This window comes from Sander vitreus, chromosome 18, assembly GCF_031162955.1.
Source record: "Sander vitreus isolate 19-12246 chromosome 18, sanVit1, whole genome shotgun sequence".
Taxonomy (NCBI): Eukaryota; Metazoa; Chordata; class Actinopteri; order Perciformes; family Percidae; genus Sander; species Sander vitreus.
The window spans coordinates 28,044,113-28,188,291 of NC_135872.1; the positions used below are offsets into that span (position 1 = coordinate 28,044,113).

Sequence of the window (144,179 nt, forward strand, 5' to 3'; positions counted from 1 at the left end):
CCGCTCAGTTAACTGGACATTGATGCATCCAGAACAGCCAGAAGATGGAACATTCCACAGACAAACAGTACTGCATGCCTACTTATGAGTCACATTTTCCTTTAATTTATTAACAGATGGGCTGTGAAACAAAGACGTGCTTCTGTAGCCAGCTAATGTGAAACAACACGTGAATGGCAGCACTGATTCTTCCTGCAGATCATTTTCCTGCGGCTTTCCCTGACCCACAGTGAACACTGATACCAGACCCATACATCATTAACATGTAAACATTCAATTTGTCAACCTTTCACGTAAACAACACATCCTATGGTCGTAAATCCTAAAATGATGCAAATGATGCAAATGGGTTCGGTGCTCAGAGAAATCAGATACAAGTTTTCGCCCCACATGGTAGTCCAAGCCATTAGGAGTAATGAACCACATGTTTATGGGAAAACCACTGAGATCCCGAGCTACTTACCATTTGTAAAGCCACTTAAAAGAGTTTTGAATTGGTTCCGACCTATTAGCTGTGTGACAGTCTGTGATGGGTCAAACAGCTGCTCTGTGTATACACAGGGGAGCACAGGGCAGAGGGTTAGAGGAGGATGCAGCAGATGGTCTTGAGGTAGGACATGGACTCCTTAGATCTTTCTCAAATGCAACAAAGGAATGCATCTCATATCTCGTATACAACCCAGCAGTTTGTGGAATAAAATTTTTTCTGCCCATGTTTGGATGACTTGGTGTCACAATCATTTGCATTTATAATTTAGGCTCCAGACCTAAATGTAGTTCAACATTTTGACGCTTAATCACTTTTTTCTAAGAGTGAGATGCAAAGATTAATACAAATAATACATTAATACAAATCCCATCTGAGTGTGAAGCTTAGGCTAACACATAGCATAGCATTAAGACTTAAAAATATGCCAACTAATCTGAAACTCATCAATTAACATGTGGTATCTTGTTAACTGGAACATAAACAGAAATTTAAGAAGGGGAATTTAGGGGTGTTGGAACTACTTTTTTAATAAACAGTTCATCCTACCCTGCTCAGAAGCAAACAGCAGACGGACATTGTTGGAGACTAGCTGGTGAACATAGTGGAGCATTTAGCAGCTAAAGAGACAGATATTTCCCTCAAGAGGTGGAGACCAAAAACATAGATAAAAGTAGTGAATTTTGAACTTACATCCTTTGGGTATTGAGACACAACTCTAAATGAATACTAATGTTGCTCTGTACCTTTGTTGTGGTGTACGGGGGTAATATTGTGTTGACAAGTTAGCCATACACACTCTAAAGCAAGTTCTTTGCCCAAACTGCTAAAGTTTTTTTTACAGAAAGCTCTCCCACTACATTGACAGTGAACTTGAAAGTAAGATGGCTGTCATAATTTGGTTTTGACTGACATGTTTGTTTGATTAGCATTGATTAGCTTAACAAATGTGCCAAACTTGTTTTTCTATCTGACAAATGTTGCTAACCTTGCTAGCCAGCACAGCATGTTGTTTATTGCTACCCCATTAATCATTCACTCAACATTTGTTCTGTTTCCACACTTTCCCTTCAAAGCTGTTAGTAGCCTTACTTTTAAATGTAGACAGAGCCAGGCTAGATGTTTCCTTCTCACTTTTTAAGCTAGGCTAACTAGTCTTTTACACTAGCCCAGTGTTTCCCTAACTTTTTACAGTCCCGTACGTACTTTTTATTTTCATGTACCATCTACGTCACTTTGTGTATGGTTTTGCATACCCCTGGCGTACCCCAGTTTGGGAACCAATGCTCTAGCCCAACTTAACACACAGACATAAAGTTGATATCAATCTTCTCATCTTACTCTCAGAAAAACAGCAAATAAATGTATTTCTGCAATCTTAAACTACTTATTTAAGACCCATTTCTCTTGGGGTAGTCCTGTAATACAACATCTGAAAGTTTGAATAGAATTTAAAACTTTGTGGTTACTTTAATAAATACCTATCATGAGAATTAAAACAATTGACATTTGCAGCCTTCTGCCAACTACTGTATGAGCACACTCAGTAATGTTAACTATTTCTGTGGCCCTCCCACTGTGCCCACTACAGTGGAGAACAAAGATGACATTCATGTTATATAGCCTCTCTCTGCTTTCATGTGAAGCTACCGCTTCTCAGTATTTATCAGTGTACTTCCTGTGTGTTGACTGAGCGTTTATAGGTTACACCATAAGGCTCTAGCTCTGCGATACAGAGCCGAACAAGCAGGTATCAAGCACAAAAACAGGATTTGGCTCTACAGATGAGTGCTGTCCAAATTCAACAAACTCTCTGGTCATGTAGCTTCAAACGTGGCCATGCCCTCTTTCTGCAGTGCGTGAGGGGGTGGGAAGCCTCTATGATACAGATGGATCTCAAGAATTATGTTGTATAAAGATAACATTTAAATGTCATGTGTTCTGTGTTTTATGTACATCTGCCTGCCGACAGAGTTTTCCCAGACTCGGAGAATTAAGTGGATTAAATGTTAAAGCTTCAAGGTTGCATCTCATTTCCGCTTTGCCTCCCAACTGGAGCTGCCTGCTGTATTTATATTGACCTTAAAGAGGGGTTCAGACACTGGAATTAGTCATGCTAACTCCTCAGGACGGAACAGATCCCGGTTCATGAGAATCTCATCCTAACTCAATAACTGTGCACAGACAGTCTGGCTGAAGGGGATGAGGCCTCCTCTCTGGGGACCCTCAACTCATAAACACATACAGTAGAAAATAAATAGTTTGAGGATTGAATACCTCTTCATTCATTTCCCCAGGATGTTTCTTTATACTGATCAGTTTTGAGAAAAGTCACTACAGAGCCAAGAATCATGGCTCTCCGGTACAGTTCTATGGGGCCAATGGACACAAATCAACCCCAAAAGCATCCAAAGGAGCCACATAATTACAGTCACAGTGTAAGGGAAAATGTCTGTAAAAGGATACAGTTGTGGTTCATCTATGGCCTGACAGCTTGTTCTACTCGTTTGCATTTGCAGGCAGCTAGCACATGTACATTATACAAGGGTGTGCAGCAAAGAATGCTGTCAACCAAGCAATCTGATTTTAGATCAAGAAATCAAGATGTTGCTCTCTGTAAAGCATTTAGAACAATTAGCTCAGAACGAGTTGATGATAACAACCCTATTGCTAGACAAGAACTTCAATATTGGTCAACTCTGCAAAAATCAAGATTAAGATAAAGAAAATGTTATTTTACGTCCAATGCCAGGGTTTTTTTAAAATGATTGCTTTCTACAAAGTCTATGCATGCAACAATGGTATGGTCAAGGTTAGGGAAAGCATGTGGTTATGGCAAATAAATGATGGTTACAGTAGTATTAGGCAACTAATACACAAAGTCAGGGCTAGGGAAAGATCACGGATATGGTTCATAAAAAAACAAACGTGCAGTTCTGTGACAGTTTCCTGCATGAAAGATGCCAAACACGCACATCCACCACTACAACTTCCACCCCCTTGTATTCTGCATTACATGAACTATGCAGATGCACTGGCTTTTGTCTTCCGCATCTCATCCAGTACATGCATCGTTTCCTGTGAATCTTTTGTGTGTTGATACACAATTTGAAATGTGGGCTGAAGGCTGAATTACCAGTAACATCTAACTGCTGTATGGAGAGGAAGGCAAATACATTGAATGACGTTTGCCTACATGCATAGCATACACATTACGAAAATGGATTTTAAATAATCAAAATCTTACATATTATTATATAACTTTAGAGCAACGCAGACAATATAAATATAATATAAATATCAGAAGATACTGTATATACTGTATATATATATTTCTGATTCTCTCTCTCTCTCTATATAAAAAGTACAATTTGATTGCCCAGTTGAAAGTTTGACCTCTAAGCTGATCCTGGAGCATACTAAGCCAAGGAAACATTGACCAGTGGTCATGTATTGCTTCAAATGCCCTTACTGTCTATTGTGCTCTCTCTTTCTCTCTCTCTGGGGTGTTGCTCAACATTTGGCAGCTGGTTTCCATTAGGGGACCTGCCAGGGAGGGGCAGGGGGTGCATGACAGTGGTGCAGACAGTAATTCAGAGACCATCTGAGCTTTAGCTCTGGGGCACGTCTGACGACACAAACACACACATGAGTAAACACAAAGCAGGACCATTGTGAAGTCCACACAGACACACAGAAGTCCTCAGAGAGCTCTGCCATAACTAATTACTCTCAAAACACTCCCAAACCTGCCTTATCTTTCACAGTTTTCACCTTAGCATTTGTGTACATGATCATCTACCTCATTACATACATACATGAGCAGGAGGTAGAAAAGGTCAGAAACTAAACATAGCATGCGCAAAATAAGATTAAACCATATCTTACTTTCAGCACCGACTGTTGCTGTTCCCCCAGCCTGGCGGCAGAAGCTGGATAGGCAATCCCTGATAGGATGCAGAGAAGGCAGGACAGGGATTTAGCAGCCATATTTGTGTGTTTGCCCAGTAGAGCACTGATCCCCCCTTTCTGTCTGTTTCTCCTGGCTGTAGGAACGTCTCTGGGCAGCTCCTCTTGCTCGGCTGCACCGTTGGCTTCACTTCTCCGCTGCTCCGACCTCCAGATGCAGCACTGTGTCTTGTCCCCGCCCGGCCAGAGTCCTGTAAAACAAACTTGTGTGGACTTCCTCCCTTTCTCTCACTCCTTCCCTCCCTGCCCTGATTCCTCTCCCCTAGCGGACTTGCCTCACCCCTGAGCCTGTGCCGAAATCACATACAGATGGGAAGGCTGAAAACTGAGAGACAGAAGGAGAGGGGGAGAGAGAGAGAGAGAGAGAGAGAGAGAGAGAGAACGACAGACAGAGAGGCAAATGAGTCACAGAGGGCTTCTGTCTCTTGAGCAGAAGGCAGGCAGACAGTCCACCCATCCAAACTGCATACCCCCCCCCCTCTGACTGGCAGAGTCAGATTGAGTGTTAGCTCCCCGTCTCCATTTGCAGGTCCGTGGCACCCTTTCACCTTGGGCTCAACAGGCAGCACCCCTCCCTCTGCACTCCCCCTCCCCTCGTTGGGCAGAGGGTCTAAAGCTTCAACACTCACTCTGCACTCGGGCAGGCAGAAAAGAAACAGCTGCTCCGATATCCCGGCCCATTCTCCAGCTCACCGCCCCAGACATGAGTTTGTTTTTCCAAGGTCAGACCATCAAAAAGCTGCTAAATTTATGAATGTTGTGTGAGACTCCAAACAGGAAGAGCCTGAGTGTAACACTTCCAGCACAAAGGATGTATTGTCAGTGGCTAAAAACAGTAGTTCCGTAAGATCTGAATAGCTGGATGCTGTGAAGGCCACATGCATGCACATGCTCAAAGCTAATGACTCCAGCACTGGTCCAAAGACTGTTGTGACTTCACCACAAAGACCATGTTGTAAGCAGTTCCAAATACGTCCAAGTTATGTCGTGCTAGCCCATAGGACCATGTGGGAGTTATATGTCTCAAGTGACCAATAAACAGGTTGTCACATTTCAGTTATGTATGGCAGAGATGTCATACAAGAACAAAACAAGGCAACAGGCCGCTCTGTATTAGGGCTGCACATATATATATATATATATATATATATATATATGAGGAAAATATGAGATTTGCGATAACGCTGTTGAACATCACGATAACGATATTACTAGCGATAATTAAACAGATATTAAAGTGTACTCAGTTCTGCTGCTTTCAGTATTATGTAGAATACAATACATTGCTGGTTGAATTTAAAACAAATGTAAGGTTATCGTTTTCAACCTTTCACGATGCGTTTATTGCGCCAATTCATATCGCGATGAAAAAAAATATATGAATATAAAACAAATTTCCATACATCACTGTTATGAGAATATTTTTACTGTTATGTGAGTTGGGTGCAACAGTTGGTGGAGCTTATACTCCAGTCTGGTGCCATTAAATCTCACGTCTTATTGTGAGGAACGTTACAGTCTCTTTGTCAGTCCACCCATCACTTAAGTCACATGCTTCATGTATGTCATCATTTATTGGCATGTTTGTTTCCATTTCATTTTGTTATTATAGATACATCAACGGTTCCACTAGCCTAGAAGTCTAGACGCATCCTAGCGGCAGCAAATGTAATTTGCAGCCAGGGTCAGTCTAGCAACTCTCCGTTGGCTTGCAAGGTGGAAAAACCAAATTCTGGTCAGGCCAATCACATCGTGTATAGAGTCGGTGGGCGGGCTTAACATCAGGACGGCAGAGTTGTGACGGTTCCGCGTGAATTCCCTGCTACTTGAAAACAAAGAAGATGGCTGCTGCTGCTGGCGAACAGCGGTCTTTGGAATCGGCTTTGGCTGCGACTCTGGAAGACTTGGAGTTCAGCTTTTCTTTGAGAAAAGAACAAAGAACGGCACTGAAGTCATTCTTAAAAAAGGAAGATGTGATCGGAGTTTTGCCTAAGGAATACGGCAAAGGTTTAATCTATCAACTAGCGTTGCTCTGGTTGGCTATGAGTGCAGAGGGACTCTGAAAGACAACCGTTTATCCCGCCCCTCGGATTGAGCCCTGCCAATGGTGAGTTCCCAGACCCAACATCTGGATGTGGGGCTGGCTTGTCAGGCTACGGTTCCACTTCAGCTAAGTGTAAAAGCTTTTTCGCCATATTTTGACTTTATTTTGTATTTTTGACAATTAGGGATTTTTTATGCGCAAATTAAAATTGAAAAAAAATAAAATATTCACTTATGGGCGGCCCCTGCATACTAAGGGTTTTGTTTGTCCCACATGATACAGTAGAAAGGAGGGGGCTTGCGTTAGATGTCTTTCTTTTATGGGTCCAGTTGTGGTGGTGGCAACTGACCAGATGGTTCAAACTCACAGTAACGGGTAGTCCTGTAACATCAGCACTCAATACCTTACCCCAAGATTTCAATGACATTGAATAGTAATTGAGGGAGTGCTATAAACACAGATGGGACCAAGTAACTGCTGATGATGGTTGGCTGCCAGGCGATCTGTACTAAGAATTCATCCACCCTGGATAACTTCTGTTTTAGCTGAAATTATTTTTTTTCTTCCATTTCTAAAATGGTAAAAACACAAAAAGAATTCTCTTTTTCATTCTGTCTAGTCTTATATTACCTGCATACTGTATGAAACTGTGGTACCATAACAAAGTTAATTGCTCCTCTTGGGAGTAACAGTAGCCTTCCGTAATTGCCCGTTGAGTCCATTCCATTGAATTCCATCCTTTATATAACACTTTCATGCCATGTAAAGGACAGAGAGGCGGCACAAACCACCAGAAAGCTGATGTTAGTCTTTGCTGAACCACAATCTGTTAACTTCACCAGCTCACTGAGACAGATAGGACTTTTTCCTTCTCCATGTTTGGCCCACTGCTCATTGGTATTCTCAGCACAAGCATGGTGTAAACACAGAGATCCCTCACATACCAGGGTCCTATTCAGTGATCTCGGAGCAGCGGTAACTCCTCTCCAAAGGGAAGAGTTTTTCCCAGGTGGTCTTCTTTGCCAGCCATATTCAGCTAGGGCCATTCATGTGATCAAAGGCCACTGCTGGGTCTGAGTGATACAGCAGGCATGGCACAGTGCAACACTGCCCTCTGAGCCAAAAGCATCTGCAGTGCTGCACTGTGAGTATCACAAGATTGTACTTAACAAGGCTTTGCCACGACCTCAGTGTGTTACTGATAATTGTCATTTTCTGTGATTTGCCTGATAATATTTTGCATATCGAAAGGGTTCATCGAAGGTTAGTTCCAGTATATAACTTCGGTCTTTTTTTTGTAATTCTCTATTGAATATAATATCACATCACTTATCATGTAATTGCTGAGATTTGGGAAAACACGCTAACATAGCTAATAAGGAGTCCTACGGTCGCAACCCTTTTGTCGGCTAAACTTAACTGTAACGGCCGCTGAATGGACTGTCATCTGGCAGTGCTCTGTACCCGGCTCACAGTCACCTTTTGTTCGGCTAAATTGAACTGTAAAGACTGCTAAACTTAACTGTCACGTGATCTGTCATCACATGGTCAACTAATTTCCTAGGATATCATACGTATTGTTGTGCATAAGTTTTCGTTCCATGTCATACAAACTAGTGACATCAATCTCAGATTACAGATCAACTTCAATTTCCCCAACTGGAAAAGCAAGGAATGAATCACATACTGTATACCTACAGTGTGACATATATCCTGGTCCAGTATGTAAGAAAAATCTGTGTCTCTAGGAAACCTACTAACAGCTAACCCACACATGACAAACACTATCACAACATTAGACATGCCTTTATGGTACCCTTGGCACTCTCTTTACCTAAAACTAATGCTATAAAGAAAACTGTCATGTATAGGGTTATGTCAAACTGGAACATTTTACCACTGCATTTAACACAGATTACAATTGAGATCAGGGAATACAATTAGCAATTAGTCAAAAAGAAATCATCTTAAACTGCATATGATAGCGGAGATGTGAATGTGGATTAATGTTGTGTTGTTTACCTAAGTACAGACACTAGTGTACACTGGTACAGTGTCTGTTGCTTACTTGTGTCAAACGTTTGTTGAGAAGGAAATGTGAAGGTATCAGTAGAACTATATTTTATTGATAATGTGGAATTATTAATGATGTAGTATTTATTTATTGTATTCACAATATGGAAGTATTAATGAAACGTAAGTCTTGCATTGACAGACCTTCCTCCACAGCGCTGCGGAGGAGGGTCTGGCTAGTCCACACAGCATTCTGGGATCGGAGAAAAACGTGCTCTGGTGTATTGGCATTTCTTTAAACCAATCACAATCGTCTTGGGTGGCACTAAGTGCCGGACGGAGCCACGGTGCCTCTGCAGAATAGTCTCGGGAAGGAACTTGTTTTGGTGGAACATGTGTACGTTCAAAAGTAGTTTTAGTCGTGCAACAGAAAACTCAGATTGGACAGATAGTCTAGCTAGCTGTCTGGATTTACCCTGCAGAGATCTGAGGAGCAGTTAACCATAGTCCTCACAAATCCAAAAATGCCAACACAAACGGCCAAAAATAGTCATCCGGTGGAATTTCCAGTGGCAACGGAACAACCCGGAAGTTGAATGTCGTGGTATAGACTAATGTAAAGTTAAATGTAAGACGCACCCTAGCGGCAGCAAATATAATTTGCAGCCAGGGTCATCTAGCAACTCTCCGTTGACTTGCGAGCTGGAACCGCGGTCTTTGGAATCGGCTTTGGCCGCGACTCTGGAAGACTTGGAGTTAAGCAGAGCAACCCGGAAGTTGAATGTCGTAGTATAGACTAATGTAAAGTTAAATGTAAGAATAGTTGTTACTACGGTAACAACTAATGGGGATCCTAAATAAATAAACTGATTTGGAAAGCAGACTGCCACTAACTCATGCTGTAGCTGTGGTTCTCCTTCAGATCAGAGCAGAAGGAGAGAGGCCGAGATGGCCGAGAGGTCGCTGAGTACAGCAGGTCAGCCCTACTCCCCTCAGCCCACGGTGTCTCCTTACGCTCTCCACACATACCAGAGAAAACTATGACCTGTGTCACAACACACACCTCCTCACTTTAATGAGAGTCAAAAAGCTCCCTGCTGGGCAGAGCGAAATCACAACTTTCAAAAGTTAAAAATAGCTGGATTGAAATACATTAAAGTGGCCATGTTATGCATAATATTTTCAGGTTCATAATTGTATTTAGAGGTTGTACCAGAATAGGTTTACATGGTTTAATTTTCAAAAAACACCATATTTTTGTTGTACTGCACATTGCTGCAGCTCCTCTTTTCACCCTGTGTTCAGGTCTCTGTTTTAGCTTTTAGCTACAGAGTGAGACATCTCACTTCTATCCCATCTTTGTTGGGAGTCGCACATGCGCAGTAGCTAGGTAAGGACTACTAGCTAGAAGCTAGCGCTGCTAGCGGTTAGCCACCTCGTTCTCAATGGCAAAACACTGCTACAACACACACGAGTTCACCCTAATCTACAAAATAAATTGTATAGAACTACTTCCATGTCCCTGTTCTGCAGGTATTCCACGCAAAGTTGGAAGTGCGCCCTCGTTTAGAAGAAGTCTCCCAGCTAATCCTGCCTTGTACTGACCGAAGTTGGAGAAACAGCTAGCTGATGTGGTATTAGCTAAAGTGGTTAGCACACACCAAATGTTTCGGCCAATGACGTAGACGGCCCTGCCGATTTTGACCAGCTGACCCGGAGACTGAAGGCAGGACACATTCAGAAACCGTATCTTACTCAGAACAGCCTGGATGGGTTTTTTCCCAAGTTTGCATTCACATTCATGCTTTAGAGATTTAGCTGACATGCTCATTCGGATGGACTTGAATGAGAGCAAAATGCTTCAATTCTTAGATCAGCAGAATCTTTAAAACACTTGTAGTAAATACAGGCCAGAGTTTAATGTCCTGCAGAACTAAAGGTTAACACTGGTTTGTTACAACTCAGGACTTTAGTAGTTTTGGCCATCATTCCTATCAGTTATAAAAACATTGTCCTTGCCAAAGTCATTGCTGAAATCTGGGAGCACTGATGTTGCTTAACAATGTCCGATGGAGCAAGAAGCACAAACAGTCAGACAATCAGACAGTAAACAAGCCAACCGTTGCGCCAGATCTAAACCACTTTATGTAGTGTTGCAAATGTTGGTAATTATCCCTCATATGTTGCAGCATTCATATACCCTGCTATGCCATGAACTACTACAACTACTATTTCTAGTCACTGTTCCATTATCTTTATTGTGACTATCATTGCCACTGTTTATCACACCCCCAACTGGCACCATCAGACACCGCCTACGAAGAGCCTGGGTCTGTCCCAGGTTTCTCCCTAAAAGGGAGTTTTTCCTCACCACTGTTGCACTAAATGCTTGCTCTTGGGGGAATTACTGGAATTGTTGGGTCTTTGTAAATTATAGAGTGTGGTCTAGACCTACTCTATCTGTAAAGTGTCTTGAGATAACTCTTGTTATGATTTGATACTATAAATAAAATGAAATTGAATTTAATTGAAATTCCCAGATCTCTGTTTTATTATTTTAGAAGTAGCCTATCCATAAATGGCAAACCCCCTTTTAGATATTGCATCTTGTATGCTGATCATTGTAGTGAGGGTGGAAAGTTCATGGAGTGTTCATGGAGAATTTACAGACGTGCTCTGTAAATTCCATTGCAATTTGCCAAGTATATTTGAATACTTCTGGTGTACAATTGGCTGGACAATAGCACAGCAAAATCATCAAGAATCATGCATTTGGGGAGCTTAAAATTCCAAATGGACAACACACAGTATGGACTGACATACATTGGTCTGGTTAAAGCCTGTTTTACAGTTCTGCGGAGGCTCCACGCAGAGCTTTCGCCGTAGCCTTCATAAGTGGCCAGATGTTTATACTTGTGCGCTGGTGTGTGCGTCGAGCTGGCATGTGTGTGTGCGGGGGGAGTGGGTGATGGATCACTGAGAGAGTAGCGACTCTAGAGACATAGTGAGAGAAACAAAGTGTCTCCCCTGTTCTTTCTGAGCACAGTGGGAAATCTGGAGCAGGAGAAGTTAACCCTCTCCTTGATTTCATGTTTCTGGAGAAGGAGAACCAGGAAATGAGTCAGGGGAAATGCAACGCTACCAAGCCGCAGGCTGAGAAATGTGTGTCGCTGCGTCGGCCGAGAAACACCTGACTAATCGCTGCATAAAGCGATTGAAGCGATAGTTATTGAACTGTGCACTTTCACAGTACAAAATCTGCACTTAATTGACGTCCTAGACTTTATTCACAGTGGACATTTTGACATGTCCTGGCAGGAAAAGCCCAGGTGTATCAGTGTTGTAAGTATCCTTTTCCTGTGGTACTAAATATTTTAGATTTAAAACCACATTATTTGGAACAAATGTCAAATTAATGTAAGCATCCAATGGAGTAAACGTTTAGATAGGCGTCTTGTGTCGCCTCCTCTGTAAATTCCTCGCATTATCTTAACTGCCATGCATGTTTTCTCAGTGCATTCTCATCTGTGGGTTCCTGTTACTCTTACTGTCCACTTTATAAACTGCTTCACAGTTTCTCTCTCTCTTGACTCTTCAGGGAATAGAGTATCTCAGGCTTGGCATTGAGGGTTGATTAGAAACAGATGGAAGGAGGAGAGGGTGTGAGAGAGAGCGATTTAAAAAATGTAGAGCGGAGGTCTGACTTGGTGGGAAAATGGAATGATTCAATCTCCACTCGTAAGCTGTCCTCGCCAAAAACTGAAACTACCATACAGATCAGAGTGCTACAATTCACATGAATAATTTCTGGCATTGCCTGTGTGTTTCGCTGTGCATTTCCCCAATTGTAAGTTTAGCCAATCATCGGCTCTGAGTCCAGGCCTTTCCCCAGACAACTGATGGAAAAACAGGAACCTGAGGCCAAGAAATGAAATAGATGAACCTTACATGGCTAGACTCCACATATATCCAGGGAACAGATCAGTTGAAATTAGGGCAATTAAACTCTTATATTTAAATGGCATTTTGATTGAAGATTTAACACCATCAAACTTTATTTTAGAAGTTTTTCTAAAGATAGCAGCACATATGTCAGACTGAATTTAGGAAAAACTAATTAAGCACATACATCTGAAATACCAATGCAATGGTAAAAACATAATTTGCTCAGTCATAGCATACGTAACATTAAGCTATAGTGCGTAGTTTCTGACGCCCCCGTGAGGAATTCTAAGTAATGACAACAAAACTGTTTGCGCGTCCACATGACACAAGCCTTCCGTGATTGCCTCCCCCCCCCCCACACCTCCCTCCACTCCTCCTCCACGTAGTTGCTAGTAGCCAAGGAGGACACGGAGGATTAAAAACACATGATGGACTCTTCAGAAGAGGTCATTATCTTCACTCGAGTTTCTGCACGGGAAAGTCGCCGGACGCCACAATCTTCTGAACATCGTCATACTGAGAAATCCAGAGAGAGTTGTGTGGAGCTGGTAGTCTTAATTAGCTTTGTAGCAACTCTTCTGGCAATGGCTTGAATGTAATGGACGTTCATTAATATCAAAAAGTTACGCACTAATGCTTTAAAAAACTAATAAACTGTAAAAACTACTGAAAAACTGGGCCAGTGTAGGGTGTCCGGTAAGAACTTGAACCAGAGATGTCTGACTTTGAGGTCCAGGAAGATTTATTAAGATGCCAGATGAATGACAATTCAAATATGAAGTTGACTATGAAGTTACATGTGAAGTTGGATGTCGTTCTGAAATATAAGCAAATAATAAAGAATGCACATTAATGGGCATCTGACTTACGATGAACAATATTTACCAAAACTGAAAGTTATAGCACATAACCAGCATATAACAAACAATACTATTACATTAATGTATGTGTAATATAGGCTGAGTTAACATAGATGATATGCAACATAACGCTCATTAACACAAACTGAGAATTAGCTACATCCATTACAACTCACATATCCATTACGAAGCAAAACAGTGAACTACACCTTTAAAAGGGCTACATTTTATATCTGAAAAACAATACTTCAAAATAACACTTAGTATATGTATGTATATGGATAGTATGTTATAGCCCAGCTGTTGATGCAGTGGTGAATGTGTATCTTCTGCTGTGTCTCTACACAATCTGCTGGAGCTGTGATATACATTACATCAGACATCTAAACACAGCTGCATCCTCGGGGACGGACTCACTAACAGGTTTTCCAGTTCCATGTCAGGCATTCAGTGACATCACGCAGCTTAAATCAGGACTTCTCAGAATGTTTTCAATGTACCCCCTTTAAAATGGGTTTTAATCCCAGAACCCCCTAAACCAGCACAAACATTTTGGGTGGAAAAAAACAATGCCTATAGCTTTATAAAGAGGGTCAATACATTTTTTTACATTTACATTTTATTATAGGGTATAATTATTTTAGGAATTATGCTTGACTATTTTTTTAAGTACCCCCTGCATTTTCATCAAGCCTAACAGAGTTGACTTGCCAGTAGTACAGTGTTCAGTACTTTTTCCTAAGTTGAAGTTTGAATTTCTATGGGCGTCCTTCCTTCGACAAGTAAGAGCTGTTGCTACTTTTTAAACAAATGCTGCTGGAAGACTACTACTGTATATCTGTATCAGTGTTTCTGGGTCCCAACCGGCAACGGCAGATGGCTTCCCACCAGGAGTCAGGTTCTGTCCAAGGTTTCTGTCTGTAAACAAGAAGTTTTTCCTCGCCACTGTCGCACCAAATAATAGAGCGTGGTCTAGACCTACTGCAAAGTGTCCTGAGATAACTCCTGTTGTGATTTGACACTATTAATACAATTGAATTGAATTGAAAGATAAGTTCTAGTGGATTTTAGACACTGACCTAACATTGACTTTTCCTAAAACATCTGAATACTAACAGGCCTACGTAAAACCCATAGCTTGCACACCAATCTTAAAGCCCAGAATCCTGCCATGCTCAGCCTGTTGTGCTTTATGAAATGACTCAGAAGAACAGGACGCGGTCCATCAGCACAACACTCAACACATGGAGGTAAGAGAGGAAGTGTTTGGCTGGCTGAGCGTTCCGCCGCGGCCTCGGTGTGAAGAGGTACGTGACAGATAGTAGTGTGGATACTGAACAGAGACGTGTAATGCTGAGGGGAACAGGAAAACCCCCCTGCTCAACACTGGGAGAACACAACTGTGTCCTGTTATCAGACACTGACAGCCACACACGGCAAACACATGCAGACACACTATAAAACACGGACTCACGTAATCATAACCTCAAGTAAACACTACATTTGAGTGAATACAGTTTTCTGCTAAATTATAACTGGAAATAAGAAACTGTCAGTCTAACCAAACTGTAAATATAAGTTCACCCTACTGGTCAAAACAGGGAAAGGCGTGGCCTTGGTAGAGTGGGTGCACATATGCACATACGCATATGCGGTTTATTCCTCTACACAGAAGGTCCAGGGTTCATATCCGACCTATGACGGTTTTCCTGCATGTCTTCCCCCCCTCTCTCTCCCCTTTCATATCTCAGCTTTCCTATCAAATAAAAGCAGAAATGCCCCAAAAAAACAGTGAAAGGCTGAAAGAAAGATTTTTTTTAAAGCCGTTCATTGTGTGTGTGTGTGTGTGTGTGTGTGTGTGTGTGTGTGTGTGTGTGTGTGTGTGTGCGAGTTAGATGGGGATTTTATTTTTGGCATTGTTGGGCAAAAATTCCATAATAATCTTTCAGCATATTGTAATTCAAGTGATCTGAGACAAAACTGGACTTCTGCACCTCCTCCTTCCCTCCACCTGTCACCCCTCAATCACTACAAACACAGTCTATATCGATACCGTTCCATTTCTGGGATTGTTCCAGTGCCACCCGCCAGAGGTGCCACCGGATGTCCCTACTTTTCCGGCCGGATGTCCCTCACCTTCCTCTTTCTTTGCATTGGCATTCTCTGTTCGATTTGGGAAAGATCCTTAGAGCTAGAACCGACAATCAAATTATATTTATCTTTTTTTTTCTCATCACACACCTGCCAGCCATTTTAATTACAGAGAGTGCCTCCCAATGTGCACATTGCTCCACCAAAACAAGTTCCTTCCCGAGGCTATTTTGCAGAGGCACCGTGGCTCTGTCCGGCGCTTAGCACCGCCCAAGACGATTGTGATTGGTTTAAAGAAATTCCAATAAACCAGAGCACGTTTTGCTCCCATCCCAGAATGCTGTGTGGACTAGCCAGACCCTCCTCCGCAGCGCTGTGGAGGAAGGTCTGGCAATGCGAGACTACTACAAACTTACACAGTAAGTCATGAACTTTGAAACGTTGCTTTTGCACTCGCTTTACTTCCTGTGGAGTCGCAGTGTGAAAGAAACAAGAGAATGATAAATCAATAGGAGTCTGACTGGAACACATCAGAGAGCTGTCGTCTCCAGAGGACTCTGTATACCTGCTGTCCATCCTCTCTGCTCCGCTGCTGTGAACACAAGACTCCAGGCAGCATCACACCCTGTCTGACAGACACATCTCCCTGGGAGACAGCCTAGACTTTCTCTAGCTCTGTTCCTCTGCCACAAGCTTCATTCATCTCTTTCTATTATGTTACGAGGCTGGCCTGCAGGAATTTAGGGCGGCAAATGCTCTTCATTAATGGACCTTTTTCACAGCAGACATTTTGACTTGTCTTAGTAGGAAAAGCACAGCTGAAATTGATCACCTTAACGATGGCTCAATTCCATCAAGTGTCCCAGTAAGCTATTTCAGTGAGTCGGCATGCACACAAAGAACGAGATCCAGGGTACAAGCGGCTGAAATGGGTTTCCTCAGGAGGGTAGCTGGCGTCTCCCTTAGAGATAGGGTGAGAAGCTCAGTTATCCGTGAGGAGCTCGGAGTAGAGCCGCTGCTCCTTTGCGTCGAAAGGAGCCAGTTGAGGTGGTTCGGGATCTGGTAAGGATGCTAATAATAATGTATGATAATGTACTTTTATTAATGTGCTTAATTTGTCGCCTTGGGAAAATAAGGAATCAGTAGCGAATCTGAGTAATTCCCAAACTGTTGAACTGTTGAACTGTTCCCTTAGTCAGTGTATAAGCATGTGTATTTGCATCTACAGTATATACTTATATAAATCAATATAGTGAAATGACAACACAAAAACCTCTGACAGCTCCGATATCCCCAATCCCCCTTAAATTCTACACCTGCTGTCTGGTCTTAAACACTTCCACCAAACCATTCCATGGTTTGCTAAGCAGACACGTCACGCAGCTGTTTTTAACAAAACACCCAGTGTACATGACCTGCTCAGCAGCTAACAGCAGGCAGACACTAGCTGGTGAAAATAGTGGAGCATTATGCAGCTAAAGAGTCAGCTATTTCCCTCAGGAGTTGGTGGAGACTAAAACAGAGCTAAAAGAGAGTGAGTGTTGGACATTTATCAGGTGGACACAGACACAAAACTAAATGTGTGTCTGCTCGATGTGTAAATAGGCAACAGTTTGTTAACATGTTAGCTGCAACAGCTTTATAAGGTAATACTCAAGCGGCAACTTCCTGGCCTAAAAATTGAAGTCAACGCGGAAGTGCCTTAACTGTGTTGTGTTGTCTTCCCGTCGACCATGCAACATTTGTTTTTTCTGGGTCATAATTTAAAATTCAAACGTTTTGGTCGACTTTTCGACACTTTTGTCGTATTTCCTGATGTTTTTGTCAATTTTCCCACGTTTTTGAAGCTTTTTCTGACATTTTTGTCACCTTTTTCAACATTCTTTTATGAATTTATTTTCAAATGCTATAAAATTGGATAAAACACCCAAATTCAATGAAAGTAGTGAACTGATCATTTATTTGACTTGTGAAGAGCTATCCACGCCACGCACTCGTCTGAAGACGTGGGGATAGAGCCTTTGAGGCTATGGCACCCAGACTCTGGAATGCTCTACCAACCAGCATTAGGTTTGCTGAGAATGTGGACTGTTTTAAGGGACAAGTGAAGACTCACTTGTTCAGGTTAGCTTTTGGGTAGCTTATGTCTTTTATTTATTTGATAATTGTTTCTGTTGTATTTGTATTTTATTCTATTGATTATTTTTACCATGTTTTTATTGTCTATGCACATTGTAAAGCACTTTGTGACCTTGTCTGTGAAAAGCACTGTATAAATAAAATGTACTTACTTACTTACTTGTATGGAACCATCCATGTTAGTTATTTTGACAATTTGGTTGAAAGAAACCCAAAATTTCTGACATAGAAACTTTGAAAATGGGTCAACCATTTCACCCAAAGACAACAGGAGGGTTAAACCTGCATTCTATCTAATTTCCAGCAGGGGGCGACTCCACTGGCTCCAAAAAGAAGTCCGTTATTAAAGAAGTGTATGGGAAAATGACCCTACTTCTCACTTGATTTATTACCTCAATAAACATTTTCATAATGAGTTCATGGTCTCAATAGCTAGTTTCAGGTCTTCCTCAATACAGCATGATGTTCATTTAGTTAATTATGCTCCCATTTATTTTAAAATACGCGATAAAGCATGGGATGCTTTGGGGGCGTGCAGGGTCCAACATAACATGTTTCCTCACTGCCCCCCCCCCCCAAACCCTCCCCCCACTGGACCAATTTCAAAGTCTGTTGTTCCCATCAGTCACTTAGACACAAAAACATAGGAATATAGGGTCCAGGTTGAAAAAAATGGGAGTTACCCCTTTAACACAGTATATTAGCCCGTATTTCTATGGACTTTTCTAACAGTGTACATGATATTGAAGTATTTGGCATATATACATGCCAGAATGTGTTGAATCTGCTGTGTCTAAGTTACAATGTAATAAATAAAGTAGCTATTCTGCAGCAAGCTTACAGAGAAAGATGACTCCACTTATATTGATATCATGAGTCCAAATGCTTCCAGCAGTACCTCACTTACCTAGGAAACTATACATTAGCCACCAATGTTTAAAAACATCCAAAAATTCACAATTCATTATTATTTAAACTAATATATTACAAATGATGTAAGTTTAATCCATCTATATTTAAATTTATTTAGCTTTTTGTGTGGAAAAAAAAGTCAAATATTAAGATTATACATAGTCTCAATATATCAGAATCAACCTTAAACATTTTTCATGTTTGTTACATATCACTCAGGATGTAACCCTCAGGATGTAACCCTAGCATGCTCAGTGATAGCTACGGCCCAGTGAAGATATCAACACAGAAAATATTATAGAATGGTTTATTAAATTTTGATTGAATCATTTTGGACCATGGAATAATTCCACTGACAAGTGTCTTATGAAGTCTAAAAACTGAGCAATGGGGAGTTTTATAAAGTGCCACTACGAAAAAAGACTATTATTCTATTTCCCACAACACCTCATGCTGAGTATCAATGCTACCTGTTATTATACAATAAACCAACATTCTTCTTTTTGTCCAAAAAGTGTGTGTGTGTGAAACTGCACTTGAAACAACAAAATAATCCTCTTCATTATTGAAGAATCTGAAAAAACACCTTCATAGTTTTCATGGATCCAGAGGCACACATACTGTACAACCTTTCCTTGTTTATGGAATAAATAAATCACGAAGGCTGAATCTGAGTCATACAGTATTTTGCCATGTGTGAGGGAAAAGTTGTGAACAAGAATTAACTTAGTGAGTCTACAACTGTCACCCAATCAGAGAAAATCAGCTTGAGAGCTGAGATTGAAACGCTGTATTTCACGGTGTGTCATCATATCCTTAATTAACAATTACCATCCGAACGCTCGGATCTATGCTAACACACACACACACACACACACACACACACACACACACACACACACACACACACACACACACACACACACACACACACACACACAGCTTTTAATCCAATCAAATCACACACACACACACACACACACATACACACACACACAAACAGACACATACACACGCACGCACGCACACATGCATGCACACAGGCATGCACACACACACACACACACACACACACACACACACAGAGTACATGCCCCCCCCCCCAACATGCAGACACAGACACAAAGATGCTGTTGCTGCTGCTTAGTCAACATCCGCATGGGAAAACAAAGCACTGAATCACACCCAGTGGGGATAAACAATCTGATTTGTCATCATCAGCAGCCCCCCCGTCCCCTGTCCCCCCGTCCCCCACCACCACCATGGCAGCACACACCAGGCCGACTGCCGGCCAGCCTCCCCAGCCCCTCTCTGCAGACACTCTAGAGGGCAGTGTTGCTCTCAGTTTGAAGCGAAGGAACCAGCTGCAGTGTCTCCCCAGGGCCTCCTGGCTGGGAGGTAGCGGGCTCTCTTCCTCTTTTGTTTCCCAGTTGTTGCAGGACGGGGCCTCTGCCAGCCTACCGCTGAAATACGACGTGCAAAAAAAAAAGAAGTGTGTGGCAGAGCAGACAGATCTGCAGATTTGTGATCTGGCACGGCTCACTTATTGAGTGTTATGGCTGCAGCTACACAGCAATTATGGCCCCGGGCCAGTCAATACAGAAGCATTTTATTTCCTCTCAGGGTGTCGTGTGGGGAAAAGGCACACTAAGGTTAACTGCCATAATCATGCTTTACATGAAGAAGGCCTGCTGCGTTTAGTCGCAGGGAGGCATTCAAAGTGTATACAGGAGTGTATTCAAATGAATTATGTATTGTGTTTTCTTAGAGATGTCCTTTTTCCCTGAGGTGCCGGTTTTTGTTAAAGCATCAGAATGGATCACCTTAACAGTAGGAGACAGCAAAATGCTAACACATCACAACAAATGTTTTTCTCTACACTTCCATAAGGACCTCTGAGGATCTGTGGAGGTGTTTTTCACATTCTGGATGCAAAACTAATTAATTGTGAATCTTGGAGTATTGCAGAGTTAGAGGACTATATGGGTGTATTCTAGATTTTAAAGACCTTCAAGCATGTATACTGGGTTCATGAGGACTGTAAAGATTCTGGAGATATTGTGGAGGTTACTGAAGTGTATTTCCCTGGTCCTGTAAAATGTGTTCCTGATCCACATCCACTATAATCATGCATTTTGGATCCTGTAATGGTATGTGTCTGTATAGTCGTTGTTTTCATGGCAGGGATCGCCCTGCTTCCCAGCATTGCATGTAAGTGATTTTGCCAACTCAAATTTCCCAATTTGGGATTAATAAAGTCTATCTATCTATCTATCTATCTATCTATCTATCTATCTATCTATCTATCTAAATGTTTTGTGAACCAATAAAGCACTATGGATTCTGGATGAACGGGTAGATTTACTGTATCTGGATGTTGGAGGCCTGTAAATGTGTATTGTTTATCCATAATGACCATAAAGGCGAACTGTGGTGCTGTATATTCATCTGTTTCTTGGAGGTGTAGTATTGATTCTGGAGTAGCACCGAGTGCTGTCTATGTATAAATACCAGGATTCTGGACTGTGAAGGTGTATTGCAGATTTTGAAACTCTAAATGTATATTCTGGTTCATTGAGAACTGTAAAAGTGTCTGGTGAATGATTCATTTGGATCCTGAAGTACTATCTATGGATAATTATCAAGTTTGTAGAAGCAAATTGTATGCCCTTAACAGTTAAATGTTGGAGACCAAATCACCGGGATGTCGCACTAACACAAAAATCACTTCTGTGTAGACACATGGCTGTTGATTTGAAACTTGTTTATTTCTGTTGTCATTTTCAGCAATAATTGTAAGGTTGAAGGATATATAGTTAAACATGGCTGTCCGACCTATGTGACGTTTTTATGGTGCCTATATTTTCCTATAGATTTCCCCGTGGGCTAGTATATTTGCGTGGGCTGAATGGGCTGCACTCTGGTCGAAAACCTTTTATTTTTTTTGACTGGCCCATAGAGAGAAGATAGGTCACATGATTGGCCCACTTGTGTGTCTTTCATGTGGTAGCTAGCTAAAAACATGAGATTTAAGCATGTCAAACGATGATTTTAGCACCCTTGTCTTGCCTTGTCACACAGTGACTCAGTGAGCACATTAGCATACTCTCTTACTTAGCCTACCACTCAGCTAAGTGAAAGTATTAGGGGCAGGTATGCAGGGTTCAACATTAACTGTTTGTCCACCAGCTAAATGGTCAGTGAATGTTAAAATGTTCTTTTATTTTGGCTGGTGAGTCAAGCAAATCTACCAGCCACTTACATATTTTACCAGCATTTGGCTAGTAGATGGTGCTAGTTGTGAACCCTGCTCGTATGTACATGTGTTGAAGGGGACTGCAAGGACGGTTGATGTCCGTCCGATTGTGGTGGGCTGGTCTGGGTCTCAAAAGTCCAGGGCTGATTTTCTACCCCAGTCCAGCCCTGCTGTACTGTGTTGCTTTGCTAGCGTCTTCGATAAACCAAATCTAACGTTACGAACAGCAACATGTCACCGCCGGTCAGACTGACTGCTAGTTTGGGTGGTGTTATTTTCTTTAGTCTGTGGCCCAACAGGTAAATTAGCTCTCAAAAGCTAACGTTAGTGAAAGTATTGACCTATGAAAGCATCAAACATGCATTTTAGATGAGAGTATATCCAGTTGTTCCTCACCCCTGTTTGCTCAGCGCCGTTAAAATCTAATGTATGTACGGGATGCAGGAGTTTTCTACCCTGAAGTTATTGTAAAAAACATTGTGATTAGGTCAATCGGGGATCCATTTAGGTCTTTACACACCTGGGGCGTGACGAATAAACGACACGAAAATGCGAAATAATCTCTGAGCGAATGTTTCGCATGAAAACTATTGATACTGGCAGCAATGCAAATTTGCGACAGTTGTTCAATAAAATTGAATATTCGCGCCAGCTCATCTACCATAGAGACAGAGCGCATTGCGTTATACTCTAAAAGCCACGGCCACCTGAGTGGAAAACAACTCACAGCTCTACATTGACTTGTTTTGCGTAAAGGTGCCTCATCGTCAATTCCGTCTGCTAGTAAACAACAGAAATATGCCTAAAAGCTGCCGTGGTGGGATGCACTACCAACAATGTGTATAACCCAGAACTTTTATAAACTGCGGACCCGAAAAACAGAGCTTTTATGAAGACAAAAGTGGATACAGACGTGAGGAATCAGCAGAGAGAATGGGAAGACTGTGGGATTCTGACACTAAGCTAACGATATGTCCGATGTTACGTTTGAAGCAGACATTTTGTTAGTTTGAGGCTACCTATGTGTCAGTAAGTTAAGCTAACGCATGTAACGTTGGACATATCGTTTGGTTAGTGTCAGAATCCCACAGTCTTCCCATTGTCTCTGCTGATTCCTCACATCTGTATCCACTATCCACTTTTTCTGTTGTTTACTAGCAGACAGATGTGACGAGAAGTCACATTCACACAATACAAGTCAATGGATCTAGGTCTGGGGAAGCTGGTGAAGCGAGAGTAAGTGAGGCTGTAATTTACAATCAATCTTGTAGGTGAGCCATCTCTGTCACTCCTTCGATCCCCTGAGTTGTAAATCAAGCTCCTCCAGGTCACAGACCCCACACTAAAGAAAATGTCCATCTCAAATATCCAAGCGAGTGATTTTATCCAATGGTGAGTGTGAAACTCTGATTTATGGAGAAGCCCTCAGAGAGCTCCCAGTGATAATAAAGGTGGACATTTTCTGCAGTGTCCAACTCCCTCTGACGTCCATCTCTGATGTGTAACGATCAATACATCCCTCAACGTCACTCCTGTCTAATTTGTATTCTAGTACTTTGCAAGGAGAATGGGGAAGAGGTCAAGGTTGACTTGAAAGCAAGCGCTGTGAAATATTAACTGGGATAATGAAAATATTCAAATTCTAAAGCATCAGTCACATTCAGACAGTTTTGTTGAAGACCATTGGTGCAAAAAAACCACAAACATCAGCAAAACAAGCACGCTCACGCCCATAACGAATTGACTGCTGTGTACATTTGTGCTTACTGTGTCGGACATGTGAGAGGAGATTTAATCTTTTCCCTACAGAGAGACCCCCCCCCCCCCCCCCCCAGCCCCTCACCCCTCTCCTGTGACTGTAGAGGTCATGGGTGCAAATCAGCCACGTTGATCATAGACACACAACTGCTGCCATCGTACACACACACACACACACACACACACACACACACACACACAGAATGAATAGCATTAGCTATCCTGCTCTCACTCTCCAGCAAAATCCATCACATTTTCAGACCTGTAAAAGACACACACCGCTGTCCTCAGAGTTTGAGAGAGATGGAATATAAAGACAAAAATAAGATAAAGACACGTAAACACTGCAGGCTTGGGATCAGAAGTCGCCTCAGGAGCAGGACCATTATGCAATATTTGCCGTCATAATTGCACAAGCAGCACTGCAGTGCGTACCCTCTCAAGGCGTAGTAATAACAGTCAATCAAAGGTCCACTGAAAACCTCACTCTGTGTTTTGTTTGAACCCTTCTGGAACATTTCCAGGTTATTCTATCTGCTGAGCTTGTTTTTTTTTAAAGAGTGAGAAATGATTGGTTTTTCTCTCAGGGACTGAGGCGTTCCCTCTACTTCTGCAGTTGTGACTTTCTGCCCCGGTGTATTCATTACAGTGTTACACAACTGAAAGCTTGTGTTAACGTGTGAATATATACCGCTTAATTCCTTCATGGTTATACCAAACTCACCAAGAGTCGCTGTACGTAAATGTATCTACATAAATGTTGACTCTTATCTAGAGTCCAGCATTAGTTGGTTTGGGGGATGTTGTTAAGGCCTCATTAGTAGTGGGTCCCTGCTTTCACACCAAACGTGTAACTTCCTGCAAATGTCACACCAAGCTGGAAAGCCATGATTGGACAAATTCTGCAAAACCCCTGCGTTATGTTCAACGACAGCATTATTTAACCAAATGACCTCACACAGGGGCTCAGTGGGTTAATCCAGCCATGTATGTGAGAGTTTATTGAATAGTGGAAAATTGGAAGCACTGGGTTAAGCGAGAAAGGCATTTCAGCAAGCAGTATGTGGAGTTGAAACAATCTTTACTTGAAGTGCATGTGTGAATCTGTGCATTATGGAAGCCCCTAACGCAGCATAAACTGACCCGTGTGTGAACCTTCTGTCCATGTCATTTTGAGGGTTGGGGTCTGTAGTGCTTCTTTCCATTTTCCAAATACAGATACTTGCAGGAATGCGAAAGTAATATGGAGGATTGCAAACATATTTTATGGTTTTACAAGCAATAAGAAGTCAACATGAATGCATCATTTGTCAGTCACTTTTATTCTCGTTTACCGATGGGCCAGACAGGCAGTTTGTTTTGCCACAGTGTGCTGATCTCCAGAGGATGCAGGCTATAAAATATGTTTTGTGCAGCGTTGACATTATTCCATAATACCCACAAAATAGGGATTTATGGAACCGTTATTTAATTAAGTATGTTTGGAAACAAGGTCAGTTCCCTTAAAACTGCTGCAAGCTCTAGTTTGTGTAACACTGGTTTTGTACAAGAGAAGCACATACTGTATGATAGTACACTGTAAATCACCAGAGATGGGACAACGATTACCTACTCCCAGTCCAAATGGAAAATCCATTCAACTTGAACTCCTATTCATGTAGAAAAAAAAACAGACAAGGTAATGTGCAATAAATTCCAGTCTTCGCTGACATTTGAATGACTTAAATGTATTCAATACATCACACACACACATTCTCAGACAAACTTTGGGCTGGGAAGCCTCAGTAGCAGAACTTTCCAATATTGAGCCAAACTCGAACTTAAGGGCTTTGATCACGCAGCCTTGACCAAAATATTTCAGACTCCCACACACATGGGCCCTCTAGTAATTACGAATAAAGCACTTCCTCCAAAAAACTCTTTTGTCAATCAACCCAGTACAGCCAGCTGTTGTGTAGACTGACCAGAGACCACTGCAGTGTTCTGTACACTGGGGCATGATCAACACATACACAGCTGTTTCTGGTTCTAACCTCTCGGTCTCTGAACAAACATTAACCCTGTTTTATGGCATGAAGAGTTTTGTTCCAAAATAAGATATTATCCTTCATTTGAAGATAGTACCGCCTGCAGTTACACAGTAACAAGTTATGGCTCACTGTGGTAGCAGCTGACCTCAATCCCTGTGTGGCAAAATTGCATCAGCTACTGTAGCTGCATATTTACTGTATAGACATGAGAATGTTGCTCTTTAATTCTGGGAAAGAAAATGAGTAAGCGTATTTACCAAAACATCAAATTATTTTTAAGCCATTTTTAAGTATTCACAGGATTTATGATTTCAGTATAATACTGTATAACGTTTAGGATTATTTGACTTTTCACGGATTTACCTTTTCTTGACGTCTTTGTTTTTACGTCCGTCTGAGGACATGCTGCTGCAGCTGTGACAGTGCCACAACACCTGAATCAAATAATGCCATGGACGACTAGAGCAATCACCACCATGCTGAACATTAAATAGTATGGACTCCTGCTCAACCAATTTGTGTGCTCAGTGGCCCTGTAATAAGATTATTTTACAAGTGTGCTCAGATAAGCTGGATCCTCATATGACTCCTGGCAGGAAGTCTGAGGTTATTATCCTGAGCTGAGAGGGACAGAGGCGATTAGCCCACATTTAACACCATACCCTTGGTGTCCATATGTGAACTCTAACTACCCCACCAGGGGGAAGGCAAATGGAGGAAAAGCTGGTTGATGATTTGAAACCCAACTAGTGCTGGTGCTTCACAGACAGGAAGAGTGGGAGGCAACAAGTGTAATCAGTCAGGGCCCTGTGGAATAGATGACAGTGCAGCTGTGCTTAGGCTTTGTAAGTTGTGCTGTTGTGTAGCAGCGACAATAAAGACACAAGATCTATTTTAAAAATCCTTGGAATAACAGTGATTACAGTCATCTTCGAAACACACACACAAGGGCTTAGCACTAAAAGTACAGTATATACCCTGTTAGTGACTACAGAGGACGCCATGTTGGTGACGGACAGGGCCAACAACATACTGATGGCTGAATTATTCATCAAGATGCAGTATTTAATGATCATATAAACAACATGTCAAGTGACTTAGTGTAATATGAAAAGTGTTACTCATAGTAATGAACCCACAGAGAATTATCACCCAACTCTGCACTTCCCCTCAGTGCTCACCAACCGTGTTTCCAGCAGCAGGCAACTGTTTGCATGATAAAGCTCTGATGAACCCACAATACACTACCTGCTCAACCCTTACCCTAGTCTTGCATTGCCACAGCGCTGCTGAGGAAGGTCTGGCTAGTCCACACAGCAGTCCAGAATGGGAGAAAAACGTGCTCTGGTTTATTGGCATTTCTTTAAACCAATCACAATCGTCTTGGGCGGCGCTAAGCCCCGGACGCAATAATGGTGCCGCTGCTAAATAACCTCTGGAAGGAACTTGTTTTGGTGGAACATGTGGACGTTCAAAAGTAGTTTTAGTCGTGCAACAGAAAACTCCGATTGGACAGATAGTCTAGCTAGCTGTCTGGATTTACCCTGCAGAGATCTGAGGAGCAGTTAACCATAGTCCTCACAAATCCACCAGAGGTTAGAACACCAACACAAAGAAAGAGGAAGGTACCGGACATCCAGACAAAAATGAAGGCCATCCGGCTGGTCTTCATTTAGGGGAGCAATCCCCTAAATGAATTGTCGTCGATAAATACAACCCCAGCCTTAACTAACAGACAAAGTTAGAGACTAGCTGATCTTGGAACCCATCGGACCTGTCTAATGATGATGTAGTAGCCAGCAGATATCCAGGCCAAGACTTGCTCTTCCATGCACCGGTCATTGTTTACAGTCCGAGTAGATAGTTGTTGATGTTTTCAGTCCAGGTGACATTTCGACTAATTTCTTTAAATAGATATCTGCATATGAATCCAGATTTTAGCTTATTATATAAATTCAGCCTCTTTTGCTTTTCACACGTACTGTTTACCTGCATGCAACCAAAGCCCCCTCAAATGTGATTGGTCAATACTACACTACTCGGACTACAAACAGAAACCAGAACGCTTACTATACCAAAATCTTGTCCCATTGCCTACAGATTCACTCACATGCAGATCTACTATCTATTTCTGTTTATAGAGAGTAGCAACTAGCTGATGAACATAGTTGAGCATTTATCAGCTAAAGAGAGATCATTTTGTCCATGGGAATAAACCAGAGCTAAAAGGAGTGAATGTTGGACTTAAATTCAAACTCCAATCGAATGTGAATGTTGCTCTTTGTTTGTTGAATGTGTGTATTGAACTGTTTCCTAACACTTGCGCCATAACTTTATGATATGTCAATGTTGTGTTTACAGCTTGTCTAGCTGTGCCCATGCTGCCAATAAAAGTCCATTAGAATTGCTTTAAGGTGTGTTCAGTTTATATGTGAAGTCTCTTTCTTTTTGTACTGTTCCACCATACCCTCTGCATGTCCTCTTGTCTCTCCCACTTGCATCTTTCAATTGACTTTGTATGCAGTTGCACTGTTTCAAAGATTCACTATGCATCTAGTCTGGAGACACTTTCAAAACCTTTGTCAAGACTGTCCTGATGCTGGCTGAAATGGCAAAAATGCAACAAAGGATTCATCGTCTGTGAAGCATGAAGTCTGTATATTAGAATTTAATGTTACTCGTATACAAGTAGAACATTTTTAGATGTATTATTGCATTATAAGAAAGGCCAGGGGGTCACCACTAATATTAGGTTCTCTTTTGGATTTTATGAATTTCCATAGCAAACTTATTGGAAAAGAAACCTTATCATTTATCAACAAACCACTTCAAAATGACACTAGATGAAAGGAATTGGGTAAAGTAATACCTCATGTTATGACTTATTGGCTGAGATTTCTTGCTGTGGATGAAAGTGTTGCATGGATGGATCAAACTGCAACCAACAACGCCATCCATAGCATCTGCCTCTCTCAGGGCATTTGCAGCAACTTTCCAAACCACATTATTGACAAAAAGAGTATCTTTGTGTGGAATCTGAAAAACCCACGCCCAGTGCATTCAGTGATACAGCATAATTACTTTTCACAGGACAGTATCATGGCCGTCTTTCAGGATTCTTAGCAAGAAACCCTCGCATCCACCCCTGTCTTCTCCTTCGCTGTGTCCTTCCACAGACTTGATTGTACAGTAAGTGGCAGTTGGTGCAGCAGTGTGCAGGAGTGCTAATGCCAGGACCCCACATGAATAATGGGAACCCTGTGCAGCGGCCCAGCTGCTCCTGTCAGGCCCCGGCGCAGCCAAAGCCAAACAGCGGGCCCCTCACACTCTGCTCTGATAACACACTCTGTCATCGTCCAGCCACACAGGAACGTGGCCAATCACAACTGACCACAGCATGTGGCGATATCTCAGACCCCTGCCCATCTGCTTCCTGGCCAGCCTGAACTTGGAGGTCACTCAGACAACAAATGTTGGGCCAAGGATGAGGCCAGTGGTTTTGAGATGATAACCTCTGAGCTAATGATGGACCTTTGCTTAGGAAAATGAATAAAACACTTGCACCTTTGTAGCTAAACTCTTTTAAAAGTTTTCACCCAAAAAAATGAAATACATCTAGAAGAAATACATGTTTCTATCAAAAGCATTATGTGAAAATAACGAGGAAGACATTACAGTTAATGTTACCTAATGTAAAGATTTTTTTATTATATAGGATAAATACATACATACGTACATACATACATACATACATACATACATACATATAGGGCTGGGTTTAAAAAATGGATATTCCGATTTAAATACATTTTTGTTTGAATGATCCAAAATCAATTAATAAAATCCAAGAATCGATCTATGTCTGTATATGAAACTAGAAGACCTAAGTAATCCATTGGTACTAACTATGTCTAGTTAGCTACATTTTAGTGAGGGAAAAACTGGCGTGCCCATTTTAAAAAGGGGTCCCTCTATAGAGTTTTGTTCCTATCTTTATTCAAGCATTTGTCATTGATTTCATGTTCTGATTTTGGAATAATTTCCCTCAAAACCTTGCTCTCACACTCAAATAGCCACTGCTCACGCTTGGATTTGCTCAGCTTCTGCTCAAACTTTCTGCTTGGACTCAGATATGTTGTTGCTTGGACATATTTCCTGCTCTCAGCGTTGGCCCTTCTCCTTGCACTCAGGATGCTTCTGTTTGCTTGCAAATCTTCGTGCTCTCGGATTTTTTGTGTGGTTTTGACGGATCCAGAGAGTGGTGGTCGAGCAAGCTAGAGAGTGAAAGAGAATGAAAAGAGGGAGAGCCGAAAGAAGCAGTGAATCAGAGGAATACACGGTATTTTCTGATTGTTGCACGGCAGTTACGTTCTAAAGCACTAATAAACACAACCACACCCATGGCGGCTCGTTTGGAAATGTTTGCTTATTTTAAGAAAATAGTTCACCAAAACGTTTCTGAAACTTTTTTCTGCTAGAAATAGGCTGTGCAGTTTCTGACTCTGTCTTCATTTTAGATTGACAACAGTCAGATTAAAATATTTTAATGAGTTTTCGAGAGGCGGTGAGTGGAGCTGGATGCCCCTGAATTGCATGAAGTAGACTGGCATGGACTGGCATGGAAAGTTGCTGCCAAGAATGCATGAAAAACTCGCACCGGGTACTTTGACTTTGTAAACTGTAAATGAAATAAAACCAAAAGAAATAAATGTTTCTATCAAAAGTATTATGTGAAGAAGATGAGGATGAAGAAGACAGTAGGGTGCTGTTCTATTTGGCTTGCCTCAATGACATGAGCAATTACCCTTTCAACATGTCAGCTAATTATTCATATGAAAACATACAGACATTTTACAGTAAATGCCTATAATTTACTTTTTCTTTTCAATTGAGTGGAACCCACCAACACAAACATATTACGTTAATACAGTTTTTGGAGGTCTACAGGAATTTATGGCAGCTCAAGGTTATACTTACGGGTTAATATTTTTTCCACTTTTGCATTTGGAGGAAGTGGAACTAGCTCAAAAACACATTCTTGAAATATATGGAGAATTCATTGCCCGTTTACACAACCAGGAGACATTTCTGGTCATGTGTCCCATGTTTTTTCTATTTCTGTTTTGGGTGTTTCACATCCCGACCAAAAATATGTTACTGTTTACCTGCCTGATGTTCCACTATGTTCCCGAGCTAATCGCTAACTTTTTCAAAGAGTTTTTTTCTTTTCTTCTGAAAACACCTGCCTGCTGTTGCTTATAACAAGGTTAATGAGCGTTGAGTTTTAAGAGGCTAAAAAAGCTACAAAGAGCTGAGTGGTTATAACCTGACAGACCAGATGTTGTTTTTTCCCCCCATAGAAGCATTTGAGAAGCCTTCTTTGGAAACTGTTTGGAAAAGGGCAGGCACTTTCAAAAAAGGTGGCAGGTGATTGGATGAACCATCTGTCTACCACGCCCGCCATTGTTGTTTTGAACGAACACTAAACAACCCCTGTAGCTGCCAGTAGCTCTGCACTGGATGCTGATTGGTTCGGTTAGCTAGTAGTTTAGAAATGAATGCATTATGCCTGCCTTACACCAAACAACTTTTCAAGCGATTCCACTCTTGCAGACTTATTTCCAATATTGGAATGAAATCCTTAGAGTCTTGCTAGAGTTGGGGCGCTCCCGTCATCTTAATCGTTCGGTCTAAGATGGTCGTAAACCTTTTTCCCATCTTGACAAAATCAAATGTGTTTGATATTATTGTAAGTTATAAGTCTTGGTAGTGAAGTTGTCAACAACCAATGGGTGTGCTCTCTCCAGCACCAAACAGGAAGCAGCCAACGGCTAGAGAGTGTTATTTATGGTTGCTATGGCGCCGTGCTAAGCTAAACGCTAAAGAGGGAAAGTTGCCCATTTTCAAACATTCTGAAGCGAGTCATCCAACGGGAGATTTAACAGGCAGATAAACACAGACCTCCGGGTACTGGAGACATTCATCTGCGTGTACAGCAGAACAGAACATCTGCACACTTTACCTAATGCTAATTAAGACTATCCAATCCAATCCAATCCACTTTATTTATATAGCACAATTTTAACAAACACAAGGTTTCCAAAGTGCTGCACAAAAAGATAAAACAGAAATAAGTAGAATAAATAAAAAACTAAAATGCACTGCCCGCACACAAAAGAAATACACATAAGCGTTTAAGAGTATACACATAAGATCAACACTCTACCTCAGCTCCACACAACTCTCTCTGGATTTCTCAGTATGACTGTGTTCGTGGGGGGAGGGGGTGGGGGGGGCTGGTGAATGTACCACTCGGCAACTTTACTGACAGGAAGTGGCTCGGCTCTGTCCCCACATTCCTCCAACAGATGTTTGACAGAGAAAATATTTTCACAGCTGGAGGGAGAAGCGAGGGAAAATATATGTTTTACGATACATCACGCTGGAGGTGGCCAAAACCACATGCATGATATTTTACTGTACATGCGTACTGACTGTCCTCAAGGCTGGTCCTGGGAAATCCTAATGGATGTTCAGTCCCTGTCTTCCCCTCAAAATTTCCCATAACTCCCTGGGTTCATGTCCCTGTGTTGGTGATAGGAAATGTAGCCATCAATCATTCACTCTCTAGGGAATGTGGGCTTGCCTGTTTAATGATTAATGTAAGAACACAGCACCTGGTCTCTATCAGTAACACACTGATGTAAGTGGTGGTATAGATGTTGTTAATGATGATAAGGCTACAGGGACTACAAAAGTACATTTTCTGTAGAAGAAGAGGAAATAGGAGGATATGTAGCTATTTCTACATTAGTGTATATTGACGACGATTCATTTAGGGGATTGTTCAGGTCTGCTCCTCAGATCTCTGCAGGGTAAATCCAGACAGCTGGCTAGACTATCTGTCCAATCTGAGGTTTCTGTTGCACGACTAAAACTACTTTTGAACGTACACATGTTCCACCAAAACAAGTTCCTTCCTGAGGCTATTCTGCAGAGGCTCCCTTATTTCGTCCGCTCCTAACGCCACCCAGGGTGATTGTGATTGGTTTAAAGAAATGCGAATAAACTAAAGCACGTTTTTCTCCTACCCGGGAATGCTGTGTGGACTAGCCAGACCTTCCTCCGCAGTGCTGTGGAGATAGTCTCTACATTCATAATCCAAACAGAAAGAAAAATGGCTGTATTTTATTGAAGCAGCGGTTTCACATCTCTCTTTTCTGGCCAAGTCAGATGTTAGAAAGTGAGAAGTGGTCATCATTGACTTACAGCACAGAGACTTCCAGCTGGATTCGATGGTATGAGCTGCTGTCTCCCAGGAGACACACTTCCCGGCTGTCTGGGCTCTGATGCTAGAATCACCAGAGAGCAATTATTCTCTCCTTCCTGGGCTCGTCCTGAAACTGTAAGAGATGACAATTTATCATTCCTCCGCAGTCCTCCCCTCAAACGGTTCAATAAAAAGCTTGTTTGCAGACAGTTCACTGCTTGACGTACAGTATGTAGCAGCAGTTAAACAGTATGTTCTCTTCAGCAGAAAACCTGCATCACATCACTGAGTTTGAGTTTTGAGAGAAACCCAAAGGGTCGTTTTGTACGGCAATGTTGTCGTTCTGGAGGGATAACTTTGTTCGTCAGTGCCTTCCAAATTGGGTGCCATGTCATTTCTCCGACGCTCCATTGTTCCGACCTCTCAATAACCCGAAAAATTCCCTTTGGTCCTACGAATCCCACTATGGCCACGCCAAGACCCGCCCTTCAATAGCATGTATTGGCCAGGAGTCCATGCTTACGCAAGGTAACGTAACCCCATTTGTACAGGTCCTATCCCCTGACCAATTGGCTATCCTAACCTTAACCACTCAAGGTCAAATGCCTAACCCCAACCAATCGAGCTGCTTTGTAGGGCGGGTCTTGGCGTGGCCATAGTGGGATTTGTAATTTCGCCACCAAAGGGACGTCAGACTAGTGGGCTGTAGGACCAAAGGAAATATTTCGGGTTATTGAGAGGACAACAATGGAGCGTCGGAGAAATGGGCAGTCCCCCCAAATTGACCCGTATGGCATTTTCTCCACCACCTCCATGGTTAAAGCTTTAGTGCGTAACTTTTTGATATTAATGAACATCCGTTACATTCAATCCATTGCTAAATGAGTTGCTACAAAGCTAATTAAGACTATCAGCGCCACACAACTCTCTCTGGATTTCTCAGTATGGCTATGTTTATAACATGGTGTCATCCGGCAACTTTCCTGTGGGTCTGTGCGTAATCACGGAAGGCTTGTATCATATGGACGTGCCAACAGTTTTGTTGTCATTACTTAGAATTCCTCATCAGAAACTACGCACTACACCTTAAAATTACAAATGTTAATATGCTGTTTAAAACTTTTCAACAAACAGCATACTGATGTATTTATGGGAAGTACAGTCTCACCTTGCTCAAAGTCACTGTGATATCAGCTTATACTGTCCATTTACCTCAGTCTGAACTCTCCTGAATCCCCCCTGTTGTGACAGCTGTGAGGGCTATGTTTGAAGATCCTCTCAGTGGAAGGAAAACACGGCCTGGGAGAGGATCACTATCCCTCCTGTTATTATTGCTGGTGTGGCCTGGATGGTTGTGGAGTCTAGCCGTGGGCCAGCAGGATGCTGTCAGTCACAGACCACCCGAGAAGACCTCTGCCTCTGCGAGTGGAAGGTTGGGGATGGAAACACAGGGGCTGGTTGAGGAAACAGCAGGCTTGGACCCAAAATACAGAGTACAGACGAGGAGACAGCAGAAATAAATTTGAAGATTTAATACAAGAAATGGCTTAAAACCAAAAGGTGTCCTGGCAGTTTCATACATCAGTGTTTCACGTTTCTTTAAAATAACATTACATATCTTTTTTTTTTTTTGCGTCGTTAGTTGACATGTCTGTAATGATTGGAGGATACTATCTGGTAAAGTAAGTTTAACAGGTGAAGATCATGTTGTCGGTAGCAGACAAACATACTTGGTGTTCAATGGCTGTTATTTTTTTATGTGCGATAGAATATTCGCTTGAAACAGATTGGTGATGCGTTTTACCCTCATTGTTCTCCCTGAAGTTAGCTGTAAGTGAAGTAAGCCCGGTGTGTTTTATGTGCAGTGACTGCATCGGACTCCCTTCAAAAAATAGCCTTACATTTGTCAGCACCCGGTCATATATTAACTTAGGAGGCAGTTTGGCCCAGTTTGCGCTGATTATTTTTGGCATGCAGATAACACACCAGTCATAATTTTGTTGTAATGAAAACTCAACTCCTGACAATTACTCCTGGTGTGCTGTGTTGTGGCTAGAGACTTTAAAGTGGTAAGAATCTTTTAACAAGACAAACTTGCGAATGGAATTTGATCTTAGGGCTTCGCCACCTGCTGGTCTGGCAATGCGAGACTAGTCCAGTATTAATGATTTTATCTTTAGTGCATTGAAGACAATAATCCCCTTGGAACTGAATGTGAGTCAAACAGGGATAAAAGTGATGAAGGCAATAACTGAGACAGATCACAGCACGGCTTACCTGATAGCTCACTCATTGTGAAAACGTGCTGATGAGTGTATTCCCTGTTTTTCTAGAGCTCTCTGATTACAGCGTCATTGCTTACACAGGTGCATGACCGACAGCACCATTCATCTGTGTCACTACAATGACTTTGACCTGAAGACCTGTCAGAGAGCAGGAGAACTTTGCCCATATTGGGGTTTGATTCAAAACAGGCAAGGAATGATCTTTCTGCTGCACCCAGCCGGCCACGTTGTTTGGCTGGACTCCGCTCTGGCTAGTCTCCAACTCAGGCTGGCCAGCACAGGGCTCTGACCCTGTGACCACACAGCTCAGATTGCAGCGCCAAGCTGTGTGGTTAAAAGGTTGATAAACCAGGAAGTTAATGCTTAATACTTGGCCACAGCAAATGCTGGTTTTAAGCAGCCCTTATCAGCCGCTATCAGGGACCAGGGGGGAAGTAACACAACTGATGAAACTCCTGCACTTTTACAGAGACATATTCTCGACATGACAGTCTAAATTTCTTCCCAGCTGGTGACTTTACCCTAAAAATATATCCAGATGTCACTCTTTTCCCTTACCTTCTGATTTCTTTTTTAAACTCTGGTGGATTTGTGAGGACTATGGTTAACTGCTCCTCAGATCTCTGCAGGGTAAAAACCAGTCGGAGTTTTCTGTTGCACGACTAAAACAACCTTTGAACGTTCACATGTTCCACCAAAACAAGTTCCTTCCCGAGGCTATTCTGCAGAGGCACCGTGGCTCCGTCTGGTGCTTAGCGCCACTCAACACGATTATGATTGGTTTAAAGAAATGGCAATAAACCAGAGCAGAGTTTTTCTCCCATCCCGGAATGCTGTGTGGACTAGGCAGATCTTCATCAGCAGCGCTGTGGAGGAAGGTCTGGCAATGCGAGATACATGATCTGTCTGTTTGGCAACATAGTCCAGTGCCTCTTATGTTGACTACTACTGGCCAGATTGTCATGTAATTTGATATGGATATACATGGTCCCCAGAGGATGACTGCTAATCATTCTGCTGACCTTTCCTGTAGTGCAACCGACAGGTCAACATTTCTCAATGACCAACGGTTTGCTCTCTCAAATGGTTAGACTTTTTATTGAGTGTGCTATGCATTGTCATGATGCCCAGAGGATGATTTCTGATGTGTTTATGACCCCCTGACAATTCCTCTATAGCACCAACATCAAGAGAGGCAAAATTTCCACTATACTAATATAATATCTAACAATATAGCCTGTTGTGACATTTAGATGATGAAAAGAATGAACCCTTTGTATTTTGGACAGTCTGTGGGCTTCACTAAAACCAGACAAGACAAAATGTCAAGACAAGATATCCAACAATCTAAAAGAAAGATTCCCATGACTATTTCTAAACACATATTCACGTTTCTAAGGGGATACACTCTTTTGATTTCACTGGCCATAATGCTTTTTCTCTGGTGCAGTAGTTCCCAAACTGGGGGGCGTTACAACAGTTGGGGGCCTTCTACAGTAAATCATCTGTTGAGTGTTTGATTGGTATTAATTTGTGTTTTAGAAGAGGGCTCTTCAAGGCCAAGGACCCCTTAGCTGAAAGAGAGACAGAGCAGTGACCCCGACTACATATGTTTTGAAATTAAGTTGCATATAAACTGGGACTATAATGACGTGCACGGTGGCCTAAAGCCTTCACACATAGCTTTTTGGGTGCATACAATATATTAAAATAATTGTTGACATTCATATATTTTAATGTTAAACATACAGTACATGTAGCACAGTGAATCCTTCAGCTTAACTGTATCTGTGGATGGCTACCTTAGGGGCTACCTCACCTACAGGCCAATAAGCCTGTCATCAATGTTGTGTAAATTTAAAAACAAATCACAAATAGGCCGCTAATTAATAAACAATAATTTTCTCTCTGTCTTTTCTAAAATGAGTCAGGAGGCCAACAGTGAAGCCTAACATTACTTTTAATGTTCGATGTAACAATGTTTAATGTTTGGTTAGTTTGGGTTACTGAAGTTGTGCAAGTGCACTAACGAACTATACATGACATAACTACGTCCTGTCGTCATCACATACGTGAGCGATGCCTCCCAATAGTAGTAACTGATTGGTTTGTAGATGGGCTTCCCCATCCTCTCGTATCCTCTCTCTGGCGTCAGACTTTTTTGGAGTTTTTTTCCAGCTGACTCCTGCTCTCCCCATGGTACCGCGGCTCTTTTTGATTTTTGCTACGAAGCAAGGAACATAGGAAATTTACTTGGGTTTTGAGGAGCTGCAGCATTTATTCAGAGACAAACTGAAACTTACCTCTGATTGCGCTGAGCGCATCCACCATCACACTCTCTCAGGTGCACACTAAGCTCTGATCTGTTCTTAAAGGTCCCGTGGCATGAAAATGTCACTTCATGAGGTTTTTTAACATTAATATGAGTTCCCCCAGCCTGCCTATGGTCCCCCAGTGGCTAGAAATGGTGATAGGTGTAAACCTAGCCCTGGGTATCCTGCTCTGCCTTTGAGAAAATGAAAGCTCAGATGGGCCGATCTGGAATCTTCCCTTTATGACGTTATAAGAGGAAAGGTTACCTCCCCTTTCTCTGGTTTGCCCAAGAGAAAGAGAGAGAGACATCATGGCTTGCAAACAAGCGAAGCATGGCAGTTGGTCAAGGCCACACCCCCACCCTCCACCTTGCACCCCCCTCTCTCCTCCTCAATAGCATTTAAAGCTACAGACACAGAAATGGCACATCCTAAGGAAAGCTCACTGTAGGACTGGCTCTAGTGGCTGTAATTCTGCACCAAGGCTGAATTTCGGGAAAGAGACTTCAGATACAGTATTAGGGGACCACTAAGGTCTATATAAAAGAGACTTCAGATACAGTATTAGGGGACCACTAAGACCTATATAAAAGATACTTCAGATACAGTATTAGGGGACCACTAAGGTCTATATAAAAGATACTTCAGATACAGTATTAGGGGACCACTAAGGCCTATATAAAAGAGACTTCAGATACAGTATTAGGGGACCACTAAGGCCTATATAAAAGATACTTCAGATACAGTATTAAGGGACCACTAAGGCCTATATAAAAGAGACTTCAGATACAGTATTAGGGGACCACTAAGGCCTATATAAAAGAGACTTCAGATACAGTATTAGGGGACCACTAAGGTCTATATAAAAGAGACTTCAGATACAGTATTAGGGACCACTAAGACCTATATAAAAGAGACTTCAGATACAGTATTAGGGGACCACTAAGGCCTATATAAAAGAGACTTCAGATACAGTATTAGGGGACCACTAAGGTCTATATAAAAGAGACTTCAGATACAGTATTAGGGGACCACTAAGGCCTATATAAAAGAGACTTCAGATACAGTATTAGGGGACCACTAAGGCCTATATAAAAGAGACTTCAGATACAGTATTAGGGGACCACTAAGGCCTATATAAAAGAGACTTCAGATACAGTATTAGGGGACCACTAAGGCCTATATAAAAGAGACTTCAGATACAGTATTAGGGGACCACTAAGGCCTATATAAAAGAGACTTCAGATACAGTATTAGGGGACCACTAAGGCCTATATAAAAGAGACTTCAGATACAGTATTAGGGGACCACTAAGGCCTATATAAAAGAGACTTCAGATACAGTATTAGGGGACCACTAAGGTCTATATAAAAGAGACTTCAGATACAGTATTAGGGGACCACTAAGGCCTATATAAAAGAGACTTCAGATACAGTATTAGGGGACCACTAAGGCCTATATAAAAGAGACTTCAGATACAGTATTAGGGGACCACTAAGGCCTATATAAAAGAGACTTCAGATACAGTATTAGGGGACCACTAAGGCCTATATAAAAGAGACTTCAGATACAGTATTAGGGGGACCACTAAGGCCTATATAAAAGAGACTTCAGATACAGTATTAGGGGACCACTAAGACCTATATAAAAGAGACTTCAGATACAGTATTAGGGGACCCACTAAGGCCTATATAAAAGAGACTTCAGATACAGTATTAGGGGACCACTAAGGCCTATATAAAAGAGACTTCAGATACAGTATTAGGGGACCCACTAAGGCCTATATAAAAGAGACTTCAGATACAGTATTAGGGGACCCACTAAGGCCTATATAAAAGAGACTTCAGATACAGTATTAGGGGACCACTAAGGCCTATATAAAAGAGACTTCAGATACAGTATTAGGGGACCACTAAGGTCTATATAAAAGAGACTTCAGATACAGTATTAGGGGACTACTAAGGTCTATATAAAAGAGACTTCAGATACAGTATTAGGGGACCACTAAGGTCTATATAAAAGAGACTTCAGATACAGTATTAGGGGACCACTAAGGCCTATATAAAAGAGACTTCAGATACAGTATTAGGGGACCACTAAGGTCTATATAAAAGAGACTTCAGATACAGTATTAGGGGGACCACTAAGGTCTATATAAAGAGACTTCAGATACAGTATTAGGGGGACCACTAAGGCCTATATAAAAGAGACTTCAGATACAGCATTAGGGGGACCACTAAGGCCTATATAAAAGAGACTTCAGATACAGTATTAGGGGGACCACTAAGGCCTATATAAAAGAGACTTCAGATACAGTATTAGGGGACCACTAAGACCTATATAAAAGAGACTTCAGATACAGTATTAGGGGACCACTAAGGCCTATATAAAAGAGACTTCAGATACAGTATTAGGGGACCACTAAGGTCTATATAAAAGAGACTTCAGATACAGTATTAGGGGACCACTAAGGCCTATATAAAAGAGACTTCAGATACAGTATTAGGGGACCACTAAGGCCTATATAAAAGAGACTTCAGATACAGTATTAGGGGACCACTAAGGTCTATATAAAAGAGACTTCAGATACAGTATTAGGGGACCCCCTGCAGGACTCAGCCAACATGGGGTGAACGCTCTTACTGGGTGAGCTAGAGGCCGCCCCAGAGAAGTTTATTTTTTAATGTACTTCCTGTTAATATTCCAGTTACACTAAGAACTTTACCACGTGTAAACAAAGCTTAAACACATTCCACACAAACGCACACGCAACCCATAGCATGTCAAACCATGCTCATAGAAAGAACTGGCGTAACTTTCCCACTTTTAAAAAAAATTGACACATTAATGTACTTGTTGAACCGGATCCTGAGTACACAGAACAGCATGTGGCTAAATATTGCACACATGGATTGGAAAGTAGGATGGTGATTCCTCTTGTCTTTGGGCTCTGACTTGCAGATCAATATGTGCTATGTAAGTTTAATTGTACAATGATAAGAAATGCATTATAAATTCCAGCAGTGGCAGAACTGTTAGAGCATGATCACAACCTGACCTGAGGCCAAAGGGCAATATAGCTATTTGATTACAGTATATAATGTCTCTGGGGCCCTGGGAAGAATCTGCTGTACAATACAGCTCAGGATGAGGGGATGAGATGAAGTGGTAGTTCAGGTTGGCTCAGATTCAAAAGAAAAGTGAAACTAGAAGCCCTGGCAGGGGCTGACTAGAGTCTGGGAGACAGTTTCTTGTAACTGTCGAGCTCTTTTAACTGCTCCACAGGCGCAGCCTGGACCACAGTCTCCCAGAGATAAAGACAAAGGGGACACATAGCCTCTCTTCCCCTGAGAGCACCCCCCAGCCACACAATGATAGCGGACAATGGGACGATGTGATCTTTTGGCCTGCCCCGGATGTGTCATTTAGCGCTGCTGTGCACAACTTCCCTGCATTGTGTGCGGGCCTCTGTCATTGTGGAAGGGCAATACTAATACTTTGCAGATATTTCACAGTGGGCGAGTGCTTTCTTTCTGCCCAGGCAGCCTAGAGTTCCCTCGCTGCCTGGGCCAGGAAACAGGGAGGCCCCAGGACCGACTAGCCTGCAGAACTACAACTGTGGTAGGAGGAAGCCAATGAACTGTTATCTCTCTCTGTCTTTCTACCATGTTTGAAAAGCTTCTTGAACACCTTGCTAAAACTCCGGTCCTCTCTAACTGAGAAACCCTTTCAGAGTCCAATCCAAACAAGTATCAGTCTGGGTTTAGGTCCAAACACAATTATCTCTGCAGCTTCCTAAGAAAATAGTATCAGTGTCTTCTGACACTGTTTATCATCATTATCATCTCTCTTAACACATTGGATTCCTTTAGGCTTGACAACAACACCTTTAAATGTCCTGACAACAGTCAATACATTGTAAAAGATAATCAGAGCCACATTTCAACCACATCTCATGGCCTTTCTCAATGGAGTGTAAGTCGTTCAAGCATCAATTATGACTTTACGTTTATAATGGCGGCGCCCTCTAGTGGCCGTAGTAGTTATGACAGCAGAGCAAAGCAGGAAGTAAGGTGATGAAGTGTAGGAGCGCCAAATTCCATGTAAGAAGGCAGGTTAATGGGATGGCAGGGTCAAATAAACACAGGACTTTTACCCAGGAGTCTGGGGTTCATGTGCAGTTTGAAAATGAAAGTTTTTTTTACTTGGGATGGAACAAACAGAGCTACATCTCATTCTGCGGGATGTGCATAACCGTAAGTAAAGTAATGTCTGATTTTAGCCCAAACCACAATCTTTTTCTAAACCAAGCTGTTTTGGTGCCTAACCCTAACCAAACGTTAATGTCTTGTTTCAAACCATGACCTTTACGTTCTCTGGTTTAGATATGATACGCTCTGTGGGGCATATTTTCTCCCACCGCTAGGCGCGCTAATTTATGAAACGCTCCTGTGGGTTGTATCAGAGGGTAGGATCAAATGACCTATGTCATCCCATGGTTTGGAGGACTTGTTGGGACCTTGTGTTGGGAAATAAGGCTATTTTCACATGGACATGCTCTTGTTCTTACAGGGGTGTAATACTGTAATACTGCAGTGTGTATACTGCTATTGAAAAGAGAAATGCACCAATGAAAGCTAAAGAGCCGTTCTATCATTCTATGTTCTATAGTTTTAGTTGTTATTCTATCATGAATGCAAGGGGGTGACCATGCTTCCCCCTTAACAACATAAAAAGGGAAAAACATGTCTGTGGTCTTCTGACATCTGATATCACCAGCTTGATCACACCTAAATCTTCTATATCCTACATCTGTGCGGTGTTGTAGCATTTTGGCAACAACTATGATGCTCAAAACTGTTAGGAATTTGATTGTATGTCTGGACGAGACTTTAGGTTAGATGACTGGAAAAAGTGCATTCTGCAAATGTTGCGGTCCAGCGGCCATAGTGCACACAATAAAAGAAGCCGAACCAGGAACTATGGGTATGCAGATGTGATATTTGTCATGAGACCAGAGAGGAACAGAAAGGCTGGACAGAGGAACTGTGAGAGCAGTCAAAAGGAACATTGCCCTTGGGCTTATGAAAGCACATTTTTCTGCAATGTCATGGAGATTTCTTTTGCTAATGAGCTGTGTCTATGGGCTATCAAGTGCTGCCAAGTGCAGAGGAGAGTTGTTCCTTTGCTTAATTAAATCATGGACAGTTTTGTGGCCTTAATACTTGGGATGTAGCCCTTTATGTAACTGTTAGTGGGAACCCAGGTCCACATATTTATTTTGTGTAATAGAAACAATAAAACAATGAGTCTTTGTCAGTTTGAACACAGAATAATGTGGTTTGTTGTGGAAGTATTAGCACCATTGCACGTTACTTTGTTTCTTTACTTATGAGCAATTGAAACTCTCAAAGAGGAAATGTCGGTTGCAATTCTGGAAGTGGAGTTGGACTGGACTTTGCTTACATAACCACATTTAAAAACTGATTTGTCAAAAAAGCCCAGCCCAGTGACTGATGAGCACACTGATGCCTTGAGGGTTTGGAGATCAGGTGGTGGATTGGACTTTCATGTAGAAGACTAGGATTTGCACCCCATTCCTTCACCCTAAATGTTTCACAGCCATTTTCCACTGGGCCAGTCTGTGCTGCGTTCCGGCTGCGTTCCGGTTTTGTTCCGTCCGTCGCCACGTGCCATACCACAGCAAGGCAAGACAAGCTAAAAGGTAACCAAAACTTGTCTAACTGCTGAGCTGGTTTTGTATCTATGTAACACAACGCCAAAGTTAAAAAGCCAAACAGACTCTGGCCCATGGCACTTAACACGATACATGATCCATGAACAATGGCTTCGTAAATGTATACACCTCCAAGAGCTGAGGCGATGTTAACTTTGCCCTGCGGGTCATACCTTTGGTGAATGGAATGGAATCCAGAGAGATACTACAGATACAGTAGGAACAGAAGAAAGGGGGAGTCTTAATCCTGGACAGAAAACCACCGGACGGGCAGTAATCCCTCTTTTACCCACAAAACAGACACACTGACAAGTTACGAATTTGAGAACTATATCCTAATTCTATCAATCTACATTGTAGTGATAATAAGCAGTAAAGGGTTTGCATGAAGCTTTTAAAGATTGTACTCTGCTCCCCTCAACAGGCAAACAAACTGAAGAAACAAAAGGATTCTACTCAATAGGTTTCTCTCTCTCTGTAAAAGGGGAAGTGCGGTTTTGTGTGAGAGCTTTGAGACGATTAAAAGAGGCTCCTTTCAAAAGACTTAACAGCTGTTTTTGCAATGCACGGAAGTGTCAATGCAACTTTTTCATGTTAAAGACAGGCCCTGCAGATGAAAGGCTCCTTTCATGGTTCTTTTATGCAATAAAAAATGGCCACTTGCAGCAGACTGGAACTCAGGGGAGGTAGAGCCAGGTGGCCTTGGTTGGCACACAATGAATGTCGGGGAAAACCAATTGTTTTGGTGCGGTGTTAATCTTGCGAGTGGAAACTTTTCAGATGTCAAAATAGAAATTTCTAATTGCAATAACTTAAAAGCATTGGAAGATTGGCCTCAGTAAAAACACTCTGAGACGTTCTTGCATCATTCTGCATTCAGCATTCTGTTGTCTGTTGTCATTCTGCTACTCTCAAGCTCTCGTAAGTTCAAAGTGGAGTTCTCCCAGACTTATCTCGTTTATGCCACAAGGGACCTCATTCATGGCATTCTAAAGCCTAGCGGGGCCCGATTTCAACCAAAGAACACCACATACAGATTTTCAAAGGGCCAAAAGAAAAATATTCAGACTCCAGCTAAGACTACTGTACAATACTTGGCACATCTGTTCACGGTCCTGCTCTGAAAGAAAAAACACACACATTTACCCCTCTGATGGGATGGAAACAGTCCTGGGGAACATGTGAAGTGGTGTGGAGGTGGTACGTTTGAAAAGAGGCTTAATGAATTCATAAGTATAACAATATGTACGGGCTGTTTGATGTGTAACTATGGCCCTGAATGGAGGAGTCAGCCTCTGCTAACATAGAGGTTATTGCTCTGCCCCCCACCCCACACACACACACACACACACACACACACACACACACACACACATTTTCTTTTACCTTCACCGACAGTCATCTATGAAAGTTTATAGTGTCCATTCACTCCTGTAGATAGCACATGCTTTACAGTACATGGCCAGAGATCAATAACACTATCTCTCCATCAGGGAATTGCACATTTCAATTAGAGCTTAGATCGGGCCCAAAAAAATCAAGCCCGACCCTAACCATTTTTTAATACGTGGACCGTTATAACTGACGTTCTCAACTACAATTCAGAGTTGTTTGAAATACAGAAATCTGTTTAGAATTATCTTAATAAATACCGGTAATGCAACAAGGACGAAGCATGTAAACTGCGCTGTTAGTTTATTCAGAATGGAACGGATCACAAATGAACACAAAAAAATGAAAAACAAACCTCGACCCATAGCTCCCTCAGCTGAATAGTGTGGGTAACAGATCAAGGCAGCAACATAATCAAAGCCCTGGAACCATATAGGAGACTTTCTGGTCTCCATCACCTAATTGGCCGACCACAGTGCTGCAGAGGGGGGGGGGGAGACGTGATGTAGCCCAGTTTACCTGACACTCAAGACAGTGCAGGACATCCACCCAGAGCTACAGGAGAAGCTGGAGAGGCAGAGCTTGCTCCCCATCAAATAAGGCTAATAAAGTAATGATTAAAAAAACACAAATGCTTGTTTAAGAGCCCGGCCCCGCCCCATCATAATGGTGTAAAAATGTCGGGTCGGGCCCGGTTCGGGTTCGGGCTCGGGCTCGGGCAGAGAATCTAAACTCTAATTTCAATTCAATCAAAGAAAGAAATGTACCAGCTGCTAGTGTTTAGGTTGGTTCAGAATTGGAGTTTCTGTTGTAACTTTACAGTAACCACTTCACCTTCTTACAGTAAATGAGTTATGATACCGCTGCGCATATTTTAGGCACTGTTGGATAAGGTAGAGTCTTAATTTTGATATATAATTGTAGAATGTAGCTGTAGCTAGCTAGCATTGGAAGGGAATTTCACAAACGGAAACACACATACATACCCACACAAAGAAGAACAGGGGCACGGACAGACAGAGAATAGAGCTAATAGAGCTAAGCTGCTACATGAGTTGTCAAAACAATTCTCAATTGTTTTTTTGCTCATTCTGAATCAAATTTAAGTTTTGACAACCGGCACGTTTGAGATATTTGCTTTTCATTTCCTGTCTGTAACAAAAAGAGAACATCTGGAAAAAATATCATCCGCTTTCTATGCTGTGTCACACAGTTAGTGTAACCACGGCAACGGGGGGGTCTGGGCGAAGGCAGCGTTCAACAGGAGGAGTTCAGCTGTGTTTCTGCTGAGGGGCAGTGAAATAAAAGCCCACTGTACATGAAAGGAAGCTGCATTCAAACGTCTTCTTTTATTAAAAAGGCAACTGGGCTTCATCTCTTGCAACTGTCTGCACAGGCCTCCGAAATCCAAATAATATGAAGTTATAATCCTCCTGTGTTATGTCTCCTCATGTTGTCATCACATCAAATGAAAGCCCAGTCAGATCTCTCTTTGACAGCCATCTTAAATCCACTCAGAGATCTCAGGGGACCAGTTTTCTGCATGCTCAATATGCTCACAGCTCCTTCAGCCCACACAGTCGCTATGGCAACCAAGGACCACCTCTGGCTTCTAGTGCATCTGTCAGCCCCTACACACACACACACACACACACACACACACACACACACACACACACACACACACACACACACACACACACACACACAGCCATCTTGCTTCTTTGTAGCATGATGGTGTGTTTCTGCATCGGCATTGGGAATTCTTTCTACGTTTTTGTAAATTGTTATAATATTTAAGGTCGTTTGTGGATTTTTCACCCCCACCATTTTGTCTCCTCTCCAACACCACACACAGCATAGTAGAGGCTAGAACAACGCTGAGATGGTCATTGATGATGATGATGATGATGAAGAACTCCCATTTGTTTTTTATCTGAAGAGGGCAGCCTTGAGCCTTTTCTGTGTAGCCCTGGTGACACTACCTCACCACAAAAAATCCTTGCAAACCTGCTGTGTCACAACCCAAACTATGAATGTAGGACCACCCATCCAGCACTAAAAGTCCCTGGCTGGGATTTAAACCTTACTGACCCCCACCCCCACCCATCAAATCACCTACAGGAAAATATACACATTCTGTGTGTGTGTGTGTGTGTGTGTGTGTGTGTTTGTGTATTTGTGCCGGTATGCATGCATGAATGCGTGTGTGCAGCAGCGAGAAGGGGAAGGAAAGCGCAAGAAGGAGGAGGAGGACAGAGAGTAGCTAAGTGGCACAGCTCTCTCTCATCACTGAGTAATGTTTCGCACCGGCCTTTTTTTTTTTCTATCGCAGAAAAGAGTAAAACAGCATTGTGTGTTCGGCTGAACCGAATGTGTCTATTCTCTTCTCGCCCTCTTCACTTTTACTGGAGATCTTTCCCTTTTGTCACTCTAAACCCTCCAGCCTGTGAAAAGTCCCCCTGCGACCCATCCAACCCCACCCCTCTAAACCCTTCTGAAGTCCCCACACTTCATCTAAAAGGGCAGTGCAAGAAGTGGGGGTTTGGCAGAGGAGGAGGAGGTGAGGAGGTGGGTGTGTGTGTGTGTGGGGGAGGGGGTATATTGGGGGAGGGGAATACTACTGTTGTAATCTGCAATTGTTACAGTCTGGAGTTTTGCTACGCTGTCACCATCCCAAATTGATTTAAACATCAATGGCAGCATCCATTTAAGGGCTGCTAGCGCTCCGGCCCTGGCTTACCAAATTCAGCTGAATGTGCAACGAGCCCCCTTTTTGCTGTCTTTCCCACCGTCGGGTATCAAAGGCTATTGTGTCCAGAGAAAGTAGAGGGGTCACCCACTTACCCCCTGTGGGTCAACCATGAGCTGTGACAGAAGGGTGAAGTGAAATTGCAGAGGAAGGAGAGCGGCCAGGAGGACGAGGTCTTGAAGTGCAACATCAGGACAGCGTACTTCCAGTTGTCGGTATAGAGGAGGAGATAAGTGCGTGTGTGGCGGCCCTGACGTCAATGCAGCCATTTATTACGGCACACTGAAAATATTTGGAATGTGAGGCATCTGTATGTTGTTATCACCGGGATGGAAGTTCCTTTCTCTCCACAGTTGGCTCCCTCCCCAAGGCTGTGTGTACCCCGGCTGGAGTCGACCCAAGGAAGTAGATTATTTACTTCCCAACTCAAAACCTGCACTTCTTTTTTTTGTTTATTTGCCTCACTGTTATTCTCATGTGCAGTTTAAGAAATCAAATAGGGAAGGAAAATAAAGAACCTTGCACACTGGGGAACTTTCAGTGGTTTACAACACAGATGTCACCTGACCCGCCTCCAGACCTGGACAATTGCTGTCTTCAAGTGGCTCCAGTTCCAGCCTGTTTACTTTGGCTTATTACATGTTACCATATCTGCAGAAAAACTCAGATCCACTTTTGTTTAGCTGAAGCACACCGATGTCAGAGGGAGGAACGTGAAAATGAATATTCTTTTTCTACAGTAGCATCAGCAAAGCCTGTGGTGTACAGTGAAGAGGAGAACACGGTGGTCTACGCTGCTTGATGTTTAGAGAAAGGAGGAGTCATTTGAATAATGCGATTAGGGATGAGGTAATACCATGCTGCCCTTCCTCTGTAAGGTCCACTGATACACAGTCCAGAATTGACACGGACATTTTTCTACTTGTGAGTAGCTGTGAAAAAAGAAAGCTGACAGGCTCTCTGTGTTAAGAGCAGATATGTTAAAATGCTTAAACTACTTATGCTAAAGTATTTTAATGCTGAAAGGAGGGTTGTTCCATAAAACTGGGCTGTCTATGCAGTAGAACGGCACACATTTTTTTTTAATTGGTGCTACAAAGATAGCGCCAAAGAAAACAGAGGAAAAGGGCTCTGGTATTCCATTTCACTCAAAAGGTAGAAAACCAGAAAAATACCAGAAATGAAATGCGCCACACTGGCCTAATAAATGCTCGTGCTGGTCTTGCTCTCTGGCCCAAAAATATTTTTTCCCACAGACTTACATGGTGTTAGACACGTCTGTAAATCAGTGGATGCATTTTGTTTGAGTGTCACAACCCCAGCGAAATGACACGTTTCACTATCAGGATTTGATCCATTTGGACTAGTTGATAACATTTGGAAAGTCTAGAAGAGCAGGGTTAGGGTTAGGGTTAGGTTAGGTTATTAAATCATTTAATCCCCATGCAACTTAGTGGAGCGCTAAACCAGAAGTAGCCGGCTCAGCTGGCAGAGGTTTCTAGTGCGCCTGCTCTATGGGCCGCCGATCATCCGGGTAACTTTTGGCTCCATGATGGCTTTTTTCCACTGAGCAACTCTCATAGGAATGAACAGGGCTCTGCCTCCAACGCTGTATCCAGCCCTCAGAAAACGCAGGATGCGTCAACTGGCCTGTTAGTAGGGGGGTCTTGCCACTAGTAAGACGGCGAGAAGTTTAACATAGTTCATACTACCTACATTATTATGATACAAAGTTGGTTGAATATTGGCAAAGTTTCCCCAGAAGGGTAATTTTACCTAACCGCCTTGCAGATAGGTTTACGATATCTGTCTCTGAGATTTCTGTGGTGGCGCTCACAGCTTTGGAAAATCACAGTGACAAATGTCAACAACATCTCGACCATTAACAGTATCCCTTTTACTCTCAATAATCCAACGTCAAAGTCAACAAACTTCAATACAGTACAGCAAACATAGCTAATGTAGACTATTTAATATTACACAATCATCAAGAGCTGCACATAGATATGTTCTTCGCAGTGATGAGATGATGCCGTCATGTTCATGAAGACTAGAAGAAGAATTGAAAACGAGACGGCAGTGTGTGGTTATTTTGTGACTACAAGGCTAGCAATGTGGATTATCATCTTGGAATAATGCAAGTTAATGCCTGTTAGGTGCTGTTCAGACCTGGTCCTGGGTGATCCAATCACAAGTGGACAGCTCTAAGTACAGGTGTGAAGGAAACCCAGGACTCATGGAGATCCTATTGTTCAGACCACATTCGGAGGTGGTCCGGGCAGCATATGGCCACATTCTTTTAGCAGTGTACGCAAATATGTCCTGGGCAACATTAAGGGCCGACTTCTCAAGCAGAACTACATACTCACTCACTGACTTTGTCCACGATGTCTAAACTATAGGTAGCTCTGTGGATTTTGGCCGTTTTTTTTATTTTTAAACATTTTCATAGTATCTCTGGAGCTCTGTGGACAATAACCTTATTTTTAGGTTCCTAAATAAATGCAATAAAATGTACCCGGAATGAACTAAAATAAAAATACTGAAATGAGGGTCATAACAGGATCCATTCGCTGCCTCTGGCTGGTAAAAGCCATCTGAAATATGCTTTCTTATGCTAATGAAATTATGTTAATCTTCATAATTTCAGCAATTTCCCATCTGCATAGTAAACAATATTGTATTATTGTCGCTAATTACATCAACAAGCAGGGGTTCTTGGCATTACAACATGTTTTGACACTTGAGTGTTCTGCATGTGTGCCAACAGTGAAACCCAAGTGATGGCGCTCCTCGTCCAATCAGATCACTCCTACTGGCTTTCTATAGGACTCAGACGAAGGTGACTCATATCCAGCTATGAATGGCACTGGTCTGAGTCCATGATAATGTTCCAATTATACCTAAGGATACACTAGAAGACTTTGAACGGACTATGAAAAGACTAAAGTCTGACACCATCTCACATTTATTGTTAAAGACTGTTGTAAAGACTGGGGATCTTGCAGGGTCACAAATTGCAAGACTACAACTAGATTCGTTTAGAAAAATTTAACCAACCAAGCTAGCTAGCTACTGCTTGCGTTAGCTGGTAACTTAAAGGAAAGTTTCCCAATTTTCTGTTCTGCTGTACATGCAGATGAATGTCTCCAGTACCCGGAGGTCCGTGTTTATCCGCTGGTAAAACTCCCGTTACATGATTTGCTTCAGAAGGCTTGACAATCTGCAACTTTCCCTTTTTAGCATTTAGCTTAGCATGGCGCCATTGCAACCATAAACAACACTGGCCCTAGCCGTTTGAATTATCTACTAATTGTTCAGGAAGAGCGCTATTGGAAATATAACTTGAGATGGAGTGTTGAAGTTTTAAATGGAGCAAAGGGGAAAGCAGAGGATCCCTCTACCTCTAAAGTAGCCTTGGGCGACTGTCGTTATGCATAGGATATCTTTGGGTTGGTTAATGCACCAGAATACTGATGAGGCTTCCTTTCACATTCCTCTCCTCTACAAAGAGAGTATCACTCCCTTGTCACCCAGTAAAGGGCCACTGCGCTCACTCCCTTTATTTCAGTTTTGCTCCTGAAGTTTCCATGGTAACCTGAATACTATTCAGCCCTTGCAAGCAAAGCAGTCCTTGCAGGTGGCTGTTCTTCAAAGCAAAGAATACCACAAATGCAGCTCCTTTAAAAACGAATGTTGAGTGAGGGACGCTTAGAATTTGTTCAGTCTCAGATGCCAAGTTTTTCCTGTCAATTCAAAGCTTGGAAAAAAAAAATGAACAAGCTGGATCCTTTGGGTTAATGCTGGAGCCGTGGTTCATTCAAAGTGGGGAGTGTTAGATGAGTCTGTAGCTTTTCTGTAAAGACATGAGGTTTATTAAAGTATTAAAGGTTGTAATGACCAATTTAATTCTTGCTAAGTAAAACAGCTCTCTGATATGATGGGGGATGGGAGCGACGGAGTAATAAGGCTGATGTAACATGAGTGTATTTCTATGGTGAGCTTGGCGCTGAGTAACCAGTTGCCTTGGAAACCCTCCCCTTCCCACTTATCCTCACCACTATTCCTCAGCCAGTCTCTCTCTCTCTCTCTCTCTCTCTCTCTCTCTCTCTCTCTCTCTCTCTCTGTCTCTCTCTCTCTCTCTCTCTCTCTCTCTCTCTGTCTCTCTCTCTCTCTCTCTCTCTCTCTCTCTCTCTCTCTCTCGCTCTCTCTCTCTCTCTCCTTCAGCACTTTCTCATCTCCATTACGGGAGGAGGATATTAAAGTGTATTTATCAGGACAGGAGAGAACAACAAGGCCAGCGTAATCCACGCCCCTGCATGGGTCATCTCCCACATGGTCCTGAGTGGCCTGTCACTGACTGAGTAGTCTATATCAACGATGTTCCACTTCCGGGATTGTTCAGGTGCTGCCAGATATTCCGCCAGATGTCCCTCTCTTTTAGGCCGGATGTGCCACACCTTCCTCTTTCTTTGTGTTGGCGTTCTCAACTCCAGTGGATTTCTGAGGACTATGGTTAACTGCTCCTCAGATCGCTGCAGGGTAAATCCAGACAGCTAGCTAGACTATCTGTCCAATCGGAGTTTTCTGTTGCACGACTAAAACTACTTTTGAACGTACAAACGTTCCACCAAAACAAGTTCCTTCCTGAGTCTATTTAGCAGAGGCACCATCATTGTGTCCGGGGCTTAGCGCTGCCCAATACAATTGTGATTGGTTTAAAGAAATGCCAATAAACCAGAGCACGTTTTTCTCCCATCCTGGAATGCTGTGTGGACTAGCCAGCAGTGTTGTAGTACTCAAGATTGGTCTCAAGGCTGGAATCGTTCGCATTTGTACTCGGTCTCGGTCTTGGATAAAGATGACTCTGGATTTTATTTCAAGGGATTTCTGCCTGTGCATTGTCTGAATTATGTCTATGTGTTAAAACTTGCAAATGCAACCAATAACTTGACTAATATCTAATTTGAACTTTGTTCCCTGAAACTCCTATTCCTGCCCCCTTTACACACTCCCAAGAAAGTGAATGCGGGAGACAGGAGAAGAAGCTCTGGGCCACTATGTGCCACAGGGAGCTTCTTAACATTGAGTACGTCAATTAAAGTAAGGGGGCAGTAGAGTTCTTCATGCATCAATATTTGACAACTCAATAAATAAGGAACAGGATGAAGTGAGAATACATTTGGAGCTCCTAATTACTGAGGGCATTTTACACATTATTTTATAAGTATTTCATAGTATTTATGACATACAAACAGCAACATGTACCACACTGTTTGATGATAAGTGCCTGCTATTGTGTCTCTGGACTAGTGCTTAAGTAGGTCTATGTTAGTGCAGTCCTCTGGTGAGTGTGTTCTGTGCTTGAGACAACAGTGATGAACAGTGCCACACATATCACTATGTGTGTGTGTGTGGTTATGTCTGAGAATGCTTCACTTGTTGTTCAAACACAATGATACATCTCATTTATGCTGTGGTGTAATTAAGAGTTGGGATTACAAGGACACTCTTCATCATTGCAGACAAGTGTGTCTGTGCCATAAAATGGCTTTCCTGTTCCGGGACTGAAAAGAGTCTTTGGCTCCGAGACCTTCCCGTTTCATTATCTGGTTTTACTATTTTGGGGGTTGAGCTGAAGACATGCTGCAATAATGGCACAAATCACATTTATCACAGCAAACAAGGTCGATGATGATCCTGTCAATATGATATCTAGAGTACATCATATTTCCACATTTGAAAACACCTTAATAGGGAACTATGGTAGAAAGAAACTTTGTATTTACCAGGCTATTTCCATGTTGCAATGTCAACCGTGTCCCCTAAAATCAGCCCAGTCTTATGGCAGTTCGTGAAATGGTCACGTTATGGAATCTATTGATTCGTGTACTGAACACGTTAATGTCGTTATTTTCGTGTGGTGAGCACGAATTTTAAAGTAATGTATTTCAATGGGAAGCATATTTCGTGATCACAGAACGATTACGGTAGCGAGTACTATTGATAAGGCGAAAATCTGCGCAGGGAGGTTGGTCGGGGTGGTGGACGGGTCAAACAACACACCGGAGACCGGAGATCGCGTCGCGCGTGTTGCAGTTCCTTTCCGCGTTATTCTCTTCCTAACCACAACCGTCCCGTTGTTGTTGGCGTCTCCTGCGTGTGACGGTTCCTTTCCCCGTTCTTCTTTTCCTAACCACAACCATCCCGTTGTTGTGGCCGGCGTGTGGCGTTTCATTTCCCCGTTGTTGCATCCCCCAGAGCAGCCCAGCGTCATAGCAGTTTGTGAAATGGTCACGTTAGAAAATCGTGACCTGTACATGAAATAAATGAGAAAATCGTGACCTGTACACAAATCAATAAATCAAAATAACGTGACCATTTCACAAACTGGCGTGAGACCGGGTTGCCTAAAATACATTAAGTTAGTACTCATTTGATTTGGATGAACTGTACTTGCTGCCCAGATTACTTTCTGTGGCGACATATATTAAAAACCAGGAAGTGTGACATTCTTATACTGCACAAGGGACAGATCAGGCTGACACTGGAGACAAAGGTTTGTGTCCTGGGTCCTGCATGTTGTCAGATTTAGGCTACTAAATCCTTTGCGGTCTAAGCCATTTTTTTTTTTACAATCTTTGTGTCACCTTGTTTCCTTGTGTAATAATGCTTGTATAACCTCAACCCCGTAGACATCATTTTTTTCAAGACAACCTGGGCTATCAAGATATGTAGGCTGCAGGGATGTCACACAAATGTATACATTGTATACAACTATAAATACAAAATAAAAAACTAAACGAAAATAGAATCTCACAGAAATGTATTGAAATCACACAGAACAATAATGTGTAAGACTTTTGTCTTTTTTGAAATTGTTCTCCCAATTCTTGGCAATCAGGGGAAACAAAAATAAACACTGTAACTGACACGCTTTCAAGTGTCATCTCGAATGCATTTGCAGCCTGCCAAATCAAACTAATTTACACATCCAGGGCTGCCTGAATGACCTGCCTGTACAATGTTAGGGTTATCTATTGGCTGAGCAGGCTGCCTGTCTCCTGCCATGACTTCATATGATTGGTCGACACAGCCAACAGTCTGACGTCAGAAGCTAAGATGGCAGTAGCTAACAGTAAATGATCGCTCTTTTATACAAAAAGATGAACAAATAACCGCTAAATTGTGGATTTATCGCTCTGGAATTATTGTGCAAAGTCTCCAGAAGTCTCTGAAGTTCCAGGCCGGATTACTAAGCTTCTGGAAAGGCCACGATCTCAATGAAGCACTCTTTGGAAAGGCCCTGGTTTTAGCTATCATGCTAAAAACACACAATGATGCTAGGTTCAAGCGATGCGGAGACCTTGATGTTTGAATTCATAATTATTTATGATGGATTAAAAAGCTTCTCGAAGGCCTACAATAGCATGCAGGACCTTGTTTAAACGGCGCATTTCTCTGCTTCTAGGCTAATACATACAAAACATAGGTGTGTTACTGAAATACGTAAGTCCTTTAGAGTGGCCCACGATCAGCTCTGGCGGCAGCCTTGCAGCCAGAATATGAAATCATGAAATCTGTCTCAGCTTAATATGACATTGTAAACAACAATAATAACTTGCTTTAACACATTTCGTTTGTTTATACAATGAAAAAATATCACTTCCATGAGACGTTTCTCAGCAAACAGTAAATCTAAGATGAAGGATGGGCTGAGAGAATCAATGTGCTGTACGCAGCTTTACACTGAAATACGACTTTACCCATTTTAAATAGTAAAAAAATATATATAATCAATATGTGATAGTAAATATTGATACTATGCAGGGCTGCCACAAATAAATGCCTAATACCTACCAACACCAATATAGCTGTCTTATTTACACATGAGGCTGGTGACCAGTGCCATGTTGGCAACCATGATACTAGACTTCTACGTATATATATATATATATATATATATATATATATATATATATATATATATATATATATATATATATATATATATATATATATATAAACATAACCATGTTGATCATGCTTTAGTTGCCACGAGTGGATATAATAAGAGCACAAATGAAAATATGTTGACAGTAAATGTTTTGGAGAACATAATTTTAGGAAACGTGGTTGGTAATGCACAGGTTAACATATTCGAATGAGGCCAAAGTGTTAGCATCATCACCCATTTAGGAAAGTCTATTGGAGTTAGCAGGCCTTTTCTCCGCTGTGACTGATGTGATAAGTGGGGATGCTGATTTCTTCCTGATGATCCTGTGGAAACACAGTGCACCCCTCTGAGCCCTTTGATTAGAGCACCAGCTGCTCATCATGGGACAGGCAGCAATGCGAGGTTCTGATTAATTTATTCTGGTTTTGGAGCGACTCCCAACACAACTCCAACCAAGATATACCCTCAGGTTCTCAGATCAATAGGGGAACTCCATGAAAAACCAGTGCAAGGGGGTTATTTTCTGTTTGTTTACTTCTCATTCTTCCACCAGAAACTCAAAAACTCAGAAACTAAAAGCAGTGCTTCTTCACTGTTCATCACTGATTAGTCAATACTCTGGTCTAATAAGTCAGGCTGTTATCATAAACTATCCATACATACAGCTACAAAAAGTAAAGTTTGTGGCCTGGAGGAAGTTAAGGGGAAAACACAAGACTTTCACCCAGGAAATGGGTGTTCCTGTCCCGGGAGTACTTAAGGGGACTAGTGTTTTAACCCAAACCACAATCTTAACTGTCGTCGCCGTGTGATGGTTGCATTTTGTCGGCTCAACTTAATTGCAACAGCCGCTAAAATGACCGTCACCTCACGGTGACCGCTAATTGGCTCACGGTCACCTTTTCTCGGCTAAACTCAACTGTCATGTGACCAGTAGTGGCTAAACTTCGTCACGTGATTGGTCGCCAGTCGCTGTAATTTTGTACGTTATCATATGAATTGTTGTGCATGAGTTTTCATACTAGTCACAAGTCCGGTTTTGCCATGTCACATCACTGGGTAGCTTGACATGTTGTCTCTGAATGATGGCAGAACAGTTTTATCAAGACTAAGAGTCTCAACAAGTCCTCCAAATTAAATTACAAAATCCGTTCGTTGTCCATCGTTCACCTAGACCGGTGGGGGAGGGTGTAGGGCTACAGACACGGCACCCATTCTGTTCTCTGCTTCTCTGCATAGTCTTCAGATTCATCTACCAACCCTTATAGAGCTGGCTTAGGTTTGCCTTGGACCAGCTCTTAGTTATGCTGTTATAGTTTTAGACTGCCGGGGGACTTCCTTTGACACACTGAGCTCCTCTTTCCTCTCTATTTCCATTTGTGTGCACTCATGCCCCAGAAATGCTTGTCATTAACATAGCTCTGTGGAGCTTATTCCCCGGAGTCCTTATTTTTCTCACCTATGCAGTTTTCCTTGGATTAGTGTGGCACCTAGATTATGGTTGCAGCTGCCACCGTGGTCCTGCTCCGTGCTACGCCATGAACTACTACAACTACTAATACTAATCATAGTTCCATTACTTTATTGTGACTATAATTGCCACTGTTCATCGTACCCCCAACTGGCACTATCAGACAAGTGCCCACCAAGAGCCTGGGTTTGTCCGAGGTTTCTGCCTAAAAGGAAGTTTTTCCTCACCACTGTTGCACTAAATGCTTGCTCTTGGGGGAATTATTGGAATTTTTATAAATTATTGAGTGTTGTCTAGACCTACTCTATCTGTAAAGTGTCTTGATATAACTCTTGTTATGATTTGATACTATAAATAAAATTTAATTAAACTGAATTGAATTGTTAAAAGGTTAGGGGATCAACCAACTTTGACGACCTCCCATATTAAAGTCCACCATTTAGTTGACCCATCCAGTCACCCCAACCTTCTCCTGTGGCTCTATGATGACGAGACATTACTTTTGTCTTTGTTCCTGATGGACAAGAGTCATCATTTCTACCACAGCAAGAGAGCTTTGTCACTTGCACATAAATGTATGTAATTATTTTGGGCATTTGCTGAAATGACTGATGCTCTTGGCAGGACAATCTTAAGAGTTTACAACCATGCTATAGAGACTCTCTGAGGCTATACTGCAAACATTAGCACTAAACACAAAGTACAGCTGATGCTGATGAGAATGTCATTAGTTGTGCAGATATTAGGTCATACACCAAAGTATTGGACAAACTGAAATGTTTATCTCATTATGGCGGTAGACAAGAATTTAGAGGATCAGCAAAGTCGTAACAATTTGACGAAGACGAAGACGTTTGCACCAAATTCCATGGCAATCCACCCAGTGACTGGAGATACAGTAGTTCAGTCGAAACCAAAAATGACAACCTCATGGTGACGCTAGAGGAAAAGTCAGGGGATCAACAAAGTCAGTAGGATTCATCCTCTGGGAACCACGAATGTCTGTAACAAATGTCGCAACAATTCACCTGATAGTTGTGGAGACATTTCAGTCTGGAACAATCGACAAACCAATATAGAGCCATGCCACTAGTGGTTAAAACCTTGACTCTCACTAACATTAATCCAAATCCTGGTTGTTACATCGATAACATGGATACAGAAACTGTCTGTAATGCTTCATACTAAAGGGATTGAGATGAAAGAAAACTTATCATGGTGAGTCCAGCTTTGTCTAAATGGACCAATAGCTTTGTGCTGGTTAGAAGCAGTTCGTATTTGGCCCTCAGGTTGTGATTGGTAATATCTTGTAGATGAGCTTCATGCATGTCATGTCTCACCCATCATTTCATTTAGGTAAATAATCAAATTCTATGTTTTTATTTAAATGAATAATATCAGATTTTTACTCATGTGACTCTCAGTTCTCATTGCATAATTTCCTGTATGCTGTATATCCTTCCTGTGGTGCGCTGATAGAGATGCAATGGAGGGGTGGGTATTGGGGGGTGTTCACAAATTGGGAACACACACTGATATTCTGCCAAGTAGGTTTTGCGCAAATCCAATCATTTCTAACAAAATCATGCAACTCTAAATAACTATTTATCCAGCTTAAAAAATGATTCAAATCTATCTGGAACGAGAGGAGCTGCAACAGGGGATCTTCAATTTAGACATGTGGTTTCCTGGTTCAGTTTTACAAGACAAATGCTGGATTATGAGCACCAGCAGAATGAAAAATATGCTTGGCTGAGCAGCAGTATAAAGACTTACAGTACATACAACTCTGTCAGTTGATTATTACTCTTAGGTTTGTGGGACATAAAGGGGTTTAAAAGGAGGAAATGAGGCCACAATGGGCAGGTAACTTGAAAATAACCATCCTCTCATGTAAATGGAAGTCCATTTATCAGTGTGTCAGGTATTAATGGGAATGTAGTTTACACTGGTTAAAAGTCTATTGAATTGTCCAAAGTGTCAAAAGTTTCACTTTCTTAGTTGAACATTTTGCAGCTGAGAAATGGTTATGAGCAGGACGGAAAATCTTTATTTCACCTTTGCTTTTAGCTTTAGCCTCTGGAATTTCGAATTCCAACTGCCTGCCTCACATTCCTTACGGTGGTAAAAACAAAACAAAGAAGAAAAAAATATATATACAGGTATATGTACGTTGAGTGAATACCAAAAGGTGTCCAAGAGAATCCCAAAATCTCTGTGTTGGTATCTCCAGTGTGTGACTCAATACAAGTTACAAGTTGTAGAAAAAAAAACTTGTTCGTCACCCTGGAGAATTAATTCGAGACACTTTACAAAAGCCTGCTTGTCCTCCAGTTGATCCAACAGTGCAGCTGGGATCGATGATTTACAGCGGCTGCACCCACAGGACTTTGCAGCGCTCATCACACGGCAGTGGAAGACACTGAGGGTCAAGGCTCAGACCAGGACTGGGGGGATTACTGAGGAATGAGGCAATCCCAGATAAGGCTCCAACCATGAAACCACAGAGAACAACTGGTGCAGAGGTGACTGTGGACTCTGAAGGTCTGTCTGCTTGAAGCAGATTGGGGAAGTGATAAAACAATTACATTGCATTACATTTAGCTGACTCTTTTATCTAAAGCAACTTCCAATAAGTGCATTCAACCATGAAGGTACAGTCTCCAAACAGCAAGGATCAAGTACAAGGACATTTGCTTCAAATAAGCCAAACTACAAAGAGCTACATAAAAGGGCAACATGTAAGTACATTTGTTAAAATGTATTTCTGTAGCATCATCTTCTTAGCCAAGGTGCAGTCAGAAGAGATTTGTTTTTAGCCTGTGGCAGAAGATGTGTAGACTTTTAGCTGTCCTGATGTCATTGGGAAGCTTGTTCCTCCATTTAGGAGCCAGCGAACTGTTGGGATTTCGTTGAGTGATAAGGTGTCCCTTGCAGTGTTGGAGCAACAAGCAGATTGGCAGATGCAGAACGGACGGGCTGGGGCGTAAGGTTTTGCCATTTCCTGGATGGAAAACCAAATGTCGCCAGGGGGCGGACAAACATTCTGTGAAGAAGCCAGAATCACAATGAGTGTTACCGGCAAAACGCCACAAAATACAACTCCTCAAAGCCGAGGAGGAATTGTAACTGTAAACTCCTATCTCATATATATAAAAAATTCATGAGCATACTTTAAGGCCTTTATACAATCCATGTAAAGAAAGAAGTCAAGTATTTGGAACAACAAATGTATTCTAATGAAACAAAGGTTGAAAGGTTGAACATCCTGTAAACAGTTTGAATCGGCTGGCAAAATATTTACTCAAATGTAGATTTTTAAGATCTCCTGTTTTTAAAAGCATTTCAAAACCTGAGTTAACTTACTAATTTAAGTTATTTGCTTTTATCAGTATTATCAGTATTTGTGGCAGTCATGTATGAAAAGCCCCACGCTCGCGCAGTAGGCACCTAGTCACGAAAATTTTGAGATGCACGACCAAGTATCTCGACAACTTGCAGAGAGTTCGCACTTTAGGCAAAACACGCTATGACCTCATCAGCTGTCGAACTAGGTGGCGCTGATCAAATATGAATCAAGATTATGGTACTGCATTGCCTATTTCTCTCCTCAAATGTTTTCAGACACGTATTTTAGTGTACCGTTTAGCTGTAAAATGAGAAAGGTTGTGACTGTTGAAAATAGTCGAGCCAAAACCAGGTGCCGCCCACCAGCCGTACTCGTTACTTACAGTAATATCTGCACAGATTTACTTACTGATCACGTTGATTCCATAAACATGGTTTCATTTTGTTCCGACAGCTTGCCGCTTTAAATTCACGTCAGCTGGGCCTTTTCTCTGAGACCTGACTGACTTGGACTTGTCAAAAAGGATGTAAAAACAGCTCTGCGTCAGATACACTGTAAACCCAGACTTGGTAGCAAATACACTGTTACTATTACTAGTGGTCACTACTTCTTATTTCATGTTTTGTTAAAAACCCTATTCATTATTGAACACATTTCTTTAGTAGTGATAAGTAGCCTATTGCTTTATATTTCTTCTTTGCATGTTTAACTCAACATGCTTATTTTAGACATGATTCCAGAAAAAAAAAATAGTTTACTGATTGTTAGTAATGACTACTAATGTAAACTTGATTTGTCTACTGCATCAACTTACCAATCTGTTTTATTACAACTTAACCTGTTAAGTTTAACCTAGTGTAAAAACTAAAGTGGTTTAAGGCAACAGGTTTCTACGCAAATTTCTAGTAATGTCAAGTAATTTGAGTTAACGGTGTACACATGTGACGTCTTTTCATTAAAGCAACATAAGACTTGAACCGTGTTACTTAATCAATCAATCAATCAATTTTTATTTCTCCCATGAAATCAATGCACCATTCCAGTAAAATGTAATCCCATAAGCTACTTAAACGTGTGCATGACTCTTAAGGTAAGCTAGTGATGCGTAAAAATCCCTTCCATCAAATGCAGGAAACAAAAGTTATGAGAAACACAGAACGCTTGTCCTCTTTCAACTTTCCTCATTACATAGCCATCCTTCATTGCCTGCACCTTACAACCCACGCTTTGATTATACATTCTTTACTTCCCCTTCATCAAGTCTTCAATTATTTTGTTTGCCTGTTATTGAGATAGATTTAAATTAGCTTCCCATGGAGCCTCTGAGTTTCATGTAAACTCAAAGACCGTCCGGTCCGTTGAGCAGATCCAGATTTGGATTCATTTCTATCCTTTCACCATGATTCAATACATAGAATATAAAGATCCCTATAAATAAACTGTATCTCGATATGAGTGACAAGGACACATATCTTGTGTCATATTTTGAACTGTGACCTTTCAACAATTACAGACTGGAAGAAAAAAAAGCAAGATTTATCTTTAAAGAGGAACTAAGTTGCCCCTTTGCTTGCATATGATCAGCTTCCACAGGAAGCAGCTTGTAATTAACCCTATGAATGACACAGACAGGAAGTGCATTGACAGTAGCTACAATTCCCCTGGTGGGTGTCTACACATGAATGCAAGGCAGATCTAAATATAACCTGCTCCTTTCCCTATACAGATGGCTGGCTGTGAACACCAACTCACAGGGCTTCAAAGCTTAGACCGAGGAAGAATGTGGAGACCTAGAGGGTGTTGTTTTACATCAATATTTCATGAAGTGTATAAAGCGACTATGAAGTATTTCTTTCCTTTTTTATTTTGACCAGAAATAGTGAAAAAGGGGAGCATGGCTCAGACCTACACTTTCACACCTGCCTTGTTTAGTTTGGTTGAATCACACTACAGTTGGTTGTCCTCCTTGGTGCGGTTCGTTTGGGCAGGTGTGAACGCAGCAATCACAATTGGAATGCGTATGTCAAAAGCGGACCAAACAAGTGGACCAAGAACTCCTTGGTGAGGTGGTCTCGGTAAACTTTCAAACCAACTCTGGGGCTGTTCGTTTGTGGTGAGAATGTGATCGGACCTCGAACTGCACCAACTGTGTACTCCATACTGAGCAAAACAATGTCAAACTTTGAAATATTTTTTCATCAAAGTACCCCCTAGTTTCGCATTGCCAGACCCTCCTCAACAGCGCTGCTGAGGAGGGTCTGACTAGTCCTCACAGCATTCTGGGATGGGAGAAAAACGTGCCGTGGTTTATTGGCATTTCTTTAAACCACTCACAATCGTCTTGGGCGGCACTGAGCAAAATAAGTCTCAGATAAGATAAAGTCTCAGGAAGGAACTTGTTTTGGTGGAACATCTGTACGGTCAGAGGATGTCCCTCTTTTTGGCCCGATGTCCGTCACCTTCCTCTGTCTTTGTGTTGGCGTTTTAACCTATGGTGGATTCATGAGGACTATGGTTAACTGCTCCTCAGATCTCTGCAGGGTAAATCCAGACAGCTAGCTAGACTATCTGTCCAATCTGAGTTTTCTGTTGCATGATTAAAACTACTTTTGAACGTACACATGTTCCACCAAAACAAGTTCCTTCCTGAGACTATTTAGCAGAGGCACCGTGACTCCATCCGCCGCTTATTGCCGTCCAAGACAATTGTGATTGGTTTAAAGAAATGCCAACAAAACAGAACATGTTTTTCTCCCATCCCAGAATGCTGTGTGGACTAGCCAGACCCAGGTCTACCCTGCACAGCACATCAAGCAAAATAGAAAGAAACCTCAAAGCATTAGAGAGCAGCTGCACAGAGCTGATAATAAAATATTTAACACATACTATACAATACATAAGAATATAATTTGAAAGAGCTTCTGGGATCAGGGTTATTTTTAGTAACCACTGAATATTTTACTTCATTTGGCCCTCGAGTAAGCACGTGACCTCCCTTTCTGTTTCTCACTATGACTATAGTGGGAAAGCTGTAATGCTTCCTTCTTCCCTTTGGCCGAGTGTTTGTTCAAAGCAAGTGTGTGAATGAGGTCATCCTCCTGCACCTCTAAAATCATCTTTAGTATCCCTAAAGTTATAATCCTTAGGATTTCAACCCTGGTTGATTTGGTAACAATGTGATTGTTGGTGATAACAGTAAATGTGTTTTTTAATTATTCTTCATTCTTTATTTTATAAAAATGGGACATTGATTAACATACTTTAGAAAAAAAAAATGTAAATGCACCCGAGTAAGCTTAAAAACTGGTATTCCTCTGCAATCCCTTCGCCTGTTGTTACAGTTTTTTTTTTTTTTTATATTGCTAAACGACAGTGGGCACAATTGGAACCATTTCTGCAAAACTCTAACCACAGTCTGCAAGGCAGCAGCTCATGTGGACCAAACTCCAGTTCGCTTGAACACAGTTTTCAAAACTCTACACACTTATCCCATGGCTTCAACCACAACCTGAACAACACTGTGGATTTACAGCACTTTGTTCAAAGTGTTTTGCACATGTGGCTTCAGTTGTGACCAGCGTCGTTTAGCAATCCTAAAAAACACCATCAGAAAAAGCACATTACATTCTCGTCTTATATACAACAAATAAAAGCAGATTTCATTTCTGGTTAAACAAAAGAATCTATACTTATATAAAACAGACATATGAATAACGTAAAAGAAATATCAAATGGATCAGTGTTGACATCTTTGGGTGTTGACTAGAAATTTATTTTGCATTAAACTCAAATGATATACACTTTACGAAATATCTGTGTGTAACAGAAAGGGTTTGGGAGATTAAAGAAGTCCACATAGCCGTTCATACTTTTTTCAGCATTTTGGCCGTTTTTTCCAACATTTTTGTCTCTTTTTTTTTTTTTTTTTTTACCTTTGTGACACTTTCCGACATATTGTATGCTTTTTTGAGCTCTTTGGTGTATTTTCCGATGTTTTTGTTGCTTTTTTCGGCATTTGTTGCTTTTTTTCTGACATTTTTGAAATTTCTTTTCACATGTTCTGTATTATATATATATATATTAGAGATGCACCGATAGACCGGCTGGTGACCGGAATTGGCCGGTTTTCACGTGCTCGGCCATGACCGGCGACCGGCAGGTCAGTCTGACATATACCGATTTCATGCCGGTCAATGCTACAATTAACTGACAACATAAGTTATACGTGTTACAGTTTTCAAGGACGCACGCACACACGGACGTGACAGCACAGTCTCTTTTTCCTTTCTCTCAACTTTTCCGCCGTGTGTCGCGCGTACCCGCTCGCGGTGTGAAGCGCGTATCCACGCTATTCTCGCACATGTAGGAACCTCGTGAATTAACCTGCAACATGTCAGCTGTTTGGAGATTCTTCAGCGTGTGTGCAGAAGATAACAAGTTTGCAATATGCAACACCTGCAAAGAGGAAGTAGGGCGTGGAGGGACGACACCAAAAACTAATTTTTTTTGTTGGATATTGGATGTGAAAAGAAGGAAATGGTTCTAACATTGCTCTTTAGATGTGTGTGAATTTCCCACACCAGGAGTCATTTATATAGTTCTATTTTATAGTGATCCATTATCTATTCAAAAAATGTTCGATGTTCTGTGCAAAATGTTCTATTAAAGAAAAGATAGAAAATAAATATTTGTGTGTGCTTTAAAGAGGTTAGAAAAAATGAAATCGGAATCAGCTAAAATCGGTATCGGCTGGCCTAACTCAAAGAAAATCGGAAATCGGAATCGGCCTAGAAAGTTGTAATCGGTGCATCTCTAAATATAACTCTGAAGTTTTTAGTTTTTTTCATTAAGCCACAGTAATAAAAAAGAGTTCAAATTAAAACATTTTTAAAGGTTACTGGCATGAAAATGGAAATCAAACACTGACTGAGTCAGTATATATAGTTGTAAAAGAGCTTCATGTGCTTATTACTGTCCTGTCATGGCTGTGATGGATGGCCTTTCCATTTTTTATAGGTTCTTTTACTATTTGTCCATGACATTGATAGGCATGCATTTGTCTTTCCAACACGGTTTATAATGACATTTTTGTAGTGGGATGGTGGGAATAAAACATGACCTGACAGGAAAGGTGTTTCCTAAGCTCCAGTGGATCCCTGCTGCCACACACACACACACACACACACACACACACACACACACACACACACACACACACACACACACACACACACACAGAAGAGCCATGTAAAAGGTAGCTATTACATTACATTCTTTGCTGGATTATGGTGCTTATCTGCTCACAGTTGAGGTTTTCTGCATACCTTTTGTTGTAGACCTCTATATCCTAACAGGATGTGCTGCACATTAACTATCCATCCATCCATCCATCCATCTTCGTCCGCTTATCCGGTGTTGGGTCGCGGGGGGGAGCAGCTCCAGCAGGGGACCCCAAACTTCCCTTTCCCGAGCCACATTAACCAGCTCCGACTGGGGGATCCCGAGGCGTTCCCAGGCCAGGTTGGAGATATAATCCCTCCACCTAGTCCTGGGTCTTCCCTGAGGCCCTCTCCCAGCTGAACGTGCCTGGAACACCTCCCTAGGGAGGTGCCCAGGGGGCATCCTTACCAGATGCCCGAACCACCTCAACTGGCTCCTTTCGACGCGAAGGAGCAGCGGCTCTACTCCGAGCTCCTCACAGATGACTGAACTTCTCACCCTATCTCTAAGGGAGACGCCAGCCACCCTCCTGAGGAAACCCATTTCGGCCGCTTGTACCCTGGATCTCGTTCTTTCGGTCATGACCCAGCTTTCATGACCATAGGTGAGGGTAGGAACGAAAACTGACCGGTAGATCGAGAGCTTTGCCTTCTGGCTCAGCTCTCTTTTCATCACAACGGTGCGATAAATTGAATGTAATACCGCACCTGCTGCGCCGATTCTCCGACCAATCTCCCGCTCCATTGTCCCCTCACTCGCGAACAAGACCCCAAGGTACTTGAACTCCTTCACTTGGGGTAAGGACTCATTCCATACCTGGAGTGTGCACTCCATCGGTTTCCTGCTGAGAACCATGGCCTCAGATTTAGAGGTGCTGATCCTCATCCCAGCCGCTTCACACTCGGCTGCGAACCGATCCAGTGAGTGCTGAAGGTCACAGGCCGATGATGCCATCAGGACCACATCATCTGCAAAAAGCAGCGATGAGATCCCCAGCCCACCGAACTGCAACCCCTCCCCACCCCTGACTACGCCTCGATATCCTGTCCATAAATATTACAAACAGGATTGGTGACAAAGCGCAGCCCTGGCGGAGGCCAATCTCTCACCTGAAACGAGTCCGACTTACTGCCGAGAACCCGGACACAGCTCTCGCTTTGGTCGTACAGAGATTGGATGGCCCTGAGAAGAGACCCCCCTCACCCCATACTCCCGCAGCACCTCCCACAGTATCTCCCGGGGGACCCGGTCATACGCCTTCTCCAAATCCACGAAACACATGTAGACCAGATGGGCATACTCTCAGGCTCCCTCCAGGATCCTTGCGAGAGTGAAGATCTGGTCCATTGTTCCACGACCAGGACAGAATCCACATTGTTCCTCTTCAACCTGAGGTTCGACTATCGGCCGAACCCTCCTTTCCAGCACCTTGGAGTAGACTTTACCAGGGAGGCTGAGAAGTGTGATACCCCTGTAATTGGCACACACCCTCTTGTCCCCCTTTTTGAAAAGGGGAACCACCACCCCGGTCTGCCACTCCTTTGGCACCGTCCCAGACTTCCACGCAATGTTGAAGGGGTGTGTCAACCAAGACAGCCCCTCCACATCCAGAGCCTTGAGCATTTCTGGACGGATCTCATCAATCCAAGGGGCTTTGCCACTGTGGAGTTGTTTGACTACATCAGTGACTTCCGCCTGGGAAATTGACAACAATCCCCCATCATCCTCCAGCTCTGCCTCTACAATAGAGGGCGTATTAGTCGGATTTAGGAGTTCCTCAAAGTGCTCCTTCCACTGCCCTATTACCTCCTCAGTTGAGGTCAACAGCGTCCCATCCTTACTGTACACAGCTTGAATGGTTCACCGCTTCCCCCTCCTGAGGTGGCGAACGGTTTTCCAGAAGCACCTTGGTGCCGACCGAAAGTCCTTCTCCATGTCTTCTCCGAACTTCTCCCACACCCGCTGCTTTGCCTCTTTCACGGCAGAGGCTGCAGCCCTTCGGGCAAATTAACTAAAGAAGGATAAATCATCTTACAAACCCTGAGAATCATTGTGTTAACAAACAACATAACAAATCATGGCACTGTTAGTTAAGTTGTGATATGAACCTGCCCTGTTATGTGAAGAGAGAAGTTTCAAAAATGAATATAGTGTAGCATTGAATGAGGATAAATCATTATCATGTCACATGATAAACTCACAGGTGCTGCTAATGCTGCTAATCAGAGAACTTCCCACACATTGGACCTTTAAAAAGCGGTAAAAAGAAGTGTCCGGAGTTATTGTTCTTTATTGTTTATGTGCTTTCCTTACAGTTGCATCACCTAAATTTGCCTAACATAATAGGGCTATACTTTGGAATTTAAGATTATGATGATGATTCTACAGTATGAGATACAATAATCTCTACTCAAAGGTCCACTTACTAGCTTTTTGTGTCCTGACTTAGTTAAGTGCTATTGCTCTAACATAACTAACAACAATACAATGAAAAATTTGTATAAACTGGTGGATAGAAAAGCACTTTGACAAATTTGAGTCAAAGAGATGCAGAACATTTCAAGGAGGTCAAAGACCAAGAAGTCAATGAGACGAGAAGGTACTTTTCAAAATAAAACAGGAACTGGAAAACTAAACAGAAAACACGAAACAAACTAAAAACTTGACACAGGGATGAGACATGACAGTATGATCTGAAAGCAGCGTTTGATTTTGCCAACAGAGTAAGGTGTTTTGTGAATATAGTTTGAGAATTTGGTTTTGTGTTTACAGTTTTGAGAAAATGGGTGAGGGTTTCAAGAAATGTGTCTTAGCAATTGAGAAAAACTGTAAGTAAAATAAATAAATCCAATCTCATTTTGTACTAGAATAAGAGTTTGTGTTGCACCAGGATAATCTAACTAAAAGTATTATTACACAAAATATAGTGAGTATGAATTAAATAAAAACAATCCTAATACTGTCTGTCAGGATCTGCTATGACAGGCTAAAGAGAAAGCCTCAAGCAAGAATCAGATATGGAATTTCCCCAGTTGATCTTTTAAATTGAGTTAGGCAGTATCGGTGGCGCCGGCAGGGTTCTATTTCATAGTACGCACAAAAACTGAAGCTGAAGCATTTTACTGCGCCAGAAATCAGCTGTTCTTATAATATGAGAGTGTGCTCCTAACGTACTTTTTATCATATCATAATGACCAGATCATGAAAATATTTTACTGGAACGTTTTGTAAGAGAGAGAGAGACACAGAGAGAGAGAGAGAGAGAGAGAGAGAGAGAGAGAGAGAGAGAGAGAGAGAGAGAGACAGAGAGAGAGAGAGAGAGAGAAAGGGGGAGAGAGGTGGATGTGCTCAGAGCAGACAGCTGTCAGTGAGCCTGTATAGAGATATAAATAACAGGATTTCTCCATTGCCATGTAAACATCATATCCTGAATATGATCAAAAACGGATAAGCCTCATAACCACAATGTTTCTGTCCATGTTAACACACATGATTCATACAACATGCTAGCTCGGTCCGTGGGTTTAGCGATACTCGGCGTCCAGCGTATCGAGATATAAAAATGAACATTCTGATTAATAGTGGCTGGGTTGTTGGTGAAATAACGTGTAATAATGAGAAAATAATTACTGTGAACAGAGCAGAGAGCAGAACAGAGCTGCTGTCGGCTGCTGCTCCTGGACGCATTAAAGCATTGTTATCATTAGATGCGTTGCATGCCTCACAGAAGAAAAAAATGTACGCACAGTGCTACAGGATTACGGCTTTCTGCGCCACTGAGCAGTATCATTAGCATTATCATAGTAGTTTGATATATATGCTTGTTATATTGCTTTAAACCACTAATAGTTTGATTTTTGTACACGCGTGATTTTTTTAATAGTTTGAACCTTTCAATTATTTCTGCCATTACTCTTTGCCGTGTGTTAGTGTTTATCTTTCAAATTAGTAATGCACACGTCCAAGCATGCAGAGAGACAAATGTCCTCCAATGTCCAAAAGAGCAGCAGATGGTCGATAGCTTAGGAGAACAGACAGACAGCCAGGTTCCACTGCAAACACATTAACTTCATGGGTGCATGAAGCCACACTTATGTCAAGGAGCGTGATTGGATTTGCAGGAACCCAGTGTTATCATTGGTTATTCAGTCATTTATCTGTAACATAATGACGAGGATATTGAGTTCTTCCTGCTTTCCGTCCGGTGAGTATGACATCATAGTCTGGAAGGGCGAGAGGATCATAACCTGATTATCTGATTAGAAAATGGAGACCTACCAGGGGCTAACACAGCTCTGCTGCCAAGACATCAAGCCAGTATGTGGTGCAGTCTGCCCCTGTCTTCTAAAAAATGCTTTTTCACTTTTTATGGATCCTGGGATGTCACACCCATGACCGTTTCTTTTTCTCTTACCAATGAGTTAGCAAAAGTCCACCCTGATTACGGTTTTACAGGCTTTAATTACAAAGTGCTCAGTCACAAAGAGGGCCCTGGCTTTTCATATTCCAATGCTCTTTATTTTTCCCCCAAAGGAGGAACTGACCTTTCTGAAAGCTACCACACCTCTTTCCAAAGATTAAATAGGTCACCTCCTGTTTTCTTGCAGACACAATGAATTCATGCTAAAGCAGCACAGTCTAGGTTTGTAAAAAAAAAAAAATTTGAACAAGGTCTAAATGAGGTTTTTAATTTCCAACCACTCACTATGACATCTAAAACTATCTAATAGATATTTTACAGTATCATGATACATAGATTATTTTGCATTGGTGGCCCTATTGGGAACCATTGTTGTGGCATTATTGATGTCATGTGAATAGCATGATGTCATGGAAATGAGCTGATCTAGTTCAGAGTCAATCTTCACACATTTCTTGCCAGAATGTAGGCATTTAATTTCTTGCTCACAAGTAAGTAAGTAAGTAAGTAAGTAAGTAAGTAAGTAAGTAAGTACAATGTATTAATATAGCACTTTTCACAGATAAAAATCACAAAGTGCTTTACATAAGACATACAATATAATACATATTAAAACAGTGCACAATTAAAATCAGATAGTAAAGAACACAATTGATCATGTCCGAGAGCGCTGAACATGATCAATTTAATTAAACATTCAATGTTTTATCTCAGTAAATGACTAAGTAGCGCTAAAAATGTGTTACGCTGGCTTGACTCCAGATCCAATAATACTGTGTCCACATAAAGGACATTTAACATAAACACTGTCAGTTTCACTAAGATTTATGCAGGACACATACCATTCAAACCTTTCCATGCTTGGGTCACTCTCATCCCATCTGTCTTTCTCGTGTGTGGAATTAGGCATCAGTAACACATCTCTACTGGCAGATTTATTGGTTTTTGAGCCTGGCTTAATGGTGCTCTTGACAGCTTTCTCTGGCTCAGTGAGCAGGCCAGATCCTGGAGAAACCCTCTTTGGATCCTTCAAAGTGACTTACTGTGTTACCCTGACAGCCTGGATAGGCCTGTTTATCCTGGCCTTCATTGATAATTACAAATCTGGAGGCTGGAGTGTTCAATGGAGAACAAGAGAGGTGGAGTAGCCTCAAGAAGACCTGAACCCCTTTCACACATGCACTGCAACGCTAAACGTATTAAGACATTATTGTAAATGTTTTAACTAAACATTACCGGGAGGAGATGTATGAGCTGTGTGAGATTGCAAATGCCCGAATCAGGGGGATCGAACACTAAACGGTCTTTACCCTGCCAGCTCCCTAGTACGAAGTGTAATGTATTGTCTGATTGAGCCCATGTGTGAATAGAGCAGGTCATTCACACAGTGAGTCGGCATGTTGATGACGTTTCTTTCATGCGGTAACCAGAAGAAAACAAACATCCGAAAGAAAAGAGGAAGAAGGGTGATTTACACGAAGACGCCAATGAAAAGGTCTAACTGGAAAGACGACGAGCTTCAGAAACTTCTGTTGGTAAGGGTCAATGCAGAAATCGTCAGACAAATTCAAGGAATGACAATAGACTCTGTGTTTATGACAAAATTACGAATCGGCTGTACGCTCTACCCAGGCGCCACCCTCATTTAAACCAAATTTCCATGAAGTGAGAGTGACATGGACATGGACAATCTTCTGTCGTGTGCTACAGCGACATGTGTGAAAGGGCAATGTCCAGATCTAATTCCCCGGACATTGTCTGGAGTTCACACGAGAAAAGGGCCCTGGATAGATCCAGGCCTTAACAGAGAAATTGAGGTGAATGTTTTTCAGATTGTCAATTTAAAGCCACTGTATGTAGATTTTTTTGCTCTTGAGAATGGCTAGACCTTTAGGAACAGTATGTTTCCACATGCCACCATTTTAAAGCTTTCAACTGAATCCTACAGTCTTCTTGAGAAAATGGAGTGTCTTCCCCTTCATCGCACGAGCCCAGTCCAATGATGTGGGACAACTCCACATCCCTCCCGCGAAGCACCTTGACCACGTTGTCAAATATACACTGTGCGGTTACAAAGTGCACATCATCATTGCCCAGAAAACACATCTCAACTCTTCCTTTAATTTCCAACTTGATGTACAGTATCTAATCAGCAGAGATGGGAGTAAGTCACACATGCAAGTCACAATCGAGTCCCAAGTCTTAACCTTCAAGTTACCAGCAAGTCTCAAGTCACTGTGGTGAGGATCATTCAAGTCAAATCCCTGCCATAAGTCCAGCAAGTCACAAGTCAAGTCGTACAACATTTTGATGATCTACCCAGTTTTCACATTTAAATCATCCCTTTGATTTGGATAGTTAATCATAAGAAATCTAGTTTAGACTGTGACAGCGGAGGACGCTGAATTTTGAACCATCTGAAGCCGTGCCACCAGAGTCAGAGGGAGACCAAGGTAGAGTGAGTTACAATAGTCTAGGCGGGATGTTATGAAGGCATGGATGACTTTTTCCAGATCACTGTATGACAGAACAGACTTGAGTTTGGAAATTATTCTTAATTGGTAAAAACTGTTCTTTACAACAGATGATTTTTGTTTCTCCAGGTTAAGATGGGAGTCTAAAATAACACCCAAGTTGCGTGCATGGGATTTAACATAGGGGGCAAGGGGACCAAGGTCGGCAGGGATGGAAATTTGGGATTTTGAAGGGCCAAAGACAATAACTTCAGTTTTGTTATCATTTAACTAAAGAAAATTCTTAGCCATCCAGATTTTAATTTCTTTCAAACAGTCTAAAAGAGGCTGCATGGAGTTGCTGGATTTAAGTGGGATGTACAGTTGGGAGTCATCTGCATAGAAATGGAATGAGATATTAAATTTTCTGATGATGTTACCTAGGGGGAGCATGTAAAGGCAGAAGAGTACTGGACCCAGAATGGATCCCTGAGCGACACCATAAGACACAGGGGCAGGGGATGAAGAGTATTGGCCTATGGATACTGAAAAAGATCTTTGATGGAGGTAGGAGTGAAACCAGTTTAGAGCTGTACCCTTGATGCCATCCCACTGTTCAAGATGCTCTAGTAGTGTACCATGGTCTACAGTGTCAAATGCAGCACTAAGATCCAACAGGACCAGAATGGCATTATCACCTGAGTCAAGGGTGAGCAACAGGTCATTTGTCACCTTTAACAGGGCTGTCTCAGTGCTGTGGCAATGTGGTGCATTTTGCATCTAGGTTATGTTTCTTTAGCATAGGCTGGACAACCACATGCTTGAAAAATGTAGGAACGGTGCCAGTGGTAAGGCAGGAGTTAAGGATAAATTGAATAGAGGGACCAACAGCATCAAAAGCATCTTTGATAATCTGTGAAGGGATAGGGTCGTGTGGGGCTGTTGATGGTTTCATGTGCTTTACAATGTCCCATAGTTCAGTGTAGGACACTGCTTGGAATTGTTCAAAAGAAGCTGTAGCAGTGGGGAAATGTGGTGGGGTGTCAAATACAACAGGAATGAACTGTGCTCTGATGTGGTCAATTTTCACAGTAAAACACTTTAAGAGTCTCTGGAGAGACTTGGGGGTTAACTATTGAGTTTATGCTACTAAATAAAATTATAGGGCGATGGGAATGTTTGGTTATAATGTCTGAGAAATGCTTAGCCCTGGCTTTTTTTGCTGCAACTTGGAAATTGGCCAGGGAATTTCTGAATATTTCTAAAGAGACTAGGAGGTGATATTTTTTCCACTTACTCTCCGCTCTTCGACAAACCTGTCTGATGCGGGTGGAATCATCAAGCCACTGTAAAATTAGGGCGTTTGAGTTTAAGAGGGGCCACAGTATCAAGGATAGCTGAGCTTAATGTGATGTCAATCCTTGCCGGATTTCTTTATGTGGTCATCTGCTCCAGGCACGTTACTGCAGTTTTACCATTACATACACTGCTATATGTAGCTACATGCTAAAAAATCTAATATTGTCTGCAGATGTTAATTTGTCCCCAATTTCAGATCACATTGCTGCTGGAACATTTTTGATTGTGTCGTTTTTTGGTTAAGAAGCCTTAATTGGTGATTTTCCACAAAGTTTTCAGAAACTGCCACTGTGTACTCTGATACAGTCAGTCCACTGCTACATGTGACTGTACAATAAAAAGTAATAAAACGTTTTTTAAACATTAAATCATGCAAACATATTCTATTAGAAACACAAAATACAAGTATGAACCTGACAATAAGCATAATAGTTTAAAAACAAAACAAACCTAGGCCTGTCCATTCAACAGACTAGTCCTATAAATCATTTTTATTTATATATTTAATCCTATAAAAGCAGGCCCATGTTCATTGTGACTGCTCAATGAACTGCTTGCAATTTTTTTATGTCCTGGCTATTATTCCACTTTCTTCACCGCCTTCCACATGGCCAAATCGCTGCTCCTACAAGTTAAAAAGGACTATGTGTCCCCCTGATTGAGGGGACAACAGATGCAGCACACTGCTTGCTTGAAGCAGAGCCATTAATCACAGCAGTGCCGTTAATGAAAGGGACTTACTCAGCAGAGCAAGGAAAGGAAAAAATAGGAACCTCTTATTTAATTAAGAGGGAAAGCACAGATTGACAGTGATTGGCAGCACTGAGGGACTCCCCTTATCCAAATGGAAGCAGATTGCACTACTCACTTGGAGCTTTACAGGGAAACAGTTGGAAACACAACATTGTTAATGTTCAAATGGAGAACAGGTTGCGTATTCTTCCCTTGACAAAAGTATCTACAGCCCACATAAGCTGTTTCTATCCTCAGGAGGGAACATGGCGTCATTAACTAATTGCCTGCAGCGAAACAAGCTGGAAATGTACCCTATTCAGCACATTAAAAACCCTTCAAATTCAGGTTTATCTAACTTTTCTCAGACTCAATATAAACAGTGCCCTATAAAAGTGAAACTGAATCCATTGATGTTTTGTTCACCATTAACCTGAGAAGTGCGGGCCATGTGTTAGAGGTCAGAGGCCACTGGGGGGAGAGGGGTGTTGGTACAGTATTAGTTTGCACATAGACTCTATAAAGAGCTCCTTGGTTAAGCAACAGATGCCCGGTGTCAAAAGTCACAGTGTGCCCTTTCCCCCTCCCTCCTCAGACAGAAGGGAGATAGGAAGGGACAGACGGACTCTAGGCCCCTTTTAGGGCCTCAACAAAAACACGCTCCAGGCTTTTGTTTTCTCTGGAAACCTGCTGCCTGGATCCCCAACGAACTAGCCGAGGGTGCACTACAAGATAATGGTTGGATGCAGGTAGTTGCATTCGTATTAAAGTGGGAGAGGGATGAAGGACACAAAATAAAGAGTAAGAAATGATAGGGGTTCAAATGTTTTGCCTATCTGCACCACTATTTCTTTACAGCAGACAGACATATTGACAGAGAAAAATATGAACATATGCAACGCACTATCATGAACGGGTCTGTATGATATAGTAGGAAAATGTATGCACACCAAAACGTAAGATACTGTATGTTATGAAACTAGGAGGACGCCACCTGGCTACGAGCACCATGACGCCGAGCCGCAGTTGCTAGTTATTTAGGTCGCTACAGAGCTTCCTGACGCTGCATAATATAGTATGTTGAAAATAGTGATAAAAAAGTTATAGTATAATATGTCGAAAGAAGTCAAAGTATTGCATGTCGAAAAGTCAAAGTATAGTATGTGAAAAAAGTCATAGTGTAGCATGTTGAAAAGTCAAAGTATAGTATGTTGAAAAACGTGATAAATAGGTCATAGAATAGCATGTCAAAAAAAAGTCATAGTATAGTATGAGATCAAACCAAGGGTCATAGTCTGCGGTTCTTATTTGCAGGTAGTTGTTGGAGCAGTGCTATCCACTGAGCCATAGTCATAGTCTAGCACGTTGAATAAAGTAATAAAATAATCCTAGTATAGTATGTTGGAAAAGTCATAGTATATTATGATGCAAAAGTCATAGTATAGTATGTTGAAAAAAGTCATAGTATAGTATGTCAAAAAGTCATAGTATAGTATTTCAAAACACATTTGCAGGTTTTTGTTTAATTGGGGTCACAAGTAAAAAAGAAAGATGAATCTTAATTCCTCTGGAGAATGGGGGCATCCATCCCACTACCTTTCACATGCTATTGTGTAGCTCGGACTAGATCGTATATTCCTCATCTACTCCATGGCGCATTTTTCTAGTCTTTCTAGGCCTATGTAAACAATGAGGGGGTGATCTGGATCAGATCTTTACTTTAAAAAGACAGCAAGTCAGATGAGGTGGCCGAGTGGTTAAGGCGATGGACTGCTAATCCATTGTGCTCTGCACGCGCGGGTTCGAATCCCATCCTCGTCAAACCAAGGTTCTTCATTCTGCTAAAGTTGCATGTCAAAAAACATGGCTAGCTGCATTCAAACAACTCTCTTTGTCATAAAAAAAATGTCATAGTATGTTGAATGAAGTGATAAAAAGTCATAGTACAGTATGTCAAAAAAATGATGAAAATTCATAGGATAGTTTGTTGAAAAAAGTTATCATATAGTATGTCGCAAAAATCAGATTTTAGTACGTCAAATAAAGCGATAAAAAAGTCATCGTATAGTATATTTAAAAAAAGTCACAGTATAATATGTCGAAAAAGTGATTAAAAAGTCATGGTATAGTTTTTTGAAAAAAGTCATAAAAAGTCATAGTATAGTATGTTGAAAAGAAATCATAGTATAATATGGAGAAAAAGTCATAGAATAGTATGTTAAAAAAAGTCACATATAGCATGTCGAAAAGGTGATAAAAAAATATCATAGTATAGTATGATCCATAGGATAGTTTGTTGAAAAAAGTTATCATATAGTATGTCGCAAAAATCAGATTTTAGTACGTCAAATAAAGCGATAAAAAAGTCATCGTATAGTATATTTAAAAAAAGTCACAGTATAGTATGTCGAAAAAGTGATTAAAAAGTCATGGTATAGTTTTTTGAAAAAAGTCATAAAAAGTCACAGTGTAGTATGTTTAAAAAGTGATTAAAAAAACTCATAGTATAGTATGTCAGAAAAGTCATAGTATACAGTACATCGTTCTGTTACATTTACATAACTGGCTGCATTCAAACCACTCTCATTTCTAAAATCTTGTCAGTTTCTCCCAGAGAAAGGCTCATCTTATTATTTTTTTAGTATAGTATGTTGAAACGAAATCATAGTATAATATGGAGAAAAAGTCATAGAATAGTATGTTGAAAAAAGTCACGTATAGCATGTCGAAAAGGTGATAAAAAAATATCATAGTATAGTATGATAAAATGTCTGGGATCGATGAAGAGTCATAGTCTGCGGTTCCTATTTGCAGGTAGTTGTTGGAGCAGTGCTATCCACTGAGCCATAGTCATAGTCTAGCACGTTGAATAAAGTAATAAAATAATCCTAGTATAGTATGTTGGAAAAGTCATAGTATATTATGATGCAAAAGTCATAGTATAGTATGTTGAAAAAAGTCATAGTATAATATGTCAAAAAGTCATAGTATAGTATTTCAAAACACATTTGCAGGTTTTTGTTTAATTGGGGTCACAAGTAAAAAAGAAAGAAGAATCTTAATTCCTCTGGAGAATGGGGGCATCCATCCCACTACCTTTCACATGCTATTGTGTAGCTCGGACTAGATTGTATATTCCTCATCTACTCCATGGCGCATTTTTCTAGTCTTTCTAGGCCTATGTAAACAATGAGGGGGTGATCTGGATCAGATCTTTACTTTAAAAAGACCCAAAAACAGACGAGGTGGCCGAGTGGTTAAGGCGATGGACTGCTAATCCATTGTGCTCTGCACGCGTGGGTTCGAATCCCATCCTCGTTGAACCAAGGTTCTTCATTCTGCTAAAGTTGCATGTCAAAAAACATGGCTAGCTGCATTCAAACAACTCTCTTTGTCATAAAAAAAATGTCATAGTATGTTGAATGAAGTGATAAAAAGTCATAGTGCAGTATGTCAAAAAAATGATGAAAATTCATAGGATAGTTTGTTGAAAAAAGTTATCATATAGTATATCGCAAAAATCAGATTTTAGTACGTCAAATAAAGCAATAAAAAAGTCATCGTATAGTATATTTAAAAAAAGTCACAGTATAATATGTCGAAAAAGTGATTAAAAAGTCATGGTATAGTTTTTTGAAAAAAGTCATAAAAAGTCACAGTATAGTATGTTGAAAAGAAATCATAGTATAATATGGAGAAAAAGTCATAGAGTATAGTATAGTATGTAGAAAAAAGTCATAGTATAATATGGAGAAAAAGTCATAGTATAGTATGATAAATAGTCATAGTATAGTATGATCCATAGGATAGTTTGTTGAAAAAAGTTATCATATAGTATGTCGCAAAAATCAGATTTTAGTACGTCAAATAAAGCGTAGTATAGTATGTCGAAAAAGTGATTAAAAAGTCATGGTATAGTTTTTTGAAAAAAGTCATAAAAAGTCACAGTACAGTATGTTGAAAAGAAATCATAGTATAATATGGAGAAAAAGTCATAGAATAGGATGTTGAAAAAAGCCACGTATAGCATGTCGAAAAGGTGATAAAAAAATATCATAGTATAGTATGATCCATAGGATAGTTTGTTGAAAAAAGTTATCATATAGTATGTCGCAAAAATCAGATTTTAGTACGTCAAATAAAGCGTAGTATAGTATGTCGAAAAAGTGATTAAAAAGTCATGGTATAGTTTTTTGAAAAAAGTCATAAAAAGTCACGTATAGCATGTCGAAAAGGTGATAAAAAAATATCATAGTATAGTATGATAAAATGTCTGGGATCGATGAAGAGTCATAGTCTGCGGTTCCTATTTGCAGGTAGTTGTTGGAGCAGTGCTATCCACTGAGCCATAGTCATAGTCTAGCACGTTGAATAAAGTAATAAAATAATCCTAGTATAGTATGTTGGAAAAGTCATAGTAAAGTATGTTGAAAAAAGTCATAGTATAATATGTCAAAAAGTCATAGTATAGTATTTCAAAACACATTTGCAGGTTTTTGTTTAATTGGGGTCACAAGTAAAAAAGAAAGATGAATCTTAATTCCTCTAGAGAATGGGGGCATCCATCCCACTACCTTTCACATGCTATTGTGTAGCTCGGACTAGATCGTATATTCCTCATCTACTCCATGGCGCATTTTTCTAGTCTTTCTAGGCCTATGTAAACAATGAGGGGGTGATCTGGATCAGATCTTTACTTTAAAAAGACCCAAAAACAGACGAGGTGGCCGAGTGGTTAAGGCGATAGACTGCTAATCCATTGTGCTCTGCACGCATGGGTTCAAATCCCATCCTCGTCGAAACAAGGTTCATCATTCTGTAACAGTAACGAAGAACTGTGTAGCTCCATCTAGATTGTATCTAAACCAGGCCATGTTTTTCTGGAATTACTAGGCCTTATTAAACAATGAGGGGGTGATTTGGATCAGACCTTTACTTTAAAAAGACCCAAAAACAGACGAGGTGGCCGAGTGGTTAAGGCGATGGACTGCTAATCCATTGTGCTCTGCACGCGTGGGTTCGAATCCCATCCTCGTCGAACCAAGGTTCTTCATTCTGCTAAAGTTGCATGTCAAAAAACATGGCTAGCTGCATTCAAAACTCTCTTTGTCATAAAAAAATGTCATAGTATGTTGAATGAAGTGATAAAAAGTCATAGTGCAGTATGTCAAAAAAATGATGAAAATTCATAGGATAGCTTGTTGAAAAAAGTTATCATATAGTATGTCGCAAAAATCAGATTTTAGTACGTCAAATAAAGCGATAAAAAAGTCACAGTATAGTATATTTAAAAAAAGTCACAGTATAGTATGTCGAAAAAGTGATTAAAAAGTCATGGTATAGTTTTTTGAAAAAAGTGATAAAAAGTCACAGTATAGTATGTTGAAAAAGTGATTAAAAAGTCATAGTATAGTATGTTTGAGAAAAAGTCATAGTAACAGTATAGTATGTTAAAAAAGTCACATATAGCATGTCGAAAAAGGTCATAAAATAATATCATAGTATAGTATGATCCATAGGATAGTCATGTTGAAAAAAAGTTATCATATAGTATGTCGCAAAAAAATCAGATAGTATAGTATAGAGAAAAAGTCATCGTATAGTATGTTGAAAAAAAGTCACAGTATAGTATGTCGAAAAAAGTGATAAAAAGTCATAGTATAGTATGTCGAAAAAATAGTCATAGTCATAAGTATAGTTATGAAAAAAGTCATAGTATAGTATGTCGAAAAAGTCGATTAAAAAGTCATAGTATAGTATGTCAGAAAAGCTCATCAGTATATAGTACAGTGTTGCATTTACATCATAGTATAGCTATGTTGAAAAAAATCATAGTATAGTATGTCGAGAAAAGTCATCAGTATGTCAGATATGTTGTGAAAAGAAATCATAGTATAGTATGTTGAAAAAAGTCATAGTATAGTATGTTGAAAAAGGTCATAGTATCAGTATGTTGTAAAAAGTGTGATGAAAAAGATATCATAGTATAGTATGATACAAATGTCATAGGGATAGTATGTTGAAAAATAGTCATAGTATCAGTATGTTGCAAAAGTCATGAGTCAGTAGTTATCCATTTGAGCAAATAGTCATAGTATAGTATGTTGAATAAAAAGTCATAGTATAGTATGTTGAAAAAGTCATAGTATAGTATGTTGCAAAAGTCATAGTATAGTATGTTGAAAAAAGTCATAGTATAGTATGTTGAAAAAAGTCATAGTATAGTATGTTGAAAAAAGTCATAGTATAGTATGTTGAAAAAAGTCATAGTATAGTATGTTGAAAAAAGTCATAGTATAGTATGTTGAAAAAAGTCATAGTATAGTATGTTGAAAAAAGTCATAGTATAGTATGTTGAAAAAAGTCATAGTATAGTATGTTGAAAAAAGTCATAGTATAGTATGTTGAAAAAAGTCATAGTATAGTATGTTGAAAAAAGTCATAGTATAGTATGTTGAAAAAAGTCATAGTATAGTATGTTGAAAAAAGTCATAGTATAGTATGTTGAAAAAAGTCATAGTATAGTATGTTGAAAAAAGTCATAGTATAGTATGTTGAAAAAAGTCATAGTATAGTATGTTGAAAAAAGTCATAGTATAGTATGTTGAAAAAAGTCATAGTATAGTATGTTGAAAAAAGTCATAGTACAGTATGTTGAAAAAAGTCATAGTATAGTATGTTTGAAAAAAGTCATAGTATACAGTACATCGTTCTGTTACATTTACATAACTGGCTGCATTCAAACCACTCCATCCATCCATCCATCCATCTTCGTCCGCTTATCCGGGTGTCGGGTCGCGGGGGGGTAGCAGCTCCAGCAGGGGACCCCAAACTTCCCTTTCCCGAGCCACATTAACCAGCTCCGACTGGGGGGATCCCGAGGCGTTCCCAGGCCAGGTTGGAGATATAATCCCTCCACCTAGTCCTGGGTCTTCCCCCGAGGCCTCCTCCCAGCTGGACGTGCCTGGAACACCTCCCTAGGGAGGCGCCCAGGGGGGCATCCTTACCAGATGCCCGAACCACCTCAACTGGCTCCTTTCGACGCGAAGGAGCAGCGGCTCTACTCCGAGCTCCTCACGGATGACTGAGCTTCTCACCCTATCTCTAAGGGAGACGCCAGCTACCCTCCTGAGGAAACCCATTTCGGCCGCTTGTACCCTGGATCTCGTTCTTTCGGTCATGACCCAGCCTTCATGACCATAGGTGAGGGTAGGAACGAAAAACTGACCGGTAGATTGAGAGCTTTGCCTTCTGGCTCAGCTCTCTTTTCGTCACAACGGTGCGATAAATTGAATGTAATACCGCACCCGCTGCGCCGATTCTCCGACCAATCTCCCGCTCCATTGTCCCCTCACTCGCGAACAAGACCCCAAGGTACTTGAACTCCTTCACTTGGGGTAAGGACTCATTCCCTACCTGGAGAAGGCACTCCATCGGTTTCCTGCTGAGAACCATGGCCTCCGATTTAGAGGTGCTGATCCTCATCCCAGCCGCTTCACACTCGGCTGCGAACCGATCCAGTGAGTGCTGAAGGTCACAGGCCGATGATGCCATCAGGACCACATCATCTGCAAAAAGCAGCGATGAGATCCCCAGCCCACCGAACTGCAACCCCTCTCCACCCCGACTACGCCTCGATATCCTGTCCATAAATACTACAAACAGGATTGGTGACAAAGCGCAGCCCTGGCGGAGGCCAACCCTCACCTGAAACGAGTCCGACTTACTGCCGAGAACCCGGACACAGCTCTCGCTTTGGTCGTACAGAGATTGGATGGCCCTGAGAAGGGACCCCCCTCACCCCGTACTCCCGCAGCACCTCCCACAGTATCTCCCGGGGCACCCGGTCATACGCCTTCTCCAGATCCACAAAACACATGTAGACCGGTTGGGCATACTCCCAGGCTCCCTCCAGGATCCTTGCGAGAGTAAAGATCTGGTCCGTTGTTCCACGACCAGGACGGAATCCGCATTGTTCCTCTTCAACCTGAGATTCGACTATCGACCGAACCCTCCTTTCCAGCACCTTGGAGTAGACTTTACCGGGGAGGCTGAGAAGTGTGATACCCCTGTAATTGGCACACACCCTCTGGTCCCCCCTTTTTTAAAAAAGGGGAACCACCACCCCGGTCTGCCACTCCTTAGGCACCGTCCCAGACTTCCACGCAATGTTGAAGAGGCGTGTCAACCAAGACAACCCCTCCACACCCAGAGCTTTAAGCATTTCTGGACGGATCTCATCAATTCCCTGGGGCTTTGCCACTGTGGAGTTGTTTAACTACCTCAGCAACCTCCACCAGGGAAATTGATGCCAATCCCCCCCCCCATCATCCTCCAGCTCTGCCTCTACCATAGAGGGCGTATTAGTCGGATTTAGGAGTTCCTCAAAGTGCTCCTTCCACCGCCCTATTACCTCCTCAGTTGAGGTCAACAGCGTCCCATCCTTACTGTACACAGCTTGGATGGTTCCCCGCTTCCCCCCTCCTGAGGTGGCGAACGGTTTTCCAGAAGCACCTTGGTGCCGACCGAAAGTCCTTCTCCATGTCTTCTCCGAACTTCTCCCACACACGCTGCTTTGCCTCTTTCACGGCAGAGGCTGCAGCCCTTCGGGCCCTTCGGTACCTTGCAACTGCCTCCGGAGTCGTCTGGGATAACATATCCCGGAAAGACTCCTTCTTCAGTCGGACGGCTTCCCTGACCACCGGTGTCCACCACGGTGTTCGTGGGTTACCGCCCCTTGAGGCACCTAAGACCCTAAGACCACAGCTCCTCACCGCAGCTTCAGCAATGGAAACTTTGAACATTGTCCACTCGGGTTCAATGCCCCCCAGCCTCCACAGGGATGCACGAAAAGCTCCGCCGGAGGTGTGAGTTGAAAGTCTGTCGGACAGGGGCCTCCTCCAGACGTTCCCAATTTACCCGCACTACCCGTTTGGGCTTACCAGGTCTGTCCAGAGTCTTCCCCCACCCCCTGACCCAACTCACCACCAGATGGTGATCGGTTGACAGCTCCGCCCCTCTCTTCACCCGAGTGTCCAAAACATATGGCCTCAGATCAGATGAAACGATTATAAAATCGATCATTGACCTTTGGCCTAGGGTGCTCTGGTACCAAGTACACTTATGAGCATCCCTATGTTCGAACATGGTGTTCGTTATAGACAATCCATGACTAGCACAGAAGTCCAACAACAAACAACCACTCTGGTTTAGATCAGGGAGGCCGTTCCTCCCAATCACGCCTCTCCATGTGTCTCCATCATTACCCACGTGCGCGTTGAAGTCCCCCCCCAGCAGAACTATGGAGTCCCCCGACTGGAGCCCCATGCAGGACTCCACTCAAGGTCTCCAAGAAGGCCGAATACTCTGAACTCTTGTTTGGTGCATATGCACAAACAACAGTCAGAGTTTTTTCCCCCCCCCCACAACCCGCAGGCGTAGGGAGGCGACCCTCTCGTCCACCGGGTTAAACTCCAACGTAGCGGCGCTCAGCCGGGGGCTTGTGAGTATCCCCACACCCGCCCGGCGCCTCACACCCTGGGCAACTCCGGAGAAGAAAAGAGTCCAACCCCTATCCAGGAGTATGGTTCCAGAACCAAGACTGTGCGTAGAGGTAAGCCCCACCAGATCTAACCGGTAGCGCTCCACCTCCCGCACAAGTTCCGGCTCCTTCCCCCACAGAGAGGTGACATTCCACGTCCCCAGAGCCAGCCTCTGCTGCCCGGGTCTGGTCCGTCGAGGCCCCTGACCTTCACTGCCACCCATGTGGCAGCGCACCCGACCCCAGCGGTTCCTCCCACAGGTGGTGGGCCCATGGGATGGAGGGATGTCCGCCACGTAGCTTTTTTCGGGCTGTGCCCGACCGGGCTCCGTGGCAAACCCGCCACCAGACGCCGCTGACGAGCCCTCCATCTGGGCCTGGCTCCAGACGGGGGCCCCGGGCTTCCTCCGGGCAGGGTCACTTCATCCCTTCCTCGATTTTTCATAGGATTTTTGAACCATTCTTTTGTCTGGCCCCTCACCTGAGACCACTTTGCCTTGGGAGACCCTACCAGGAGCACAAAGCTCCAGACAACACAGCCCTCAGGTTCATAGGGACACACAAACCTCTCCACCACGATAAGGTGATGGCTCCCCGGAGAAGAGTCTGGGTATAGTGAAAAAAGTGATGAAAAAGTCACAGTATAGTATGTTTAAAAAGTGATTGAAAAAAGTCACAGTATAGTATGTCAGAAAAGTCATAGTATACAGTACATCGTTCTGTTACATTTACATAACTGGCTGCATTCAAACCACTCTCATTTCTAAAATCTTGTCAGTTTCTCCCAGAGAAAGGCTCATCTTATTATTTTTTTAGTATAGTATGTTGAAAAGAAATCATAGTATAATATGGAGAAAAAGTCATAGAATAGTATGTTGAAAAAAGTCACGTATAGCATGTCGAAAAGGTGATAAAAAAATATCATAGTATAGTATGATAAAATGTCTGGGATCGATGAAGAGTCATAGTCTGCGGTTCCTATTTGCAGGTAGTTGTTGGAGCAGTGCTATCCACTGAGCCATAGTCATAGTCTAGCACGTTGAATAAAGTAATAAAATAATCCTAGTATAGTATGTTGGAAAAGTCATAGTATATTATGATGCAAAAGTCATAGTAAAGTATGTTGAAAAAAGTCATAGTATAATATGTCAAAAAGTCATAGTATAGTATTTCAAAACACATTTGCAGGTTTTTGTTTAATTGGGGTCACAAGTAAAAAAGAAAGATGAATCTTAATTCCTCTAGAGAATGGGGGCATCCATCCCACTACCTTTCACATGCTATTGTGTAGCTCGGACTAGATCGTATATTCCTCATCTACTCCATGGCGCATTGTTCTAGTCTTTCTAGGCCTATGTAAACAATGAGGGGGTGATCTGGATCAGATCTTTACTTTAAAAAGACCCAAAAACAGACGAGGTGGCCGAGTGGTTAAGGCGATGGACTGCTAATACATTGTGCTCTGCACGCGTGTGTTCGAATCCCATCCTCGTCGAACCAAGGTTCTTCATTCTGCTAAAGTTGCATGTCAAAAACATGGCTAGCTGCATTCAAACAACTCTCTTTGTCATAAAAAAGTCATAGTATGTTGAATGAAGTGATAAAAAGTCATAGTACAGTATGTGAAAAAATGATAAAATTCATAGGATAGTTCGTTGAAAAAAGTTATTATACAGTATGTCGTAAAAATCAGACTTTAGTACGTCAAATAAAGCGATAAAAAAGTCATCGTATAGTATATTTAAAAAAAGTCACAGTATAGTATGTCGAAAAAGTGATTAAAAAGTCATAGTATAGTTTAGTTTGAAAAAAGTGATAAAAAGTCATATTATAGTTTGCTGAAAACATTATAACATTTGATTTAAGACATGAAAAATGCTTATTAAGTGTCAAACTTCTATTTATAAACATAATTATTGAGAGCTTTATTTACTATGAACAAACCATATATGAGTGTGTATACAAATGCTTTATTTATGAGAATTAACATAGGAGCAATGCTTTACAAATGATGAACAAAGCATTTAGTAATAGTTTGCAACTGGTTTATAATGGGAAAATTAATAACCACACCCTGGAGAGGATTGTGAAACAAAACCCATTCAAAAATGTGGGGGGGATTCACAAAGAGTGGACTGCAGCTGGAGTCAGAGCTTCAAGAACCACCACGCACAGACGTAAGCAAGACCTGGGTTTCAGCTGTCGCATTCCTTGTGTCGAGCCACTCCTGAACAAGACACAGCGTCAGAAGCGTCTCGCCTGGGCTAAAGACAAAAAGGACTGGACTGCTGCTGAGTGGTCCAAAGTTATGTTCTCTGATGAAAGTACATTTTGCATTTCCTTTGGAAATCAAGGTCCCAGAGTCTGGAGGAAGAGAGGAGAGGCACAGAATCCACGTTGCTTGAAGTCCAGTGTAAAGTTTCCACAGTCGGTGATGGTTTGGGGTGCCATGTCATCTGCTGGTGTTGGTCCACTGTGTTTTCTGAGGTCCAGGGTCAACGCAGCCGTCTACCAGGAAGTTTTAGAGCACTTCATGCTTCCTGCTGCTGACCAACTTTATGGAGATGCAGATTTCATTTTCCAACAGGACTTGGCACCTGCACACAGTGCCACAGCTACCAGTACCTGGTTTAAGGACCATGGTATCCCTGTTCTTAATTGGCCAGCAAACTCGCCTGACCTTAACCCTATAGAAAATCTATGGGGTATTGTGAAGAGGATGATGCGATTTTTTTTTTTTTGTCGAAAAAAGTCATAAAAAGTCACACTATAGTATGTTTAAAAAGTGATTAAAAAAAGTCATAGTATAGTAGTTTAAAAATGTCTGGAAGAACATGAACACGTGACACAAAAAGGACCAGCCTGGACTGGGATCGATGAAGAGTCATAGTCTGCGGTTCCTATTTGCAGGTAGTTGTTGGAGCAGTGCTATCCACTGAGCCATAGTCATAGTCTAACACGTTGAATAAAGTAATGAAATAATCCTAGTATAGTATGTTGGAAAAAAGTAATAGTAAAGTATGTTGGAAAAAGTCCTAGTATAGTATGTCAGAAAAAGTCATAGTATACATATACATAGCTATACATAGCTACCTGTCACATGCTATTGTGTAGCTCGGACTAGATCGTATATTCCTCATCTACTCCATGGCGCATTTTTCTAGTCTTTCTAGGCCTATGTAAACAATGAGGGGGTGATCTGGATCAGATCTTTACTTTAAAAAGACACAAAACCAGACGAGGTGGCCGAGTGGTTAAGGCGATGGACTGCTAATCCATTGTGCTGTCCATTTGTTTTTTTTAACAAACAAGCTAAAATGAAAGCTGTCGATTTGTAGTCCAACTGTTTCTTAGTTTGCCACAAATCTTGAAATTTGGACAAATTATTGTAATCCTGGCAAAACAAACCATCCTCTTGGCTGGAGCGGTAAATCTTTGGATTATATGACCAAAACAGATGCATGTGGCTACTTAATATGCACGTGAATGATGTCATTGTCATGTTTGCGTTCTTCATTCTTGATGATGATGCCGGTTGTATTCTTTTGCAACAGCAATTGTTTAATTGAAATGAGGCATGGCCCTTGGAAAAATGTAGTTGATGATCCCTGGTATAATATATGAAAGAAAGTCTGGAAGAATATGAAAACTTCACACAAAAATACCCTGTGATGACAAAGTCATGTATTATGATGAAACAAGTGATAAAAATTCATAGTATAGTATGTCAAAAAAAGTAATTAAGAAGTCTTAGTATATTATGTCAAAGAAAGGCTGGAAGAACATACAAACTCCACACAAAAGGCCCAGCCCGGACTGGGGATTAAATCAGGGATAACACTCTGCAGTGCCTAGTTACTGGTGCTAGTTGGAGCAGTGCTAACCACTGATCCACCATGCCAACATTTATTAAGAGTAATTGATAAGTTGCATCAGAGTCATAGCATAATATGTCGAAAAAAGCCACTAAAAACCTATAGTATAGTATGTTGAAAAAGTCACAGTATAGTATGTTGAAAAAAGTCGTAGTATAGTATGTTGAAAAAAGTCATAAAAAGGTCATAGTATAATATGTCAAAAAAAAGTCTGGAAGGACATGCAAACTCCACACAAAAAGTCCCGCACTACACATTCATTATGAACGCAGAAAAAGCCGAAAGAAGCACTAAACTTAACAGTAATAACAGAAAACTGTAAAATAAATAAACAAGCTGAATAATTTTCTAACAGCTGAAGGTTTTATGAATAGTTCAAAGTTTGAATGATGTCTGTAGTAAGTGGGAGTAGCAGCATTCTGTAGTTGAAGAAGCCTGAAGAGGATTTGATTGATTGCTCCATTGACTTTCAATGTAAAAAGAAAAAGGCTTAATATTTCAAAACGTATAAATGGCAGAAAGAAGTTGAATACAAGCACAAATGGTCTTAAAGAGCTGAACATTTTGATATTTGAAAGGTGTTTGTAGCTAAAAGTATGCAGAAGTAGTAGGCGTCCGAAAATTGTACAGAAGAATCAGATAACAATACTATGAATGCTGCTGAATCAGCATTCACACAAATCTGTAGCATTTCCACATTAAAAGGATGACTATACCTATGTTATATTTTGTTGAGTTGTGTACCCAAATGTTTCCAACAATGTTCAAACCCAGAGAAATCTGTAATTTTATTCAGCAACACGGACAATGTCAACAATGTCAACATGTTGACAGGACTTCCAGCAAACGTGTTAGGTAGTGTAGCTGATTACAGTTAGAGGAAAATCAACAGTGTGATGTCTCTAAAAATATCCTATAAAGCTTCCTCTTTGGTTCGACACAATGTCAGCTTGTTGAACTTTCCAGCACTGTCATTACCAGTATGAATTCCAAAGAAACTTTAATTTCCAGGCCTGAAGTGGAGTCAAATTATAGCCGTACTTCTCTTCCAGTCACCACAGAATTCTCTGATTTGCATCAGCTGTAATTTTGCACAAACACGTTTCCTGTCACCACAATGAGCAGCTTCTGTTCCTGGAAGCTAAGATTGACTTATTTTGATGGGCAGAGGAAGTGCTGAGGGGAATTGGGGGGCGGGGGGGGGGGGGCAATTTCAGATAGCTCAAATAGAAACTGAAGTTGACCCCCTCAGCCCTCAGCTGGAACTTTGCCACCATGGCACTGGCAGTCTAAAACTTATTTTGATTTGCATGGCAGGCTTGTTGTGTTTTCTAATGAAATTCAAATAAAAAGCATTTAAAATGGTCAACATGAGTGATTTTGAGACTGTCCTCCCATTAATTATGAAAAGATTATCAAAGGTCTGCTAAAGCCACAGAAACATGGATAGATGGGTCAACAAAATATCAGACTTTAGCACAAGAGCAGGGTCTGAAATTAACTAGGTCTTTTTCTCCACCAGTCAGACATTTTCAACTTTTGAAATGTATGTGTTAAATGAAAGAATAACATTTAGATAATTTAGAAATTATTTGTTAAGAATGTTTCAATGCTTGATATGTTTGAACAAAAAACATGCCGGGTAAATTCAGTGTTCCAATTACACCGTGGCTTTGGGTGGAGCCCAATTCTTTGTGGGTAGGGGGTGGGAGGGTATTGTACACATGCAGGCACATACATGAATATGCCCGCCTACATGCAAAAATATACTGTCAAAAACATAAACTGCCTACTCCAGCTTTAACAGAATGAAAACCTTCGAGCTACAAGCTTTCTTTTTGGGCCAATCCATTTCTCCTCAAGAAAATGTCAACTTGTGCTGTTTTCATGGGACAGCTGAATGACTCAGTGGTTAGCACTGACAAGACTGTCGGTGTGTGGTGTTTGGGCTTTCCTTCTCACATTCACTGCTGTTACATCTGCTATTGCATATATCCACCTATCCACATTGTTGGCAACTTTGTATCTAACCAAATGTAAACATTGTGTTCAAGTTGCTCATATGAGAATCACTGTTTACATAATGATGACATATGCAGCTGAAACAATCAACTGAAATTGTATCTAAAACAAGCAAAAATACCAAACACTTACTTTTACCAGACCTGACGCGCACAAGTAAGTGTAACTTACTGTGGCAATAAACACTTCTCTGATTCTTATTTCTGATAGAGGTGGCAGAACAGAAAACATACTCATAGGGCTAATTTTTGGAACTTTGATATTCAGTTGTTGTTTAGGTAGGAGGCAACACATTCTCACTCCCAGTTAGGTTTAGGATAAGATGGTGGGTGGGCTTATAAAAAGTACGTTTTCGTGACACGAGGGACAAGAATGGGACAGTTGGGTTTAGCAAAAAAAGAACATGACAGTTGGGTTTAGGTAAAGAAGAACATGACAGTTGGGTTTAGGTAAAGAAGAACATGACAGTTGGGTTTAGGTAAAGAAGAATGGGACAGTTGGGTTTAGGAAGAGATTGGGGTGGGGTTATAAAATGAACATTTCAGTGACACGAACTGTGTTGTTTGACCCATACACCCCCCAAACCAACCTCCCTACGTGGAATTTTCGGTCTTTCATACTACTCACTACTGTTGTCGCTCTTAATACTACGTCATCTTCATGTCCGATAAATCTGAGCATCCATCTATGAAGATATATTGAATTCATTTTATTTTAGATGACGAAGAGGATTTACAAAACTTTCAGGACTGTGTCATCATACAGAATCTGAGCAAGCATACAGAGCAGAGAGGAATGTATGATCAGAACTGATGAAGGTGAAGTGTGTGGAAGATGAAAAGAATACAGCCCAAGAGGATGTTTTGTTGTCAAGTTCGAAGAAGAGACCATGGAAGTCATGGATTGTAGGTGGCTGCTGCTTAAGGCTCTTTTTTTTTTTAAGATGGGAAGCAACACTTCGCCTGCATACCAGCTTTAGTATGCAGGGTCTCACTGCGCTCCTGTGAATAGACAGGTAGACAAGCACTGCGAGTACACCAGGTGCTCTATGAGTGGTAACCATGGACTGTATATAAAGATGGACGATGCAACAACACTTCCTCCCACTGTACAAAAGTGAAGCCAAAACATCAGGCGCTGCCATCTTGTAATTTTGAAACCAGAGTCTGCGCAGTAGTGTCCTTGCAGTATCGAAGTCTCGCCCATTCCCCCGCCCGACCAATCGTGAGTCAATCCCAGCTGTAAATCATGTCAATCCCAGCTGTTTTTATTGAATCAAATAACTTATTAAAACCAAACTTATCAGAAAAATAAACACTTGAACAAACATCCGCGTACCTAAAATGTACTTTGATTTTTAAGTTTAGTCAATGTCCCATCCGCTTACATGGCGAGGGTGGGGTTTATGACCTATACTGCAGCCAGCCACCAAGGGGCAATGCAGATGTATTGGATTCACTTATACAGTCCAAGCATCAACCCCTGGGGGTAACACTACTTTATCCCTGCCGGTACAACTGAATGGCATCATTTGACGGTGGTATCATATATCCCTAATCATAGGTCGACTTATGACAAAGAGTAGCAATCTTAGTCTTTGCTAACCACTGGTAATGTTAGTTTAAAACTTAAAGTCTTGTCCCAATGCGCTGCCATGCGAAAGCCCTCCTGTTTATGTCCTGATAAAACAGTTATATATTTCAGGGTACACACAAACAGCATTGATTTGTACTGCGCTTTGCGTCACTTAGAAGAAAGACAATTCAGCTCTGGCAGCGGGTGGGCGTGTGCGTGAGATGAGCATGTCCGCAAAAGTTTGACAGGATGCACACGCTTGTAGCTACGCCTGTCAGATTGCCCAAGCCTCCCTACCTGCCCGCTCACCTCTCATTAAAAAAATGAATTACTAGGCTCCCAGTCTAAATAAAAAAAGGCCTTAAATCTGCGCACAGAGCAGCTTCCTTGTTAGCATTGCAGCTGACAAAAGCCTACTTTTAATTAATCTCTTCATTTCTGTAACTGCAATAAATGCCAGAAGAGTATGCATACGGGGATCCCCTTGTCTTTGATGTATGGAGACTGGCTGCTCCAACATGTACTCTACCCTTCTGGCCTGAACTGACAATGGCAGTCCTACATCAAATCTCATTAGTGGTGACTAATATTCTTTTCATCTTCCACAAAAGGCTTCCATTGTGCCAGCACTAAAGTGCATTCCTCAGCTCCCACTTGTCTTCTCTGTGTCTCAGAGGGAGGAGGGGCGCAGGGAGGGAGGTGCAGACAGTGTAAGAAGAAGAGATTACTGCCAGAGTTGACTAAGTTCAACTTCACCTTGCCATGCATAAAAAGATTACAGCAGTCCCATTGTACGTTTGATTAATTTTGGTAAATGAATATGCAGCCCCAACGAGAAACGGTGCCAACTATGGAACAACACTTCCATAGTGAACTGACACACTGAAAACACTTGAGATAAAATAGCAACTTTAGAACATTCTCTAAGAATCGGTGTGATTGTAGACCAGTAAAACAGAATGAAACTCTACAGCACACGATATAAAACTGTTAGAAACACCAAACAACAAACTAATGATTCAGGACCAGAGTGGCCCGTGGAATTATGACAGTCCACAGCTGCCGGTCCAACAACCCGGATTGAGCCAGCAGCCTAAACAGTACTTTTAAACAGGGGCGATTCTAGGATCGGACCTTTAGGGGGGCTCAGCCTCTAATGAGAATGAGACCCCCCCCCCATGTTTTGACACTATGATGGAAATAAATCTGACAACGACCAATTTGACACAACGTTCTAACATTCAGCAATTTTAGTTTCTTACGTTTTAATTTAGGTTCTAATCTGCGCCATGAAATGACCAACGTCTTCTCTGGGGACTACCAACGTTAAACTTCACAACCATCTCCTGCTCTCCCTCTGACAGATCAGATAGAGACTCAGCCAAAGGCGGGAGTCTGGCACAACCTCCTCCGATTGGCCAACACTACGTTTCTGTTAACCCTTTCATTGACAGAGTTACAGGTGCATAGCATTGGTTACAGACACGGGATATTAAAACTGTTTCAAGCCCTTTTAACCTGTAATTGTTTGTGCTCCTTTTAATTTAATTTTTAGGGGGGCTGAGATGAAATGTAGTGGGGCTTCGCCAATGCTTTTAACTAAAACAGCTGCCCTTTAAATTGCAATGTGTGTGGTACATGTCAAACAGTGTGGTGACATATCAGGTCAGGTTAATTGAGGTCAGTACGGTGGAGGAAATAGAAATTGTGAAGAGAAGCTGAGGTGGCTTTACGCCAGTGAAACCAGAGAAAGTTATCACTGTCATTCAAGTGAAACAACAGAAAAGGTTAGCAAGTTTTCCAGTGATGCAAATAATACTAGACTACTTAGATATTAGCAATAGATTGATGGATAAACAGTTGTTCAAAATGAGAACAGAAAGTGATAGGAGGCCTAGCTACTGTGAAACTGGACCTGAGCCCTGGTAGAGAAAGTGGATGGCGACAGAAAACTTGCACAGAGAGAGAGACAAAGAGAATTGGACACCAAAATTAGCGGACGCATTTGGTGTTATGATGTGCTGGAGGGAAGGTCAACAAAATGAACGGAGAGACATGTCTGGGGACCATGAATATCTACAACATTTCATGGAAATCCAGTGGTTAGTTTTTGAGCCATTTTGGACCAATGTGTTGGATGGATATCCTGTTACGAACAAAACATCTCTCTCAGCATACCACACATAGTGGACAACCACTAGCACCGCAGACATGTTAGAAATGTCAGCCAGTTAGTCATTACAGTGTGTAGGCTGAGGCAGGATATACAGGACAACATTACAGACAGACAAAGTACACTTGTTTGTTTTGGAATCTCCTTTCAAAGTCAGCTGACGACTATCTGGCACTTTAGGAAACAAGCATTTAAATGAAGTTGATTTTATTTTCTGCCATTAGATCCTACTGTACACAAAAACAATACTCCAAAAACAACAGAGAGCCTCTGATGTCACATTAATTATGATGCATTTATCTCTGAACGCATGATTAATGCAGTTACTTACTGCACTTACTGTGATGAGCCTGTAGTGTGCATGAGTTAACAACCTGAAAGATGAAGTGTGCTTTGTTGGGTCCGTCTCCTTAATTGCCTCCGATGGGCCTATTGTTCTGAATTACAATCTCTCATTCAACCATTGCAGTTTATGACCTCACTTAAAAATATATTCTGAATTAGAGATTGATGTAGTTGATTTGGACACCTACTCTGACACACATTCAGATAAGAAACCAGTTTACTGGGAGACAGACGGTTATAGAGGCAAGCTGTACTGGTTCTGTGTACACGTTTCCTAATGCGCTCTGATTGGCAGTGGTGGAATGTAAGTAAGTCCATTTACTCAAGTACTGTACTGTAGTACACATAAGTGTATTTGAGGTACTTGTGCTTTACTTGAGTCTTTTCTTTTCATGACACTTTCTACTTCTACTTCGCTACATTTCAGAGAGAAATATTGGACTTTTTACTCCACTACATTCATCTGTTACAGCTTTAGTTACTAGTCACTTTACAAATTAGGATTTTTGCACACAAAAAAATACAATGTTTTATTCTAAAGTAAACTAGCCAACATTATAACGGCTACAAGTCCAGCTGAGATGATCAGACCATTAAACACACAGCTGGCTGGATCCTTTACACTTTCTACAATGGGAGGATTTTTACTTTTACTTTAAATACTTTAAGTACATTTTCCTGATGATACTTACATACTTTTACTTAAGTAACATTTTCAATGTAGGACTTTTACTTGTAACAGAGTATTTTTACTGTGTGGTATTAGTGCTTTTACTGAAGTAAAGGATCTGAATACTTCTTCCACCACTGCTGATTGGGTACTGCTCTCCTTGCATCTCAGACTCCAACATGACTGCCATAGCATGTAGGATAGCTCACGGTGTGGTCTCCGAACCACTTGAACTACCTGACTCACAAGGGCAGATTTTGTATCATGACTCAAGGGTTTTTGTCTCAGATTTAAGAAATTAGTCTGAAACGCCCCACCTCCACCCCAGCATCCACCTGTAGGCTCTGCGTCACTGTTGCCCAAAGATGGAAGTTAATGTTGCGAGAGTGACTCTGCCGAGCCTAGATGCCAAACATCAATGCACAGCAAATTCTACATTCACATAATCTATTAGACCTGAGTTGGCTGACTATAAAGAACGATTGGAAAGTTAAAATACCTGCTATATATTGTATTTTAAGAAATCTATCTGAAGAAACAAAAGTATTCTTAATCCCTGCTCCCAATTTACAAAATATTTGTGACGTTAAAGAAATTGGATTATTGCAGAAAGCGGAGTGTAAGCCTGTTATCTAAGGCTACATTTACATTGCTACGTTTTGGTTTTTTAAGCTGAGTTTTGAGCCCAAAGTGACCTCCGTGCACCCACGTTTTTTTGGCTCCAGTAGAAGAACTAATCTCTGTTTAAACTAACACGCCCAAACCTCATATCTCATCAACATTCTGGTATATACTGAGCATGCTCGTGTCGGGGTAAACAGGACGCAGCATGTAGACTCACCCGCTGCTGGTAGTTGCCATGGTAACGGGTATGGTAAGGGGGAATGAGAGGGGGTAACGCCAGAGCAGGGGGAATGACAGGGGTGAAACCCCAGAGCAGGGGGGAATGAGAGGGGGGAACGCCAGAGCAGGGGGGAATGAGAGGGGGGAAACACCAGAGCAGGGGGGAATGAGAGGGGGGGAAACACCAGAGCAGGGGGGAATGAGAGGGGGGAAACACCAGAGCAGGGGGAATGAGAGGGGGAAACACCAGAGCAGGGGGGAATGAGAGGGGGAAACACCAGAGCAGGGGGAATAGAGAGGGGGAAACGCCAGGGCAGGGGGAATAAGAGGGGGAAACACTAGAGCAGGGGGAATAAGAGGGGGAAACACCAGAGCAGGGGGAATGAGAGGGGGAAACACCAGAGCAGAGGGAATGAGAGATGTAAACGTAGCAAAAGATATTCATTTTTAAACAAAAACATAGCCTAAGTGCATGTAAACACACTGAGTGAGAACAAAAAAAAAATCTAAGCTATGTGAAGTGAGAGTAAACAGCAGCCTGTTAACACATTCCCATGCTGAGGTAAATCTGTTTTGTTTCCTTTTCCCCTCCCATAATCGGACGTAAAGCCTCCAGCTAAAATGTGCTGACCTGTAAAATCCCAGCTGTGGGCCCTGCGGTGCCCAACACAAACTGGGTCTTTCCCGTTGAAACTCAACGCCCAGGTTAACATGCCATGTTTTGCTGCCCGAAACCAAAGAATCTTTGACCGCTGAGCCTGGCGTTTGATGGCAGACTGCGTCCGTTTGAAGTATTCCCCTTCCAAGGCTGTGGCCAAAGTAAATAAAAGCACCCCGCTCTCTCGACCTCCATCAAACATAACTCAGAAACAGCTGTTACCATTTAGCTGAAAAAAACCCACCAACATTCCTCCCCTGTGAATGTATACGGGACATGTGAGATAGCAATCAACACACACATTCTTTGACTGTGGTTACACTTGCAATTTCTTCCCCTTCCAAGTGTAAACAGACTGGGCCGCCGCACAGACCAGGTTGGAGTTATGACCTCAGATATTGTTTTGTTGTTTCAAACATTTCTGCACTGTGATTATGTCGTCTGGTTTGTTTTGCTTCCATCCAAGAATCTGTGAAATTCCCTGACTGGCTGCTGACATTTTTAGCTCAGAGATAATGTTTGCTTATCACCCCCTACAGTACCATCAGTTAGTGTTGTACAGTGCACACAGCGTAATAAGGTCGAGCTAGTTCATAACAGAAAACAGCTCTTCCAGGAATATGAGATGTTGTGATAGTACTCTATATCCATATCCGAATACTGTACACTGTGTTCCAAATTATTATGCAAATATGATTACAATTAAACAAACATTTGATTTTTAGTTTTTCAATGAAAGTTTTCAATTGTGCTACTTCTCCTGTCTGTTAAGATCACTGACATCAATCTGAGGCAGGTTTGGTAATTAGTTTACCAGGTGAGCCTAATTAAAGGGAAACTATTTAAGGAGGTCGTTCCATATTATTAAGCAAGTCACAGGTTTCATGCAATATGGGGAAAAAGGAAGATCTTTCTGCAGATGAAAAGTGTGCAATAGTGCATTATCTTGCATAAGGTATGAAAACATTGGATATTTCACAAAAAATTAAGAGAGATCATCGAACTGTGAAAAGATTTGTGTGTGATTCAGAGCACATACGGGTTTGTTTATATAAAGGTGTATTAAGGAAAGTTTCTGTAAGGCAAATTGATCGTATTAAGAGAGCAGCTGTGAAAAACCCACTGATGACTAGTAAACAGGTATTTGAAGCTGCTGGTGCCTCTGGAGTCCCAAGAACCTCTCAGTGCAGGATCTCCAGAGGCTTGCTGATGTGCATAAAGCTGTATTTCGGCCACCCACAAGGAGAAACGATAGCAGTGGGCTCAGAAATACATGAAGACTAATTTTCAAACAGTTGTATTCACTGATAAATGCCGTGCTACACTGGATGGTTGAGATGGATGGAGTTCTGGATGGTTGGTGGATGGCCACCATGTCCCAATAAGGCTGCGACTTCAGCAAGGAGGTGGCGGAGTGATGTTCTGGGCTGGAATCATGGGAAGTGAGTTGGTAGGCCCCTTTAGGGTGCCTGAAGGTGTCAAAATGACCTCTGCAAAATATGTGGAATTCCTAACTGCCCATATCCTGCCATGGTATAAAAAGAAGAACCGTGCCTTCCGGAGTAAAATCATTTTCATGCAAAACAACGCACCATCCCCCAAAAATACCATTGAAGCCTTGGCCTTGGTGTGGCCGCCATCATCCCCTGATCTCAACCCTATTGAGAACCTCTGGAGCATCCTTAAAAGGAAGCTCTATGAGTTTACCTCAAAATAGCAGCTCTGGGAGGTAATTCTGGCATCCTCAAAGGAAATCCAGGCAGAAACTGTACATGGACTTACAGGTTCAATGGATGAGAGAGTTGTTAAAGTGATATCAAAGAAGGGCTCCTATGTTAATATGTAACTTGATCTGGAATGACGTTTTTGATTGAAATAGCTTTGATTTGAGTAAAATTACCTCTTAATGCAGAAAAATATGACGGATTTCTGTTTTCAATCGTTTTCTTCTGTTTTGCATAAGAATTTGGAACACTGCATTTTGAGTTATTTTGCAAAACAAATTGTCATCATTGGTAATTTTGTTTAATAAAATCCTGATTATGATATAATTGTAGAGTGTAGAGTGTGTAAAAAATCCTATTAACTGTCAATTGTATATACTATTTAGGGGAAAAAGAAAAAAGAACAAAAACTGTAATTATGAATTCTTGGGCTTTATTTGTATGTATATGTAAGTTCCGTAAGATACACTTTTCAATTTCTGCCTGTTGTGTTTACGGTCGCCCCTAAAAATTCTCCAGCCTTACTTAGGCTCATCCTTAAAAAATAATCCAATTCTGTGGTCAAACTATCCAAAGCCTCCATTAACCAACATCCTGTGAAATAGATTTACTCCTTAGAGTTTACCTTTCCTCCTGATGAATAAGGGCAAGTATTTTGCACATAGACTTGTCTATGTTCATTGGACTTAAGACATAAATAAGGGTGCCTGGATAGCTCACTTGGTAGACTGGGTGCCCATGTGCAGAGGCTCAGTCCTCGACGCAGCGGCTCAGGCTTCCAGTCCGACCTGCGGCCATTTGCTGCATGTCTTCCCTCTTTCCTGTCTACAGCTGTCCTGTCTATTAAAGGCTAAAATGCCCCAAAAAACAAAATAAAAAATAAAGACATAAGTATTTTTCAAATATTGAGGAGGAAAAACATGAAGTCTAAATGAATTAACTAGCCTGTATTAATTGTTTGAACAAGTATAACCAGCCGCTATTGTGATAAACTAAGTGGAAACTAAGTGTGTTATTTTGGAACAACTTTAAGTGTGCTTAGTGTTCTTTTAGACATTCTTAAGTTCAACTTTCGCTTATTGCAATATATTTTGTTGTACTTAGTTGTGTTAAAACTAGGGCTGTCAAAATAACGTGTTAATTTCGATTAATTAATCTGAGAAAAAATAATAATAATAATAATTAATCCATTCCATATTGACGTTTGACCGGAGCCGTTCTAGCCCCATTGGACTGTAAAATGAAGGAGGGAGACGAGAATGTTCTGCCTGGATTATTAATTAGAACATTTACTTGTAAAAATCTTCTTCCTGCCAACCCTGGCTACCGAAATCTGGTTCCACTGATATGTCTGCTCTTCTCTCTGATGCTCTGAAACACAAACACTGCTGCACATGACGCTAGTTAACACTATACTCAACAGCAGCTAACGTTAGCCTACCGCTAGCTAGTTAACACTATACTCGACACCAGCTAACGTTAGCCTACCGCTAGCTAGTTAACACTATACTCGACAGCAGCTAACGTTAGCCTACCGCTAGCTAGTTAACACTATACTCGACAGCAGCTAACGTTAGCCTACCGCTAGCTAGTTAACACTATACTCGACAGCAGCTAACGTTAGCCTACCGCTAGCTAGTTAACACTATACTCGACAGCAGCTAACGTTAGCCTACCGCTAGCTAGTAGCTGGATTAAACACGGTTAAATGCTGACAGCTAACGCTAAATGGTGTAAAGTGTGACTGTGTTTTACTGTAGAGGATTCAACACCGGGATGTAACAATCTGCAGCTGCCGTCGGAGAAACAACACAGACGGTGCGTTCAATGAAACTGGTAAACTACAGCCTCGTGGTGCATTTGAAGTTATTGTAAATGTCCTTTTCCCATCTGGTGGTTGTTTTTGTCGTTCAACAGCAATTTACTATTGAAATAAGTTATTTTTATTGTTATACATTATTATTAATCATTTAATTTTGACCATATGGCCTTAGCAATAAACAAGCCGTTCTTTAATGTCACCAACTGTTGTTTAGTACCCTTTTTTTTTTACTTTTCTTTTTTTTACTTTCTTAAAAAGTATCAGTTCAGGCACCGTTAATTATGTATGCGATTAATTAATCACAGAGTATGTAATTAATTAGATTACATTTTTTAATCAATTGAACGGAACAACTTTAAGTATCGTCACTGTAACTGAAATGTATTCCTTTAAATTATATTTCAAATACACTTTTAGGTTAACTTTGTCGTACTCTCTGAGTACATTTTAAGTTTGTTCCATGTGTTCCATGGACACTTTAAATAGGATATCAATTCATTAGTAATTCATTACCAGTATACTCCAAAAGACACAGTAAGTATAATGAAAAGCTCTTTAAAAGAACTTTTATAAAGCACGACAAAAGCCCGTTATTACTGCATTAAAATATACTATACTGCAGTACAATGAGAAGCTGTAGAAAATATATTTTAAAACACACACACAAACACACATACACACGCACGCACGTACGCACGCACGTACGTACGCACGCACGTACGCACGCTCAAACATACACATGGATCGCTAGAAAAAAACTTAAATGTGAAGTTTTGTTACAGCAAAAAATAAATTCCCATGAAGTGCCGCCGAGCTATTTGGAAAAGAACAATTTGTAGCACATTTTAAATATACCTGTATTACTGAAACGTAAACTGAATATACCATCAGGTATAGCAGGGGCTTCATGGAGGTAAACCTTTTCTTTCTCTCCCCCAGAGACTCCAGACTCTTCACCTGTTGCTGCTTGAGAAGAGCTCGTGTCATGTGATTGGTCATGATTGAAGCTCGGCCAGAGTTTTTTAATTCCTGTGGTCAGCACAAGTGCAAACATTTGACAAAATGCAAAATGTTCAGTGGATGTCAAGTTATCTCTCTGATTGGGTTAAACATTTTGACCTGCTGATGGTGCAGGAGGAAGAGTCAGAGGATCATTAAATCAGAATTTAAATATCTGTAAAAAATAATGTCATACATACAGTATGTGGCACATATCATACATACAATCATGTTGGAGATATTTGAGTCTAGACTAAAATGAAAATGTATTGAAGAGGAGTTCTTTTCTCCAACTATTTGCTGTCTTCGGGGTGCAGGTTTATCGTTGACAGTTGACAATAAAGAGACTGGAAATCTGGGGAGGACAGTAAGCTGACTACAAAGGTCCCCAGCCTGCATAATTACAATTTTCTTAAATAAACTTTATTTACGTTCACAATATCAATCATTCAAGGAGTGTCAACACTGCAAGTATTCTTTACATTATCTACTTTTATGTCTGGCTGGGATTTATTTCATTTTAATCAAAAGCTAAGGAGGAAGCGGCCCCTCACAGAGTCTCCACTTCCCATTCTGCTTTGCCTTCTGTGGCTATTCAAATGTCAAACTGATCTCAGCCAAGCATATGGGTCTTTCAGCATCTATTGTATGTGCATTTGCAGAACATGGGGGTAGAAAAAGTCTCACAAAAAAATCCCTTCACTGGGGAGGTACGACTAAGCTGAATCCTCACTAATGCAACTTTAATGAGGAGCAAGAGAGGGAGGACGTGTGGCCCAGCCAGCTGACGGCTGGATAGACACGCTGCTCGTACTACCGCTGCTATGGTTGGTTAGAAATGCTCCAAACTCTAAAACATTGAGATAAAAGATTTAAGATCTGAAAATGTCAGATTTGAAGCTGCACTGATTCCTATTTTTATATCAGCAGTTGTTTAAATGACTATATGAAAGATGTTTCAAGTAGTGACTAACTCATTATCACTAACTATGTAGTCTATATTGAAGACGTTCCACTTCTGGGATTGTTCAGGTGCCGCCGGAAATTTCCGTCGGATGACCCAAATATTTCAGCCGGATGAACGTCACCTTCCGCTTCCTTTGTGTTGGTGTTCTAACCTCTGGTGGATTTGTGAGGACTATGGTTAACTGCTCCTCAGATCTCTGCAGGGTAAATCCAGTTTTTGGGGTGCCATGCCAAGTATGTGAAGCACTTTCATCAGATTAAACGCGACACTAACCCGTTTAATCTAGTTTAATCTAATTAATTAAGAGACATTGAGTATGGAAATGGACGCAGGAGGTGCTCACATCCCTGCTCTTACACACTTATATACACTGTATGTACACATGTTGTGCACATCCACAGGCACACCTATATCAAGTCAAGTCAAGTCATCTTTTCTTCACATATACTAGACATGCAGAGGAATCGAAAGTTTGTTTCTCACCATCCCACGGTGAAGAAGAAAAAAAGCACAACAGATAAGACAAGACATTCCTACCACAAGAGTAAAAAAAAAGAAAAATGCTCAACAGACAACGGACATTTTTCCTTACAATAAAACAAAACAATAAAACAATAAACGGCAACAATATCAAAAGACAAGATCACAAGACAAAAAACACAAGAATGTCACAAGCAGCAAACGTTATATGATGTGGTCTGGTAGTGCAGAAAGGTGTGCAAAAATGCAACAGTGCAACAGCAGCAACAAGTCCAGAGTTTTGTGCTTAAAGATGCTATGTACAAAAAGAAACGGCAACTTCTGTGGCTCTGATAAGCCGATAAGCTAATGAGTTTTAGTATCATGTTACATATCGTCTTTTGTTGTACTTTTGTTGTTTTTGAGCTCTCTGTTTTAGCTACAGAGTGAGGCATCACACTTCTATCTCATCTTTGTTGGGAGTCGCACATGCGCAGTAGCTAGGTAAGGACTACTAGCTAGAAGCTAGCGCTGCTAGCAGTTAGCCACCTCGTTCTCAATGGCAAAACACTGCTACAACACGCACGAGTTCACCCTAATCTACAAAAGAAATTGTATAGAACTACTTCCATGTCAATGTTCTGCAGGTATTCCACGCAAAGTTGGAAGTGCGCCCTCGTTTAGAAGAAGTCTCCCGGCTAATCCTGCCTTGTACTGACTGAAGTTGGAGAAACAGCTAGCTGATGTGGTATTAGCTAAAGTGGTTAGCACACACCAAATGTTTCGGCCAATGACGTAGACGGCCCTGCCGATTTTGACCAGCTGACCCGGAGACTGAAGGCAGGACACATTCAGAAACCGTATCTCACTCAGAACAGTGTGGATGCATTTTTTCCCAAGTTTGTATGTGTGTGGAAGCACCAGAGACACAAAATAACACCCCAAATCCCAGAAAAAGTTTTTTTTTTCATAATATGGGCACTTTAAAATCACTGTGGACATTGGTTGCGTACGAAATTGCATGCTCTGCACTACATACTCAATATGTATACTACTGTTCAACATACTTTTGTGTAAATAAGCAGTAGTGTGGATCGTTTTGGACGCACTAAGCTGTAATTCTTAACGTCACTTCCTGGGAGCCTCCTTGACGTTGAAGACGCATAACCATGGTAACCTTTGCCGACCTCCGTTCTAGAGGCATCGCCAGATAAATAAGATAAGCTTAAATGACTGAAAGAGGTGAACAACTAGACCAACAGTTTTACAGAATTACAGTGCTATTGAAGTCGTTAGTACTGCACTGCATTGTGGGATATTTATGCCGGCCTAGTGTCCAGTATTGCATACTGTAATATTTTACCAGAAATAGTATGCAATTCACAAACTCAAATCTCACATGCTGTTTTAGCTACTAAATAGCATGTTAGTATTGAATTTCAGACGCAGCCATAAGCTCTCTGTTGGATTCTTTTTTGGAGTTTGGAAGGGAACACAAATATATGTCTTCCAGAGAAGCTTGGGACTGTCGCTTTGCTCCCAAATACATTCAGTTAGGTGAAATGCACTAATTTGTCATTATTTGAGGTACAAAGTATTGACGTTTGCATGTCAACAACTTTATAAGTATCTTGTAAAGGAAATTTGGTCTGACATAATTTGGGTGGAGCTAACAGCACTTACTCTCCCTGAAATCCATTGGGATGGACCCGAGACGACAGAGAGCAGCTGAACAAACACTCTTTCATGTTGTAACTGATACCCCAATCTCATCATTCACAGCTATGGATAAAAAAAAACTCTGGACTTCTGCCAGACACCAGACAGCAGAAAAGTCACTACAATATATGACACTCAAATGGTATTTTGGCTCATTTGATCATGCCTTAAGGTGGACAGAGCACTGTGTGCAGCTTCATATCAATATGCAGGTCCAGCAGCGGGCCGGGTTGTGGACACAGTTGACCGCTCCCTGGCTGGAGGGGAGGGGTGAGTTGGCAGTACATGGCCTGAAACGGCTAAATGGCCTGTCTGTGACCCAGCGTCACATTCACTCCCATGGTCTACTGGTCAGGGCATTGGCGTTTTACTAGGCAGGCACAGAAACAGACTGACATGCAGGCACACAATGCTGCTCAGACTCATTATGTGACTGACCAACGGGACAACCTGCAGGCTGGAGCGGTGAAGAAAATTCCTTCTCAGTGTGATAGGCCAAACCCTTCTACCAAAGGAATCGACTTACTGACCATGATACCCAGTGAGGATGGATTCTTCAGGAGTTAATCAATGAACATGTTTCTACAGACACTATTTGAAAGATAGAAATGGTCTATAAATCACTAAACCACACAATAGACAGTCCCCATAGAGCAGGGGTCTTCAAAGTTTTTCGGCCAAGGACCTCTTAGCTGAAAGATAGGCGGAGTAGGGACCCCCTACTCCGTGTACTGATTTCATTTTCCAACAGGACTTGACACCTGCACACAGTGCCACAGCTACCAGTACCTGGTTTAAGGACCATGGTATCCCTGTTCTTAATTGGCCAGCAAACTCGCCTGACCTTAACCCTATAGAAAATCTATTGGGTATTGTGAAGAGGATGCTGCGATTTATTTTTTTTTGTCGAAAAAAGTCATAAAAAGTCACACTATAGTATGTTTAAAAAGTGATTAAAAAAAGTCATAGTATAGTAGTTTAAAAATGTCTGGAAGAACATGAACACGCGACACAAAAAGGACCAGCCTGGACTGAGCCATAGTCATAGTCTAGCACGTTGAATAAAGTAATAAAATAATCCTAGTATAGTATGTTGGAAAAGTCATAGTATATTATGATGCAAAAGTCATAGTATAGTATGTTGAAAAAAGTCATAGTAAAGTATGTTGGAAAAGTCATAGTATACAGTACATCGTTCTGTTACATTTACATAACTGGCTGCATTCCAACCACTCTCATTGCTAAAATCTTGTCAGTTTCTCCCAGAGAAAGGCTCATCTTATTATTTTTTTAGTATAGTATGTTGAAGAAAAATCATAGTATAATATGGAGAAAAAGTCATAGAATAGTATGTTGAAAAAAGTCACGTGTAGCATGTCGAAAAGGTGATAAAAAAAAAGTCATAGTATAGTATGACTAAAAAAAGTGATGAAAAGTAATAGTATAGTTTGTTGAAAAAAGTCATGAAAAAGTCATAGTATAGTATGTTTAAAAAAAGTGATAAAACATCATATTATAGTTTGTTGAAAAAAAGTCATAGTATAGTATGATAAAATGTCTGGAAGAACATGCAGAAGACGCAAAAGTCATAGTATAGTATGTTGAAAAAAGTCATAGTATAGTATGTTGAAAAAAGTCATAGTATAGTATGTCAAAACACATTTGCAGGTTTTTGTTTAATTGGGGTCACAAGTAAAAAAGAAAGAAGAATCTTAATTCCTCTGGAGAATGGGGGCATCCATCCCACTACCTTTCACATGCTATTGTGTAGCTCGGACTAGATCGTATATTCCTCATCTACTCCATGGCGCATTTTTCTAGTCTTTCTAGGCCTATGTAAACAATGAGGGGGTGATCTGGATTAGATCTTTACTTTAAAAAGACCCAAAAACAGACGAGGTGGCCGAGTTGTTAAGGCGATGGACTGCTAATCCATTGTGCTCTGCACGCGTGGGTTCGAATCCCATCCTCGTCGAACCAAGGTTCTTCATTCTGCTAAAGTTGCATGTCAAAAACATGGCTAGCTGCATTCAAAACTCTCTTTGTCATAAAAAAAATGTCATAGTATGTTGAATGAAGTGATAAAAAGTCATAGTATAGTATGTGAAAAAATGATAAAAATTCATAGGAAAGTTTGTTGAAAAAAGTAACTAAAAAGTTATCGTATAGTATGTCGCAAAAAGCACATTTGAGTACGTCAAATAAAGTGATAAAAAAGTCATCGTATAGTATATTTTACTTCCACGCAATGTTGAAGAGGCGTGTCAACCAAGACAACCCCTCCACACCCAGAGCTTTAAGCATTTCTGGACGGATCTCATCAATTCCTGGGGCTTTGCCACTGTGGGAGTTGTTTAACTACCTCAGCAACCTCCACCAGGGAAATTGATGCCAATCCCCCTCATCCTCCAGCTCTGCCTCTACCATAGAGGCGTATTAGTCGGATTTAGGAGTTCCTCAAAGTGCTCCTTCCACCGCCCTATTACCTCCTCAGTTGAGGTCAACAGCGTCCCATCCTTACTGTACACTGCTTGGATGGTTCCCTCTTCCCCTCCTGAGGTGGCGAACGGTTTTTCAGAAGTACCTTGGTGCCGACCGAAAGTCCTTCTCCATGTCTTCTCCGAACTTCTCCCCACACATGCTGCTTTGCCTCTTTCACGGCAGAGGCTGCAGCCCTTTGATACCTTGCAACTTAAGGCGATGGACTGCTAATCCATTGTGCTCTGCACGCGTGGGTTTGAATCCCATCCTCATCGAACCAAGGTTCTTCATTCTGCTAAAGTTGCATGTCAAAAACAGGCTAGCTGCATTCAAAACTCTCTTTGTCATAAAAAAATGTCATAGTATGTTGAATGAAGTGATAAAAAGTCATAGTATAGTATGTGAAAAAATGATAAAAATTCATAGGATAGTTCGTTGAAAAAAGTTATACAGTATGTCTGCAGGACCAGGGATCGAACCACCAACCTTCGCAGGCGACCGCTCTACGACCTGAGCCTCAGCCGACCCAAATGACCATGATCCAGTGTTTTTGGAGCATGTTCAATACAAGGGACTCAAAGTCAAGATATCTCGGCCTCTACCTGTCTTTTTTTTTAGTTTCTCTCACAAGTCCCCAAACTTCATGGAAGAGCAGTACTAGATCACAGTTTGAGTCATTTACCATAAGCACTGTGTCAACACTTTCCCCTCATGTACGGTTTTCTGTGGCATAGTAACGGGTGAACCAAGTCTGTGTTTCACCCAATGTACTAACTAAATTCCAAAGATTATCTCTAGATATGAGTGAAATGTAACATCCACTTTACTTTCTGAACAGTGTTTTCAACAATCCTTAACAATTAATCAATATTTGGACGAGACACTCTAAATGCTACTCTCCCAATAAAGTTACCAAGGGACATGGGACTAGTAGTATCAGATGACGTCTTGGTGAAATATGGTGGGTAATTATTGTGGACTGAAGATCAAATCAAGTAGCATACATCATTGGAATCCTGATGAAACACACATATGCAGGAACAGTAAAACAAGATGACAGTTTCTTTGATAAAATACTCAGAGTTCAGCTGCAGCTCCATCAGAGGAATAGTCAACGGCATGCCATGAATGAAGTTTGTTTTAGATTAAAAAGTAGCAGCAGGCTGTTCTGCTCTTCTGTTGCTCCAACCAGGGTTCATAGACAAGCAAGTCAAAAATCCCTGGAGTGGCTGGATGATTTTATGGTGTGTTTAAGGCTATCCCAGGGTAATGCAGCCCTGGCAATGGGGCCTCAAGTAGGAATCCGGGGATCTGGACACAGCTGATATGAATCAACGACGCATCACACAGGACTGCTGAGATCAGACTACACTTCTCAGAAACTGACGAGGAATAATTCTGAGAGCTAGGCATCAGCGACATGCTTTGTCTCCAGCTTGCCCTGGGTTGCATGGTTGCGTTGGGAATATAGTATTTCCTCATGCTGCTGGGTTAAATTAACAGTGATTTCAGCCTCAGAGTGATTACAGCTCTGGGTCCACCACAAGCCTGCTGCATCTCTGGAAGATGGAGCAGCTGTGAACTCGCAGATTATATTGTCTCTACTTTGTATTTTACAGAACAATCACGTGTTTATTAAGCCAGTATCTACCTTCCACTCCAAGCACTCCTACAGTTAAACTCCATGCCTTCTCTTTTCTGGGAAGATCTGTGATGTCTGTTATCTTTTTCCACTTCCAAGATGAATCTCTCCTCGTCTGTGGTGTTGTAGAGGAGACGTATACAATATTGGGGGTGTTTAATAAATGCCACCAAGCGTGTGACGTCAACTATCTGGGTTATTTTTTCAGACTTTGAAAAGCTCTGCCAGTTCAATTCCTGCATTACACTCAGTGTCCAATTCTGTATCACACTTTTTGCAAAACACTACACACAGTTGTCTACATTAGGCACAACATTCAAAATTAAAATCTCTGTAGTCCCTTTGGAGAGCAACACATTCTCATGAACAGGATATCGTACAAAAGTTATGGACACTAAAACAACTGATATCATACGAATATGTCCAGTTACCCGAGAAAAGGTGAACGTGAGCCGGGCACAGAGCACCACGAGCTGCCGGTCATTTCGGTGACGATTACGGTTAAGTTTAGGCAAGAAAAAATTAGCGTTATGCGGCGACGAAAGTTAAGTTTTAGGCACCGAGGCGACTAGTTTTTGTATTAAAACAATCCCAAGGAACACACATTTCCAGGGTGGAAGTTAGTATAGTTCATGAGAACAGGCTGTGGAAAGCAACACCAATCACAATGTCAAGCTAACAGGTGTAAACACTAGCTGCTGAATTGTGCACAATCAGAGCTTTAGCACTGTAAGGCCACAGATGAGCTCACCTGTTTCGGAGAAAAATGGGATTCAATGGTGAAGCAAGAGCTAGAGGTAGAATGGTGCTGTGGCCAGACCAAACTAGGAGGTGGAATGCAGCCTGATTTCTTCTGTCCTACATTTTGCATGTGTTTTTGTCTTTTTGTGTTTAGAGTTTTGAAAGAATTAGTCACTTTCATTTGTAACTTTTGGACAGTAAACCCTTCATCTTACTGCATGTTTTCCTGGTTTTCTCCTCTTGGATATGGAAAGTGGTACATGCAAAACACAAGTGTTCAAAAATACTGCATTTTGGAAATACTGTAAATGGCAATGTTTTTGTTACTGTATTGCTAGAGTTCAACACTGAGAATGCAAAAGGCATAAACCTACTGATGGGATATCCATAGTAGTGTGTTGTGTTGAGCAAATCAGTGTGCTGGTTGGTAGACAGATCTATTCATATGACACGTGTGTGTGTGTGTGTGTGTGTGTGTGTGTGTGTGTGTGTGTGTGTGTGTGTTTGTGTGTGTGATTTTAGTGCAAAAAAAAACATTTTGGAAAGCGATGTAACAGTTGTGAATGCAGTGTTTGCTTTTGCAAGGGACTTGTAGAGTTTACCATTTTGTGTTTGTGGTTTTGTGTTTACAGTTTTGGGAAAATGAGCCAATTGGGGAAAAAACTATATTGTACTGAACAGTGTGGTTTGGGACAGTGTGATACACCGCCTGGGTTGGGAGTGTGCTTCACCTTGTAATGTTGCCATCGTAACCTGATCTTAGTGTCAAAAAGAGACAATGCAGTGTGCTTTTAGCTGAGCCAATCTTTTCCATTTAATTTTAAATGTCTACTACTACTGGGTTTTTCTCACAAGATACTGAAGGTGTAATTTGGTTCTACTGTGTAATTTCGCTGAGTCTTATGTGAGCTATGGGGAAGCTTGATGGGATGTGGTGGGAGGAGGCTATAGAGCAATGAATTAACTCTCAGCCACTAAGAAGGATCCTTTGTGCGCCTGTCTCCAAGGACACCTCACTTATATTTGGCGAACAAATAGCCATCCCACACAATAATGGGAAATAAATGAAGTTACCGGAGATAAGAGAAAACTATTTCCCTTTTGGGGACACAGAAATACAAAGAGTTGAATGAATGCCAGCTTTGTGTTCTGTTGAGGACATGTTGAACCCCTTGGCGTTAAAGAGGAACGTGACAGAAAGTGCCTAACTGATTACCGTGCAGATTCAATTTGCTTGTTTTCCACTGATTTTCTCGTCATACTGCTGGGACTCTGGGAACTTGTGCCCTTCATAGTTTTTCAGATCTCTATGACAACAGATCACTAACTATTATATAAGGCTGATTCAGTAAGTATTATAAACTGACACACTGCAATTTTTCAAACAGCGTTGTCGTAAAGGAAATCAGTAACAAAAAGTGATGGGAATGGGATCAAGAGCAGAGGAGAGGATGTTAGCTCACTGACAACTTTCTTGATCATTTCCAAGTCCACTGTGGTACAAAAATGCATGGTGCACTCAAATGTTGGGGCAATACCTAACCAGCCTTTTCTGAGTAATGTTCATTCTGATTTCCGCAATCTTGATTTCTGAAATAGGCAGAGAATTCATAGCATTTTGTAACACTTAAGTGACCTGAGTAATAATTAGGGGCAGGGTTTATTGGGTGTACTTACTTTGTTAAGTACAGGAGAACAGTGGATACTTCATAATCCAGCCAGCGCCACTGATTTTACAGGGTCATTACAGGGTAAGAAAAAGAGAACAGCACATACTTTGTTGTTACTGTCAAATGACAGTACTGTATTATTTTTGTCCTTGGATGACAATACACGCCTTTCATAGCACTTAAGGTAAGTTTGTTTTCTACTCCAGCCTACCCGATATGACCTGATCCAGGGCTGGATGAACATTCAAACTATAATATATATATACAAAAGTATAGGCCCTTTTCAAAAGTTCTCGGGCCATTATTATTCCAAATGAAGTAAAAGACATGGGCAAGACCCCTGGAGTGTGGGGTGGAGCCTGCCTGCTGAACCTTTAAGAATGTATTGTCACAATTGCCATGACAAGGCCAAAAGTTTTTTTATTTTTTTATTTTACTTTATCCATTAGTATATTATGTTTTGGTAGTACATCACAGTTATGAAATACATTATACCATAATTACTTAAGAGGTACCCTGTACCTACAATATACTGTAAGTCATTTCCTTTCCTATAATGTACCCCGTAAGTACCCAGTACTTACTAAAATACTTACTGTATAAATCATTTCTCCTAAGTAGGAAGCAGTAAGTAATTATATGTGCTGTTTTCTACGACGATATTGCACCGTTAGTGTCCGGTAATTACCCTGTAAGTCGCCGGCTGTAATATAAAGCCAGGATTTTGAAATCACTCTTTGATGCTGAAACGTCTTTGAACGCACCACCAAAGAACAAAACATGCTGCATTTACCATGCAACAGTATGGGAACTTTGACAAAAAGATATTCATTGTGATGAGTTACCTACAATATCAAGTCTTTTCAAATTCATGCTGAACTGGCCTCCTGTCTGGAGGATGGGGTAAAGTAATGGTTTGCTTGGGAAAATGGTCACCAGTGACGTAACAGTTCACATGACTGTAAGTGAAATGGTTAAAACATGAGAAACCACTTCCTCTTCTCTGTATCATTTAGTATGCCATGAGCGCAGACCACCCAGGCTGGTAAACATGCTGCTGATGTGTGCTTAATGGTGTCAAAGACATAAAAGGGGGAGCTGAAGAGAAAAGTGGGGGTTGGAGGGGGTACACTCGCTGCTCTGGAGAACACGCTGCAGCTCAGCTGTCCCACACAAAACAACAAAGACAATGCAAACATTTGGCTCCTGCAATAATGACATTAATGTAGGCTTTCTAAAGTTAGAGCCTGGCTGGGAACAACGGTAACAGCTGCCTGTGTACAAGCTCATTATCTGTACCCCCCCAAACCCCGGACACACACACACACACACACACACACACACACACACACACACACACACACACACACACACACACACACACACACAAAAACACATGAAGTTCACACAATTTTTAGTTAAAAAGACGAGCAGCTTGGTTTCGCCAGCTGGCATTGGTGCGTATATGTGTGTGTTCTCAGATTGACGTTTGGGCAGTGGTGGAATGTAACTAAGTAGAAACCCCACTTCCAATTAAGTTGGGACGTTGTGTAAAACATAAATAAAAACAGAATACAATAATTTGCAAATCCTTTCAATCTATATTCAATTGAATACACTACAAAGACAAAATATGTATCAAACTGACTGTAGTTTTTTTGCAAATATTCACTTATTTTGAATTTGATGCCTGCAACATGTTCCAAAAAAGTTGGGACAGGGGCAACAAGAGACTGGGAAAGTTGAGGAATGCTAAAAAAAAAAAAAACACCTGTTTGGAACATTCCACAGGTGAACAGGTTAATTGGTCATGATTGGGTATGAAAGGAGCATCCCCAAAAGGCTCAGTCGTTCACAAGCAAGGATGGGGCGAGGTTCATCTCTTTGGGAACAACTGCGTGAGCAAATAAGTAACAGTTTAAGAACGTTTCTCCACGTACAAATGCAAGGAATTACAAGGAATCTGCACTGGCCTTCCTCCAGTCCAGACCTGTCTCCCAGGTCACTGGTGGTGGTGTGTTCGGTTGAATTCACACGCTCTTTTCACATCGTAGGAAAGCACATCGCTATCGCCAGATGAGTGACAATTTTGTTTGGCAAATTTTCGCTAACCAGTGTATGGTGAAGGCATGTTGGGTGGGTGAAATTAAAAAGCTAACATTAGCTAACGAGCAGCAGTCGCTCTGCTCCGCTCCCACTGTAGGGAGATTTGCTGAGAGAACAGCTGACAGCCCGGGAGAGGCACTGTCTGGGTAACACCAGTTTTTAGCTGTGACTGTCCTTCCTTTGCCGTACCTGAAGTTGCTGCATTTTGGCTGCTGTCTGTAGATTCCTTCATGCTCGTATACTTTCGGATGTTTCATGTGCAGGTGTTTTGGCAGCGGCGATGTTGTGTGTTGTTTGGGGTCCTTGCTGCCGCGGGACAGGCCGGCATTGCGGGTTGGGCGTGTGGCTCGGCTTGGGTCGCCTTCTTTTGGCTGGGGGTGATGCCGGGCGGCGCTTTTTCTGCTCGCGAGTTTTTCTGCCCAGCGCCGTCATATCGTCGACCAGCGTAGCGTGCGGAGTGCAAGCGTAGGGTTCGGTTCGGTGGAAAAAAATCCGAAGGTTCGGCAGAAACCGAACCCCGTCAAAAAGCCCAATATTCAGCCCAATCCAAACCCAAATCCTGGATTCGGTGCATTCCTGTTTAAAATGAGTGAATAGTTGCACAAAACAATGAAGTTGATCAGTTTGAAGATTAAATATCTTGTCTCTGTAGTGTATTCAATGGAATATAGTTTGAAAATGATATGCAGATCATTGTATTCTGTTTTTATTTACGTTTTACACAACGTCCCAATTTCATTGGATTTGGGGTTTGTACATTTACTCAAGTACTGAAGTACAAATTTAAGGTATTTGTAATTTACTTAAGTCTTTTCTTCCCATGGTACTTCTGGTAGGGCTGTAGTAGCCCTCCATTTTCCTGATGCTATTAACATACTTTAACTTAAATAACATTTTCAATGCAGTTCTTTGCATCTGAATACTTCTTCCACCAGTGAGTTTGGGAGAGAGGGACATAATGCTGATGCAGTGTAGGCTTTAGAAAGAGTGAGGGGAGGATGCTGCTGGCTCTGATAGCTGTGGTTCACTGACAGCCAGGGCTTACGCTGCAAAAGAGAAACAGAGTCGCTGACTCGCTGCTCTCTCTGCTCTGACACACTGACCGTCTAGAGAGAGAGAGAGAGAGAGAGAGAGAGAGAGAGAGAGAGAGAGAGAGAGAGAGAGAGAGAGATTTTTTTTCTTATCATATTATTATTGAATTGTATTATCCTTGATGCTTTGGCAATATCGTTTTCCTGGCATTCATGCCAATAAAGCAATTTGAATTTGAGAGAGAGAGAGACAGACAGACAGAGAGAGAGAGAGACAGAGAGAGAGAGAGAGACAGACAGAGAGAGAGAGAGAGAGAGAGAGAGAGAGAGAGAGAGAGAGAGAGAGAGAGAGAGAGAGAGAGAGAGAGAGAGAGAGAGATAAACATACTTCATGTTCTCCATGTATTTTTTTCTTTCTTTCTTACACTTGACACTTACCGATTACCGATACTTTCTTTTCTTTATTGACCCTAAATAAATTAACTCACTTACGCACGCACACACACACACACACACACACACACACACACACACACACACACACACACGTGTTTGTTGTTTTGCACATTTTTTCTTTTCTTTTTTAAATGTATATATTTTAGTTTACTCAATGAATTGTATGTATGTATTTTTCTTATCTTATTATTATTGATGCTTTGGCAATATTGTTTTCCTGACATTCTTGCCAATAAAGCAGTTTACATTTGTACACTATGTGAGTATGTTTTTTTTGCAGGGTTCATGCAGTGCAGTGCTAAAAAAAGTATCATGTGGAGAATTATCAATCATTTCAATCTGAAATCTGTAATTTCGCACATGCTCCCTCTGTGGTGGTGAAAGCTGATATTCTGTTGGACATATAGCACAGACATTGGAGTAGTGGTGGAAGGATGCCATGTATTTATATCAAGTAAACATTTGACAAGAAATTGTGACGGTTTTAATGTGTAAATACAAACACGGTGTGAAGCTCATCTCTGCCATTGTTCTAGCACTGTTTGGAACAGAGTTTATTGGCCTTGTTAACATGAAGAGGTGCGACTAGACATGCCAGTCAGCATTTCTCGACTTGCAGTAACTGTAACCCTGCACCAGCCCTAGCTCATGACATCCTAACAAGGCTTCTGTATTTTGTTTCTGTCTGTTAAACTAAATGTCTCTTAACTGCAGCTCACAGTGCTGGGAATTCTGTACTTCCACCCTTAATGTCTCAGGAAGACTGAAAATATCAGATCAATACTTTATCTCCTCTATGTCAGCTAGGTCAAACTCTCGCCTTGTTTCTCTCAGTTAAGGCAAAATTCCTCCATCAGTCTGTGTGTCCTTCTCATATTTGGACAACCGTTGCAAATCCAAGCGGTGAGCGACGCCAGTGGTAGCGCAGCGCATAGTTGGGCGCCACCACTCTCACGCCAAATCAATCGAACGGCTGGCGCAAAGCGGTTTTGCCGCCTATCATGTGTATGTGGCTTAAGGGCCACTCCTTGCAGCAGCGGCTCCAGGATTTCTTCACCTGGCTGTCTTCTGCAGTTTTTAACTTTGCTGCGTGGGAGCAGGCAGTCAATAGTCTGCAGGCCCCATGATTTAGCTAGCGCTAACCAGAAAGATGGAGTCGACAACAATCGTTTTTAAATAAAAAAACAAAAAAGGTGAGTATTATGTTGTTTGGTCTGTCATCTTGTGGTGTGTAATGAACTTTGCTGCATCTAGGGGACACCAGCAAGACATTCTGTCTTGCCTTAAAGGACAATTCCGGCGCAAAACAAACCTAGGGGTTAATAACAGATGTGTACCCACTCGATCGCACTCTGGGACATGTTTTCATGCTAATCGATTGTGTTCGTAGCTTGAAACAAGCTAGCGCGGACCGCTGATTAGCTTACAACGCTAGTATTCAGGCCACAGGGAAAGTAAAAACAAATCGCTATTAATACCACTAAAAAGGCTCAAAATATCACCACACTTCAACGGTAGCATAATGAGGGTCCCTAAATGTAAACCGAAGCATTGAGAACATTGTAAGTGTACAGACAGTTTATTAAAACGATAGATTATCAGTTCAGTTTACTTTATTATCCCAAATGGGAAACTTGAAATAAAATACAAAGACATATAAAGACAGTCGTGTTCTCGTATACAGGCGGCAGCCGTCTTGGGAGCTAGTCTTTCTATACTATCTTTTTACTAAACAGTCTGTACACTTACAAAGTTCTAACATGTAGGGACCCTCATTATGCTACCGTTGAAGTGTGGTGATATTTTGAGCCTTTTTAGTGGTATAAATAGCGATTTGTTTTTACGTTCCCTGTGCCCTGAATACTAGCGTTGTAAGCTAATCAGCGGTCCGCACTAGCTTGTTTCAAGCTCCAAACACATTCGATTAGCATGAAAACATGTCCCAGAGAGCGACAGAGTGGATACACATCTCTTAATAACCCCTAGGTTCGTTTTGCACCGGAATTGTCCTTTAATACTGCCATTTATTTTGTTTTCATGTCTAGATTACACGTTTGTAGACTCGGTCACAGTAATGCTGAATGCCTTGATTATTTTAAATGAAATCAAAAGGGGGCTGGGATATTTAATATGAAGGGATGATGACACTGCATAAAGCACTCTGTGGGATGTTTGTTTTTCCGCTGCTTACTTTAAATAATTCAGCTTCAATTACAAATGGGTCATGTTTTTTTTTTTGGTCACAGCTGGAGATTTGCCCTTAAACAAGTCAGGACGTTATTGTGATGGTGCACAAAGGACCTCCTGCTGAGAGCAGCCATTAGATGAGCCATACAGAATCATTATTCAAGGCCTATTAAGCTGCTGGATGTTTCCAGAGTGAAACACTCCCATTGTGGTGAGGAGGGTTCTGATCGTCTGGCTGCCATTCCAGATCTTGAGCTGTCTGAAGGTTATGGGAAGAGCCCTGAGGGCCTGGCAGAAGCAGAGTTCAGTGCGTGAGATTTCACCCTATTCCCAGCTCACAAACCTTGCCCCTGATATTTGGACAAAGAGATGGTTTGATGTTAGTTAGACAGACACCGAGTATGCCGAAAGACAAGTAAAACTTAGTTAGACTGAGCATCGTCATGTGGGGTTCAGGGTCCTTAGGAAGATTTTAGGAGATCCCATGAGGTCAGACAAAGTTCAAGTACCAGAGTTAAAGCTATAGTGCGTAGTTTCTGTTGACGCTTAGTAAGTGTCTCTCAGCGTCAGATACGACACAATAAGCACCCGCCAGCGTGTGTATGAAACGTACCGGGCAGAACACATAGACAGTATATAAGAATGGACCAACAGATCCCGTTGCTCTGGACGGAGACCAATGAAGTATATTAGAAGCACTTTTCTAGTGATGGCTGAGCGTTACTGAGCAGCCTCCAACTGAGAGAGACGACGTAAATGTGACGTGAGCAACCTGTCTGAAAGTTGGAAGTCTTCTGGTAGCTGTGCCAAGAGAAATCTCAATCATTCTGAAACTTGCAGAGACGGAGAGCGTAGGTATATGTAAGGCGATAACATAGACACAGGCTAGTTATTGCTAACTAAAATGCTAGTTAACATTAGTAATTAAACTTAAACAGCAGTGGGAATAAACCCAACTGTCCCGTTCTTGTCCCGCGTGTCACGTAAACGTACCTTTTATAAGCCCACCCACCATCTTATCCTAAACATAACTTCGTCAAATGTGACAACAATAGTCCCGACCCAGTGCGTTTAGATAAAGTGCGTTTAGATATGAAGCTAAAGGAGACTTTTAGTGTCAATAACAACGCACCTGACCAAGCATCCATATTTTCCGTGAAGGGAGTGAGATGTGTTGGTTTCCGGACGACACCATTTTCTAAACATAGCCATACTGAGAAATCCAGAGAGTTGAGTGGAGCTGATAGTCTTAATTAACTTTGTATCAACTCATTTGGCAATGGAAATGACGTTCATTAATATCAAAAAGTTACACACTAAAGCTTTAAGTACTGTACAAGCACTTCTGGTTGATGATATCATTTGAATCTACACAGGCTCCTCATAGGACCATACCCTTAGGTCTGCCCATTTACTTTGTAATCAGGTACATGGATGGGATGAAGCAAAAAGATAGCTTTAGGTCTCAGGTGTAGTCCATGTCTTACATTTAGGGTTAGGTTCTCAGTTTCAGGCATTTCCAGTCAAGCTTTTGCAGGCAGCTCCTTCTGGTAGTCGCCAGGTTGAGACAGGAGACGGGAGCACCGTAAAAAGCTGCCTGCTTATGTATGCTGCATGTATATGTATATATTAGGTTGACTAGAATCAATACTTCAGTACCAAGTCGGTACCAAAATTCGGAAAACGCGACGGGACTTATTTATCTACAGTACCGTAGGTACCGGACGGGGGCAGTACACGCTTAAAAGTGTTCTAGTCTGCCACTAAATGCTGGAGAATTTGAAGAAAGCCAAGCGGGACAGAAAAACATAGCGCCTCATCTCAGTGCACATTGCTCACTGACGGCTTTACCGTAACATTACATCTACAGCAACGGCTTTCACAACTTCAGCTGGAGCTCCCAACGAGAAAGTAAATGTTTCTCCCTGCTGTTGTCTGTCACAGTCTAACGTTAGCTCCGATAGCTGACATTAGCTAACTGTAGCGCTTGTTTTAGCAGAACCGCTATAACATCCGAGCCCGGTTCTATGTGAAAAAAACGACGACGACAGAGAGAAACAGACATAACTATACATGCTTGCTGTCTTGTTTTTTTATTTTTACACACTGTGGTATTGACTTCAGTATCTGTACCGACAAATAGTATATATTACATTTCTTTTTACACTTGAAATGATAAAGGCACCTGCAGATTACAAAGTAGTACAAAATGTAAACCACACCATGGTGTTTCGTTCTTACGTCTGTTCTTAAGATTTCATCAAACTTGTTTTTTTTTCTTTTTACAAAATAAACCAAAACACTGATAGACTGTATATAGATACGATGTCAACCAATTAGGCTGTTCAGACAACGACGCAGAGCTCCTATCTAATCTATTTTGGTATCTCGCAAGTAGGTCAGCTCAAAGTCAGTTTTCTGGTCTTTTTTCCGTGTGACATGGGTAACACGACTACCGCGGCAAGCCCAATTGGCAACTGAGTGTAAATGCTAGGAGGTTATTCAGTTCAGACTTTTTAAATCCAGTGATCACTGTGATGGAATGCATTACTTAAACCTGTATAGATTGATTTTTTTGCCAATAAGCTGTGACATTTCCCTCTCCTTAAAGCTCTGTTTTGGTCTCCACCAACTCATGAGAAAGATATTTTGTTCTTCAGCAACAAAAAGCTACTCTATGTTCACCAGCTAGTTGCAAACTTCGTCAGTCTGCCGTTTGAGCTAAAAAATGCTAAAATGCTAAGAGCTGAAGGCAACTGCAGGGTTGGCTGATCATTCGTGTGGTTTTGTAACTATGAGCAAACCCCTTTCACATTAAATATAGTCATTTCATCCATTGCTAATATAAAAATATTGATCAGGTATGGTTAAATACATTAAAATATCTTACTAACATAACATAGCATGCATATACTAATGGTCAACAAATATGTAAGGTGCATGTAAGTAGCTTAGACATCCAAACATACTGATATGTCCCTTTAACATGACATTTTCATATTTTCTTTAAATTATACAGTATATTAATGCACAGTATATAATGAGCTTTAATATTTGTACATCAGAATACTGGAGAAAAAAAACTAAAGCTTACTCCTACAATATGCTTGCTGGCATGCAAATACAATAAATAATAAGTCACTAGTTCAGATTCATGTTGAGACCATAACCTGCTCAGTGAAAGTGCTTTGGAAAATACTAAATACTGAGCAGTAAAATCGACTGTAATAATTCACTCCAGAAACAAAACTGCCATGTTTGACACTCTGTTGTCACCTTTGACTGAAACAGCCACTGAAATGTGAGCCTACTGTGATATTTTCCGTTCCTCACAAAGCACGATGATTCATGTATCTAGTCACCATGACCACTACAGGTTCTCAATTCTGTTCATGGAATAGTTGCCATGGAGATGACACACTTGCTTTTTCAGTATCATAATACTGGGTGAAAAACAATGACAGGACTTTTTCTTTTTCGGTATTGGTATTGGGCAGGCGTTAAAACTAATGGTAGTCCAAATAAACAACATCACTCACTTTCAGCCATTTACAGCCAGTTTTGCATCATGTCTCCAGGGCTCGATGCACTTCTGATGCAAAATTGCCCTGTGCAGTTTTTGGCCTTGTTGACCCGTGGCATCTGGGAGTTATACAGGTAAGTTGGTGGAGTAACTGAGAGGGCAGAGCAGCTAAAGAATGAGAGGCTAAAGCTTTGTTGATATCAGTCAAAGCCTGAAAAGCTCTCTGAAACTTATCCTGAGCAGCAGGGCTTAGCAGGACGGAGACACAGTTGTGGTGGCAAGTTGTCCTAGCAGTAGGAGTGACTGTACCATCATGAACAGGTCACAGCTTCAATCCCAGGTGCTTTTTTGTCTGTTGGTGTTCTACTACAGAAGTTCTTCCTCCACTACCCACGGTAAAAGAGGAATTGCAGAGCGTACAGAAAGCTATTGCCTCATCATGACCTGGCCGTATAAATGGAAATTCTTTCAATATATTTATATTATTATTATTATATTATATATTATATTAACCTGACATTTTCTTTTCTTGGAGAGAGACATTATTTGCATCTTGTCTTTCTAGCTTTCCTCACTGTATGCACTTTTAACTTTTTCTTGTCCTAATCTGTTCACTTGTATTCCTTTTCTTTTGTCCCTTAACACTTCTCTCTCTTAGTTTCTCACCCTCTTCTCACTGCCCTTTCTTGCTCTTATCTATTTCACTCATCTCTCTCACTTCCTTTCCACTCTCCCTACAAGGACCAAAGCAGAACAATCTGACTGATTTTGTGAACTAATTACTGTTAGTCCTCAATTCCTGCTAAATAAATAGCACGTTATGTATGTTAATTATGTTAAACAATGACATTTCAGAATCACCCCTACACATAATTGATTCACTGATATAATATGGTAAGAAAACGTTCGTGTTCAATGAGAAATAGGCAAGCAATCTACTGTAGGCCTATTGACAACAAAAATGCCAAATGAATGGCAAGGGAGTAGGATCGGCAGTTTTGTAATCAACATTTGTTCGCAGAGCCAGCCAGCCAGAGATAGTCATCACTGACAGGCTGGCAACCTAATGCAGCTGGCACAACTTTTTGATGAATAGTTTAATAAGTCCGCAATTAGCCTACGTCTAAGTAGCTAGCTCAAGGGAAACTGAAATGTCATTATTGTACAACTGTGTGCCGTAGTAGTAGTTAGTTGTTAGTTGTATCACTGCTAATAATGTTAGCAATAGCTATTGCAAATTGTAGATCATACACAGCCTACACATAAGCGTTAAATAATATATAACATAGATATAAACAATAACACTTAGGCTACAAGTGGATTACCTATACTATGAGATATTGTACTACTCATATCGTTAACATGAATCGATAGCATGTTATTCGAAAGCTTGCTAAGCACTCAACGCATCAGTTAGCGATATTGTACGACTCACACTCATCAGAGCTAGCTGGCTGAATGAATGAATGAATTAATGCATGAATGGATGGATGAAAGAAGCCCACTGTAGCTGTCTCGCAAAGGGCAAAGATTCTTCTTACCGCGCTGCCAGAAATATGGGCATTCTAGAACATCTCTGAGCTCTGAGCAGCGCTTGCTCTGGCTGTCTTGAGCCTGCGCGTGTAGGGTGCGCGACTGTACGTTTGGTCAATGTTTTCTTTCTTTCATTCCAGTTTCGGGTCTGTCAGTCACCCTAACTGCTCCAGTGGAGCTGCTCAGTGGCCAGCAGATCAGACTGTGGATGTAATCGGAACCTTCCAGATGATGTGTAACTGAATTTGATCAATGCGTTCCTGTAAAAAGAGAAAGTGAACCTTCCCTGAATAAATTAAGCTATAAAAATGTGTGTTTTGTTGTATGAACTCTTTTATCCATCATGGATCAATATCAGGTTACGTTACGGCCAGCTGCTTTCCAATCGGTTGCACATTGACAGTTCACTGACAAACAAGGTCAAAGTTCAAACAGGAACTGTGTCGTAATTTACAGGAAGAAATATTTGTGTTAACTAAAACCAACACAAACATGTTTATTGTATAAGCATGAAGACATATATGTCCATAGATGTTATAGAAATAAACCAAGATTAAAATTGAAACTGTCATGGGCAGCGCTGTTGCGCTGAGCAGTTTTCTGTCTCCTCCTGTGTGTCCGTCCTTGTTTTTAGTGTTTGTGGGGGGCACCTTGTTCTGGGCTTCTGGCTGAGTGACACACCTGAGGAGCATGGCCAATTAACACACCACACGTCTTTTCCAATCAACCATCCAATCATTACATACATCCACAAACTTATAATACAAAAAAGCTGTAGTAAGTTTCCATTTTGAAACACAAAATGACAGTAACATGGTCAATAATGTTATTTGCAATATCTCTTTATTATTTACAGAACCCTTCCTTTTTCATGGTGCCTTTGAAGCAACATAGATCACTAATAGGGATCATTCTAAATTTGCAGCATCCTGGAAAGCTGATCCTGTGGAAGACATGCAGTGTCATTAGACATACACACCATTTTATAGTTCAACATATTGTTATTAATCTGTACTGAGTTACAGGCAAAGGTAATAAGGTACAGTGAAGGCACGTGCATCACATACCAAGACCTCTGCTGACTTGTGTCCGCATCAGCTCTGATATGGGTGGTGGAGGTATAGGGGGGATGACACCAAGCCTTCTTGGGTCATTGGGCCGAAGGCTCCTCCTTCGAGGCATCCCAACTGCACATGTGAGTCTCGTGTTTATAATTTTCCCCTGCAGTTCTGAGATGTATTTGGATGTTTTCTCAGATTTCAGGGCGTACAAGCTGTATTGTCTTGCATGTTTGTTGTACAGTCTTTGGAAACTGTAACGGCACAAAGGTCAACTATTACAGACTATGACAAACTTGAAAGCACATATCAATCCCAGACCACTGTGTGCCTGTGGGTTTACTTTACAAGACAATACTGCATGTATTTAACTTAAATTAGTTTGCCCTCAGACGTAGTACTTGTTGGTCTGTTGTGGTGGTAATTGTAGTCAAGAGCTGCCAGCAGAACTCCTGCCTCATAAAGTGAAAGCAAAGCGCTTGCTGGCATACATCACAATATGGTTCTGGAATGACTCCAGATCTGCTGTTGATCTGGTTGAACAGAAAAGAAGTCACACACACACACACACACACACACACACAATTTGTGTACAATGTTACATGTTTACATAGTTAACTGAAACGCAGATATTTGTGGACATCCTTCAGCCAACGCTTGTTGAAAACGATGTCCACTAATGCTTTGTGAGACTTAGAATCTCTGTTTCCCAAGCCTTTCTCCCAGATCGCCGTGTTGACAGTTTCTAATTTGCCATGTGTATGTACGTGTATATATATATATATATATATAGTGGAAGCTAGCAGTTACAATCAGTACAATAACAAGAGCAATCCTTACAAGAAACTGCTCTTTGGTGTCAGCAGTCTTGTAACACCACCAAAAATGGTTGACGATGTCCTTCAACCAGAGGAGGAGAATGGACTGTCCTTTCACCTTCGCTGCCTTTGGAAAATAAAAACAAAATACTGAGGAGGTATTCCTTTTCAAACATTGTCCATGGAGAGCTAAGCAAATGCATATTTCATCCCAATGGTAGACTACAGCCAATGATTCCCATGAGTCTCTGAAACTGAAGTTTGACATTTTTGATCGGAAAGAAAACATTTATCCTCCAACAAATAAAATGTGGCAATACACTCCTAATGTATAGTCTATTTACAGAAGATATGTACACAGTAACATGAACCACTCATTAAACTTACAGCAGCAAGTTTTTTGGCCAGATTCTTGGCACCGTGCCACATGTCCAGACTGTGATGACTCCCAAGGTCCTCCCAAGATATCTGCCTTTGTCTGGGTCTGTGAAGTGGGAAATCATTGCCTCTCAAATGATCTCTTTTTGCAATATTTGTATTCATACATTTTATCAGAGGAGCACTTACTCATAAGGGCTCCAATCTGGATATGAGCATCTGTGCAGATTTCCACCAGCTTTATCTCTCAGGAAAGCTTGTACACAGTCTGGATAAATCCCTCCTTCACCATGATGTTGGAGTTCCACGATGTCTGCCGCTTGTCTATTGTGGCTACATGAATGATCTACTCGGTGTCAAGCTCCATCGTGGTGTAGCTGCAGTACTGGGCACACTGCCCTGGTGAATCAGTTCTGCCATCCCCTTTAAAAACCCATGCATATTTCATAGTAAGGTTATATATAAGAATCAGTCATTGCTACAAGTAATTTATTCATGCGCCATGTACAATTTCAAAATATGCACCTAGCACCACAACGTCTTTCCCTTGAAGGTGACAGATGGCCTGGGAATTCCTTTCTTCCCAGTATTCCTTTACTGCGTCAACACAGTATGTGTCCTGGATTATGCAAAATGTGTTTGAGTTCACCATGCCCATGTTCATGAATTTAAACAAGAGGGAAACCTTCCCATAATTATTCCCCGACAACAAAATATTGGTGGAAAGAAGGAAATCCCCAGCTTGCATCCCAAACTTCATCACAGGCTGGGAATTCCATCTCCACATGCTATGTCCATTGGGACAAATCTAAAAGTCAGAGAAGATTGATAAATGGATTTGAAATATGCAACACTGGCTGTCACAATAAATGTGCATGGTATTGCTACCAGTTGTATTATGTTGTTACTGCCAACCATTCCGCACTCATTGCCGTGCCCTTAGAAGTGATGTTTATGTGAAAGGGGGCAACACTGTCACACACCAGACCAGTCCTGAGGACACCTGTACATCTGTCCACCAGCAGCTTCATTAGTGTGAGAAGCTGCCTCAAGCAGGTCTCATACAACACTGCCGCTCGGATACTGATGATGTCGTCTACACATGGGACCTTTAAAGGGTCTGGGGAATTGGGCAACTCAAGACTGGGCAAGTGCTCATCAGTAGGGTCTTCATGAGCAGAAAGGTGATGCAAAGTTTCATCAAGCCCAATTACAGGAAGATGGTCAACAGACTGCTGTCTTTAATGCACCACCCATTCTGTGGAGGCAGAACACATGGGCACCATGTTAAAATGTATGACAAAACACAACACAAAATATGGCAAAGTAACAACAGATGAGCACACACCGTATAGAAATTGGTGGAAGATACTCGTAGGAGCTGTCACCCCTTTCTCCATCATCTCTTTGATGGAATGCAGATCCTTTATCTGTCCAGTCAGTTCTGTAAGAAATAACATTCAGAAAACAATAACTTCCACACAATACAAAATAGTAAAGGTGTCTATAGGGTGTACTACTTACACACTGTTCATCGGGTCATTGAAAACATTTTCGTCCACGTTCTCCTCCACGATGCTCATGTCATGTAGGCTTTGTAAAAAATATATATAAATATTTATATCATGAAAACATACAATAGATAACACTTGACGTAGGGTTAGGGTATAGACATTATGTGCATTGGTGGGTTACCTCTGTTCAAGGCTCTCAATTTCAGGGGCTTCTGCAATTACGCCATCTCTGAAATGAATAACCAGAGCGTTCCACAACACATAACACATATGTACATAAAACAGTAAACACCAAGTTATTAAAAAATATACTTTGAGTTGTTATCAAACAATACATGTTCATGCAGTGACTTACCTGTCTGTCCCACTAGAAATACTGGACACTGCTGGAGCAGTGGGTTTTCCCTTCATTGGAGTTGATGTGACTGCTCTCAGTTCTCTCTCATAGCTGGACAAGCAAGAGCAGTACATAGTACATAGAATGCCTGACTAAACCACAAATAATAAAGTGCATTCCTTTTATGACAGTGAATGGCTAATGTATTTTTAAGATAGAGGCGCAACATGGCTGCCGCCATTCGAGTGACTCCCTCGTATGTATTCTGAATGATTCTGAATGTCAGATTCTACGCTTACGAGAATACTTTGATTAGTTGGTGGAAGTAATTACACATGAATGAGCACATAGTTTTTGAAAGAACAAAGTTTTTTTTTTTGCTAAGAATCAACTCAAAAAATTACACAATGTAGCTGTAAACAGCCTGTTTGTTTTTCCAAAGCACTTCAACCACGCTGTCTGAAACCTGGACCACTACACAACTACCAGCTCACCTGCCTGCCCCACGCTCCATCCTGTTTTTCCGTTAAGGACTGTTTTAACTTGTAAATAAAACACTTACCATCTGTCTGTGGTGATCTATATCCGGCTGTGAGTCCAACAACAAAACCTAACAAGAAACCAGTATAATTACAAGTTAAACCAGGAATCAGATAAAAACAAACGGTTAACCAAAGGAAATTATGAACCAACCAGTCTTTAATGTCTTCGAGAAGGTTTTGTAATCGAGTTACATCGGACTGATATTGGGAAAACAAAACGGGGCCTATAGCTCATTTTTGCTCCAATGAGTTAATCTAGCCATGACCTTGAAGAGACATTATTCAATAATGTGCTGTATATATATATATACACTTATATATACTTTTGCATTTGAATAGCCAATTAACAGCTTAGTAGATATTAAATTAGATTGTGTTGTCTTAGAGATGAGCCAGTGGCATCGATCCATCTCTCATCAGCTACAACATTGTAATGCACACAATTTGAGGAAGCTGTTTCAGACAAGTAAAAATAAAAGATAAGTCATACTTTATTGTCCCAAAGGAAATTCGTCTTGGGCAAAAAGTGCTGACAAAAACAAGTGTATTCCCACAAATGTCTGGGAGTCATGATGGATCACAATCTCCCATGGACTCCTCACATAGAGCACATTTGTAAAAAGATACAGCAGCGCCTTTGTTTTTTCCGTAGGCTTAAATTCTTTGGAACCAGCAGCCAGATTATTTCTGTTTTACAACTCAGTGATTCAGAGTGTCATGCTGTACTGCAGCACAGCCTGGGTCAGCAGCCTATCCGCTAAACTTAAAACTAAATAACAAAATAGGATCAACTCAAAGTTTGCGCTAAGATTGCCAACCCGTTGCACACTCCTTTCAAACAACAGAACCACAAGAAGAGCATGCTCAGACTTGCTATGAATTTCAGTGTAAACTGACAATAAAGTTACATCGTATCTTATCGCAACAGCTGCATACAAACCCCAACATTAAATATCACTCAATCAGTTTGTAACAGTAGACAGTACAATGCAATACATGACAGTACATAACAAGACAACAATGTACTTTAGGACAGGAAAAATGAAATAGAAATCATCCACTTGGTTGAGAGGAGACTGCACAGGCCCTGATATAGTAGAGTATTGCATGCGCCCTATTATAAAATAAATGATGTGTAATAAAAGGAATTGCACCAGATGAAAGAATGCAAATGGTAAAATAATTTAAAAGGAAATTGTCCATGGTGACACACGCCTCAGGGCTGACCAGCTGTGGGCTTACAGCTACATCTCAGCTATGAAGGCATTCCATTAGTCAGAAACTACAGTTAATTGGTGTTTAATGGTCCGTAGGATCCAAGATAGAATCCACTGAGGGAAAAACTGTGGAGATTACAGTTGTAAACTAGTGAGTTATTGCTTCAAAGTAAATGAAGAACACATCGCCTCTCATTTTAAAAGAAAATACACTCGATAGACCAAATTCCTGTCACGTTGATGTACAGTCTGAATCCTCTATTGACCGGAGCGTATTTCACACTAAAATACAGCCTTGAATGTGGTTCAAGAGTTCCATGAAAGTGTGGGGTCCACCCAGAAACCTTTTTTACAGTGGGACAGTTTTTTTGTTTGTTAGCTAAACTATGCCAGTCAGCTTAGCCGCTGGATATCGTTCATATTGTGAGTGCTGTTGGTATTATGAACACAATTAAGAAACCAGAGCGCCAAGACTCTATGATGCCATTTAGATCTACTGTCTGGGACCAAAGAGTGGTGGATCGGACACAAAACTCTGTGCTGACATTGTTAAAGCTAACATTAACAATAACATTTTTATATTAATGAACGTATGTTATATTCAAGCTATTGCCCAATGAATTAATATAAAGTTAAGTAAGACTATCAGCTCACAAAACTCTCTCTGGATGTCCAACACATTCTCCCTCCCATCCCGTCAAATACGGACGTCATTTGTTATTAACGCTAAAAGTCTCCTTTATCAAATATCTAAATGTGCTGGTGGGGGGGGTGTCTAACTGCGTGTCAATCACTGCTCATGCACACGCATTCATTCTCCTTGTGGGGGGAGGGGCTTAGGACACCGTTTTGGGCTTTAGCGGAAGCGACTGAGAAGTTGTCGATGTTCAAATTGTTTGGCTAAGTCCTGGATCTTCGCAATCTTACCTACGGCACAAGAAGGGGACAGTTAGATTTAGGAAAAGATGGTGGGTGGGGTTATAAAATGTAAGTTTCAGTGACATGCGGGACAACAATGGGACACGAACCCCGGTCTCCTGGGGGAAAGTGCTGTGTTGTTTGACCCATTCACCCACCCCCAACCAACCTCCCTACGCAGCATTTCGGTCTTTCATACTATTCTCTACCGTTGTCTCTCTTAATACAACATCATCTTACAGCGCCGTAGTCGAGCTGCTGCTCTGCCCGCTGCGTTCCATACAGACGCTGAAGGGTGATTTTTGCATCGTATCTGACGCTGAGAGACACATGACCAAGCGTCAAGCTCGAGAGATGCGTTTTACGTCATAAAAATTGCAGGATAATTACCTCTTCGGAAGAGTCCATCATGTTTTTTTACTAGCAACTGGGTGGATGAGGGGTGGGGGTGGTGCGATCACCAAAGGCTTGCATCATGTAGATGCAACGACAGTGCTGTTGTCATTACTTAGAATTCCTCATGGGGGCGACAGAAACTACGCACTATAGCTTTAAACTTTTGGGCGATATAGCCATGAGTCAGCCCATTGTCCATCTCACCACTGATGGTTGGACGTTTAGGGCTACAGCAATCTACTTTGTGTACAATTTGAAAATCCGACAAAATCTTTACAACAGTGTTTAGTTTCTTTACTGGCCATATGCCAACAGTCGAGCACCAAAATTATTATTATTTTACAATTACAGTACATTTATTGTCAGTGAGTCTTCATTCAATGTTTAAACTTACAAAATAATCTTTTACTTTCCCAGCTGTAACAAAAATGTACCAAATGACGGTGCAGTGTTAAATCCTCATGTGTCATTCTGGCCATGTTACAGATAAGGCCCCATCTTGCACCCGGCGCAGCGCAGCACAAAGCCCGACGCAAGTCTCTTTGCTAGTTTAAGACCGACCCAGTTGTCAATTTCCCGTCCAGCGCCCACGTCGTTTAAATAGCAAATCTTTGCGCCCATGGGTGTGCTGGTCTTACAGGGAGGTGTGTTCAGGTGCATTCTGGGCGTATTGCTATCTTGAGGCAGTGGGAAGTGATGGCACCATTGACCATTAAAAACCTGGTCTAAAGTCAATAACGCAGCATTTCATTGTTATTTCAACAGAGCATTAGTAAAATGCTCCTAGGCTTATGCACAGCGTGCACACTATGCTTGTTACACACACAGGGAAGCGCAGCAGCACACACACATGCAGAAGATTAAAAATAAAAATATTACGGTGCAAATCCTCCATCATAATAGCAATGCGCCAAGGTCCAAACGCGCCTGGCTTTTAAAGGGAATGGGAGATGATCTCTGATTGGTTTATTACATGTTACGCCCAAAACACACCTCTGATTAATGAAGACACTAAGTACAACCCTTTGGAACCATGCGCCCGACGCACGGACCCTTTTTTCCGCCGTCAAACTAGCAAAAGTGGATTTGGGCAAATAGGGCCCATTAAGTTACTTTATTGTCTCCCATGGGAGAAAATTGTTTTTGAGATAGGGAACCAGACATTGTGACAAAACACACAAAATAAAACAACATCATTAGAATATATCCAAATGTTGCTCATGAAAGAAGTATGAACGTACACTACTTGAATCACGGTCATGTAAGAGAAACCTATAAAACATTCATGTAATCTTTCAGTCAGACTGTGAGAGAATGCAGCTTTTTTGTAAAGCAGTGAACACATCAATGAACCAAATGGAATTCATAACCGTCAATCACATTACCACAAAAGAAACGTCATGGGAAATGTGTCTTCAAAGCATTCTGTGTGTAATGTAAAGCCATCAGAGTCCTGGAAGGCTTCTTGTGTCAAGAGTTTACAAATCTGCCTGTGTCATGGTTTTCAGCCGCCACGTCTACGAGTGAGCTGCCAAACTGGAAAACCAGCTAACAGCAGATGCAAGCAGAGTCTCTGAGCACTGCAGTTTCGACAGATGTTTTCGGAGAGGGAAATGAGAATAGTTAACTTTGTTTTACCCTTTCCTTCATATGGTCATCTGAGGACATCTGAGATTACAATTGGCAGAAGTGTATGGAATATATTTTGAAAAAGGAGACTTTTACGGTTCATAATAAGCTGCGCTTCATGGCCTCTGGAGAATGTCTCCAAATCATGGACTAACATTCCTGGTTACGGCATTATTATTTTGGCATCCATCCGTTGTAATTACAGAGAAGGGGGTGGGTTTGTAGCAGTCTGGCCAGCTACACTACAAAGTCTTGAAAGATGTAGAGAAATTCTTAGCATGCCAATTATTAAATGCAGAGCAGAAAAAATAAATGCTGGTGAGTAGGCTGGACTGAGAAGGAGAATGTACAGAATGTAAATTTCAAGATAGAAAGCACTAGAAATGTCAGTTTGGTCAGTCAGATGTTGATGACTGCATCCCCTAGAATAAAGAACAGATTGCGAGGAAACGAGCTCTCACGGCTGCAATGCCTGCTTGTGATTTTCATTAGTTTTGTTTCCCCGAGTTCTGAAGCCACATTAGTCAGAGAATCGATCAAAGTCTAAGAAAAGTTCCAGGCTTGTGGATGCTGCAGAGTAATTTCCATAACTCCAGATCTGCTTTCTCTCTTCAACATCTCAGAGACTGCAGACACCACGCACGCATGCATGCACGCACGCACGTGCGCACACACACACACACACACACACACACACACACACACACACACACACACACACACACACACACACACACACACTCTTCTGGAGGGCCAGCAGAGCAAGTGGTTTTCCAGATTTGTTCAGACTTTAACTCCTGGATAGTTGACTTCTACTTCCATACTGCTGTTCTCAGTGAAAACAACTCAAGCTGTCAGATGTTCAGTATCTTCTCTCCAAAGGTTTCTGGTTTTTAAAGCATCTTTAGCCTGTCCAAAATGACATAACATTTACTGCCTTCGTGTGAAACTGTCACAATGCATTGCATACACATTTAACTGTATTTGCTCCTACAGACTTACAGAAATACAGACTTTTCGATGTCTGGAGGTTTCGATGGCAAACTATCGAGGGGGCTGAAAACAATCAATCAATGCTGCTTTAAAGACCTGAATCAAAAACTCCATTTGTCAAGAGAGGTAAGGGACAATGATTTTCTGTGCCAGTCTGTCTCCGAATCCCAAGCTGGCTTTTTTAACCTCTATGATACCTCCACCTCAAATGAAAGCTAAACATACAGTATATCAGCATATGAATGCATAATCTGCAGATTGTAATGGGACAAGATTTTGGAATTGGAAGTATTCTGGTTTCCGTTTGTAGTACGAATGGTAATAACCAATCACGTCTATGGGGTAGAGAGCAAAAGAGGCGGAACACATTGGCCGAATTGCAATCCCATTGGCTACTGTCTGACGTCTATCTAATTTTTTCTTAGCTTTTTTTATTTTATATTTGATATCTTCTGGGCCCTCTTTCAGAAAGCAGGTTAAACAAACTGAGTAGTCCATTTAAACACAGTACCTGAAATGTTAATAAAACATCTTCATAAAACACGTACGTAAAACAAAATGTAATTTGGCTACCAAATTTAGGGGTTTGGTGGCCCATGGGGCCAGTGATTAAAATATTAGTGTCTATCCCTGGATGGGTTCCGAGATTTTATAGAAGCAAATACCGCAACCTTTGTTCCAATGCAAGTGTCCAGCACCCAACAGTGATATCAGTGAAGTCCTAAAATGCATCAATTCTGAGGCATAATACAGAGGGCTGCACCTCAGGCCATGTTACAATGGCTGAGGTAAAGAGGGATGGAGATCTGTTGTCCTGAGCCCCCTGCCAGTGGAAGCTGCCGGAGGTAGATAAGAGCTGCTGGACTGTAATCTACCTCGCCAGCACTGACAGCCATACAAGCCCATGCACTTTGGGCCTTAAAAATGCTCCGATTAGCCAAGCCAACATTTATTCCCCCTTCAGCAATGGAGAAAACAAGTCCAATCTGCATGAACATGAATACATACAGTGATGTGTGTGGACTCAAAGTGTACAGATTATCTTTGGACAACATGCAGTATTCTGTATGTACAAGAGGTCAACAACCCACATTTAAAAAAATCTCAAAGCTTATAGTGCCATCACATAAATGGTTTGTTTTCTTGGGTCCAAACCATGGTGAAAAGTGTACTTGTACATTTACTTTACTGCACTTATACTTTTATCTTTAACTCTCGTGTATGTTTCGTTCAGACTATTACTAACTAACTGTGAGTCAGAGTAAAAAATAAATTGATGTTTAACCCTGGATGATGTGATGAATTTGTCTTCACTTACACTGAATTTTTTCTTGCTTTAGTGTTCATGCCAGGCAAGTGTCTGATGTTGCTCTCCTGGCTATCAAATGTCAACATCTATTTCCCTATGCCAATATAATTACATGTTTTAGAATCAGTGCACATTATTGGTTTGTATTGCATTTTTACTAACTAAATGTGCTGTGTTGTTGCTTGGGAGAAGTCAGAAAGACCTTGGTGTGGCCATTGTACCCGCCTGGCCAGAGAAACCAAAATAGTAGTAAGTAAGTAGCAAATGTTCCAGATTTCACTCAAAATTCTTGGTGTGAGCTTGTCCTTGTTGTATTATGCCTCTAGTGAAACTCCTCTTTAATTGCAAAAGTCTTTCCGAGATATTTGCAGTTAAAGGTTATAATAGCCCCAGTTGTACCTTTTGGGATGGAATCTGTGCGAGAGACGGAAATTGTCTACGGTATGTTTTAGCTATGTTTTCTCACACTCTCCCTGTTTCATAGGACAGTTGGAGCATCATGTCACTACATTCTTTTTTCTCTTCAAATCTATCTATGTTTCAATTCAAAATGACAGTTCTACGCAAGCATAATGATGAGGTTTAAATGATTTTCTTCTGTCCTACCCTGGTGGGATGGCAGTGTTGTTTTAATCACAACAAGAGGTATTGAACCGCCTTTTAAACCTGCACACGTGATTAGATGGTGGGCTGTCACTCCAGTGTGGCAAACTGCCAACGCAGCCATTGGCAACTTACTTACCAAAACTAAAGCATGCAGTACAATGCAGAATGCCTCTGCCAGCTCTCTGTGGATGTTGGACACTGTCTATCAGCTCTAAGATTCATTATTGGTTGAAAACCCCTCACCCATCATTGCACTCTGTACTCTCTGCTCAATTGGTCATCATTATCCATACGTAGACTTTTGTGCTGGTAGAACGTCATCTACAAATCCATCCTTGGATTGCTGCCCACATATTTATCCAGTTTCATGTCACGCAAACACTGCAGTCACAGCCTACACCCCCAGGCCTTTATTACCTTCAATGTCCCATCAGTTCTTACAGAGCTTGGCAAAAAGGCTTTCTCTTTGTCTGCCCCCTCAACCTGGAATGCACTGCCTTAGTGACTACGTTACCTACGGCCAGTAACCAGTGGGGATTTATATTTGCTAATAATATGTTGGATTCATGTTAAGACTTTTTAACTTTTGAAAAAACTTTCAAAAATTAACAATGATTTGGAGGCCCCCCTGCATTGACTCTGAAGACTCTGCGCTAGGGGATTTTAATCTCAGTTTAAGGGCACTGGAAAAAAAACATCTTTGGAATCTTGTTCTTTAGTGTTTTAAATATACTTAGCACTTTCGTTCAAATATTGTATGTTGGGTAAATCTTGTTAATACTGTTGTTATCTGTTTGTCTGTCTGTAACACAGGTCTGTCTTGAGAATGAGACCCTGTGTCTCATGAGATTACCTGTATAAATAAAATAATGAGACATCCGCCATTTCATAAAAGCACATCCCAGTCAACATGTAATTGAGTGCATATTGGATGATTCCACACCCTATTAATTAGGTCCACTGGCAACGTTTAGTGCCAATGAAGAAGGTAATGTGCCCTCTATGTAGCAAAGGAGAAAGATAAGGGTGAGGAGGTCAGGGTGGTGGACTTCTGACTATCACAGTTAGGTCATTATGGTTTGCCTTTTTATTTACAATGATCTTTCCCTAACCTTACAATAATCATAGCGTAGTTGCCATGCTCGGAAAGAAAGAATTTTTGGTAACCCTTTACTTGAAGGTATCGACATAATCGTGACATGACACTGTCATAACTATGACATGACACTGTCATGAATGTGTCATAAACGTTATAAACAAGTCATAAACATTCATGACTTCTGTCGTTAAGTGTCATTCGGTTTTTGTCATGACAAGTTGACATTGTTTGGGTTGTCTTGATTATGACAACTTGACATTAATCAAAGTGACATTACCAGAAGTTGTCTTGGTCATGACAAGTTGACATTAAAGTTGTTTGGGATGTCTTTGTAATGACAACTTGACATTAAACAGGATGACATTATGTCAAGTTGACATGACAAAGAAGTCCTCTGGTAATGTCATCCTGTTTAATGTCAAGTTGTCATTCCTTGTTTATAACGTTTATGACACGTTCATGACAGTGTCATGTCATAGTTGTGACAGCTTTGGCAATAAACATAATCCAGAACCATAATGCATAATTTGTCATCCAATATTAAGGGTTGCAGATCCTGCTTTGACGTAGCATAGTTCCCTTTCTTTATGTCTGCACTTTAAATTACTCCACAGCACTGGGGAGATAGGTCTGGCAATGCAAAACCAGCTCAGGCATTAGGGGAAAGCAACAGCTCTGGCAGAGTTTATAGGCTCCAATTAGACGTAGCCTTTCTGCAACACTTTGGCCATCAGGGCTGTTCATTGGCCGTAGTGCCGGGATGTAGAGTGCCAGCCAGAGAATGACCCACACATTGGCAGCGCTCATTAGCCTGTCACCAGGGTCTCAGAGTGTTGTCAGTAATGACAGGGCAGGGCAGAGCATGCATGATGACTGTCTCCGCACACACACAAGACCCTCTCAGGCCTGTAATTCACTCAACCTTTTACTTTTTGTGGTGTGTGATTTGCAGAGTTTAGAGGAGGTCTGCTACAAGTAGCTCAAGGCCTGAACTCCTGCAGACATAGCCACTAAACTAAACCACAAATCATGGAAGTGCTGGTTTGCTCATCACCATATAAAAACGCAGGATGAATTGTAATAACCGTAACCTAACTTTTCCTCCACCCTCTCTCTCCATTTGTGATCAGTGGTATGAGCTCCGTATGAGCGCCGCTCTCCCACAGAAACCTGACCCGGTTACAAAGAGACTAGAATGCTTTCTCAGCTGTCCTAGGCGTCAGTGTTGTAGTCAACACCACTTAAACTGAGACCAAGTCATCACCAAAACCAGAGTGTACCAAGACTGAGACAAGACCAAGACCAGGGCAGGGCGAGTCCTACACTGCATGCTACAATGAAATTTCAATTCAATTCAATTTCAATTCAGTTTTATTTATAGTACCAAATCATAACAAGAGTTATCTCAGGACACTTTACAGATAGAGTAGGTCTAGACCACACTCGATAATTTACAAAGACCCAACAATTCCAATAATTCCCCCAAGAGCATGCATAAATGCGTAAATGCCACAGTGGCAAGGAAAAACTCCATTTTAGGAAGAAACCTGGACAGACCCAGGCTCTTGGTAGGCGGTGTCTGACAGTGCTGGTTGGGGGTGTGATGTGGAAATGGAAAATGCTAACCATAGGCAATCCTCAAAGTGACCTGAAAGATCCACATTCACATAAAAAAACACCCACGGAAAACAAATTAAGATTCTTCCATAAGAGACATGATAAATGCCTTGATAAAATAATCAAAAGACAGTTGTGGTCTTGATCCGTCTTGACAAAACTAACAGGAGTAAAAATGCGGTTGATTCCGAGACGAGACCAAAACCTTTAAAAAGTGGTCTCGAGACTGGTTTTGAGACCAAGTCCGATCTTGAGTACTACAACACTGCTTGGCATTCCCCACATACAACAGGTGTGAGATCATAAATATTGAACAAAAAAAAAAAACCTCACACAACAGGAAAATCTGGCAAAATCATCTTTAGAACCATAAAAAAACCGGGGCTTTGCTGCCCATTGTTGTGAGTGGGGGAATCAGCCCCAAAATTAGCTTGATTCTCGTATGGTTTGTACCATTGATAAGTCATATTTAGAGCACAAAAAAGGACCAATGCCCTGCGAAAGTCTGGTCATATTATCTTTTTGGGAAAAAAAACAAGAACTCAAAATGTGGTGTTAAACATTAACACTCTACAAAGGCAGGATGACCTGTGACAAAACGAAGTAGAGAGAAGTCCTCCAAAGGTTCAGTTAAAGTGTTGAAATACAGAAAACTCCACATCAATTCCAGGCTTTTCTTGGCGTTTACAAATGTAAAATTCCTTCCAGTAGCTTTATGGCAAAAACTGCTTCTGCAAATGTGCTTCAAGTTCTCTGTTACTTTGAATATCTCTAACACGTGTTAAGGTCTGTTTTCCCCTGGCATGGCCTGCCAAAGCCTACATCAGTTGTTCCCATACAGTCCTGGTGACAAGGACCGCCAGGAGCTGTGGAGGAATCCCAGTCAGCGGTTAGATGATTCCACCACCAGTCTCTGTACTCTAGTAATCAATACATTCGCCAACTATATGGAAAACATTAAAGCTCTGATGGTGGAATTTGACTCAGAGCCACTGTCATATGCAATTAATTAAGGATGTATTTATTTCTTTTCTCTAGTTCCTGTGGGTTTGTGGCCGTTAAAGAGTTCATCTAATGCTTGTTATATTCAGTTTCACTGAAGTTCATGCAAAGTTTATACGGCATTGAGTGAACTCAAATAAATGCACAATGTATTTTCAGGATCCCAGGGGGTGCTACTGTAACAACAAACTTTTCTCATTTTGATATGAGGGGATAAAAACATTTTGCAGAAATATGGGGGGGAAACAGAGTTGTAAAGTTGGATGGCTGTGTTTATATACCACGGCCGTGAATGTGCATGTGACGTAAATAAAAAAGTACAGTTTTAAACACAGTTATTGCTGAGATCTCAGAACGTGTCACTACAAATAGTTCTGTCAGCAAAAACATTAGCTGTCAGACAATCATACAGGTTGTAAACCATGAGGAATTATTTTCAAAAACAAAACAAATGTGACCCTGAAGATGTCATTAGGTTTGAGACCACACACTTTTAACAGAGCATTACATACATTTTAATGTGTTTGAAAGTTTAAATAACATGGGAGTTTGACCCAGTACTCAGAATTAAAGGTCAGAATACCTCAGCCTCTGTTACATCATTCTGTTTTAAAACCTCCATTGACTGACAGGTCACCTTGGGTCAGTGCAACTGGTGTGAAAAACACATTACCGACAAATTATCAACTTATAAAACTGTGTATTTACAGTGGTAGAGATGGCGCAACATTAGCATTCAATTGCAGTCATGTTTCTGACCACCTGGCAAAGTCCAATATACTCTCCTTTTAAGGGGTGATTATGTGATTATATAGGGTATTTTACACTGTTCCTTAAGGTCTCCTAATAGGGTATGTAACATTGGTTGGGCTGAAAATAGCCCGAATGCTATTTTATTAGGCCCTTAACTACCCTGTGAATATGGCTCTATTTGGAACAAGAGCTTTTCTTCCAAATATGGTATGCTCATGAATATTTAGATGAGCTGCGCGCTGATTGGTTTGAGCGAACCACATAGAAACACATTGGAGACGAGACAGCAGGTCTCATATTTCAGACACTGCAAAGTTATACATTATTTGTCGGGCTATTTCGTTATTAAATTCACTTCTGAGACTTCTTTAAGCGAGAAATCAACTATATAAAGCTCAAATATGGGCCGTTTTACGAAAATGTATGGCTAATTGCAAATTTGGTAAGACGTGTCGGACTATAGCTAGGAGCTCCACACAGTCTGACGATAAAGCAGCAACCTCCATACCCTGTGAAAGTCACCGTTTCCCTGGGTACTGGACTACTGGAATACTCTGGGCTTCACAGAGCTCCGTGGAGCTCCGCGGAGCTGGCTGGCTACCAGCTGCCGGCATAACTAGAGTAGCTATGTTTACAGTTTGAATTTCGTCACGCCACTTATATAACATCTACCCCAAGGTCTTATAAAGCTAACAATGGTGTCTGATTTCAATTTAATGCATTTTTGTGAATTTCAGAGGAATTCTAAGAGGAGGCTAGCTAGCTCTCATTGGTAGAGCTCCATCCAGCCGCAGGCTCTATCAATGAGACTCGCGGACAAGAGGCGTTTATTTCCCACGATCGTTTGTTTAAATAACTCAACACATTATAATTACACACATTATAAGATTAACTGGAACATGTGGTAAGAGATTGCTGGCGTAACAAGCTCGCTGACCGTGCTCTCACTCACACACACCGGCCATTTAGCAGGAAGAGAGCTGAAGGCCCTGGAGCTCTGTCAGGGCAGCGGCGTTTGGTAGTCCATTAACCCAAAAAACGGTGACTTTGCGCGGGTATGGAGCGCCGTGGGCTGCCAGCCGTGACGGAGCTCCATCTACCTCACAGCAGGCCGGGGTCTGTGAAGGAAGGCAGGCCGGGCGGCGAGGCAGCAACACAGGCAGCACCGGCTGCTGAACTCCGACACACAGTCCGACAAAATTTGCAATTAGACATCAATTTTTGTAAAACGGCCCATATTTGACATCTACATAGTTGATTTCTCGCATAAAAAAGTCTCAGAAGTGAATTTAGTGGTAAAATAGATGATGAACAATGTATACAATTTCTGAGATCTGCGCGACCTATTCAGAAGACTAAGCTGACCTCAGATCAGTGGTGTAGCCTGTGTAAATGTTTGGGCGTGACAAAGATAGAGACTAGAGCCAAATGAGGAGGAGCCGACGAGTTGATGTCAACTAGGCGGCTTGTTGAGATTTGCCCGTTTTCAGAGGCAGATTCAAATTGTGAGATTTGCAGAGGAAAGAGGTGTCAATGGGATTTTGAGGTTCTATGTATGTCCTAGTTACCCACTAAACTGTCAATATTCAACTATGACAAGGTAACATCGGTTTTGCATTCAATCACCCCTTTTAGCTCTGTTTTGGTCCCCACTAGTCTATATCAACGACGTTTCATTTACGGATTGTTCCAGTGCTGTCGGGAATTCCCTCAGATGTCCCTCATTTTCAGCCGGATATCCGTCCCCTTCCTCTGTCTCTGTGTTGGCGTTCTAACCTCTGGCGGATTTGTGAGGACTATGGTTAACTGCTCCTCAGATCTCTGCAGGGTAAATCCAGACAGCTAGCTAGACTATCTGTCCAATCGGAGTTTTCTGTTGCACGACTAAAACTACTTTTAAATGTTCACGTTCCACCAAAAGAAGTTCCTTCCCGAGTATATTTAGCAGCGGCACCGTCCTCGAGTCCGGCGCTTAGCGCCACCCAAGACGATTGTGATTGATTTAAAGAAATGCCAATAAACCAGAGCACGTTTTTCTCCCATCCAGGAATGCTGTGTGGACTAGCCAGACCCTCCTCTGCAGCGCTGTGGAGGAAGGTCTGGCAATGCGAGACTAGGTCCCCACCAACTCCTGAGAAAAATATCTGTCTCTTTAGCTGCTTACTGCTGTTCACCCGCTAGTCTCTAGCTGTGTCCATCTGCTGCTTGGTGCTGGGCTGGTAGTGTACAGTGTTGGGCAAGTTACTTCCAAAATGTAATACATTATTGATTACTAGTTACTGTCATTTGAGAGTAATTATTTATATTACAATATTACTGTCTCTGAACTGTAATGCTTTACACTATTTTTGCGTTACTTTCACCAAAATAAAAGCGAAAGTTTGACTTGGCAGGTAGCTTGTGAATTTTACCACAGGCTCAACAAAGTCTCATCTTTATCCACCTTAATACATCATAATTTATTCATATTATTTTGTATTATTAATCTGAAGCTGCAAAGTAACTAAAGCTATAAATTAGTTATGTAAAACGTACAGCCTGCTATTCTAGTGGACTAGAAGTAGCCTAATAAGTAGGATTAAATTAAAATACTCAATTAAAAGCACCTTACAATTGAATCAAAGTAGCCTACTAGCCTAGTTACTTTCCACCGCTGATAAAATGTAATGGTATTACGTGTAGCAAGACTAAACATTAATTCCTGACATGTTGTTATCTGTCAGTTGCTGGGGCACATTGCTGTCGGCACTGACAGGACAAAGATGTCCCTAGCCTACCTCTGACCACGGGAACATTGACGGGACAGTTCGCTTCAACGCAGCGTAATAACTCCTTAAATTTTATCCATGTCGCAAATCTATCTGTCTCTGCAGTCATTTCAACCACCGAATCCAGCAACAAGAAACACCACTTGCAGACTTTTTTTTTTTCTGTGCCGAAATGTTTCACGGTGTTGGGGAATTCTTAAAAAAACAACCGCGACTAAATGTCGGGTTAAAAACTGCCGTTACTGAGATTGTAACGGATATAATATTACCGAAATCGTATTAGTAATGTGTTATATTACTGCGTTACCGTAAAAAGGAATACATTACTGTAACTGCGTTACTTTTGTAACACGTTACTCCCATCACTGGTAATGTACAGTGGGTTCATCAGACCTCTAAAAACAGCTGCCTGCGGTGGCTGGAAATGAGTTTGATAAGATCGGTGAGACGCAACCAAAAGTTGCCAGCTGTAAAACTAGAAAAAAACAAGATACTAAAATGCTCTGTAAAGATGAGGGAAACTGCACTGTGTTACACACAGAAAATGGATCCATTGTTAATATAAAAATATTGATTAGTGTGGCTTTAAAGGTGCTGTAGGTAGGATTGTAAGGATCCAGGACTCAGCCAAAAAATGTGAAGATCGACAACTTCTCAGTCCCTCCCCCCTTTCTGCTAAAGCCCAAAACGTTCTCCTAAGCCCCTCCTCCCACAAGGGAGAATAAATGCGTGTGCATGAGCAGTGATTGACACGCAGTTAGACACCCCCCCTGGCCCTGATTGGTGCATCTGAACAGGGAGCGGTGGATTTTTGCAAATCTCACTCCAGGCTGTAGGTGGAGCCAGAGGAGCCGGATTCTTTTTTAAATGACCTGCTTCATGTAGTTCTACTGGAACATAGGGTCAGTTTCAGCAGATATGACAGAAAGTTAGTTTTATAAGTCTTACCTACTGCACCTTTAATATCTCTCCCCATTTATTTTACGCAATCTATGACTCTAACAAAAGTGTTGGCTGCGATTACCTTTACTTTTATCTGGTTTTATTTAAACCACGTGTAATCTTGTGACCAGTGCTTTGCCCTGTTGGACCTGTTCTACTGTAGCAACGGAACTCTTCAGATCTCTTGCACAGCGCTGTTCCTCTAATACTTTCCCGAACATATTACGGTCAATTTCCTCATATTAAAGCATATGAAAGGGGCACTGGAGGGACAATAACAACTTAACAGTCTGACACAGAGGAACTAACTAGAGGGCTGTCTCAGTACACACCAAAACCACATCTCATCCCACCATCAGAAAAGTATAGCCAAAGTAATACCTTTTCTTCCTCAAAAAATTCCCCTTAAGGAAGTTCTTCAAAATAAAGACTTTTCCTTCGAAAAACATGTGTAACCTTCTCTGGCCAGCGAGGAAAATCCCCAGGGTCAGGGTTTTTTCTAAAGTAGCTCCTGACTTTCATTTCTCTTTTCCTGAGAGCTCCTGGGTTTGTTGTTAGTGGGCAGAACCGTCACAAGCGGTTCACTTTCAATTGAAGAGCAAAAAACAGGAACCCAATTCAGCGCTGTCACACCATCCCCATTCAGTGGTGCATGAGAGAAAGCCCTGATCCACAGGAAGTAAGCAGGACTCAGCTGGGCCCGGGGCATTGACATTCTGATGGGATGCAGTCATTGTGTCATCCTGAGTGCTGTCTCAGTCCCTGGTGTCAAGCGGCCCTAACAAGTCATGTCATCTGACTGGTTAACAACGATGGTATACATGGTAGAAAAATAAAAAGGCCTTTTGCTTATCTAATACAATGATTAAAAAAAAACACTCAGCATGTAAACTGACTGTGACCTTTAGAGCAGGGGTCTTTAATGTTTTTTTAAGCCAAGGACCCCTTAACTGAAAGAAAGACGGAGCAGGGACCCCCTACTACATATATTGTACAAAATGAAGTTGCATATTAAACTGGGGCTACAATAACGTGTAGGGTGACCTAAAGCATCTATACCTTTTTTTGCATAGAATACTAAGCTATTAAAATAATAATTGTTTTATGTTTGGTAACACTTTACTTAAGAGTGACATGACACTGTCATGAACACATGACACTGTCATGACACAGTCATGACACATGAACCCTAACCCTAACCCTAACCCTAACTTGTCATGACAAAAACCGAATGACACTCACTAAAAGAAGCAACATGTAATAAATGTTTATGACTTGTTTATAATGTTTATGACACATTCATGACAGTGTCATGTGTTCATGACAGTGTCATGTCACTCTTATGTAGATACCTTCAAGTAAAGTATAACCAAATGTTTTTATAAATCATGTTTTATGTTAAACATGTGGCACAGTGACTCCTTAGGATGAACTGTATCTGTGGATGGCTACTTTAGTGACTACCTTACCTATAGGCCAGTAAGCCTATCATTAATGTTTAGTTTTTTTCACGAATAGGCTGATTTATATATGTTGGATTCATGTTAAGACTTTTTTTTTTTTTTTCAAACTTTCAATAAATTACCAATAATTGTGTGGCCTCCCCCTGCAGTGATTCTGAGGACCCCCTAGGGGTCCCGGACCCCCTGTTGAAGATCTCTGCTTTAGAGGATACTCTAGAGTTGATAAGTAGAGTAAAAAAAAAAAAATCCTCTGAGACAGGATGGTGATTTGTGCACAGGAAAATCCAGCAGATGACTTTTGCACACTTCCTGCAGCAACCCAAGACCCGAGGCAGCAGAACTCTTCACCCTGACAGACCTCAGACACCGTCTATCAACTGCAGACAGCTTACAAAATGGTATTTCCAGTCTAACAGTCACCAAAGCTTCCTGTAAATGTCATCAGAGACTGCTTGTACACACCATAGTGCACAGCAGTATCTTTTTTTTTACTGGATTCCTTGGTTACGTAATAGAAATGCTTGTTGTATTTATGTGGTAAAGGTATATTTTGATGCACATTATACATCACGTTATAACCGATAAATACAGCATTACAAGATATTTACATGGGTTTCTTATACATCCGTTCAATTATTAATCCTGTGTTCATGCTACAGAGCAGAGTCTGAATAAAGGTTGAAGATGCTACCCATTTGATTAAAATGTCAAAGTCCCAGCAACCTTAGGTGTTACCCATATGGTTATGTCTTTGTTAGTAGTGCAATAAATCTGAGTTTTAAGCTGTTGTGGGTTCAATAAAGTAAAGCATGTGCAAACTAAATCCAAGAAAGCAGATCACATTACTGCCCTTTTAATATCTTAAAGGACAATTCTGTCGCAAAATGAACGCCATTCGTGAGCTACTACTGGTTGCACGGCATTCATGGTTCGACTGGTCGTGACTGTTTTCCCAAGATGGCGCCTGCCTGTATACGCGAACGGTAGTCTTTTTAAACTATCTTTTTAATAAACTGTCTGCACACTTCAGTTTACATGTAGGGACCCTCATTATGCTATCATGGAAGTGTGGTGCTATTTTGAGCCTTGTTAGTGGTATAAAATAGTGATTTCTTTTTACTTTACCAGTGCCCCAACGACTAGTTTTATAAGCTAATTAGCGGTTTGTGCTAAAACTGGTCACATTCGATTAGCATGAAAACAGATCCCAGAAAACGGTCGACTCGGTACCCATGTGTTATTAACCCGTAGTTTCATTTCGCGCCAGAATTGTCCTTTAACATCGGCTGACAGTTTACTGCTGAATTGATTTTAAGATTTTACTTTTAAAACACCTCATGGCTCAGATTGTTCTCTGGCAAATTTTAGATGTTGGTTGAGTATCTTTCTTTCCAGCAGGTTCCTGTTCTGCAGAAACATAAAACATTAAACACAACTTACAGTACATAAGGACAGAAACATTTGTACAGGACATCTACATGGACTAGACAGATACGGACAGCTAAAACAACAATACAGTTACAGCACATGAGGACAAAAACATAGGTACAGAACATTAGTATGGGCTAGCCAGATACATGTTGTATGTTGAGATTGAATACAATAAGAATCAATGTGAAGAAAGACTCAGTTATCTTCTCCTTTCAAGTAACAACCCTCCTCATTCAATTCTTCCAGAGCTGAAAGGGAGCAGCAAACATACACCTACATGTGTTTTAATCTGCTGTTCCTTTTTTTTTACATCCAAATTTCCTACCAGAGTTTGTGTCCTGTCACAGAATGAGAACTGATTTTGCAAAGTTGCATATATAGTATAGGTCATACAAAAGATGGGAAATTGCCTTT

General features: G+C 41.4%; 1 protein-coding gene, 1 long non-coding RNA gene and 6 other non-coding genes across 8 annotated transcripts in view; 6 read left to right on the forward strand and 2 right to left on the reverse strand.

Moving 5' to 3' along the window:
* lama4 (laminin, alpha 4) overlaps nucleotides 1-4,988 on the reverse strand; it is a 58,082-nt gene extending 53,094 nt beyond the window's left edge. The window contains exon 1 of the mRNA XM_078274010.1: nucleotides 4,376-4,988. Within this exon, the coding sequence (XP_078130136.1) occupies nucleotides 4,376-4,477 (102 nt within the window). The 5' untranslated portion in view covers nucleotides 4,478-4,988. The remainder of the gene's footprint in view (nucleotides 1-4,375) is intronic.
* Nucleotides 4,989-29,282: 24,294 nt separating this feature from the next.
* On the reverse strand, nucleotides 29,283-96,081 carry LOC144533549 (uncharacterized). The gene is made up of 4 exons (XR_013503445.1): nucleotides 95,889-96,081; nucleotides 33,987-34,193; nucleotides 32,774-32,907; nucleotides 29,283-29,778 (listed from the first exon to the last, which is right to left on the reverse strand). It is a non-coding gene; the product is annotated as an uncharacterized LOC144533549 (long non-coding RNA).
* On the forward strand, nucleotides 75,953-76,034 carry trnas-gcu (transfer RNA serine (anticodon GCU)). Its single transcript has one exon. It is a non-coding gene; the product is annotated as a tRNA-Ser (tRNA).
* Nucleotides 77,453-77,534, forward strand: trnas-gcu (transfer RNA serine (anticodon GCU)). The gene has a single exon. It is a non-coding gene; the product is annotated as a tRNA-Ser (tRNA).
* On the forward strand, nucleotides 78,931-79,012 carry trnas-gcu (transfer RNA serine (anticodon GCU)). Its single transcript has one exon. It is a non-coding gene; the product is annotated as a tRNA-Ser (tRNA).
* trnas-gcu (transfer RNA serine (anticodon GCU)) lies at nucleotides 79,170-79,251 on the forward strand. The gene has a single exon. It is a non-coding gene; the product is annotated as a tRNA-Ser (tRNA).
* trnas-gcu (transfer RNA serine (anticodon GCU)) lies at nucleotides 85,168-85,249 on the forward strand. Its single transcript has one exon. It is a non-coding gene; the product is annotated as a tRNA-Ser (tRNA).
* A 9,417-nt stretch (nucleotides 96,082-105,498) lies between the features above and the next one.
* trnas-gcu (transfer RNA serine (anticodon GCU)) lies at nucleotides 105,499-105,580 on the forward strand. Its single transcript has one exon. It is a non-coding gene; the product is annotated as a tRNA-Ser (tRNA).
* The last annotated feature ends 38,599 nt before the right edge of the window (nucleotides 105,581-144,179 follow it).